The sequence below is a fragment of the Pistacia vera genome, unplaced genomic scaffold (genome assembly GCF_008641045.1).
Source record: "Pistacia vera cultivar Batoury unplaced genomic scaffold, PisVer_v2 Contig347, whole genome shotgun sequence".
Classification (NCBI taxonomy): Eukaryota; Viridiplantae; Streptophyta; class Magnoliopsida; order Sapindales; family Anacardiaceae; genus Pistacia; species Pistacia vera.
In genome coordinates, this window is record NW_022196165.1 from 2,564,232 (window position 1) to 2,708,410 (window position 144,179).

The following is a 144,179-nucleotide window of genomic DNA, read 5'->3' on the forward strand; positions in this document are numbered from 1 at the left end:
TTGTAGTCACCACCAAACTCTTGCTTATAGCCTTTAGCTACTAAGTGTGCCTTGTATTTGTCAACTTTTCCATTTCTCCTTCAACTTTGTCTTGTACACCCACTTGACACCAATTGTTTTGTGTCCTTTTAGAAGATTGGTCAACTCCCTAATGTTGTTCCTTTTGATAGCTACAATTTCATCATCCATCACCTTCTGCCATTTTGATTCTTTGATTGCTGCTTCAAAAGTGGTAGGATCACAATCTACAAATAGAAAAAAAAAATTGAGTAATTGGGTCCTTAGATTGGTCAATTTTGATTACTTCACAATCTGACATCCATGCAGGATGCCTTCTAACATGTTGAGGATGTGAAACATCTACTGTAACAATCTGTTCATCAGGTTTTGTTGCTACTGATTGAGTTTCAGTGGTTGTTGGTATTTGATTTTAAGGAGTGTCAAGTTGTTGCAAAGACTGCTATGTTATTTCTTCATCTGTACCATCAAAAACTACTAGAATTTGTTGTTCAAGGGTGTAGTCCCAAGACCATGTCTTTTCTTCATCAAAAACCACATCACAACTGATGAAAATTTTCTTAGTGATAGGATTAAACAATTTATAAGCTTTTGAATAATCACTAACACCAAGAAAAATGCATTTTTCACCTTTGTTATCTAACTTTCTTCTTGTTTTCATCTGGAATATGTGCACATGATATACACCCAGACACCCGAAAATGATCAACAATTGGTCGACGCCCACTTCATGCTTCTTCAAGGGTTATATTTTGACTAGCTAGTGTAGGGCTTATGTTCAAAATATAAACAATCCAATTAACGGCTTCAACCAAGAAACTTTTGGGAAGACCACTCCTTTGTAATAAGCTTCGCACCATGTTAAGGATTGTGCGATTTTTTCTTTCACACACATCATTTTGTTGAGGTGTATAGGTTGCAGTCAGCTGCCTTTTAATTCCATGCTTGTCACAAAAATCTTCAAATTCTAGTGAGTTGTACTCTCCACCACGATCTGTACGAAATAGTTTAATTTGCATGTTGGCTTCTTTTTCAACTAGTGCTTTAAACCTTTGAAAGTTTGTAAAAGCTTCTGATTTGTCTTACAAAAAATAGATCCAAGTTTTTCGACTAAAATAATCAATAAATTATATAAAATACCATTTACCTCCATTTGACATTGGTTTGATCAGCCCACACAAGTAAGAATGCACCAGTTCCAACGCTTATTTTACCCTCCAAGACTTTCTTTTTGGAAAAACACTTCGATGTTTTTTGCTAACAACACATTCTTTGCAGATTTCTGAGGAAGAGTTGAATTCTGGAAAGCCTTCCACCATAATTTTCTGTTGCAAGGTCTTCGATCCACCAAAACTAAGATGGCCATAGTGAAAGTGCCATAACCATGATGTATTTTTCAATTTTGTAGCAAGACATGAATAGGTGGTATGATGAAGATACAAAGGAAACATCCTATTTTCTGTCATCTTTACTTAAGCAATTAAGCCTGAATTTTCATCTTGAATTTGACAAACTCCATCCTTGACAGAAATCTCATATCCCTTTTCCTAAAGCTAGCCAACACTAAGCAAGTTAGTTTTTAAATCTAGAACAAATAGAACATTGGAGATAGAGTGAGAATTCCCTTTAGTTTGAATTGTAACCCTTTATTTTCCCACAACAGATACTGTAGAGTTATCACCAAACTTTTCAGTATTTTGAAAGGATTCATCCAAATCAGAAAATACTAATTTGTCTCCACACATATGGTTGCTACAGCCGGTATCCAAGTACCATAAATTCTTATGGGTTTCCTCATCTCTGTGACACAACATGAGGAGGGAAATTTCTTTGTTCTTCATTTTTTACAAAGTTAGATTTTTCACAGCAATTTCTATTTAAATTGATTCGGCACTTAAACCGATAATGGCCATACCTATGACAATGATAACATACAACCTTAGACTTGTCTGCTAACTTTGGTTTATGTCCTACAGAATTTTAACCATCACGACCCTTCCAGTTTCCTTGTGAGGCAGCACCTTTATTCTTTCTACTTCTCTAGTGTGCATTCTTGCCTCTTCATTCTCCCTTTTCAAGTGCAAGATATCTTGATTTGTTGTTGCCTGCAATGCTTGTTCTTCTTTGTCTTGCTGGGTTATTTTTGCTCATGCACCAGCAACAAATTTTGTAACTCATCTATTGAAAGAGTATCAATGTCTTTAGACTTTTCAATAAGATAGATCACAAAATTGAACTTTGACGTCATTGATCGAAGGATCTTTTCAACGATAGTGACATCCTCAAGCCTCTCCCCATGAATCTACATCTTGTTTGTAATTGCCATTGTCCTAGAGAAATACTCTGAAACTGAATCTCCAAACTTCATTTGAAGAGCCTCAAACTCTCGACAAAGTGCTTGGACCTACACATGCTTTGCCCTTGCATTGCCTTGATACTTCTTCTTCATGAAGTCCCAAATTTGCTTAGAGGTAGTGTTGGAGTAAGTGCCCTAGAGCCAATCAATTATTGTGGAATTGACTCTTTGTAATGATGTTTATTAATCAATAAAAGGCATTATCTACTATATCATGTAAATCATAGTTGTATATATTGATATATGTCCTTATGATGGTAGAACCGTGACAAGGGTATGCAGTGCTTCAAACCTTGATAGTGAGAACCCTATGAGCACATATGGTGGCCATTCTAGAAATGTCTATAGCCCCAGTATTATTCTGACCAAGGACACAGATGATATGATAAGGTTATCATAATGTTGAACAACCCTACCGAAAGGCAGTGATTGATCTCACTTGTCAAGATTGTTTGCCGACAACCTGGTGCAACACATGGGTGTTTGCTGTAGGGAAGTTCACTAGACTGACCCACTAGAGGATTCCATATAGATGGTAACCCCAATGTCTATGGAACAAATCCTCTAACGAATGGTGGTACATGTGATCCTTAGACTTGAGATCACTAGAGCACCTTATGCACCGATTGGTGTAGTTTGACACTAGCCCAACACAATTCTATTTAAAGCTGTCAATACGGTAGTGATTGGCTGCATCGAGCAGTGTATCAAGACTATGGTGGATCAACAGAGGATTCATCACTCCTAGGTATGAAAGAAGTTATCTCACGGCGCAATTCAGCTAATGACTATGACAATAAATCTGTGATCATAGTGGGATTGAGTTGTTACTCAATCTAATTTATTATTTCGGTCATTGGCCTAGTAACTGAATATAAATATATTGAGGATAACTAAGGTAGACACTATTTATATGCCTTAGTCTTGATGAGATGACAGATGATGAAAGGATTTGATTACACGGTAACCATATCGTTGATAAGTAGCTATTTTGCTGAATCTGAATCTATCAGGTGGCCATGATGCCTTACTAGGGGCTAATCTTGGTGTGTGAGTAGCGAGACGATTGATTGGTGTCAATCGCGATACTACTCACTATTGGTATGATGAGGAGCCTATGGGTCACACACTAAGGAGACAATTTAAGGATGGTTAACTATGAAAGGTATTTTTGTCTTTTGGATGAAAGGGCATGTTGGTAATTTTGTTGTGTAATTAAATTTACTAGAGTTGTTGCCTGTGTCCAATTTTATTGGAATAATTTAGCAAAATTACGAGTTTAATTATTAAAGTTAATATTAATATTTAATTAAATAATTAAATAGGGACCTATGTGCGATTCCACCTAAGTTTGGGTTGTTGCTAAACTTTGGGGTTGGAATTGATATTTGGCTTTTCTATATAAAGAAAAGCAAAATAGGTTTTAGAGAGAATTCATTCATTCACTTTTGCTTCAGCAGTGAGAGTTACAGTTTTTTAGAGAAATATTTTCTCTCTTCATCTCTTTTCACTTTTTATCTTTCCAAACCTTGAAACCTTAAAGCCAAGGATTNATAAATTTGAAAATAATAAAAACCAAGATAAATTGTGTATCTATGCCAAATATGATCTCTCCTAATTAAGTAATATGGATCATGAACTAAGCAGTTATTCGTTATTTCATAACCCATTATTTATTTTCATGATTCAAAAGATTTACAGTAACAAGGACTTGATTTGTTGAACTTACTTTTCTGTGACCATGCATATAGATATTATCTGCATCTATTGAATCAAACTTAGATCAAAATACGTTTTGTCTAAACTACATGCTCAGATCTTTTAGTTTCCCTATTTTACTCTCACACAAACTAACTAGATCTGAAAAAAAAAAAAAAAAAAAAAAACAGAGAAAACAAAAACATCGATTTATGGAAATCAAGAACATTGAAGAGCTTACAGCTTTGAAGGTGTTGCAGAACTCTGAAGATGAACTCAGAACCGATGGGTCAAAGAAAGTAAAAGGTCCTCTGCGCTGTGAACTGAAGAAAAGGAATAGTGTCTGATCTCGTTCTCAATTTAGACCTGGCAAAACGGGCGGGTGGTCTGGTTTCGGGTCGGTTCAAAACGGATACGGGTCATATAGGGTCGTTATATACGGGTCCAAAATCTGAGCTGAAATGACTAATCCGGCAGATCAGCAATGGCAATGGTGATGATTGAAGAGTTCACGTTGAAGACTGGAAGACTGGAAGTTGAAGAATGAAGCGCTGAAGCAGAGTAGAGCAGACTGCAGACCGAAGACTTGAAGACTGAAGAGTGAAGACGCGAGGCTGAATCGCTGAAGCTTAGCTGAAAGCTTAAGGAGATCTGACTTCTGAGATCTCGAATGGAGGACATGAAGAGGAGGACCAGACTGGAGAGTGGAGGAGATCGCGAATGGCAGTAGCAAACCCAGATGAAAGTGAAAAATTAAAGAAGGGGCAAGACGGCTCTGTATCTGTAGCTCAAAAGGAAATTGAAAATGTGTTAAAAAATAAAAATTTTGAGGGTTTGGTTTCAGTTTGACAATTTGACTTTATGTGTGCGCATGTGGTTTTTAATTTTTAATTTTTAATTTTTTTTTAATTTCATGTGTTAAACCGGAAATCTATTAAATACCGGTTGGACCGTCAGTTTGCTACAATGCAACAGTCCAACCGCGGTTTAAAACAGCTTGACAGTAAATCCCAGTTATTTGCTCTCTTCAAACCGGAAATGCAAGCGAGTCCCGATCGGACCGGTTTGACTGCCTGGTCCGGTCCGATCCGGGTTTCAAAACCTTGGTTTAAAGTATCATCGACTATAAAAATTTGACTTTTCAATTCTTTAAATTTGTTAATAAATTTTTGCGTACAAAATAAATTTGTATTTATTTTACGTGCTAGATTTATAACAAAATGAATTTTAGAATTCAAAATAATAATTAGAGTTATTTGAAGAAATGTTTTATATGTATAATCATGTGATTTATGCCTAAATACACTTCATAGTTAAGAAGATTAAAGTTATGCTTGTTGCTTTGCAAATTAGGCTCTGCATATTGTAAACAACAACAAAGAATATATTTACCTGCCCTTCAAGGGAAATCCAGAGAGATTGGACACCTCTTTTAAAGTCTTCACCCACATTTCCACTTTCTCTATCTCAAAACGTTCTTTATGATCGGCAAATGCTTCTTCAAACACTCCTTCTTGATATCTTGGCTCGTATGGCTCCACATCATAGAAAATGGGAAAGACTATTTGTCCCATTGTGTTTTTACATTTCACAATTTTCACAAGTTCATCCAAACATTGGATAGAAGAAGCATAACTTTTAGAGAAAACAACAATTGAAATTCTTGATTCTTCAATTGTTTTGTCTAGTTCCAATGGAATGGGCATTTCTCTTTCAAATTCTTTGTCACCCTTAAAAACTTTAAATCCTTTCCAATCAAAAGGTTTATAAGTTTATTTTTGGGATAATCAATACTATGTTTTGAGAGCCAACAGAGTCGATCTCGCCAAAAACCTGATGACAAAACGAGCAGAAAGCGGCATAGGGCCTATACGCCGTTTTACTCAGTTTTTTCTGCCACCAGTAATGGGTCTCGATTTTGGCTGAATCGAGCACTAGTTTTGGATCTTTTTGTTTTTGGTATAATCAATACTATGTTTATACAGCCAACAGAGTNGGGAGGGTGTGTTTGTTAATTTTTTAAAAAAAATTCAGGGGGCATTTAGTGAAATTAATAACCTTATGGGGTCTAAAAGTAATTAAAAAAATAGGGTAATATTTCTAGAATAGTGTGCCAAACATTATTTGGAGAAAATGATTGGAAATATGGATAAAAATAGGGAGCCAAACGTAGCCAAAGTTATTCCATTCATCGAAAGAATTGCTACCTTTCAAAAAATAAAAATAAAAACAAATAAATGGCAACAAAAATATATATAATATATATACTACATGTGCTTTGCTAATTAACCTCTCTACTCTACATCATCTATACTGTAAACAACAATAACTAAATAAAGTTAATAGTAAACAAGAATTAAGTTATGCTTGTTGCTTTCAAAATTAGCTTCTGCATGTTGTAAACAACAATAAAGAGTATTTATTGCAAGGAATTAAGATTAAAATTTTTTACCTATCCTTCAACTGCCTTCCAAACAGATTGGTGACCTCTATCAAAGCGTTCCGCCATGTTTGGACATTTTCTATATGGTCCGCAAACACTTTTTGATGTTGACCAATAGCTACCTCCAACTTTGTTATTACCAGGGATGGATTCACATCATAGAAAATTGGAATGACTGTTTGTCCCATTGTGTTTTTACATTCCACAATTTTCACAAGTTCATCCAAGCACCAAGGTGAAGAAACATAATTTTTTGAGAAAACAACAATTGAAATTCTTGATTCTTCTATTGCATTAAGAAGTTCACGTGAAATGGGTTTTCCTTTTTCAAGTTCTATGTCGTCTTTAAATACCTTAATTCCCTCTCGAATCAAACCATTATATAGATGATCTGTAAATTTTTTTCGAGTATCTACACCTCTGAAGCTTAGAAAGACATCATATTTCCAACTAGTGGAGGAAGCAGATCCATATGAAGAAACTCTTTGGATTCTCATGGGAGAAATAATTGATTTGAATCAAATAGCTTTGTTTTGGGCAAGTTACGATTGTGTCTATGCAAACAATTTCCTCCTGTGCAAATAACAGAAAGTTAGAAAACAACTAATTTTATTTTGGTCAAATTAAAATTTGATTTTGGTGTTTAATATGCGAAATTAAACTTAATTAACATATTCAATTGGTTGGCAAGAAAAGGAATAAAGCTCTCTTGTTAATCCAAAGATAAATTTAAGCTCAGCTTCACTAAGAATATAAAAGTATGCATGTTTCTGATATGGATATTTAATATCTAAACTCAAGCAAACCAAGCAAAAACATGTTTTCTTCTCATAATCAAAATAAAAACAGCAACAACGTTTAGGATTTTTCAAAAAGAATTGGCAAGATGATTACCAGAAAACGAATAAAGAAAGAATTTAACGATATATTATGCATTCAACAAAAATTTAATAGCTCGACCATGAAACTTGTTATTACTAAAAACATCCTAAAACTGTTGTTGTACAATAAATTAAGCCGGAATCTGTCCTATCTCTCTCAGCCAAATAAGTAATTACACATATTCCAGCTCATTTTGTACCAGTTTTGGGAAGCTGTCTAACCAAGACCATTCTTCATACATATTCACAGATGCAAAATAAAATAATGTCACTGATAATGCAACTTCTCCAACTAGACCAATGGACTTCCCTGTATCCTTTTTTGGTCAATACCTAGAAATTCCTCGACCTCGACTTTTCCTAAGTGTTCACTAAGTTCTAATCTAGAGCCACTTCCAGATCCTACAACCTTGGGAGCTAGAAAATTTGTGGGATGTAATATCACAATTAAGTAAAAGGCTCTAATTCTAAAGGGATTTAAACCCTTTACCTTTTAGTTAAAACCGAAGGCTTTTACCACTAAATCCATCCCTTGGGCATAATAGAGCTTCCTAGTAATAGAATTGTAACATAAATTATAGGATACTAAAAAACATTTTTATCTCAATGTTGAGGGAAACTGATATAATCTCATATACTGACAGAACTCAGATGAAAAAGAGAGATTTGTGGAAAAGATTAAAAAACCCAACTCGATTAACTTAAGAATATCTCCAAATTGACCTGTTGGGGTTGCCTTTATACTCAAAAATACAAGAATTAATTCTCTATCAAAGCAAGAAACAATAATCCAACTAGAAAACTAAACCGAAGCAAAAAACCAACTATTTGTTCCCCTGAGTAAAAAAAAAAAACCCCAAAAAAAGAAAAAGAAAACAATATGCTCTGTATTTAAGAAATCCAAGATGTGCAGAAACTTACAGCAAAGAAATCGGAAGGATAAACTTGAAAGCAATCAGTTCCGGTTCAGAAATTTGTTCAGAGAAAGCAAAGGACTTTTGTGTGTTACAGAGAAAACTCGTTCAAAGAGAGCAAAATTTTCCTCTTCACACGCTATGGAGGAATATTAGGAACCGTCCAGGAACTTTCATGCCAATAATTTTACTACATTTCTACTTTCTCCATCTTTTTGCTTCCTTTTTTATTTTATTATTATTATTTTTATTTTTTTTTAATTTATTTATTTAGGAACCGTCAATTCTTTAAATTTCGTTAATAAATTTTCGCATGCAAAATAAATTTGTATTTATTTTACATGCTAAATTTATAACAAAATGAATTTTAGAATTCAAAATAATAATTAGAGTGTTATTTAAAGAAATATTTTATATGTATAATCATGTGAATATGTTATCAAAATAGTTTTTTGAGTTTTTTTCTTTTCTAAAAAGCTTTTGACTGAAAAAATACTTTCAAATTAATGTATGTGCAACGAAAAATACTTGTATAACCAAAAATATGTAATTTATCATTTCAAAAATTATTTAACAATTCTCACTACTTTTTTAGTAGATTAGGATAAATAAAGTCAAAAGAGAGAAAAACCAATTGGAGAATCATAATATATAGGAACTCTTTTATTGGTTTATTTATTCACAAATTAAAAAACCAAAGAAACAAATTAAAACTTAGTTGATATTTAAGAAAAACAAAATAAATTAAAAGCCGTGAAAATACTTGGATTTAAACTATTTTGATTAAATAAAATAAAGGCATATTAATGTTAAAATATAAGTAGTTCTAGAGTCAGTGAAGGCATCAGCCCTCACTAACCCCTTAGTAGCTCTGTCCTTGATAGTAGACCTCGTTTTTAGTTCCTACCTTTGGTACATAATTCAAATAGTAGTAATTATGATCCGTTTGATTGGTTTTTATTTTCATTTAGAACACACAGAATGAAATCATGCTTTAATTTTTATTTTATTTTTTGGATTTGAGTGTAACATTAAGGTGTTAGATTTTCTATCTAGTTAGTCATGATCTCTCACCTTCCTAATCACAAAATATAAATCTAATATCAGAAAAGGCACCAATGGGCTGTTAGTATAACCTCTCTAGTGATTAATTATACGATTTATATTTAAGAAATATATAGTGACTATTAAATCAGACTGTATATAATGTTGGAGTAATGTTTTGATAAGAAATGTGATTTTATATGGATTACAACCTTAATGACATAATAATTTCTAAGTACAACGATTCTTTATTTTATATTTTTGTTCCAATTTTTAAACTTTAATTCTTACATAAACCCTAAACCTAAATTTTCTAAATCATTAACTTTTTTTTTAATTTCAAATCATTCTTTTTTTTTTATGAAAATATATTATTAATGCTATGGAAAATTAATCACACAACAAGATGAATTTAAATCTGGATTTGAAGAAAAGAAAAAAAAGCTAGCTTTAAATTTGAAATTGGGAAAAAGGAGTACTAAAGAAAAAAAAAAAAAAACTAATTAAGAAATTGTGAAAAAGTGGTGTAAATAGAAACCATGTTTAAGTTTGACATGGGAAAAAGAGGTGTAATAAAAAACCCTAATTAAGTTTAAAATTAGGGGGACAATGGGGTAAATAAAAGCCCTAATTAAACATAATTAAGAAAGACTATTTTTGGTACTAAATAATTTAAATAGATTTAGAAAAAATATATATAACATAGGTGTATTTAACAATAAGGGATAGTGACTGTGGTTAAAAATCACTTTCCTTAAATCTTCACCTTGAATTTTGTGTTTGGGCTTAATGGGAGCCCAATTTGATTATCTTTGCCCAAATCTATTTAGGCCTTGGCCCTTTTCATTTTATCCCGACAATTTCTAATATATCTACTTTTAGATTTATTTATATTCATTTTCATGGTTATAAAAGTAGAAATATAAATACAAAGAAAAATATGTTTAAATAAATCTAGTAAATAAATAAAAATATGGAAAAATATCTTTCAATAAAAAAGATTATAGAGTGAACCTAGACCCGATAACTATTTTTTCTTTAATTACAATTTTATTAATTAAAAAAATTACTAAATAAGACGCAAAAGATGTTTAGTCATTATTTAATTCAATAATATTTATCTTTTTTATATTTTAGTATACGATCATTTATATTTTAAATTTTACAATTGATGTTACTTGAATATATTTTTAATATAAGCTCATGTTTACAATTATAATGTAGTTTTAATTATATCTAAATGTTTCTAAAGGATCATAAAGAAATTAGTAATTATTCTTTTAATTGCACAATGGAGAATATAGCAACTTTGTATTGTAAAATAAAATCAAAGATAGATGAATTCATACAAAATTATTTTCTAAACCTGTAAAAATATTTGAAAAAAAAAAAATTCATTTCATGATTGGCTAAAAATCATGGACGAATAATATGTTCAAATCATGGATTTGAACAGTGTAATATGTGGACACTGGAAATATAAATATAAGGGTTATTTTGGAAATAGGTGGAGCTTATATAGACATTTACACATATTTAAAAAAAATTTATAGGTAAATTTTAATATTGAAATCAAAGCATCTAGAAATTTTGGAACTAACTAGAAATTCAAGTCAAATTTATTTATAAGCAGAAGGGGTGAGCACGGGTAGCGGGTAGAACCGGAACCGGGGGTAAGAACCGGAACCGAAACCTACCCAGAACCTGCACTGTGCAGGTAGGTTCCGGTTCCAATTTTTTGGAACCGCTACTATGCGGTTCCGGTTCTGGTTCTGGTTCTTACCCCCGGAGGAACCGGAACCGGAACCGGAACCTGTAAAAAGGGTACCCTGTTTGGAACCTGTAGGGGGTACCCTGTTTGGAACCTGTTTGGAACTTGTTTTGGAACCTATTTTGGAACCTGTTTGGAACCTGTTTTGGAACCTGTTTTGGAACCTGTTTGAAACCTGTTTTGGAACCTATATTGGAACCTGTTTAGAACCTATTTTGGAACCTGGACTATAATGAAATATTTGTGAAATGTAAATAATGGGGGAGTTTCTATTATTNCTGAAGAACTTACAGCTTTGAACGTGTTACACAATTCTGAAGATGAACTCCGAACCGATCGGTCAAAGAAAGTAAAAGGTTTTCTCTGTTGTGAACTAAAGAAAATGCATAGTAAGAAAATGATGGCAGGTATCTTAAAAGTAAATGCAAAAGTGCTTCCACCATTTATCCACCTGACGAGATCACTGCTACACTAACTTTCATAATCAAATTATTAAATAATTCATAGAATAGATATTATCAAACATCAACCAGATTCCAAATTTAATTAATTAACTCTTGGTGGTGGTGTTGGTGCAATGGGATAGAGAATAGTAGGTGATAATTGAAAGAGATTGTTGTCTATGATAAGGTTGCATGATTATTTCAATACCCCAATCACATTTATCTATTTGTTTTGGAGCATAAAAAAGAAAAATTGATTCCCCAAGGAATCATCCATTCAGAATATGACACATGCCAGGATTAAGAGAACAATTATAACTATAAAGAATCTAACTTGTACCACAATTTATATAAATTAAAAACATGGTTAATATAATATCTAGAAATTATAATACTCTCCAATATTAAGAAAATGACTTTTTTTTTTTTTTTTTTTTTGGTTTTCTGATTTTATATCAATTCTCCAATATTAAGACTGTAAACCTCAAGGACGGCCCATTGTAAAAGGTTGGGGACCGTCCTTAAGGAATAAATTTTTTTGCCTACCAAAAAAGTATATTATTATTGATTCTTATAATTTTCTAATAATCGTATTATAACCAAGTGATAAAAGATCAAAAATATTATAGACAAAGATATATTGAAAGTTTAAGGGAAGAAAATTAATATACATGCACAACTTCTGTTTATATATGGTTCAGACTGGCAATCCATGTGAATGCAATCTAAGACGTACAAAAAATAAAGAAACGAACACATATTTATGAATTCTAAACCGTAGGATTAAGAAGCAACGACTTTGTCTCTGAAAAGAACTTTAAAAAATCCCCGTCCTTTCAGTCTAAAGCAAAATCTGAATTTTGATTTTGCTTTGTAATTTAAACGACGTCACTCAACTTAAGTGGATTAATGGACTAAACAGACTTTGCACTTCTGTTACTTTTGTACGGAAATTCATTTTTGTCAGCCTAACTCTGTTAGTCCTTGTCCGTTAATTGTATTTAACTAACTTTTGAACAGTAACTAAATTCTTCATTTCTTCAAAATGGCCTAATCTTCTGTCTACTTTCTTCAAACAGTTATGAAACAAATAAGTCGCCGGGACCATCAAATGTCACTTTGCTATTTGAGGGGCATTTGCTCATGGGGACAATTTTGAAGTATATATTAAGATTATTTTTACAATACGGTTAAAAGTGATTATATTATGAGCTATGATAGTACCAAACGTACCCTCAAATTGTGTCTAAGTGATAGCTCAATGCTCATAATATAATTTTGGTTAATATGGCTAAATTACATGGTTAGCCCAATACACTTTTAAATGATATTATCTTTACTATTAACTCTTTTTTCTTTTCATTATATATAAAGAATTAAAAACAAAAAGTGTTACAATTAAGGAAGGCTTAACTGCATAAGGGCGAGGATGGAGAGTAAGGTTATGTTTTTAATGGAATTATGTGTGACCTAATACTTATAATTGTTAAGATATGTTCTTTGTTTGTTTTTTAAAATTAATGATATCTAAATAAAAGTTTCCAAATTTAATATCACAAGATATCCTCATATTAATTACATTAATTTTATATTATAATTATTGTTGGTGGTCTATTGTGTTTCGTGCAAAATAATAAATAATAGGAAAATTACATTGAAATGGATTACAAATTAGGAAGGATCCATTATTAGTTTGGGCCTAATTGTGGATCATTGTACCCCTTTTCTTGGACTTCGACTACGCTTTCTGAGTAACAACGAGCCACCCCGCGACCTTCACACAAGAGTTCATTCTAAGAGCGACTTGTTGTAGTCTTGTCATCAATAGAGTTAACCAAAGAAGACTAAATGCGAAGTTTGTAGAGAAAAGATGTTGAAGCCAAACATCCAACTAGTTAGTGAAAGTAGACATGTTTAAGAAAAGATACCAAGAGACTTGTAAATGTAAAAGTATGAAAATATCTCCCAAAAAATGTAAAAAAGACAGCAAAGAAAAACCCCAGCAATTGATTATATCCTAATATTCATGTAGGAGGCGATCTCAACTTGTTTTGGATGATTTGTATGGTATTTCAATTCCAATTCCCTGCCATAGTGTTTAGGAGTGATGAATATGATGTTTGAATAGTTAAATTGATAGAGACATGGAGAGAATGGGCTAGGGTTTTGGTGTTTGGTGTTTTGGAGCAAAAATGTCATAGCTTCTCTTTTGGTGGTGAATGAAAGAATAATTGATTATAAGTTATAATTGATTATTAATTGTTGGTAATAAGTGTAGGTTAATATGGTTATTAATATAAAAATCTTAACTTAGAAAATGGTTGACAGGTCTAGTGCTGGAAAAATTGTCAACTATTTTAAGATTTAATGTTGATATCAAAATGATCATATTTAAACGATCTCTCTCTCTCTCTCTCTCTCTCTCTCTCTCTTTCAATTTGGCCATTGGATTCCAGCACCATTGCCCCATTTCTGGCAACCGATTCCGGCTAATGTTTTGATTAAGATATTTAAAACTTTTTCTAAATGAGTAAATTTTAGACTTTATTTAATATTTTATATAAATTTATATTTATTAAAAATAAGGGTACATTAGGTAATTTAATTAATGTGCTCCTTACAATTTTTCAGTGTTTAGATTTAAATTACAAAATTTTACCTTTTCTATTAAATGATTATATCTCAAAACAAGTAATAATAATAATAATAATAATGAACAAATAATCAAAAGACTTAAAACTATACAAACAACCCCTAAGTTTTAGTGTCCGGGGAATGTGACACTGTTTTTCACAAGCATACCCCGTCATTAAAGCATTAGCCAGACTAACAAGACATATATTGTTGGGTACAATGAAAGTATCACATCAATGTAAAATTGTAAACCAACGAAATTAGAAAAATGTACAATCACAATCTCTTCTCATAAATTTCTTCTCACAACTTTGATGTGGTAACTTATAATTAGTTAGTTTATAATGGATCCCACTTGAGTCTCACATGATAAATTCCTGTTGATCAATTACGAACTATCACATCGGGATTGTGAGAAAAGGTTATGAGTGTAACATTACTCATGAAATTAAGTTATTGATACCTTATTTTTTTTCATTTATCCTAAATGAGTATCAATAATTTTTTTTTTTCTCTTATTCAACCTGACCCAAAAAAAAAAAAAAAAAAATTGAAGATGAAATTATTAAAAAATATGGAACTAAATTTTAGGCTTCATTTGGTTCATTATTTGATAATTTTTAAAATAGTATTTTGAAAAAATTAAATTAAATGATCTTTATGAGAAATATAATTATTAATGTTTTGTAAGATAAATAAAATAGAATAAGATTTTAAAAATATTAAAACAAAGACATTTTTTTGTTTTTAGAATATAACACTAGGATATAGTGTAGATATAATATTGAGCCAAATATAGCCTTGATATGAAGAAAAGCAGAAGACCAAGTCAACAGAAATTAAATTATTAAAAGACATTTGTGAAGCTTCGAAGAAGGCTCCTACTTGAAGGAAAAAACTGAAACACCTTGAATTTTTAGTAAAGATCTATAAACTCTATAAAGTTTCAAAATATGGTAAATAGTACCTGTTTTCATCAATGGTCCGTTAAAATATGTAAGGGCTTTTATGATTAGGCAGAATTCATGAAACTTTCCCTTATGAATTACTGAATTATGCACAAGTTTTGAGTAAAAATAAATATAAAAAAACCCTTATGAACTACTGAATTAAGTTTTGAGTAAAAATAAATATAAAAAAATTTATATGTTTTTAATTAATTTTATAAATACGTAAAATTAAAAAAATATGATTGGAAGAAGCCAGTAAGAGAAAATTAAAATTGATAAAGATTAATAATTTAATATCTGGAATGTCTAATAGTTTGCAAAATTTGTGGGCGTTGAGTTATCATCAAAACCTTAGGGGTTTCCATGTAATTTGTCAGTCCTCTGAAGAGAATTAGTTTGGGCCTGACTATACAAGTTTGATTCACTTCACAGCACAAAAAAAAAATCTCTGCATTCCAAGCAAGACAAGACCTGATATTTTGATTTTGTCTTTTGATTTCATTTTAATCTTAGGCAGAAACGTTCTTTGACCGACTGGATTAAAGCTCATCTGTCGGCGAAAGCTGTAAGTATTCTTGTTTTCCTTGAAATCTATGTTTCTGTTTTCTGATTTCATTTAAGGATCTAGCAAATCAAGTTGTCTTTTTTTTGAGTAAATTAGTGAAACTAATCTTACAACTCAGTAGGATCTTAACATAAATATAGCTCGAATATACTTTGATGCAAGTATAATTTTTACAGATCTACACAAGATCAAAGTTTGATCGTAATCTTGGATGTATTTTTTTCTCTGGAAATTATATTTATTTTTTGTTTTTCCAAATTTTCAGTGTCTTGCATAGAAGGAAACTGGTTACATAGACAGACTTGTAACTTGCCTAAACAAATCTAGTTGATTCAAGTCAATTGACAGTTGTTTCCATCATGAGCATTCAAAGAGTCTCTTCATTTGGATCTTCTACTTCCTCTAGTTGGAAATATGATGTTTTTATAAGCTTCAGAGGTGCCGACACTCGACGGAACTTTACAAGTCATCTTTACACTGCTTTAATTCGAAAAGGAATTAGTGTATTTAAGGATGATAAAGAACTTAAGAAAGGAAAACCCATTCCATCAGAACTCCTGGATGCAATTGAAAAATCAAGAATTTCAATTGTTGTATTTTCAAAAGACTATGCTTCTTCTCCTTGGTGTTTGCGTGAACTTGCTAGAATTGTTCAATGTAAGAATACTTTGGGACAAAAGGTGATTCCAATTTTCTATGGTTTGGTTCCATCCGTGGAAAGGGAACACATGGAAAACTTTGATAAAGCGTTTGTTAAGCATGAAGAAGATTTTAGAGATAATATAGAGGAGGTGGAAACATGGAAGAGGGCTTTAACTGATGTGATCAAACTCCGTGGAGAGGATTCGAATGATAGGTACTTAACCTTTATTTCTTCTTCAGATGACTTTATTCAAGTGTCAGCTAGCTTTATTCTTAGGAAGTATTTAATGTTTGTGTTTCAATTCTAGGAAAATTAATAGATGTGCTTAACTTCGTGAAGATGATGTAAAGAGGAAGTAATTATGGGGTTGAACAATAGAAAGTAATGAATGTTTGAAGGAAGAATAAAGTATTGCTAGGAAGGGTGTGAATCCATGTGAAACCGATTCCTTAATTTTATTGCGTATCATTCATCTTTGTTTCTTAAATAGTTTTTCGAATTGCAAAAAGTACTTAATTAAGATTAATCATTGTTTAATTTTTTGTCACACTACTATTTATTAAGACTCGACTCCTCCAATGTGTAAAATATATATAGTATCAATAATAGTAGATATATTGTTGTTAGGATAAGAATTAGAATATGAAGGAAGAATATATAAGAATAAGAATGTACAATGTGAATCCATATATATAAACCTAATCCCTTGATTTTATTCCTATTGATAAGTAATACAGAACTTTCCTTTAGAAAGATGTAATTAAGGTTTGATGATTTCCTTGATTATATATATAGTGTGTCTAAAGAAGAGAAGCAGCCAGTTGAGTGAGTTAAGAATTGGAGAGGGAAAGGGATAACCAGCCTTTAACCTTTTGGTTAATAAGGAAAGGAAAACTTGGCATATATACGTACTCTCACCAATATTGATATCAACTTATGTAGTTGGAGTTATAAGTGAGTGACATTAAAATAAGATTTTTTATTATTATTATTATTATTTTTTTTTTTTTTTTGTGCGATTGATCTATGGTGGCATGCATCATTTGAAAAATATAATTGATTTATTAGGATGGATGATATGAATATGTAAATGGTGAATATATGTGATATTTTATTATTTAGGACAGCAGCTGAGTTTTATTGTTATTTTGCATATTTCAGAAACGAGTCAGAGTTTATTGAAGCAGTTGTGAAAGAAATGTAAATTAAGTGGGTCGACTTCAACATTCATTAATTTCAAGAAACCACTTGCTGGAGTGAATTCATGTTTAGAGAAACTACAAGTACAAGCAAATACAATCAATGTTAAACGGCGTCAATCCACAATGGCCCCACCTCTGATGTCCCTTTTTTTTTTTTTTCTTTCGATGTTTTAGATTAGCACTTAGTGCCCTTTTTGTCTCTATCGATGCTTTTCCACTGTAATTTGACTTTCAAAACCAAACCACGTGATTGGAATAACATTCTAGCAATTTAATTATAAAGGAGGCAGCTTACGTGGTACCTGATTTTATTTTATAAGCTTGGGGGCCTTGGGTTTTGTAGCAATTGATTTGTAATTATAATATTTCCCAATTATTTAATTTAATTTATTATATCTCTATGTAATCCATTGACAACACTAAAAGAATAATAAAAGGTCCTATTTTATTTTTAATTTCCTAGGTGGATGATGAAGACTTCATACATGAATGAAACTTAAAATAGTAATATTTGTTATTTATGTTTTTCCTTTTTCTCAAAAAATTCCTTTTAATGAAAGAATAATCAACTTGAAATCAAAATTACTTATATTAGAAAAGAATGACAAAAATATACACAACTAATAATTTAAGAAATATTTCTTTACTTTGACATTAACTAAACCGAGAGTAAACACATAATAACACATGCACACCTTATTTAGGCTCTATAAGTTTTATTAAAAATTAAAAATAATATAATAACAAGTCTTATATAAGAAGGAAACCTTGTGTTAGTAGTGTTTTGGATAAAGATAAAATAAAATACAATAATTCGATATTTACAAAGAAATTTTACAAAGATCTCCGTATAAAGTGATGTGTCAAAAAATGAATGGAATAGTGAATTTAATAAGTTAAGACAAATAATATAAATTACAAATAACTTGTATCTAAGTAAAAAATTTGTCTTTTTGTCATATATGCCATCGAACACATTTGCTTTAGGAGTGACAGGTTATTTGATGTCTTCTCTATTGAATTCCTCACCATCAATTCTAATTAGTCTGGAGAGTTAACATGTGATCTTCCTCCAAGGGTTGGCTCAAAGAAGGATCCCATTCAAATCCTAATTCTTCATAGACTCCTAGTCTTACATGAACTAATACTCCTAGTCTTACATGGATTAGTACTACGAGTTTCATGCCTACCCTACTTCGGCTACCATAAGAACTCCAAGTTTCATAACGACTCAAGCCACCTTGGCTCACTATATAAATAGAGGTTTGCCCTTTCAAAATTCATTCAATGACAATCCCTCTTGCTTTCTAGTTCTTGCTCTCTCAAAAACAGTCATCCTTAGACTGTAGAGCTGTGTTCTGATCACTCTATGTTAGTAGTCGTGCCTTAGCTCCACGATCACGGCAAACCCTTTCCCACTAGATGCGACTAGATGAAGCTAGGGACTAAACTGATTGTCTGTTGCATGGGCGTCTACTGTCTCAAGCTGGTCCTCATCTTAAGGAGTGGGATATGGCTCGACAGGTTGAGTGTCGTTGCGTCAGTAGAGTCATTTGGAGCGTCAGTCATCGTACAAGGTATATCTGGATCGGTGGACTTCAACCTCTTCCCATCTGATTTCGACCCATGCTCGATCAAGGACGTCTACCATGGTAGTGCAATTGAACCTGGTAAATTCTTTGTAAAGCTCACCGTTAGGGAGGAGGCCTTTTCTAAAGGCATTAATTGCTGCTTCTTGATTGTAGTATGGGATAGGGATGAGCCATGAGTCGAGTAGCTCACGAGCTACTCAGGCTCGGCTTGCCCCAAGCTCGAGCTCGGCTCGAAATCAGGCGAGTCGAGCTCGAGCTCGAGCAGCTCGTGAACAGTGACGAGCCGAGTTCGAGCCGGGCCGAGCTCGGCTCGTCAGGCTCGCGAGCTTAAATGAGCTTAGGGGGCTATTTGCAAGATTTTAAAAGTTTTTTTATTTTTAAGTTGTTAAAATTGCAAATAGCACCCATATAGATAAAACGCAGAAACAGAAACAGAAGTGCAGATTGCAGAACCCATTTCAATTTTTCAAATTGAAACAAAAACTCATAAAACCCATTTTCATTTTTTCGTTAACCCTAAGTCCTAACTCTCTACTACCATTCGTTGTAAATCAGTCACGCCGCCGTCGTGGACAACTTCGCTGGTGCCGAGTCAGCCTCATCTCCGTTCTCTGCAGAGTGCAGACTAGTGATTTCGTTCTAGCAATCCAGCCTTCCAGGTAAGAAATTTGCTCGTTTGATTCTGACAAAACCCGTCTCCCAAGTCCGCTCATTCTTGGCCGCTATGAAGATAAAGAGAAAGTTATAAACAGGGATGAAACTGAGTTTGTGTATACTGAAATGTTGGATAATCCGAAACATCCATATTTTTATTCCGTTGGGCTCGACGAAATCTCGGTTGGGAAAAAGAATATTCCACCTCCTGGGTTTTTAAAAAGAGTTGACAGGAAGGGAAATGGGGGGATGGTGGTGGATTCAGGGACGACTTTTACTATGTTGCCGAAGAGTCTATATGACTCAGTAGTGGTTGAATTTGATCATCGAGTTGGAGGGAGTCATGAGAGGGCTAGCGGCATCGAGGAAAAGACGGGGTTGAGTCCGTGTTATTACTTGGAGAAGGTGGTGAATGTGCCAATGTTGAAGTTGCATTTTGTGGGTAATGGGTCGAGTGTGGTGCTGCCGAGGAGGAATTATTTTTACGAGTTTTTGGATGTTGGAGATGGGTAAGAGAAGAAGAGGAATGTGGGGTGTTTGATGCTGATGAACGGTGGTGATGAGAAGGAGTTTAGTGGTGGGCTAGGGGCTACTCTAGGGAATTATCAGCAACAGGGGTTTGAAGTGGTTTATGATTTGGAGAAGAGAAAGGTTGGGTTTGCTAGAAGGAAGTGCGCATCTTTGTGGGAAAACTTGTTTCTGAGAAGTCTGATTATGATTTCTGATTGTCCGAACTGAACATGTTCATTTAGTAGTATACATAGAATCGTGTTTCACATGCCTTAATTGTGTCCTTTCCTCTCACCTAAAGAAAAACGGAAATAGGAAATAAGTAGATGAAAAATGTATAGAAGGGTTGCTAATATAGGATTGTTTAAATTATGTTGGCAAAGTTTGGTTTGATTCAGAAATCAGTTTTAATATTCTCAGTGGGTTCTACATGGAAAAGAATTTTGACTGGATGGTCCGATTTCTAATGTATGTGATGCTTTGATCTTCTGTTGCAGGGCTATGTTGATAAGTACGTCAAAATGTGAACATTAGTAAGTGTTATTATCCCTGCCAAGAACTACAGATAATTTGCCAGTTTTTTTGACAATGAACACAGTGGTGCGAGCATGGATGAAATTTTTTTAGTTCATTGATAGAATATTAGATTAAAAATTACAATTGCAGTCTGTCTCGAGCTCGATTTCGAGCTCGATCAGGCCCTACACACTCGCGAGCTCGATTGAGCTCGAGCTCGGTACTGTTCATCACAAGCTAAGCTCGAGTACCGAGATACTCGGCTCGGCTCGGCTCGTATACATCCCTAGTATGGGATGTATACCTTCTCTTGGTTAAAGCGCCTAACGTAGTTTCGGAGTGGCTTCCCTTGATTCTAGTGGATTCCATAGAGGTCACTCGAGAGCTTCTCTAACTTCTTTTTGCCAGTGAACTGCTTAAGGAAGGTCTCCGTGAGCTAGGCAAAGGATGCAATGGAGTTGTTTGAGAGCTTAGTGTACTATTGGAGAGTTGGTCCCATCAAGTTGGACTCGAAGTTCGTACACATGCAAATTTCGTAGAGTTCCCAAGGTATGGCAATAGCAAACATCCTCTGTTTGTAAGAGGCGATGTGGTCGTCTAGGCCTATCGTGCCATCGTAAAGGCTCATATTAGGGAACGAGAATTTCTTTGGCATCTTGATGAGGGCAATTGAGTCGACAAACAGTGAGTTGACATAGCTTTGAGGCAAACTCTTTTTAATCAAGGTCGGAACTCTAGGGATACATATCTTTGCTATATTTTTAGCAAATGGTTGCTCCAAAGGAGTCCTTATGGATGAGAAAAGGCAAGCGCTTTAGTCGCTTGTATCATTGGACCTCTACGATGGCATGACAGACCCAGATGACCGTATCGCCTTGCCTCCTACAAACAGAGGATGTTTACTACTGCCATACCTTGGGAACTTTGCAAAGCTTGCATGTATAAAAACTTCAGGTCCAACTTGATGGGACCAATCCAATAGTATACCGGGCTCCCAAACAACTCCATTGCATCCTTTGGCCAGCTAACGAATACCTTCGTTGAGCAGTTCGCTAGCAGCAAGATGTTAGAGTAGCTCTCGGTACCTCTATGGAATCCACAGTTGTGTTTCATGCATTTCAAACATGGAAATAGTGTGAAAATGATGGATGCAAGGTAGAACACAAACAATTAAATCATTAACATGTTAATGTAAGAAAAGGATAGAAAATTACCTATTCCTTTGCTATTAAATACTTGGATGTGGATTCTTGGAGTCTAGATTCTTCAAAAGAGAATGAAGAAACTCAAAATGAAATCCACCCAAGCCAAAGATGAGAGAGTCGAGCGAGTGAGAGAGAAAGAGAGAGAGTGATTTTGTTTTCAATTGAATGAATATGGTATAACACTTGGTTTATATACTATGGCCACAAAGTGCAATTTTAAATTGTCAAGGGAAGTCCTCAAATAATTTAAAATTAATCTTGGAAAAGAGCATTTTTTCAAGTCCTTTGTTTTATGTTTAATTCATAATTAGCCTAAACATTAAATATTCTAACTCTTTAGAATAAAACCAATGCACTTTTGTTCCTATTATTGTATCCGATTCAATAATAATATTTAATAAATCTATATTATCATTGGTTAGTGCTAGCTATTCATGGATAATCATTTTTCACCAATACATTAATTTGGACGCAACTGTTTACGTCTGAACATCATTAATCCAATTAATGATATGTATTACTCTCTCTCTTTAAGCTTGGTTTTATGTGTGACCATTTTGGATAACTGTGATCTAGTCGTGGACTTAATATCGGATTCTGATATGTTTCGTTATAACTCTTTTTAATCGAAACTTCCATTGATTATGGTAGATGTCTAGCAATATTCCATAACCCCTAAATCACAGTGAAGTATAAACTCCAATGAACTTATTTTGATCATACGTACAATATAGTAAAATTCCTCCGTCATCTAATCCCGATTAAGAATGGTTCATGGTATGTCAAAACCCTTAACGTAATCTTTAATTGAATTGTCAATCGATACAATGGAACTCGTCAACATGAAATGACTTTTCATCTGACATTCATTATACTTTGACCAGAAATTTCTTTTTTCCAATGTTTATTGACATTCGTCTATGAACTCGATATTGGACTATTTCGAGTTAACGGATCCCATTTTGACCACCATTTGTCCTTGCATATGAATAACGTATGACCAAAATGGCTTGTTGCACAAGACATGACTAGTCTCATGCTTATGCACCATTTGAACCATATGCATCCTATGTCGAATCCAACTGTGATATCTCAGGTCTAAAGATCAGTGGTACACTAGTACGATCCTGCGATGTATCATTGATCACATTCTAAATGTCCATGTGATTCATTGTAATTGATCGTATTCGATAAACAATTCACTAACCGGTTATCCATGCAAATGCCCTAGTGACATGACTTATAATTACCCACACTAATACCATTATATGATATTCAATTGAGACATTTAGCATGCCTACTATGCATTGTAACTGCCTAATTGACATTACTTATGCAGGGAATGCTTCGATGATTTGATCTTCTGAAGATCCGCATCATCCGAACATTTCACATGCAATATATAATATAAATGAAGCAGTAAATCAACATGTGAAATAAGAACACTTTCTTTTATCATAATATATTTACAAGATATAATGTCCTAAAACCGACAATACAATTGGTTCGTAGGGCATACACTAACAAAATTCTCACTTGCACTAGAGTTAATCATTGTGGTATCTAATACCCATCTTATTAAGATGATAGTCCAACTGTTTTTGTGTCATCGATTTAATGAGTGGGTCAACTACATTCTTTGTTGAAGGTGTTTTCTATACCAAAATTTCTCCAACTCCAACGAATTCTCTCAAAATGTGATATCTATGCTAAATATGTTTTGACTTCTGGTGTGCCCTTGGCTCTTTTGCCTATGCAATAGCACCAGTATTGTCATAGTACAAGGTTATTGGATAAACAATGTTTGGAACAACACCAAGTTTAGTCATGAAATTGCGCATCTAGACAACTTCCTTAGCTGCTTCTGAAGTGGCAATATATTCCACTTTTATAGTGGGATCGACAGTAGTTGACTGTTTGGAACTCTTCCAATTGACTGCTCCTCTATTGCATGTGAAAATGAACTCGGATATAGACTTTTTATCATCGACATCTAATTAAAAATCAAAATCAGAGTATCCTTCAATTTTCAATGCTGAACCTCTATAACTTATTATTAGATTCGTAGTTCTTCTTAAATACTTAAGGATAGTCTTAATAACTGACCAATGTTTCTCCCCTAGGTCGGATTATATCTACTTGTAACACTTACAGCGTATACTATATCAGGCCTAGTACATAGCATAACATACATGAGATTACCTATAGCTGAAGCATAGGGTATCCCACGCATCTGCTTGCGCTCCTGATCAGTCTTTGAACTTATATCTTTTGAAAGATAAATTCCGTGACTACAAGGCAAAATTCCCTTTTTGGAGTCTTGCATGCTGAACTGTTTCAACATCTTTTCTATGTACGTCCTCTAAGATAAGCCTATTAATCATTTCTTTCTATCTCTATAGATATGAATTCATAGGATATAGGTCGTTTCTCCTAAGTCTTTCATGAAAAAAGTTCTGGATAACCATAACTTAACTTTAGTCATCATCTCAATGTCATTTCCCATCAATAGTATGTCATCTACATACAGTATGAGAAATATGATTACATGATCCTTTGTCAATTTATAAACACAAGGTTTATCCAGATTCTTTATAAAACCAAACGAATTGATTGTTTCATCAAACCAGATGTTCCAGCTTCTTGAAGCTTGTTTTAACTCGTAAATGGATTTATGCAACTTGCACATTTTATTTCTTTCAAAACTGGATACAAAACCTACAGGCTGTTGCATGTAGATATTTTCCTCAATAATTCCATTGAGGAACGTTGCTTTGACATCCGTCTGCCATATCTCATAATCATAGTGTGTAGCTATGGCTAGCATAATTCTAATTGATTTAAGCATAGCGACTAGTGAGAAAGTTTCCTCATAATCCAACCCTTGTTTCCTAGTATAATCTTTCGCAACCAGTTTTGCTTTGTAGGTTTCTACCTTTCCATCTTCATCAATCTTTCTCTTGAAGATCCATTTACATCCAATAGAATCTATTCCTCCTGAAGGATCAACAAGAGTTCATACTTGATTAGCATACATGAATTCTATCTCAGAATTCATAGCTTCTAGCCATTTTCCAAAATCGGTATCTAATATCGCTTCTTCATAGCTTCTAGGATCATCAACTTCTCCAATCATGATAGATTCAAAAATCTCTTCATGAAGTAATCCATATCTTTTCTGAGGTCGAGATATCTCTTGATGATTTGTGAACTGAAACTGTTTCAGGTATTAAGGTTTCTTGATAGGGACCACCTATCTGAGTATTTTTTGTCTGAGGTTCCCTAGACCCTTTTCATAGCACAATTTTTCTTGCTACACCACATCCCTCTAAGGACTCTTTCTCAAGGAAATGTGTATTCCTGCTTATCGAAATTTGTTGATCAGTGTGGAAGTAAAAATAATATCCCAAACTTTGGGATACCCTATAAACCGACCTTTCTCAAATCAAATGTCCAACTTATCTGTATAAATGATAATTAAAATGATGGATGCAAGGTAGAACACAAACAATTAAAACATTAACAAGTTAATGTAAGAAAATGATAGAAAATTACCAACTCCTTTACTATTAAATACTTGGATGTTGATCCTTAGAGTCTAGATTCTGCAAAAGAGAATGAAGAAACTCAAAATGACTCTACCCAAGCCAAAGATGAGAGAGCTGAGAAAGTGAGAAAGAAAGTGAGAAAGTGATTTTGTTTTCAATTGAATAAAAATGGTATAACACTTGGTTTATATACCATGGGCACAAAGCGCAATTTTAAATTGTCTTGGAAACTCCTCAAGTAATTTAAAATTAATCTCGAAAAAGAGCATTTTGTTAAGTCCTTGGTTTTATGGTTAATTCATAATTAACCCAAACATTAAATATTCTAATTCTTTAGAATATAAAACTAATGCATTTTTGTCCTCATTATTAAATCTAATTCAATAATAATATCTAATGCAAATATAAATTTCTATCACATAATTTATTTGAAGCGACACTGTTCAATATGGGTACTGTTTATAAGTTTTGAAACTTGTAGAGTTAGACTGATTTGTCACCTAAACTTGAAGGTGTCACAACTTGTAATAATTTTTCATCATTTCTTATTGACTTCAAAAGTAACTTTTTACAAGCACGAGCCTTCTTCGAAGTTTCACAAATAACTTTTTTAATATATATATATTTTTTTACATAAATTCTGTTGACTTGACTTTAATAATTGTGCTCAATATTTTTCCATCATTTAATCTTTCATTAAATTTATTTCATTTGATTCATTTATTTTTTATCTACTTATCAAATTGAATTGTTTTGATATACTATATCATATTACCGATTATGCTAACAACGGTTATCTATTAGATTAAAAAACATCATTATATTATAATATTTGGGCATATAATATTAAAGGGTGTTTATGTTTTAAACCCCTTAATTTTATTAAGGAATTTATGTTTAGTATGAGAAATAAGATTATGGAATTTCTAAAATCTTCATTATGAATTTCTAAATCTTCATGCCATCTTTATGTGCATGTTTCACTTCTAAATTCAATTCAATTTTAGGTTATATCAATGAAATTAATTCTTTTCACTTAGATTTCGACAAAAAATAAATGATATAAACAAGCTATCTTAGTGTACATGTATCAATGAAATATGCATACATTCGAATTCAAACTCTGATCTTTTATTCAATCTGTGAAATTAAACTTGGAACAATAGATTTTCTATCTTGTTCATCCAAACATCCAAGCTTGGCTTGTCTAAAATAAATATGAGAGAAAATTAACTTTTGAGGGTGAAATAAAACTTTTTATTTATATATTTATAAAATATCGTGAAACATTTTGCGGCTCATTGGATACTAGCTACCAAGTTATTTTTTAAGAACTATTCTACAAAAAGAAAGGAATAAAATGAATTTCCGTTTACATCTCAAACAATGATAATATATTAGTGCTATAAATTAAAAATCAAAATTACAAAAAGAAAAATAATGAAAAATTTTGGTATCCCTACTTTGTGTGAATTGTAGATTATTTTATACATTTAAAATTTTATTTTTTATAAACACAAAAATTGTGACAATTAAAGTTATTTTTTAGTCTAATACTTTAAGAGAAATTACCTTTTCGTTATTTTAATTAATACAATATCTGTTTTCAGTGTTTTTCTTTAATTTAGAATAAGAAAAATATTGGTATAACCTCTCCTCTTGTTGCTGGATGGCCAACATTTTAGGCTTTAGCCATTGGGCTGAGCTATACTCAAGGGTCTTGTTTTCGAGTTACGAGAGAGATAATTACCGAGGTTACCCAAAAAATATTGGTATAGTTCATTGAACTATTTCAAGATTATGTGATGCTAGCTTGTAAAAAAGGAAAAAAAAAATTTGCCTTAATCCATTCACTAATAAATAATAAAACTTTATTATATGTTATGTTTTTGTATTGATTTATATAAATATCAATTAATTTGTAATGTTGACGGCTTTTATTTAAGAGGTAGATAAAAATTAAAAAGTGAGTAAGACTTAAATTTAAGTTTTTAAACTTTCAATTTATCCTTATCTATAATATTTTAATCTTTCTTCACTTAATTATAATACACTATTAGAAAATTATAAGAATCAACAATAATATGAAATATTAGATAATTTTTTTGGTTAGCCAAAGCTATATAATATACCATTATGGGGGCATTTGGTTGGCGGTAATGTCAGATTATTGGAGTAATGTCATCTTATATTATTTGATTACCACGTTTGGTTGTCGAATAATATAAGATTCCGATAATCTTCAAATACCAATAGTAGTTACTATTGATAATATTGGAGGTAATTTGATTATAAACCTCCATTTTTTAGGTATTCTGAGATTATCAGGATTATCTTTTTTGTTACAATTTTATCCCTTATTAATAAAAGTTTTGGACAATAATACCATTACTTTAAAACAAATTTACATCAATATCATATTTTAATTTTACCCATGTTTAATTAAAATTTTGGACAATAATGCCTTTATATTTAAAATAATTTACAGACCACCACCACCACTTCCACCTAGCCACCACCGCCGACATCGGGCCAACCACCACGGACCGCCGTCGAAAAATCGTCGGAGTCCCTAAAAAGAACGAAATTCGGTGGGAGGCTCCGGGAGGCTTCGATATGGCCATTTCCGGCCATATTGATGGCCAAAAACGGCTATATCGGAGCCTCTTGGTCACAGTGAGGTACTCACAGGGACTTTTGGAGACACCCGACGGTGATTTGCAGTGGCGGCAGGAGGTGGGGGTGATTTCATCATAAATTAAAGTTTTATATAAGCAGGGGTGTTTTAGCTAAATCTGAAATATTGGGGGTTAAAAGAATTATTCAAAAATTAATAATAAAAATAATATTATATTAATATTTAAAAGCGAGACAATTTAATAATTTAAATAACATACCCACAAATTTATTCCCCATAACCAAACATATTAATATAACATACCCACCAACTAACCAAACACATTTTCTTAAAGATTTCCAGTAATCTTTCAAGGTAATCTATCTTTCCAGTAATCCAACATTCCCAATAATATAACATTTCTTAACAAAACCCTCCTATGTATAATGTTCCATTAATTTAAAAAAAGAATAAAAAAAAAAATGGCCCCAAAACCATTACAGTAGCCTGCCCTACTCACTATCCTAGTCTGACGTGATGAGATCGTTCAATATAGGGAGAACGACTTACACATACCCAAGGTTTATCGAAACGACAAGTTGGTAACCAAAAAGTTTTAAAACGATAAATAGGTACCTTCCGTCATGTTTTGTTAGTGATTTCTGTTTATTAATAGTGAAAAGACTTAAATACCCTTGAAACTTTATTATTTTAGTTTTTTATAAATTTAAAAATTTCCAAAAGACCCCCTAAGTTTGCTAATTTAACCAAACACCCCCATATATAAAAAGTTTGTTAAATGACAAAAATACCCCCACCACCCGCAGTGCTAAATTTCGGCCACCACCGCCGGAATCTGACCGAAAAATTGCGTTACGAGACAGAACCGTTGGATCTGTATTGTAACGCGTCGCTCTGGCCTTTTTCGGCCAGATCTGTGGCTGATTTGGCTGGAAAAGGCCAGATCTACGGCCAGATCTAGTCGTCGACGCCGTAGATGGAGTTTTGCAGCACGACGGCCAGATCAGCCACGAATCTGACCGAAAAAGGCCAGATCTAGCCGTCGTGCCGCAAAACTCCATCTGCGACGTCGACGGCCAGATCTGGCCTTTTCCGGCCAGATCTGCCACGGATCTGGCTGGAAAAGGCCAGAGCGACACGTTACGACACATATAACGTAATTTTTCGGCCAGATTCTAGCGGTGGTGGCCGGAATCTGGCACTGCGGGTGGTGGGGGTGTTTTTGTCATTTAACAAACTTTTTATATATGGGGGTGTTTGGTTAAATTAGCAAACTTAGGGGGTCTTTTGGAAATTTTTAAATTTATAAAAAACTAAAATAATAAAGTTTCAAGGGTATTTTAGTCTTTTCACTATTAATAAACAGAAATCACTAATAGAACATGACGGAAGGTACCTATTTGTCGTTTCAAAACTTTTTGGATACCAATTTATCGTTTCGATAAACCTTGGGTATGTGTAAGTTGTTCTCCCTATATTGAACGATCTCATCACGTCAGACTAGGATAGTGAGTAGGGCAGGCTACTGTAATGGTTTGGGGGCCATTTTTTTTTTTTTTTTTCTTTTTTTAAATTAATGGAACATTATACATAGGAGGGTTTTTTTAAGAAATGTTATATTATTGGGAATGTTAGATTACTGGAAAGATAGATTACCTTGAAATATTACTGGAAATTTTCAGGAAAATGTGTTTGGTTAGTTGGTGGGTATGTTATATTAATATGTTTGGTTATGGGGAATAAATTTGTGGGTATATTATTTAAATTATTAAATTGTCTCGCTTTTAAATATTAATATAATATTATTATTATTATTAATTTTTGAATAATTCTTTTAACCCACAATATTTCAGATTTAGCTAAAACACCCCTGCTTATATAAAACTTTAATTTATGATGAAATCACCCCCATCTCCTGCCGCCACTGCAAACCACTGCCACTGCAAACCACCGCCGGATGTCTTCGAAAGTCCCTGTGAGTACCTCACTATGACCAAGAGGCTCCGATATAGCCGTTTTTGGCCATCAATATGGCCGGAAACGGCCATATCGAAGCCTCCCGGAGCCTCCCACCGAATTTCGTTCTTTTTAGGGACTTCGACGATTTTTCGACAGCGGTCCGTGGTGGTTGGCCCGCTGTCGGCGGTGGTGGCTAGGTGGAAGTGGTGGTGGTGGTCTGTAAATTATTTTAAATATAAGGGCATTATTGTCCAAAATTTTAATTAAACATGGGTAAAATTGAAATATGATATTACTGTAAATTTGTTTTAAAGTAAGGGTATTATTGTCCAAAACTTTTATTAATAAGGGATAAAATTGTAACAAAAAGGATAATCCTGGTAATCTCAGAATACCTAAAAAATGGAGGTTTATAATCAGATTACCTCCAATATTACCAATAGTAACTACTATTGGTATTTGAAGATTATCGGAATCTTATATTATTTGACAATCAAACGTAGTAATCAAATAATATAAGATGACATTACTCCAATAATCTGACATTACCGCCAACCAAACGCCCCCATAATGGTATATTATATAGCTTTGGCTAACCANAGTTTTTTATAAATTTAAAAATTTCCAAAAGACCCCCTAAGTTTGCTAATTTAACCAAACACCCCCATATATAAAAAGTTTGTTAAATGACAAAAATACCCCCACCACCCGCAGTGCTAAATTTCGGCCACCACCGCCGGAATCTGACCGAAAAATTGCGTTACGAGACAGAACCGTTGGATCTGTATTGTAACGCGTCGCTCTGGCCTTTTTCGGCCAGATCTGTGGCTGATTTGGCTGGAAAAGGCCAGATCTACGGCCAGATCTAGTCGTCGACGCCGTAGATGGAGTTTTGCAGCACGACGGCCAGATCAGCCACGAATCTGACCGAAAAAGGCCAGATCTAGCCGTCGTGCCGCAAAACTCCATCTGCGACGTCGACGGCCAGATCTGGCCTTTTCCGGCCAGATCTGCCACGGATCTGGCTGGAAAAGGCCAGAGCGACACGTTACGACACATATAACGTAATTTTTCGGCCAGATTCTAGCGGTGGTGGCCGGAATCTGGCACTGCGGGTGGTGGGGGTGTTTTTGTCATTTAACAAACTTTTTATATATGGGGGTGTTTGGTTAAATTAGCAAACTTAGGGGGTCTTTTGGAAATTTTTAAATTTATAAAAAACTAAAATAATAAAGTTTCAAGGGTATTTTAGTCTTTTCACTATTAATAAACAGAAATCACTAATAGAACATGACGGAAGGTACCTATTTGTCGTTTCAAAACTTTTTGGATACCAATTTATCGTTTCGATAAACCTTGGGTATGTGTAAGTTGTTCTCCCTATATTGAACGATCTCATCACGTCAGACTAGGATAGTGAGTAGGGCAGGCTACTGTAATGGTTTGGGGGCCATTTTTTTTTTTTTTTTTCTTTTTTTAAATTAATGGAACATTATACATAGGAGGGTTTTTTTAAGAAATGTTATATTATTGGGAATGTTAGATTACTGGAAAGATAGATTACCTTGAAATATTACTGGAAATTTTCAGGAAAATGTGTTTGGTTAGTTGGTGGGTATGTTATATTAATATGTTTGGTTATGGGGAATAAATTTGTGGGTATATTATTTAAATTATTAAATTGTCTCGCTTTTAAATATTAATATAATATTATTATTATTATTAATTTTTGAATAATTCTTTTAACCCACAATATTTCAGATTTAGCTAAAACACCCCTGCTTATATAAAACTTTAATTTATGATGAAATCACCCCCATCTCCTGCCGCCACTGCAAACCACTGCCACTGCAAACCACCGCCGGATGTCTTCGAAAGTCCCTGTGAGTACCTCACTATGACCAAGAGGCTCCGATATAGCCGTTTTTGGCCATCAATATGGCCGGAAACGGCCATATCGAAGCCTCCCGGAGCCTCCCACCGAATTTCGTTCTTTTTAGGGACTTCGACGATTTTTCGACAGCGGTCCGTGGTGGTTGGCCCGCTGTCGGCGGTGGTGGCTAGGTGGAAGTGGTGGTGGTGGTCTGTAAATTATTTTAAATATAAGGGCATTATTGTCCAAAATTTTAATTAAACATGGGTAAAATTGAAATATGATATTACTGTAAATTTGTTTTAAAGTAAGGGTATTATTGTCCAAAACTTTTATTAATAAGGGATAAAATTGTAACAAAAAGGATAATCCTGGTAATCTCAGAATACCTAAAAAATGGAGGTTTATAATCAGATTACCTCCAATATTACCAATAGTAACTACTATTGGTATTTGAAGATTATCGGAATCTTATATTATTTGACAATCAAACGTAGTAATCAAATAATATAAGATGACATTACTCCAATAATCTGACATTACCGCCAACCAAACGCCCCCATAATGGTATATTATATAGCTTTGGCTAACCAAAAAAATTATCTAATATTTCATATTATTGTTGATTCTTATAATTTTCTAATAGTGTATTATAATTAAGTGAAGAAAGATTAAAATATTATAGATAAGGATAAATTGAAAGTTTAAAAACTTAAATTTAAGTCTTACTCACTTTTTAATTTTTATCTACCTCTTATGTGGTATTTTAATAAATAAAAGCCGTCAACATTACAAATTAATTGATATTTATATAAATCAATACAAAAACATAACATATAATAAAGTTTTATTATTTATTAGTGAATGCATTAAGGCAATTTTTTTTTTCTTTTTTTACAAGCTAGCATCACATAATCTTGAAATAGTTCAATGAACTATACCAATATTTTTTGGGTAACCTCGGTAATTATCTCTCTCGTAACTCGAAAACAAGACCCTTGAGTATAGCTCACCTCAATAGCTAAAGCCTAAAATGTTTGCCATCCAGCAACAAGAGGAGAGGTTATACCAATATTTTTCTTATTCTAAATTAAAGAAAAACACTGAAAACATATATTGTATTAATTAAAATAACGAAAACGTAATTTCTTTTAAAGTATTGGACTAAAAAATAAATTTAATTGTCACAATTTTTGTGTTTACAAAGAATAAAGTTTTAAATGTATAAAATAATCTACAATTCACACAAAGTAGGGATACCAAAATATTTTTCATTATTTTTCTTTTTGTAATTTTTCTTTTTAATTTATACTACTAATACATTCTCATTGTTTGAGTTGTACGGAAATTATATTTATTCCTTTCATTTTGTAGAATAGTTTTTAAAAAATAACTTGGTAACTAGTATCCAATGAGCCCGAGAATGTTTCACGATATTTTATTATTTTGCCCCTCAAAAGTTATTTTTCAATTATATTTATTTTAGACAAGCCAAGCGTGGATGTCTGGATAAACACAATAGAAAATCTATTGTTCCAAGTTTAATTATACAGATTGAATAAAAGATCAGAGTTTGAATGTACTTTCGAATGTATGCATATTTCATTGATACATATACATTAAGATAGCTTGTTTATATCATTTTTTCTGTCGAAATCTAACTGAAAAGAATTAATTTCATTGATATAACCTAAAATTGAATTGAATTTATAAGTGAAACATGCACATAAAGATGGCATGAAAATTTAGAAATTCATGATGAAGATTTTAGAAATTCCATGATCTTATTTCTCATATATACGGTAGCTAAAAAACATAAATCCCTTAATAAAATTAAGGGGTTTAAAACATAAACACCCTTTAATATTATATGCCCAAATATTATAATATAATGATGTTTTTTAATCTAATAGATAACCGTTGTTAGCATAATCGGTAATATGATATGGTATATCAAAACAATTCAATTTGATAAGTAGATATAAAATAAATGAATCAAATGAAATAAATTTAATGAAAGATTAAATGATGGAAAAATATTGAGCACAATTATTAAAGTCAAGTCAACAGGATTTATGTAAAAAAAAAAAAATATTAAAAAAATTATTTGTGAAACTTCGAAGAAGGCTCGTGCTTGTAAAAAGTTACTTTTGAAGTCAATAGGAAATGATGAAAAATTATTAAAAGTTGTGACACCTTCAAGTTTAGGTGACAAATCAGTCTAACTCTACAAGTTTCAAAACTTATAAACAGTACCCATATTGAACAGTGTCGCTTCAAATAAATTAAAGGCTAATATGTAATTTATATTTGCTGAATTTAATATTTTAATCTCCATGCATCAATAAATAATTTGTTTCACACATTATGTGATAGAAATTTATATTCTTCAAGTAACCTATATATCAAAGTTAGGATCGTAACTTTGAATCTTAAGTACTGTGAATGTTTATATGTCAACACATTTATTATAGGATAATAGGATAAGTGTGTGAAGAAAATAAAGACTTGAAGGATGAAGAAATGCCGACTCAATTTCTTTAGCAATCTCTTTTATTGATTATAGAAGACATAAATAAATAGACATAAATAGACTTGAACTTTGATATATCTTGGCATTACTGATATTTTTAATATTTAATTATTATATTGTTACTTTAATAAGGGTTCATGGAAAAAACCCGTTTGAAGAATTAATTTATTAAGTACAGGAATTGATTAAAAATATAAAAAAACGCTTTTATTTATTTTAATTAATTTTATAGGTACGTAACTTTTTTAAGAAGTAGGAAATTTGAATTTTTTTTTTTTTATTAGACAAAGACGGTGACAAAAAATTTAGATTAATAAACATTAATATTTGGAGTGTCTCAATAGTTCTGTAGAACTCATGGGCCTTGACGTTAACGCTAAAAGATTAGGGACTTCCATGTAATTTATCATTCCCCCAAAGAGAAACGGTTCTGGACCTGAAACTATGCAAGTTCTTTCAATTCACAGCACAGAAAAAACCTCTGCCTTCCCGATTTCATTTTAGTGGTACTCAGAAGTGTTCGTTGACGGATCGGATTAAAGTTCATCTTTCGGCGAAAACTGTGAGTGTTCTAGGCTTCCTTTAAATCTATGGTTTTTATTTTCTGATTTCATTTTAATTTTAATGATCTGGCAAATCTAGTTGGTTTGTTTTAGAGAAAATCAGTGAAACTAATCATACAACTAACTATAGGATTTTAAAATCAATTTAGCTTAAGATGTTTTCATCCAAGTTTAATTTTACAGATCTGCACAAGATCAGAGTTCGATACTAGATGTATTTTTGTAAAAAATACAAAAAATTCTGGGAATTAAATTTATTCTTTGTTTTTCCAGCTTTTCAGGCTCTTTCATAGAAGGAAATTGGTTGCGCAGACAGCACGTATAACTTGCCTGAATAAAGTTAGTTAACAATTCTTTTTATCATGAGCATCCGAAGAGTCTCATCAAATGGATTCCTTTCTCTCTTTGGTTGGAAACATGAAGTCTTCCTGAGTTTCAGCGGTGAAGATACACGAAAGGGTTTCACAGGTCATCTCTATCGTGCTTTGACTCGAAAAGGAGTTGATGTATTTTGGGATGAAAAACTTGAGAANGGTATTTGCTCCTTTAGGATTATGTTCTTGTTTTTTGGGATCCTCCTGGTGCATGTTATGTTTATCTTCTTGTTTTTTTCTCACCACTTGGGCTGGGATATGGTTGGCAAAGTTTTGAGAGGTTGGCTGTTGTCTTGTAGTGTTCTTGTTTTGCTAGGTTGTTGGTTCTTTTAAAGGATGTGTAAAGGTTGTTGGTTCTTTTATACAATTACCATGATTACCCAAAAGAAAAAAAAATCCAAACCCTAGCATAGAGAAAGCAAGAGAGAAAGCGATGAAAGCTTGGAAGAGAAGATGGAAAGAGAATGGGGGTAAATTGATAATAAAAAATTTGGGTTTATAAATGTTTTAAGTTCGCTGATCTAGCACTGACATTACATCGATCTGACCCACTGATTAGACCAGTTAACTTGGGACCTCGGTCAAGGGTCGGGTTGGGTCTTAAAACATTGTAATGAATATCTTGAAAACTTATTTACGGTGACAGCTAATACCCTAGGTGCAAAACTTTCATCAAATATAATATTGTATCATTTATACCTATATTATGTGATGTACATTGATGGTGTATTATGTCTATATTGATGCACACCACCAACAAATGTTTAATCGTCAAAATCAAAAAACTTTTACAAGCTTAGTCCAACATCTAGGTGACGTTTAACATTTGACTAAGCGTTGGAGTTCCTTGACATTGACGAGAATTTTCAATAGTGTTGACATGCCTTGTGTCACAACCTTATTCCACAACGTCGTGATAAAAACAATAGGCATGGATAGCGTACGAGGTTGAAGGGTTTCGCGAAGCATTCAAGTGGTGTGTGACAACTGAGACATCATGTATGTTTTCTCCTAACATATTGGAAATGCTCATAAGATTCTTTAAAAGGAGCGTGCTCCATGAGAGGGGAGTGCAGGAGTCGATAGGAATTGTTCTTCATAGTTGACAATGAAAAAGCTATTAGGCCATCCCTACACAAATCATTTGGGAGCTAGAGTCACTTCCGTAATGAGTCTATGGCATAACGAAACCAATAAATTGAAGCCGATGAATAGCATAATGTGTAGGCTTAACTTTGCCCAAGGGTGAGTTCAAGGAGCTGCATAAGTCGTTCAACTCTGTTGAAACTCTAGGTCCGTGACAATTTGTATCATAGCAGGAAAGAAGACATTAGCATTGTAGTGTTCTCTTTTAAACGATCTTGCCAAAAAGTTCTCCCTTGTGCTTGCGAGATGCACCTGGGCTGCTAAGACGCAAATTAAGTATTGTGAGGAGTGCAAAGTTGACACGCAAGAGTGCAATAAGTAACATTGAGGGCAAACAACGTGTGAAGTCGAAGAAGCATGTGTGAGACGCATGTTAGGAAGTGCAACATTGGGCATGGACAACAACGCAACATGGAAGTGAAAGCTCTCGTGTGTTGTTGTGGTAGCTTTGAGCGAGTATTCAATTACCATAGGCGGAAGTGTACATCTCCATGATGGCAGAGTTTTGGCTAAAGGTAATTGGCATTCCTTTAGCCACTGGGTTTTGCCACAAGCCGAAAAATGTGATGATTGTGTCTGGCTAGCATTTACAAGAATGATGTGCATGAAGGCTTGCATACAAATGGGTGTGGGAAAATGTCAAGACCTTATTCCGCAACGTCGCGACAAGAGCAACAAGTGTGAAGATCATATGAGGTTGAGGGGTTTTGCTAATCACTCAAGTGGGATGTGATAGTTGAAACGTCAAGTGTTTTTCTTCCAGACACATTGACAATGCATCATAAGACTCTTTAGGAGAGAGGTGCTCGGTAAGGGGGGAGTGCAAAAGCCAATATGACCGTAGGAGTTGTTTTTCATACTCAACGATGAACAATGGACTAGGCCATCCTTGCACAAAATGGTCGAGAGCTGGAGTCACTTCCCTAATAAGTATGGCAGGACGAAACCAATAGACCTCAAGCTAATGAATGTAACATGTAGGCTTAACTCCTCTCAAGGGTAAGTCTTGGGTGCCTCATGACCGTTATGCTGTGTAGAAACTCTAGGCCGTGACACTTGGTTTCTAGTAGTTTTCACTCTCGTTTCTTTATTATTTTTTCTTTCTTACTTAAGACAAATGGAAATAGTTATTGATATGTCTAAATTTCTTAGAACAAAAATAAATTAAATAATTCATGTTTTTTAGTAAATTTTTTTAAATGATATTTTTATAGCATTAATTAGAAATAATTATTTTGTAATGTTAGTTGAATCTTAAAATTTCTATGGTGCATCTTCTTTCATAAATTTCTGGGTCCACCACTAACCAATACACTCACTGCGTCGATGGTGCCCGGATTTCTAGTGGTGTCTTATACTATAAAGCGCCATACATCAAACTTACCTCTATAAAATAATAACTGCAGAGATTATAATGAAACGTACTTTCATAAATATGAACTAAATATCAAATCATCACATCAACAAAACAAAAAAATAAAAAAAAATTAAGTTGATGCAGAAGAAAAAGACATCACAGAATCAAAATCCCACGTATGCTTCTTCGTAAGCTCTTCATTATCTTTTTCTTCTTTTATGCTCTTTACAACGTCAATTCCTTCCTTTATAAGCTTAGGCTTAAAGAATTTTCGGAAGTCTTATAAAATAGTTAAATTTATTGTTAACATTTCTCCACCACAAAGCTTCATGTTGGCTGGACAAATGGCAGGGGCCAAGTATTATCACATCTGAAACTAAGAAACGCTTTTTACTGTATTTGAGAATAGAAAGAAGAAGAAAAATGCGCATAAGAAGAAGAAGATAAAGAAGCCGAGGAGGAAGAAGAAGAAGCCGCAGAATATGAAGAAAAAATACTTCATTTGAGGAGTGAAGAAGTACAACAACAATGAGAAGAATAAGAAGAAGGACCAAAGCAATAGAAAGAAGAATTTCTTCATTTGAGGAATTCAGAGGCCCTTCACTTTCTTCCTCTGTAAGAACCTGAAAAATTGAACATATAATTAACTTCTTGGTGACCATCTAAACATTTTTAATTTTCAGTAAGAATTTACGGTTTAGAATTGGAAAAAAGTGAAAACACTTACAGCTTTGAGGGTGTTGTAGAACTCTGATTTTAAGTGATAATCTATTTCCAATTGAGTGATTGCTTCTTTTTAAGAGCTTTACAAAGAATTCTACAGAGCAAATGGAAGTGAAAATACCAAGAAGCTGGGATAAGTTTCTTGGTGATTATTAATTAGGTTCTTTCTCTCGGTCTGTGAAATGAATTTTTCTTCGCTGCTTTCTTGAAATTTCGGGTTAACTTCCTGCTCATTATTATATATGAAGACTTATTGACAATATTTAATGCAATAAAAAGTTAAATTTTCATTTTTAATGCAATAAAAAGTTAAATTTTCATTTTTTTATTCATATTTTTTAATATTTAAAAATTCTATGGATAATGTCTTTGATAGGAAGAAAGGACTTCTTATTAAATCTTTAAATGGATAGTTTCTTTATCTCCGTCTGTTAATTCCATTTTTCTTAATTTTCTTAGCTATTTCCTTCAACTTTATGAAATTCTATTCTTGGAATTTACCATGAAACTTACAATATGAAATATCCACTTGTTATTGGTTTTCATAATTGTAAGTGAATATTGCATAATTTGGTTTTCAAATTACCAATTTTATGTTCTAAATTTAAAATAGTTCAATATTCTTTTCTGTCAAACATTACCACCGAAAAAAATATAGAAAAAAAAGTACTTTTTATTTTTACTAAAATTCCGAGGTCCTTTGTGCAGCTGAACTTAGTTACAAGTTTATTTGTACGCGTGAAATAAATGTTGAGCTAAGGGAATATTTAAATTGCAAATAATTTACTAAACCTTTTGACAATTACCAAGTTTGAAACAATTGAATCTAAGCTAGGAATAGCTTATTGTTAGAAGATCGTATAACAAAAAACATCGAGATTAACAAGTAAAAATATAAGACACCACACAAAAAGATACGATATTTACTGTGATCGGTACAACCCACATACATCCACGGATGAGACAAAAAATTCACCATAGTAACGTCAACACGACATATAAGAGAACACACACCATAAACCTGGTACCTAATTAACAGAGTGGGGTTGACCTAGTACGTAATCTCGTACATAATTAATATAGTGAAAACAATCCTTGTCAATCTCTAATCTAATACCTAATTAATAATGTTTAATCAACTCTTTGCATCGTATATCTTGTGTAACTCATCACTCTTTCATAATATTGAATTGGTTTCCACGCCTATATTTATAGGTAACATGGTAGATATTCTACTCTTAATAAAAATATTTTTTATTACTAATAGGAGACTCATTTTTCTATTTCTAATAGTTTTCACATACTTATAACAATTTTATTTCTTTTTAAATTAATTTTTCTCAAAAGATATAATTTTATAAGGGAACAATTAGAAAAGTAAGTCACAATATCCTAACACTTATAAATGTGTTATGAATGTCAAATTTGATTAGCAGAAGAGAGTTCTATCACTCAAAAAATATTATATGAAGGATTTGTAAATCCTTATTTCACGTAAACTTCTCATAAGACAGTTGCTAAATCTATAAACTTCCACAGCTTTATCTCAAATTCTCAATTGTCCAGAAGACACTATTACAATTTTTTTGTTTTTAATATGAAAATTAAAATCCAAAAGAGTTATAATACCCTAAGAGTAAAGTATATTCCAATCCAATAAACTACCAGGTAGAGTATTTAGAATAGTATTTTTTTTAAAATTGAGTTGGGTTATTATTATGAAAATATAAATTGAATTTGAAAATGTGTTTGGTAAATTTTTTGAAAACATTTTCTGAAAAAATTAAATTATTTTTTAGTCTTCTACATTGGTAAATTTAGCTAAACACATTTTATAATAAAAGTTTTAAAATTAATAAAAATACCCCCACCCACCCACCCATTAAATATCGATAGCCGGCTACCATCATCAGATGGTGACTGGAAGTCGTCGGAATGGCTCACCACTGGTTGGATCTGGTCGATCGTGCGTCGATCTAGCATCTTCAGCCAGATATATGACCAGATCTAATAATTGACGATGGTCATATCTTAGCTATCGTTGGCAACTAGATGTGGCTAGATATGACTTTCAACGACCATATTTTTTATCGTAGATCTGGTCAAAAAAGGTCAGATCGACCACATCCAACTAGTTGTGTGCCATTTTGACAGATTTATGCTATCTTCAGTGGTGGTGGTCAGCTACTGAGAATATGTAGATGAGTGGGGTGTTTTCATTAATTTATAAACTTTTATTATTGAGGTGTTTAATGAAATTAATAAATCTAAGGGATTAAAAAAATATAAATATTTTATTTATTTAAATTTTAAGAATATTAAAATAAATATGTATTTTGAATAATATTAGATTGGATAATATTTAGAATAATAAAATAAAAAAGACAGCTGTATACATCATTACGATTTACGCGTGCGGATTGCCAAAGTGAAAGTAAAAGTCAAGTCAACAAAAGACGGCTTGCAAGAAGTTCATATTTAGTAAAATTCCTCTAACTCTCACAATTTTAAAAAAATTATAAACAATGCCCCATGGTTTGTCAGTTGTTTTGCAAGTAAATTGCTTTAAGCTAAAATATATAATATTTTTTTATTAAATTCAACATTCAGATTCCACTCACTAACCGTAAATCTTGCTATTGTTGTTGGTCAAGAAAGTGCAAAAAGAACATGGTTTATATTCTTATTTTTCAGTTATTTTATTTTATTTATTATTATTGTAAATCTCATAATGCTTAATCTAATATCTAAATAATAATGTTTAACCAACTCTTTGCATCGTATATCTTATATAGCCCATCACTCTCTTATAACATTGAATTGGTTTTCACATCCATATTTATAGGTAACATAATAGATATTCTATTTTTAATAAAAATATTTTTTTATTACTAATAGGAGACTTGTTTTTCAATTCCTAATAGTTTTCACACCCTTATAACAATTTTATTTCTTTTTAAATTAATTTTTCTAAAAAGATATAATTTTATAAGGAAACAATTAGAAAAGTAAGTCATAATATCCTAACACTTATAAATGTGTTACGAATGTCAAATTTGATTAACATAAGAGAGTTCTATCACTAAAAAAAAAAAAAAAAATTGTACGATTTGTAAATCCTAATTTAACGTAAACTTGTCATAAGAGAGTTGTTAAATCTATTAACTTCTCACAGCTTTATCTCAAATTCTCAATTGTCCAAAAGACACTATTACAAATTTTTTTAATATAAAAATAAAATCCAAAAGAGTTATACCCATAAGGCTAAAATATATTCCAATCCAATCTCTACATTATTACGCGTAAGGAGTGCAAAAGTGAAGTCAACAATAGACAGCTTCCAAGAAGGTTCATATTTAGTAAAATTCCTCTAACTCTCACAATTTAAAAAAAATTATAGACAGTGCCCCATAGTTTTGTCAGTTGTTTTTCAAGTAAATTGCATTAGGCTAAAATATATTTTATTTTCATTAAATTTAATGTTCATATTCCACTCACTAACCATAAATGTTGCTATTGTTGCTCGTCAAGAAGGTGCAAAAGGAATATGGTTTATATTCTTAATTTTTTAGTTTTTTCATTTGATTTATTATTATTGAAAATATCATAATACATATTACACTATTATATTAACTTTAACAAATAAAAATTAAGAAATATACTTTTTTTCTTTCTTGACCTTGAGGTTTACTTTACAAACCATTAGGGTTCTAATGTTTTCTCAAACTTGAGAGCTAGTCCATGACAATTGCCCTCGAAAAATTAATACATTATATGGCTTTTGGATAATTTGATCAAAAATAATTATAAGTTTTCATTTTAATTCAAATATATAGTTGGAAACTTGGATGGAGATTAAAGTTTGGGGTGTTAATGTCAGTTTATAAAAATTTCTGGTATTGACATTATTATTAGAACTTGGGGGTGTTCACAAGAATCACAACAAGCAAACAAGGAAACGTCTTGAGGTCACAACACAGAAAACCTGTCGGCTTTTGCTTTGTTGACTGATCGGTTCAGAGTTCATCTGTCGGATTTCAATCAGTTCATCTTTAATTCTTGGCTGCAACACCTTCAAATCTGTAAGTTGTCGAACATTCTCGTTTCTTTAAATCTATGTTTTTGTTTTCTGGTTTTTCCATTTTAGTTTGAAGAAGCTAATCTTAGATAAATGAACTAATCTTTCAACCACATGGGATCTGAAAATAAATTTATCTTGAATATATGTTGATATAAGTTTAATTTTATAGATCCACACAAGATCAGAGTTTAAGAATACGATTTTTCTTTTCCTGGAAAGTTTCTTTAATAATATGTTCGAGAAATTAGATTTATATTTTGATTTTTCAACTTTTCAGTTTTACTTTTCCAGGCAGGAGGAATTGCAACTTGCCCCAAACATGAGCACTAAAAGAGTCCCTTCATATGGTTCGTCTTCTTCTTCTTCCAGTAGTTGGAAATATGATGTATTTATAAATTTTGAAGGTGAAGGCACTGGCAAGAATTTCACGGATCATTTGTATGTTGCTTTGTATGGAGAAAGATTTAAAGTATATAAAATTGACAAAGAAATTGATAGAGGAACACCCGTTTCACCAGAACTTGTAAGAAAAGCAATTGAAGAGTCAAGAATTTCAATTGTTGTTTTCTCGAAAAGTTATGCTTCTTCTACTCGGTGTTTGGATGAACTTTTGAAGATTAGTGAGTGTAAGAACACAGTGGGACAAATTATCATTCCAATTTTCTATGATGTGGAGCCATCTGTGCCAAGAAAACAAAATGGAGACTTTCGAAAAGCATTTGCTGAACATGAAGAAACTTTGAAAGAGAACATAGAGGAGGTGCAAGTATGGAGGAATACTTTGAAAGAGGTGGCCAATATCTCTGGATTTCCCTTGAAGGATAGGTAAATTTTCTTTATTCTTCTTAAGAATATAGAGAGCTTTATTTCTTCTTGCTGTTTCTTGAATGGAAGTACTTCTTGGAGTTAGGAATCAGTTAGCCAGAATTATGAATATTTTGTTAATTCTTGCAATATTTTCAATGGAAGTAGGTATAGGGTTGTGGATGTGTTGTTGTGATGGGATAGTACATGAATCATATGAAAAAGGGATTTGAGATGGTTAGTTAATTAGTAGTATGAATATGATGATGAGTATGATTATTAATTATGTTTGATGAAGAGTACGTTTGAGATTTGTATTTTGGTTTATAATGTAAAAATTTAATAAATGTTGGTGCAGGTACGAGTCAGAATTGATTGAAGATGTTGTTGAAGAAGTGAGAAGAAAATTAAGTGTTTCAGGTTCAAGATTGATGAATTTGAAGAAAGTAATAGTTGGTGTGAGTTCATGTTTAGAGCAGCTATGGATGCAGGCAGAGATACGAAGGCCAAGGGTTCAATGGAGGCAATCATCAATTGCCCCAACTCTAATCCCCTGTTTTTTTTTGAGCCTTTTATAGAGTTTTGAAAAAATGAAGTCACCGCTTGACAACGACGTGTTGAAATATTTGTGGATATTCCACTGCCACATGCTGAGCTGCGACATTTTGAGTTTCATTGACCAGTGTTTTAGGCTTCTCTCATTGGCTATTATGATGACAGCTTTGTATTTGATTTGGCTTTCTTTTCATTGACTAGTAAGATGCTAGCTTTTATTGTGTAAGAATTTCAATTTGAATTAAAATTTAAATTAGAACCTTCTCATCTCATCTGCCAACTATTAATTATATCTTTACGGTTGCAAATTAACCTACTAACTGTACTCATTTCAAGTTTGAAAATCAGTAAACTTCAACTGAAGACTAATTTTTAGTGAATCAAGAGAAGATTTGTTTTCTATTTTCAGGTTTCATTGATTAATTAGTATAAAAGAGGTGTCATCATAAACATATAAATACTAATATTCTTAAACTACACATAAACTATTATAGTAATGTATATATATATATATTTTAAAACAAAACGAGAGAAAATCAACTCCTTTTTTTGTTTTTTTAAATAGTGTATACAGTACAGGGCCAGCCAAAGTCATTGCATGCCTCAAACTATTACATGTGGAGAAAGAATATATTGTATATAAATTTCCAAAAGCTTTATCTTTGAATGTATAATAAGATTACTGAGCTTTAGAGAATCTAGGAAAGTGAGCGTGCACTAAAACCTGCTCTCTAAATTTAATATTGATCTTCAAGTTACCTATTTATATCTATTATATTTTATATTTTATATCAAATTTACACGTGTAAATTTCAAAAAATATTTACCTATTAAATTTACTATAAAATAGGTATAATTTAATATTTACCTGAGTTTGAGCAACTAACGAGTCGTAAATGCCAATGCATATTAAATTACTAATTTTAATTTTAAAATGACAGTAAATATTTCCTGAAATACGTGTAAATCAAATTTATATTAAATTTGAATTATACCCATTTCGCTGGAAATCAAATTTAATAAATAGGAGTTCATTTCTCCTCTCTCTCTAACTCTCCGGCATCACACACACACCCTCTACTTCGGTCATGTTTAAAATTTGATAGTGAAGTGAAAACTTTTAATATCAGGTAACATTAGAATAATTTTAGCTTTTAAGACTAGAATAATTCTAAAGTTAGTTTGTAACTAATAAAACTTATGTTAAACCAATATAGAAACTGTCTAGAATTATAGATAACAAATACGGACAGAATGAGATACCTATCCAAATACAAACGTATAATGATATTTCCATCAAAGTATAATTTTATAATACTTGTATCTTTTGGGTATTCAACCTTGAATTTTAAGTTATTATGGTTTACCGATTTGTATTTAAAAAATGTTAGGATAATAAACTTCTAACCAATGTTTTAAAACCCAACCCAGGGTGCAACCGGCACGTTTCCGAGTCCCCGATGATATCGGTTTGATCGCTGGTCAAACCAATTGACAAAAATTTTAAAATTCAGCAAATACACCACTAAAAATATACTGTACGCCTATATGTTTGAACTTTATCAAAAAACACACTAAATGCAATCGCACCGGCGACCGAGTTGGCGACGGCAACACCCCAGATGCAAACCAATCATCCCCTGAGCCCATTCACTAAAATCTACCAAGATCTGGCCGAAATAGGTTCGATTTAAGACGATTCACCGACGCTAGCGTGGGCATTCCGGCCAGCTCTCATCCCACGCCAGGCGGCGAAAACACCTCCCATCACCAGGAATCAATCCCCTCTCCTCGCCGACCAAAAACCCAACCTCACCCCACCCCTGCTTAGCCTCTCAATCGCCAGTGAAATCAAGTTGCCTGCGCCAATTTGTCGTTCTTTCCGGTCGATTTACTCACCTAGAAAATCAATGATGTCACCACCATTACATTCACACGGCGCTTTATCTTCAAGCCCTAAGTTCCGCGAGTCAATTGCTGCCAATCATCCACCCAACCTAGGGTTTGGGTGAATAGAAAAGTTATAACCCCAGCCCGTTGAAGCTTCTAGGTCTCCGTTGAACAGGTCTAACCAGCCGAGCCGGGCTGGTATTAAAACAATGGTATAAACCGCCCGTGAAGCTTCGGTCGTTGGTTCAAAACGACCAGGCCGGGTCGGGTTTTAAAACAATGGTTTTTATTGAAACTTCAGTAATTTACAGCCTTCAACAAGTTCAATCTGGAGGGCCAAACTAAGTTTTCAAGGAGGGAAATTTACAGCCTTTAACAAGTTTAGAGAGGGATGAGTCCCTCCAATCTTATACAGATAGGTTACGCGAACTCACAAAGTGGCTCACACTCCTGAAGAGTCCGTTCAGACTCTCCTTATTGCAGGGGTTCGCCCGTAGACTGACTATATGAAAAGAGCTACAGTGAGAGAACGATTTCCCTCATCGTTTTACTACGACCTCCTTGAGAAGTATCTCCGAATAGAAAATTTTAACGACTGCATCAATCGCCACAACCCAGGCCGTCAACCCGGTGTTTCCGGCCGAGGGGAGAACAGTAGAAGGTGCATCGCAGTGGGCTAATGACGATCAGCGAAAAGGGAAGAATAATGATTCGGGCCAAAAGTTACGCCCAGTCTCTTCGTCGCAATCGCGACAAGAAATAGTAACACTTCTTTGAATGCCTCCAGTATCAGAATTCTGGTAAATCAGGGGAGGTCAGCTGCTGGAGAGTCGGAAGCCCATGAAGAATCCCTTTCAGCCAGAACAGCAAAAATATACCGCTATCATCGGACAATAGGCATCACACGATGAGGTCGGCTCTCAAGCAAGCAATTGAAGACCTCATCAACATGGGCACTTCAAGAGTATGTTGACGGTTGACTCCCGTCGAGAAAAGATCAAGAGGAACGGGGAAAGGTGTCGTGGTCGCAAGGCCTCTACTATGTAGGGATCTTTTCAGAGGCGCCCCCTGTGGGGTAACTCTTGAGATTCCTAGGAAAGTGATGCCGGGAAGTCGCCATGACCCCTTGAGTGTAATGAGCATGGCGCCGAACCTGCTAGCTCGCAGGGGAAAGAATTACCTTCTCTGAAAAAGAGCATACGACTACATCACCCCCAAGACGATGCATCATCATCGCGTCTCAAATAGGCCAATGCGAGGTCCACAGAATGCTGGTCGACAATGGAGCGACGTGAAATCCTATTCCAGTTAAGCCTTCAAAAGATGAACTGGACGAGGCAAGACCTAAAGCTCACTCATTCCCCCTCTACGGTTTATACCGAGGATCACCTGATTCCAAGGGAAACGATTTGTCCACAACGTTGGGGAAAACCAATGAAGTGACAAAGGTGACGAGGTCTTGGTGGTAGATTGCCGTCCGCCTTCAACAGCATGCCTGGATACTTCTACTACGAATTTCAGGCTGTCACTTCTATTACCATATGAAATAAGTTCCCCACCCCGTAGGAATCAGGAAGTACAAGGATCCAAAGTGAATCTCCGATACTGCTACATAAAGGCAGTCGATGGCCTGCAAGGGAAAGGGGAAGCTAGTGGCCCCCCTGACACGCCATGACTAACCAAGATCGAGCCATATCTAGACCAACAGGATAAACATGATCCACGTATCCAGAGGTGTCTTCACAGCGGGCCAGTTGAGGACCTGTCTGAGGTATTGGTCGATGAAAGCGAGTCGACCAGAGTATTAAGAATGCGGAGTAATCTCAATTCACACGCATCAAAAAATTGAACGAGCTTCCTTAGAAAAAACATCACTGTTTTTGCATGGACTTACGCCGATATGAATCGAGATCACCGAGCGTATAATGTCAGCTTAAACATTGACAATGCATCAAGCAGTCCGCCAGAAGAGAAGCAATGAACCCTTTTGAACGGTTTATTCAGAGAGGTACTTTACCGCAGTTGGGGTGCCAACCTGCTTTTTAGTAAAGAAACCAACGGAAATGGCAGACCTGCATCGATTTCAACGACCTCAATAAAAACTGATACAAGGATAACTTTTCGCCTGCGAGGATCTACCAGCTCCGTTATGCCACTTGCTGGGTGAGCTTACGAGCTTTATGGATGCCTACTCAGGATTTATTAGATCTCGATATACATCAATGAAAGAGCATACCTCTTCATTACAAATCGGGGACGTATTGTTACAAGGTTATGTCCTTCGGCTTGAAGAACGCTAGGGTAACTACCAGCGGTGGTTAACGTATGTTTCCGAAACAAATCGGCAAAACAATGGAAGTCTATGGTGAGACATGCTAGTTAAGTCGCATGACGCTTTCAGAATCACATAGCCATCTTGCCGAATGTTCGACTGTACTCGAAGGTACAGAATAAACTCAACCCTCTAAGTGCTCATTGGTGGTATCCTCGGAAAGTTCCTGGGGTACATGTTAACCAACAGGGAATCAAACCTAAAAAAGATCCAAGCTCTCTCGATATGAAAAGCCCCTGCCACAAAAAAGAGGTCCAGAACTTGATGGCAGATAGCGGCTCCAGAGTTGCTTCATATTGAGAGTAATAGACGTGCTACACATTTTTATGTGCTTAAGGCCACAGGAATTCGAATGGACTCCAGAGTGCGAACAAGCCTTTCGAGTATACTAGGAACACTTGGAAGACCACCTCTCCGTCATAGCTCTCCTAGGAAATTTTACTTCTGTACCTATCCGTCGTCCCAGCATACGGTTAGCGTTGCCCTCATCCGTAAAGAAGACAGAGTGTTAGTGGCCGTATAATTGATGCAAGCGACCTGTTGGATAGCCGGATACAGTACCCAGAGATGAAACGATTAGCTTATGCGGCTTGATTGCCTTAGAAAGCTCAACGACCTTACTTCCTGACCACACAACCATGTTCTGACCAACCTACCCGCTCAAGAAGTCCTTCAGAAGCCAGAGGCTTTAGGTAAGTTGCTTAAGCGGGCCATGGACTGAGTCAGTTCGACATCTGCATTACAAACTAAAACAACCATTAAAGGGCAGGTTGTTGCCGATTTCATTTCGAAATTCCATACCAATCTGATCGAGGACCCAGAGCAACCAACTGGCAGGTTGTTACAGAAACAACTTAGAAATAAACCTGGAGTCTCTATGTTGATGGTTCTCGAACAGAAAGGATCGGGGCAGGTCTTCTCCCTCCCAATCTCGAAGGGAAGCGCATTCATGGAATCCTTCGGTTGGGTGTTAGGCTACTAACGACAGGCTGAGTAGAAGCGCCTACTATCTGGTCTGGACTAGCAAGGGAAATGGGACCGAGGTGATCAGCATTCACAGCGACTCCCAGTTGGTCGTTATCAGATCTCGAGAGAGTACCAACCAAGGAAGAGAACATGATCAGCTACCTAAGAAAACACAGGCCGCACTCGAGCCTTTCAAGCACTTCACGATCACGCAAATCAGAGATAGTAACCTCTATTGCCGACACCTTGGCAAAGATAGCTCATCGCTACCAACTACAACTAATGATTTGATATTATTATGATGTGAGAAAACATTTAGGCAGCATTCAAACTTGTCATTTGTGTTTTTAGTATTCTCAAATTGGGATGGGATCTGATATCCATTGGACATCTTCATTGGATGAGCACACAGTCTGGATTAACAGCTGAAGTTCCCTTTTTGGGTCACTGCCCAATGTGTTCCATTGTGTTTTGAAATGTGCTTGGTTGACAATTTCATGTGGAGTATGCTGTTTTTTCCAAACCTTGAAGTTGTTGTAGGTTATCTCTCTGTGACAATGGATTAGATGGTATTTGGTTGTCTTTCTTCTCTTTTGGCGATTCCTGGTAGGTGCTGCTGAACTTAATTATTCATCTGGATTCGAATTGAAATCTCTGTGATTCCATTGCCATGTTCTTCTTGATTTGTTGTTTTGTGTTTTGGTAGGTGTGGTGATGGTATGATGATGTGATGGTGAAAATTTTGATACAGTGGTGAAGCTCAATCAACATAGAGACGGATCAAAGAAAAGAAGCACTGCATCAAATGTTTTGTTATTATGTAATTTTGTCATTTGATATGTAATACAACATCATGTTTGGATTGAACTTTAATTGGTTGTTAAATACTTAATTATGTTAGGATTGTGTTGAATTTGAACTTGAATCATGTTGACGTAATTAAAGTTGTTCATTGTCTTATGAAAAAATGATCTAAAAAAAAAATTTTTTTTTTTAAATATGCACGTCATTCTGGTGTGTGATGCCACCGTCCAATCAAGGTCCAACCGGTTGAACGTGACCTCGACCCTCACAAGCGGGTTTGCCCTCCGATCTGGTTTTTAAAACCAAGGTTTCATGATTTTATTTACAAAAAAAAAAAACTGTATTTCGCCCCTCAAAAGTTATTTTTCTCTTCATTTATTTAGACAAGCTAAGCTTGGATGTAGATACACATAGAAAATCTATTGTACAAGTTTTATTTCACAGATTGAAATAATGATCGCGTTTTGAATGTACTTCGCAGTAGCTATTTCATTGCTACATTACATTAAGATAGCTTGTGTATATCTTTTCTTCTGTGGAATCCAGTGAAGAATTACAATTCTGTGTAAAACGCAGAATTGAAAACATTTAGAAGTAGGCAAACATGCCATAAAGTGCCATGAGATTTAGAATCTCATGATGAAGATTTTAAAAAATTCCCATAAGTCTTATTTCTCATATTATGGTACGCTATAAACATAAATCCTTAATAAAATTAAGGGGTTTAAAACATAAAAACCCTTTAATATTATATGCCCAAATATTATAAATATGATGTTTTTAATCTAATAGATACCGTTGTAGCATAATCGGTAATCTGATATAGATATCAAAACAATTCAATTTGATAAGTAGATAAAAATAAATGACTCCTGAAATAATTTACTGAAAGATTAATTATGGAAAAATTGAACACACACTATTAAAGTCCAGTCCACAGCAGATTGTGAAAAAAAAATTAAAAAAGGTATTTGTGACTTCGAGAAGCGTCGTGCTTGTACAAAGTACTTTTGAAGTCGATAATATGACAGAATAAAAAAGAGCGGAATTAACAGGACCACACTTTCAGTTAGGCACATTATGTAATCTACCAGTTTCAAACATATATAAAGGACCACATATGAACAGTGGTCTCTTCAAAACCATTATACACGTACCCATAAATAATATGTAGGTATTGATTAAAAAAAAAAAATAAAAAAAATATGTATATGTTTTAATTAAAATTTTATAAGTATGTAAAATTTTTTAAGGAGTCAGGAATGTTTTTTTTTTATTAGACAAAGACGTGACAAATAATTTAGATTGATAAACCATATATTTGGAGTGTCTCATAGTTCTGTAGAAATCATGGGCCTGACGTATCGCTAAAAGATATGGGAGACTTACATGTAATGTCATTCCCCCAAGAGGAACGGTTTCCTGGATCTGAAACTATGCAAGTTCTTTCAATTCACAGCCCCAGAAAAACCTTCTGCCTTCCCGATTTATTTTAGTGAACTCAGAGAGTTCGTTGAGGATCGGATTAAGATTCATTTCGGCCGAAAATGTAAGTTTTCTCGGCTCCTTAAAATCTATGGTTTTTTTATTTTGATTTCATTTAATTTTAATGATCTGGCAAATTAGTTGGTGTTTGAGAGAAAATCCGTGAAACTAATCCTACAAACTAACTATAGATCTTAAAATCAATTTAGCTTAAGATGTTTTCGTCCAAGTTTAATTTTACAGACTGCACAAGATCAGAGTTCGATACTAGATGTATTTTTGTAAAAAATTAAAAAAATTTCTGGGAATTAAATTTATTCTTTGTTTTTCCAGCTTTTCAGGCTCTGTCATAGAAGGAATGGTGGGCGCAGACAGCATGTAAACCTACCTGAATAAAAGTTAAGTAAAATTGTTTATCATGAGCATCCAACAGTCTCATCAAATGGATTTCTTTCTCGCTTTGGTTGGAAACATGAAGTCTTCTAGTTTCAGAGGTGAAGATACACGAAAGGGTTCACAGGTCATCTCTATCGTGCTTGACTCGAAAAGGAGTAGAGATGTATTTTGGATGAAAACTTGAGGAGAAGGAGAACCCATTCATCGGAACTCCTTGATGCCATCAAAAAATCAAGAATCTCAATTGTCGTTTTGTCAAAAAAATGCTTCGTCTTTGGTGGCTTGGATGAACTGTTAGATCGTTGAATGTAAGAGGGACATTGGGGCAAATGGTATCCGATTTTCTCCGATCTGGACCGTTGTGTGGAGAGAGAGAGAGAGGGGGAAATTTTGGGAAGCACTTAATAAGCAGGAAGAAGCTTTGATAGAGGTCATTAATCTACTGGATGGAATTGAAAATAGGTACGTAACATTTATTTTTATTAGAGATGTATAAAATTGAAAGAATTGAATTCTGAAGGAGGTGAATTGGTTATAGTGCAATAGTAGTTTAGAGAAGGTAGATAATCATGGAAATTGGGAAAAGGATTAGCCTTCAACCCTTGTGGGATTTGAATCAGTTAGCCAGAATTATGAATTTTGTTAATTTTGCAATATTTTCAATGGAAGTAGGTATAGGTGTGGATGTGTTTGTGTGAGGGATGTACATGAATCATATGAAAAGGGATTTGAGATGGTTAGTTAATTAGTAGTATGATATGATGATGAGTATGATTATTAATTATGTTTGAGAAGAGTACGTTTGAGATTTGTATTTTGGTTTATAATGTAAAAATTTAATAAATGTTGGTGCAGGTACGAGTCAGAATTGATTGAAGATGTTGTTGAAGAAGTGAGAAGAAAATTAAGTGTTTCAGGTTCAAGATTGATGAATTTGAAGAAAGTAATAGTTGGTGTGAGTTCATGTTTAGAGCAGCTATGGATGCAGGCAGAGATACGAAGGCCAAGGGTTCAATGGAGGCAATCATCAATTGCCCCAACTCTAATCCCCTGTTTTTTTTTGAGCCTTTTATAGAGTTTTGAAAAAATGAAGTCACCGCTTGACAACGACGTGTTGAAATATTTGTGGATATTCCACTGCCACATGCTGAGCTGCGACATTTTGAGTTTCATTGACCAGTGTTTTAGGCTTCTCTCATTGGCTATTATGATGACAGCTTTGTATTTGATTTGGCTTTCTTTTCATTGACTAGTAAGATGCTAGCTTTTATTGTGTAAGAATTTCAATTTGAATTAAAATTTAAATTAGAACCTTCTCATCTCATCTGCCAACTATTAATTATATCTTTACGGTTGCAAATTAACCTACTAACTGTACTCATTTCAAGTTTGAAAATCAGTAAACTTCAACTGAAGACTAATTTTTAGTGAATCAAGAGAAGATTTGTTTTCTATTTTCAGGTTTCATTGATTAATTAGTATAAAAGAGGTGTCATCATAAACATATAAATACTAATATTCTTAAACTACACATAAACTATTATAGTAATGTATATATATATATATTTTAAAACAAAACGAGAGAAAATCAACTCCTTTTTTTGTTTTTTTAAATAGTGTATACAGTACAGGGCCAGCCAAAGTCATTGCATGCCTCAAACTATTACATGTGGAGAAAGAATATATTGTATATAAATTTCCAAAAGCTTTATCTTTGAATGTATAATAAGATTACTGAGCTTTAGAGAATCTAGGAAAGTGAGCGTGCACTAAAACCTGCTCTCTAAATTTAATATTGATCTTCAAGTTACCTATTTATATCTATTATATTTTATATTTTATATCAAATTTACACGTGTAAATTTCAAAAAATATTTACCTATTAAATTTACTATAAAATAGGTATAATTTAATATTTACCTATTTTGCAAAATACGTGTAAATCCAATTCATATTAAATTTACATTTACATTTTTATTAAATACAGTAAATATTTACCTGCAAAATACGTGTAAATCAAATTTATATTAAATTTGAATTATACCTATTTCGCTGCTAAATCAAATTTAATAAATAGGAGTTCATTTTCTCTCTCTCTCTCTCTCTCTCTCTCTCTCTCTTTTGAAAAAAAATTAATGTAAATTTATTATAGTAAATTCATTAATTTAAGCCTTTTAGTATATTAATTTTAAATGTATTTGACTAATAAATTTATTAAAATATAAATGTATAATATTTAACAAACGGGATGATATTTACCGTCAAAGTATAATATTTCATTTTATAAACTGATATCTTTTGGGTCATTCAACCTTGAATTTTAAGTTATTATAGGTTAACCAGATATGTATTTATTTACTTATTTTTAAATTGTAACTTGTCAAACAATTAAGGGAGGATGTAGGACAAGAAGTCATATTTACATAAGGTGTGAGCTTGGGTAGAATTTTATTTCAAAAAACTAACTCAAGAGAGGATGGAGTCCAACCACATATATCCACCATAATTCACTAAATTGATCATATAAGATAAATACAACTTCTAACAAAATGACCTCAGATAAATTAGCTATAAGTGACTATGTATCTTTTGGTAATGTTTGCGAAACATGGAGAGGAATTGTGATCCAAACGATTTGTGCTAAGCCGTCGCGACATCGACATTTTCCATGGCTGGTGATGTTTGACCAATATGAAACCACAACAAGGAGTTGCTTCAATATATTTGAAAATAAATTGAGGCTTGTGGAGATGCCCATATCTTACGAGAGAATGTTTTATGGGATCTTTTGAAGAATGGTTGATTATGGTGAAACTAAATCCTGACTATCAATGGCAAATCCAAATCTTTTTGATGAATCTATTGTCAAGCGTTGAAATTCTTCTTCCTCATGTTGACAACGATTATCATAAGTTGATGTTTGCAAAAAATCTTGGTGATGAAAACTGTATGTGTTATGCCTAAAAAGTCATGCTTATGTCAACTGATTTAATGTCTTTCTGTACTAGCTGCCAAGTCCATACCGCCTCAAAGATATTCATACCAACTCTATCTCATTTCAAGAGATGAATGGATAAGAGCCTTCCATGTGTCAAGGCAACTTGCAAAACATTCATTACATTGACCTCAAAGGTGTATAAATTGGCACTTCTCTTCCTGAAAAAGGGGGGCTAGGCATATGAGAGCTAAACATAGATTTGAGCTCAATTCTTTTTCTCTATAGACATTGTATTTCTTCAACTTTGTATGTCTTATGGGCAAAATCATAAAAACAGTCAGAGATCAATAAAATAACAGTGGATGTAGGATTTGCTTTAAGCATCCGAACCACTATAAAAACCTCTCTTGTCAGTCTATTATTTATGTTTTCTGCAACATATATAATCTCAGCTCTATATTCAAATCTTATAGATCCATCACGTGTAATTTCTAAGGCTCTCTTAGCATTTTGCACGTGCGAGTCGTTAGCGTCCAAAATCAAGCGTCAACAATTTGGTGGCCCGAGCAGGTCTCAAACCTACGTCAAAGTTCTCAAATCGCGCATTCAAGATCGTTAAGATCACGCGTTCAAATCACCCATATCGCGTGGCCAGATCGCTGATCGCACGCTTGAGTCGTTCTGATCCTTGTCTTCAGATCGCTGATCTTTAGCTTCAAATTGCATGGCCAAATCACTTATAAACTACTGAATTAAATCTAAATGAATGAGACAAAGATGCTTTAAATAAAATTATTGTTTTTATTTATATTTCATTTCAATCTCCTAATTTAAATGAAGTAAAAAAAAAAAGTAATAATAATAAATCCAAATATAAACAAAAACATGGAAAAATCGTAAGTCGTACATTACTTTCTAAGTTATCTCATAGTAATTCTGTGTTAAATTATCTTTATATATTCTGATATGTATGAGCTAAATTAGCCACATCCAGAGGGGCACTTTAAAGTAAAACAAATTAAAAAAAAAAAAATTGCTTGGGAACTTGATAAAGTTGCGTTGCCTTGAAGAAAAATAAAACGCAACGATTGCAAAAACCCCCTAAAAACCCAGTTTGTTTAGATTAGTTCTGACAAGCAGCTTTGTTTTAGTTTCTCTTCAATGGCGGATAAAGCTTCAAGTTTAGATCGAGTCCTTCGCTCCATTGAATGCATGAAAGTTGATGAAGCAAGACAATGCCAATACTAATAGTAGCGACATCAATTTGCAAATCACGTGTTTCTCTGACCTCATCAATGATGTCACTCTCCATTTTCTAGTCTAGGACTGGCATTTGGCCCGCCCCACCCCAACGGAGTGGGGATTCCCTAAAATAGTCGGGGGTTGGTCTCTGGGACAGAGGTGGTCATGACTCGAGGAAAAATGAATTAGATGATTATGTTATTTAAATATCGCTTATCATGTTATTACGAACATAATTCTTGTTATTTGTATAGAATTGAACTTAAATTCATTTGATAAGAGACATAATTGATCATTTATCAAGTAGACATAATTTATCATTCGATAAGAAATGTTATGCCCAAGAACCAGGGTTGGTGTAAGCATGTGTCAGTAAGAACTAATCAGAATTCAGAAATGTTTTTTGCTGCCTGGATGCAGCTATGTCCCACAAGGACAAGAGAGGTAAGGCCATCGTCAGTAAGGCAAGTGAATCCCAGGCCTATGAGTGGCTGGGAATTATCCACCTGCTGAAGTTATGCGCGATTTAAGGATATCTTTCGTACAAGCTACCAATGGAAAGCAGGTTTGAAATCGTATCACACCTACCTGTATGCAGAATCATGATTGTCATCTTGGATCCTCTCACTATAAATAGAGGAGTCTCCTCCATTTACAGGATTGGCTCATTCACCATCTAAACTCTCTNCGAGCTCCTCGTGATCTCAGATGGAGCTCTATGCTCATCTTAGATCGAGCTCGTTATGCTCTCAGATTGAGCTCGTTATGATCTCAGATCAAGCTCTATGCTCATCTCAGACCGAGCTCCTTATGATCTCAGATTGAGCTTTATGCTCATCTCAGATCGAGTTCGTTATGCTCTCTAATCGAGCTCGTTATGCTCCCAGATTGAGCTCGTTATGATCTTAGATTGAGCTTATTATGCTCTTTGATCGAGCTCCTTATGATCTTAGATGGAGCTCTATGCTCATCTTAGATCGAGCTCATTATGCTCTCTGGTTGAGTCGTTAAGCTCTAAGATTGAACTCATTATGCTCTCTGATCGAGCTCTTTATGCTCTCAGGTCGAGCTCGTTATGCACTCAGGTCGAGCTCGTCATGCTCTCAGGTCGAGCTCGTTATGATCTTAGGTCGAGCTCCTATCAAATCGTGATAAACTTCTAGCTCTCAGATCACAATTAGCTCCTAGCTCTCAAATCGCAATCAGCTTTTAGCTCTGACATTGCGAACAGCCTCAGCTTCGGATCTCTTCACGTTCTCAGATCGCCGTCCTAGCTCAGCACTCGATCACGCCAAGAATAGTTCAAGCTCTTCAGTTCGAGACTGCAGCCTATAGTGCAACAGCCATTCAGATCAAAGACCTTAGTTTCTGAAGTGCGATTACGCACTCCAAAAACTAGGGGGCTTCTGTTATGCCTAAAAAGTCATGCTTATGTCAGCTCATTTAATGTCTTTCTGTACTAGCTGCCAAGCCCATGCCGCCTCAAAGATATTCATACCAACCCCATCTCATTTCAAGAGATGAATGGATGAGAGCCTTCCATGTGTCAAGTCAACTTGCAAAACACTCATTACATTGACCTCAAAGGTGTATAAATTGGCACTTCTCTTCCCGAAAAGGGGGGCTGGGCAAATGAGAGCTAAGCATAGATTTGAGCTCAATTCTTTTTCTCTGTAAACACTGTATTTCTTCATCTTTGTATATCTTATGGGCAAAATCATAGAAACAGTCAGAGATCAATAAAATAACAATGGATGTAGGATTTGCTTTAAGCATCCGAACCACTATAAAAACCTCTCTTGTCAGTCTATTATTTATGTTTTCTACAATATATATAATCTCAACTCTATATTCAAATCGCATGGATCCATCACGTGTAATTTCTAATGCTCTCTTAGCATTTTGCATGTGCGAGTCGTTGGCGTCCAAAATCAAGCGTCAACAATATGTATATGTTATTAACTATGTTGTCGACTGAGTTGATATTTTGGACCCCGGGAGCTCAAGATTGGTGTGAATTTGAATTTGAACTAGATAAGTACCTTACTTAAAGCAAACAAGTTCGCTCGCTTAGTAAAATTTAAAATGTTTGTTGTCTTTTACTTAAATGTGTTTTGGGTAAGTGAAGGTAATGCACTTCACAATGTGTATGTGCCCAGACACAGTATTCTCAAATGTAAAATACATGGCTTTTATTGATAACTTCAGCAAATTTACAGCCTTTCACAAGTTCAATCTAGTGCCACACTTAAGTTTTCAAGGAGGGAAATTGTGGACCGAGCTGACTTGTTACAGTGCACCAGAAATTCCGAGGACAGTCACCTCCGATTCCACCAAGCAAACATCTTTCCCTAGATAACCAGTGCTTAGCAGATTTAAGTGAATGACATGAATCTTGGCCAACAATATTCATGCTGTGAAGCACTGAACCAGTATTTAGCACTTTAGCTATAAGAGAATGGGAAATAATGAGCTTATCTAGACATGGTTATAGGATAATGGCTGAAATTAACTTCCCGCCGCTACAGCCTCACTAAGAGAAATATTAGTTGACGCGTATAAGGAACAAGTATATGAATACTTTTACCTTTACCACCTATGTGCTTGGCCTGCACTTGATCCAGGATTCGCAATGTGAATTCTGCGTATATTTTAGAACCAGGGGCAAGAGTTGTTAAATCTGCCAGAGCCAAGTGCAGAGAAAGAAGAGTGCCTGTTCCAAGGCGTCTTCCCTTGGTCTATAGAGCTGTATCTTCTTGCAACACAACCAAGACAAACATATTACTGGAAATCTTCATCTAAAGTCCTTGAAACCCAGAGAGACAGCAATGTGATGAAGATTTACCAAAGCAATTTGTCACACAAGGTGCCGATTAGACATCTTTTTTCCTTTTTTTCATTTTTATGGTTCAGTTTGAAACTTAAAACACTGGTAATTTCTTCTTCTGTATTTATGGATCAATATTAAATAAGCCTTTCCATCATCGTCTAAATGTCACTTCATGGGTAAGAAACATAACACTTTTCAAGGTAAATCCAACAGTCCTATAAAATTTGATACTAATTGTGATCTCCAGCAACGAAAACTTTTGAGTCATAACATTCTTCATTTAACTTCGAAAAACCTTCAAACTTCCAGACATGCTTAAAAGTACTCGCTCACTCACAAAGTAGGTGCATCTTTGATCATTGATAAGCACTCTCCTTCACCTGTGATTGTTTCTTTACAAACAAAGACATCTACTACAAACACACACGAGTCCTCCACAAGGTACCATTAGAAGCATCATTAAATACTGTAAGCGGAATTTATTGATCAAAACCCCTTTCAAGCTTCAATCCATGAAAGCGTCTGTCCCTCCCCAGAGCATCTAGTCAAGAAAATTGACCAAATAATTAGTAAGAGGCACACGATTTGCTTGTGGTACGCTAAATCAAGAAGGCAATAGAAGGAAACATATCTAAAATGCAAGAGAGAGAGGGGGAGAAAAAAGTTCTTTGATGTTCAAGAGCAACTATTTTAGACACCAAAATAACTCAACAGGTAAAAGCTGACAATTTTTCTCACAAATTGTGTCAAACAACATACACAAGTCATCAAGTAAAATTAAGTGGAAAAAGGATGTAAAGTCTATTGGCTTTGTCCCAATTTATAAAATAAACTAACCTTGAACTATCAAGTAGTTGTCCTTATTCTGATCAAGCAAAAACAATCAGACAACTGCATAGACCTCCCAACCACGACAGAGAGAACTTGCATCTGCTATCGCTAAGTACAGAGAAATATGCTCTTTTCCATTCTTGCTTTTATTACGCTTGGGTAGAGAACCAGTTTCCTGCAAGTGTGGGCATAATATATTAATATGTTAATGGGGTTTGAAAATAAGAAGATAATATCAGTAATGCAATGGCTATGTCCCCGCAGAAGATGGTTGTGGACTTACTACTGCAACCAAAATCAATTAATATGTTCATACATAGGGTAAATTTGTTTTCAGGTATGATGTCTGAATATAACTGCATTTAAATCCTTCAGGTGTTTTTAGAGTATTTGATCTACAACTTCATACATATTTATAAAAATGAAAAAGAAACAAAAACCCTAAACTATTGGTTTTTATCTTAATTGAAAAGATCTGAAATATTTGCCTCAAATTAATTCTCAAAAACACCTGTAAAATTATTCTAATTCTTACCTTCATAAAGCCCATTTATATGTTTAAGCAAGAATTTGGACCATATTTTAAATCAATTCTTTCAACCATCTTATTAATTTTCTTATTTCTTAATTATTTTTATTGAATAATCAATTTCATAACTTTTAGTTTAATAAATAAAATGGCTTATTTATTCATTTTTCAAATATCCTGTTTTAATTATTTTTCATAAATTTATGTTAGAACAATGAAATAAAAAAGTATTTACAACATTAAAAAAGATCTTATTAAATTTTGTCAAACTGACGATCTGCTAAGACTTAACGTTTAGACTAGGGGTGAGCGGTTCCGGGTACCCTGCACTTTTCCGAGGAACCGGAACCGGAACTGCACAGTACAGGTTCCCAAAAAAAGGAACCGAAACCGGAACCGCACAGTACAGGTTCTTCAATTCAAGGAACCGGAACCTAAAATGCAGGTTCCGGTTCCTTTCCAGGGTACCCTATAAAAAATCAATTACCCCCCTATTAGTTTAAAAAATAACAAAAACACCTTATAAGTTTACAAATACACCCCTAACAAATTTTCGTTATTCATTCATTTGTGTCCAATGTAACTCATAACCTGTAATCTCGAACAACGCTTGAATTCAATCAATTCATCACAATTCACATAAAATTCGTCAATCAAAACCAAACACAAACAATTATTCATCACATTACATAAATAACTTCACCAAAATCATTTAACAAACCACATTCTTAATACTATTACAACATTGCCATTTGCCGGGGGTTTATTTGATAAGTTAATAATTATAATGTTTTAATTTTATTAATTTATGTTAAATTGGTTTGTGTATTATATATACCAATATAATTTAGTAAATTTAATATTAGAAACAAGTAATGTTATATTAAATAAGTGTATCATACTACAATGTAATTGTAATGTTATATTAATTAAGTGATCATACTCCAATGTAATTGTAATGTTATAATTAATTAAGTATATATTATTTATTTAATTAATTAAATTGTTAATCATTTAATTAGTATTATAATATTTTTTATAATATGTTATAATTAATTAAATAATCATACCATAATTTATAATATAATGTTATAATTATAAATTATATAATTCATTAAATATTGTGAAAATTAGTAAATTACTATGTTTATAATATATGTCATAATCAATTAAGTAATAATTTAATTATTTATGTTATATTAATTATATGACGTACTATAAATAGTATAATGTAATGTTAATATGAATTAAGTAATCATACTACAAATCTATAATTTAATATTATAATTAATTATTTCAAATCATTTAATTAATATACTAATGTTTATAATGGAATGTTATAATTGATTAGTAATTATATTACAAATATAAAAGTAATGTTATAATTAATTAAATTTTTAATCGTTTAATTAAGTAATGTAATAGTATAGTAATTACAATGTCATAATGTAATGTTATAAATTCATAACTAATTAAGTAATTATGCAATCATTTAACTATATAATGCTAAATTAAGTAAGTGATTATAATATAATGTAATTAATATATTATAATTTATTGAGTAATTATTTAACTATAGTAATGCTTAATTATGTTTAAAGGTAATGTTATAATTAATTAAATTTCTTATCATTTAATTAAGTATTGTGCAATGTTTTGTAGTAAATTAGTAATTACTAATGTTTAAAATATAATACATAACTCATACCATTAAGTAATTATTTATTATTTAATTATGTAATGTTAATTATTATATGATCATACTAAACAGTATATGTAATGTTATAATGAATTAAGTAATCATACTACAAATCTATAATTTAATATTATAATTAATTAAATTTCAATCATTATTAATATACTAATGTTTATAGGAATGTTATAATTGATTAAGTATCATATTACAAATATTATATGTTATAATTAATTAAATTTTAATCGTTATTAGTAATTAATAGTATAGTAGATTATTAATGTTTATAATGTAATGTTAAAATAATAACTAATTAAGTAATTATGTAATCATTTAACTATATAATGCTATAATTAAGTAAGTGATCATAATATAATGTAATATTATAATTTAATTGAGTATTATTTAACTATAATGTAATGCTAATTAATGTTTATAATGAATGTTTATAATAAATTTATAATAATTAAATTTCTTACTTCAATTAATTATTGTGCTAATGTTTATATAGAAATTAGTAATTCCTAATGTTTAAAATATAATATCATAACTCATAATTAATTAAATTATGTTAATTATATGTTATATTAATTATATGATCATACTATAATAGTAAATGTAATGCTATAATGAATTAAATAATCATACTATAATCTATAATTTAATATTAATTAATTAAATTTCAAATCATTTGATTAATATACTATGTTTATAAAGAATGTTTAATGATTAAGTAATAATTATAAATGTATAGTATGTTAATTATAATTAAATTTTTATCGTTTAATTAATTAATGTAATAATATTAAATTAGTAAATTACTAATGTTTATAATGTAATGTTATATTCATAACTAATTATGTAATTATATAATCATTTAACTATGTAAGCTATATTAAGTAAGTGTCATAATATATAATGTAATATATAATATATAATTTAATTGAGTAATTATTTACTGTAATGTAATGTTTAATTAATGTTTATAATGAAATGTTTATAAGGTAATGTTATAATTAATTAAATTTCTATCATTTAATTAAGTATTGTGCTAATGTTTATGTAGCAAATTAGTAATTACTAATGTTTAAAACATAATATCATAACTTATAATCAATTAAGTAATTATTTAATTATGTAATATTTAATTAATTATATATCATACTATAATGTAATGTTATAGTGAATTAACTATTAAATAATCATACTATAATATTTTAATGTAATATTATAATTAATTAAATTTTTAATATTTAATTAAGTTTGTACTAATGTTTTAATAAAGCAATTTAGTAGTAATCAATTAATGTAATGCTATAATTAATTATACTATAATCAATTAAGTATGTTATAAATTATAATTAAAAGTAACATTTAACTATAATTTAATGTATAATTGATTAAGTATGAATTTAACTAGTAATTAAATTTATTAATGTTTATCAATTTGTCATATATTAATTATTACTAATTTATTATAGATATACTTAAAACTTGATAATGAAGTAAATAACTAAATAATTATTACTCAATCAAATACTATTTTATTCAAAAATAATTCTTTTAATAACATTAAAATGTAAAACACTTTTAATTGGATCATATTCCAAATTCACTTAATGATCAAAACTTTAATATAATATTATAAATATTAAGCTTTAATATGGTGTAATTTATATGTATAAGTATAATTGTATCGCATATTTATTAATTAGGTTATCTAAAAATTTAACTTTTTTTTATTTAAATTTTTTTATATGTAAATAATGAAACTCCTCCCCATTATTTATATTTCACAATATTCTTATAGTCCACGTTCCAAAATAGGTTCTAAACAGGTTCCAAAACAGGTTCCAAAACAGGTTTCAAATAGGTTCCAAAACGTTCCCAAAATGTTCCAAACGGTTCCAAACAGGTTCCAAACAGGTTCCAAAACAGTTCCAAACAGGTTCCAAACAGTTTCCAAAACAGGGTACCCCTACAGTTTCCAAAAGGTACCCTTTTTACAGGTTCCTTCCGGTTCCGGTTCCTCCAGGGTAACCGAACCGGAACCGCACAGTAGCGGTTCCAAAAATTGGAACCGGAACCTACCCACAGTGCGGTTCTGGGTATGTTCCGGTTCCGGTTCCGGTTCTTACCCCCCAGTTCCGGTTCTACCCGCTACCCGTGCTCACCCCTTAGACATTAAAAAAAATATCTTAAAATTTTTGCATTTAGACTATTCAAATTTCAGTTAAATTCAGATATTTAAACTTCAAACAACATAACAAATGCCACCTCGCAAACATACGCTTTGGTTTATGGGAAAGAAAATATAACATTTGTAGCCTCCGGCCTCAAATTCCCAGATTCATATTTCTCCACTGCATTCTTCATAGTAGTGAAAATAATTGATTTTGACAGTGTAATGAGTTGTGTGCATCTGACGTAGATCTTATGATCCCTGCAATTTTGATGTTGATGAAAATATTCCTAACAAGAAGAACCTGAGGTAAGAGCTGAAATCATTTAATGAATATCATAGCCACTAACTACACAAAACAACACACTCATGTAGGGAGAGAAGAGCATACCATCCTTATCATCAAAGATTCCGTCCATGGCAATTTGTTGAATTGTAGAGATACAGGTTACACCAATCAGCTTCATAGTCTTTTATCAGGAACAGAAGGAAGCTAATATTCCAATCTTAAAATTTTTTTAAAGGTACTTTATCCTTTGCTTAAGAGGATTACTTTTTGAACATTTAATAAGTATCAATTCTATTCTTGGAGGTGTCAACAAAATTACAAATATTAATATTCAGGGAGGATGATGTGTTGGGTTCCAGATGGCTGTACAGATAAAAAGTTGGCATCGTGTGTTGGGTTACTGAAGAATACAGATTCAGACCTGAAATTGAGCCATTATAATCAACTTGTCTCATTGATCCAAAGGGCAGCTTTGCACCATCAGTTCCACAAGATGTGTTAATAAATTACATAAGTAGCAACAGAAATCACATCAGTCATAAACAGGAAAAAGCGGCAAGATCAATGCACACAGAATTCATAGGAACAACTGTTTACAAACCGGATAAGGGAAAATTGAAATGTTCTTCATAACAGTAACCTTTCTTGTGTAACAAGACAGGGCTCCTAATAAGGAAAAAGCTTGAGCTATTCAAGATTCAATTATAACACCTCCAAATCATTGAATATCAACTATTGAGGAAAACAAAACAAATTACTATCAGTGAATCAGTATATGGGCATTGAACCCCTTTAATAATTCCTCTGTTTCAACAGGAACATATATCATAATGGCACTTTCAACCAAACAGAAAGGTGGTCCCTCTTTGCTATGAAGATGTTGGCCTAGAATACCCCAAACTTATCAGCTTCTCAACCAACTTCTTCTCCGCATTTACGTAAAAACTCAATACATATATAGCTACAAGCTCTAAACACACACAACAACAAAAAGAAGTGAATCACACATAACAAGGTCAATAACCAAAACACAAACACATGAGAGGAACCAAACCTCAATCATAGGACTATTCTTGGCTATATTGCAAGCCAAAATCACATTGAGACCAGTCTTTGTCACTGCCACAAACATTTATATCAGCCAACACAAAAACCTCTACAACTATAAAACATGTAATCCAACTCATAAACACAATATATACCCAATCTTTGAGCAATGCCGGATCCAATATTGTCAGAAACCCCTCCAATTATTGAACTAACAATCACTGTATTTTTCTGTGCATCATCATAAAAAATTACAATAAGAAAAATCTCATTTACTTTATCTCTTTCCTTCTAGGTTCATACTACATTACTGGTGTCCTGACCAATGTTCTGAGAACCGGACCGGACCGTCCAGTCAGACTGGTTCGACCGGGAGCCGACGGTATTTCCGGTCCGATATCTCACAAAAACCGTTATTTCCCGTTAAACCGGATTGAACCGCGGTCAGACCACCGAAATACTGCCGAGTCGCGGTCCAATCGCTGCTCAATCTCGTCGGATTCCGGCATCGTTCGACGAATAAAACACCACCATTCGACGTGACGGCATCTCCACGACAAAACCCAACCATTTTCAGTCGCCGTCGTCTAGCCTTCATCGCTCACCGTCCACCTAAAGTTCACGCGACCATCAGGCTTCTTTTGTTGATTCCGGCAAGTTCCGGTGACGACGGAACTCCCTAGCACCACCATAAGATTCGCCGGAACCTATACATCAAAAGCCCCATGATTCCAACTTCGATTGGCCGTCGATCGTCGCTGCCGCCACCACTCACCAGCTTCTTTGCGCGACACAGGTGTTTTAGACAGATTTCAAACCTTAAGGGAATATTATAAGGGTGTTTTTGATGAGTTTCAAACCTCTAGGGACTAAAAATAATTTTACAGAATACGGTCTAACCGACCAATCCAGCCGGTCAAACCGAAAACCGGACCCTTGAACAGGTCATAGTCCATTCCGGTTTTTGGAACATTGGTCCTAACACCAAACAGATATTTTGGTTACACAATGTTTTGGTTTCATTTAACTATATTGCTAGCTGAAAATTCATTTAAAAATTTATAATAAAGATGATTTTCATAATTTCAAATTTACTAATAAACATTGAATTACATAAACTTACAGGCCAACTAGGCGCGGCTGCATATAAGCGGCCAAATTTGGCAGAGTTACAACCAATCCAAGCATATATCTGTTTTGTTCAACAAAAATCGAAGTAAATTATTGCTCTCTATGGTTATGCATATTACAGTTATGTATGTACAAGTAGTAGAACTAGAACCTAGGGACGGGCACGGGCACGGGCACGGGCCAGGCCGAGGCTGGGGATCCCTATCTCCAGGTCCGGGCTGAGGGCCCAAGGGGATTCCCCTAGTCTAGCCCATCCCCGGGACGGGGATGTTGGGGAATCCCTAGGCCCGGCACAGGGGAATGTGGAGACTCCCATCCCCATCCCAGCCCGCCCCAAATTCAGGGGTTTTCCCCACTCATTCCCCGCATACTGCTTCTTGAAATCAGGTATCCATTATATAAATAGCATTTTTTTCAATTATTATCAAAACAAATATTAATAAAATGACCCAGAGACAATTATTTATTACAAATTTAAAAATCAGACTTATTCATATTAATAATGGTATTTGCAGTATCATAAAATTGATTTGAACAAGTTCCACTGCTTTAAATAAAGATGATTCCACAGTATCATATAATTTTATCCTGAGAATATTATATAGTAAATTTCTCAAACCCCAAAACATGTTTATGATTAACGCTGCAAAACAGTGCAGACTGAATTTAACAAAACAAATAACATGAAAATTATATCATTAACCAACAAAAACATCATAACAGTAACACATCTTAAATCCAAATAATAAATCTTCTGTCGTCTGTCTTCTGTCAAGTCACAGCTTTACTCCTATCACAAGACTTGAAAAACCTTCTAAAAGGCGGACAAATTAGAACATATAGTCTAGAGCTCTTAAATGATGGCATTAGCTGCACTCGCAATCACTTTTATCCTAAATAAAGTGGAAAACACAATTTAATTTGACATCCAACAACAAATTGACAAACACAATTTAATTCAACTTGAGGGCACCACAAAGAGTATCAAGTCCAAAACGAAAAGATGCTTAAGCTGCAACAGGATAACTTATGCATGAAACATGCTTGTGGCAACCAATATTTATCAAATCAAATCAAATCAACCACAATTAGCACCATAGCCACCAATATGGCAAAGTTGAGCTTAAATGTAACTTTTTCCTCAAAAAACCATAAGAAACACTAAATTCAATCTGTGTTTTTGGTGCTGATTAAAAAAACTAATTCAAAACCATCCTGATTGAGACCTTGAAAACCCATCCTGCAACATCGCATACTGTAACAAACAACCTGTACACAATTTTCAAGTTATTACATACATAAAGAAAATCAGATTACTTATATAATTGGAAAGAATATAAGATACATGCATAAACCACAAAATTGTTTTCCAAGAGATCCCTTGAAAACCCACCATGCAACATCTCATACTTGAAGATACGTGCATAAAAACATTTTAACACACCAACAGCCAATTTCAGTCCACTTAAAAACCTCAAACAACACTTCAAAAGTTCATCCAACATCATGGAAAACAACAACCATTCAAGCAAGTTTCCCATTTAACCCAAATATCATCAAGAAAGCCACACAATATATTCTGCATTGACCGACTCAAAAGTCCATAAACCAACTAGCTATCTCTTTCTCCAATTTCAAAGACAAACAAACTCAAATTAGAATAAAAGAGGGAAAAAAAGGGAAAATACTTTAAGCCATGCAACAACTAGGGAGAATAAAGGCAATACAAAACAATCCATAAAACAAATAAACGGTGGGAAAAATACTTGAATCGGGAAACGTAGAATCGTGGAGGCGATGACGGTAGCCGATTAGTGTTTGTGGAGGCCAGAATCGGCGAAGAGGCGATGACTAGAGCAGATTACGGTTCATGGAGGCCGGATTCGGAAGAGGCGATGCCGGTAGCAGATTAAGGTTCGTGGAGGCCGGAATCGGCGAAGAGGCGATGAAAGTACCAGACTACGGTTTGTGGAGAAGGAATCGGTGAAGAGGCTATGACGAGGACGGACGACGGCAGTAGACTGGGGATTTAGGGTTGACTAGTTGTTGTGACTTTGTGCAGTGGTGTGGGGCGAAAATTGGGTTGATAAATGAGGGTAATCCGTAATTATAAAACTATAACAAGGGCAAGTAGGTAATACAATGAATCCAGGGATATTTGTAATTATTGAAATACGACGTACGAAAATCTTTATCTTAAAAATGATACTTGTTCTATTCTGACAGATCTTATCCAATTTGTAAGTTTCTTGTGAAATTATCAAATTTTGATCATTCATAAAAAAATAATATTCTTGTTAATTGCTTGATTTGTATCAATGACTCACACGTGTAAATACTAAAGGACTTATAAATCACACATGATACGGAAGTGCAAAATGAGAGATGGAGCGGGCAACACTTTTATAGTGTTGGATGTCCCAAGGCGAATCTTACGTCCACTGTAATTATTAATAGTGGGTACATCAGGTCACATGCTGGACACTGAATTACAATAGAGAAATAAATGGAAAGAGAGGGGAGAGACGAGACAGAGACAGAGAGAGAGAGTTTAGATGGTGAATGAGCCAATCCTGTAATAGAGAGAGCCCTCTTTTATAGTGGGAGGATCAAGATGGCAATCATGATTTGATGCAGAGGTGTGGTACGATTTAACATGCTTTCCATTGGTAGCTTGTACGAAAAGTATCCAATCGCGCATAGCTTCAGCAGGTGGATAATTCCCAATCATAGCCTGACATTCACCTGTCTACGAGATGACCTTACCCTTGTCCTTGTGGGACAAGCTGCATCCAGGCGGCAAAAACATTTAATTTGATTAGTTCTTATGACACTGCTACACCAACCTGGTTGGCATAACATTTTTTATCGAGAATATGTCATTTTTATGTTGTCTCCTCTCTTGTAATTATACCACTGATATTAAAGATCTAATTTACGAGCCGCTATGTCCCAAAACCCTGATTAATGATAACATTTACACACACAATAGTTCGTAATAACATGATAGCGATATTTAAATAACTAATCATCTAATTTTTTTCCTCGAGCCATGACCACCTATGTCCCAAAGACCAACCCCCGACTATTTTAGGGAATCCCCACTCGTTGGGGCGGGCGGGCCAAATGCCAGTCCTAGACTAGAGAATGGAGAGTGACATCATTGATGAGGTCGGAGAAACACGTGATTTGCAAATTGTTGTCGCTACTATTAGTATTGGCATTGTCCTGCTTCATCAACTTTCATGCATTCAATGGAGTGAAGTACTCGATCTAAACCGAAGCATATCCACCATTGAAGAGAAACTAAAGCAAACTGCTTGTCAGAACTAATCTAAACAAACTGGGTTTTTAGGGGTTTTTGCAATCGTTGCGTTTTTTTTCTTCAGGCAACGCAACTTATCAAGTTCCAAGCAATTTTTTTTTTTTTTTTAATTTGTTTTACTTAAAGTGGCCCTCTGGATGTGGCTAATTTAGCTCATACATATCAGAATATATAAAGATAATTTAACACATAATTACTATGAGATAACTTAGAAATAATGTACGATTTTTCCATGTTTTTGTTTATATTTGGATTTATTATTGTTACTTTTTTTACTTCATTTAAATTAGGAGATTGAAATGAAATATAAATCAAAAAATAATTTTATTTAAGCATCTTTGTCTGATTCATTTAGATTTAATTCAGTAGTTTATAAAATGAATATTATACTTTGACGGTAAATATCATCCCGTTTGTTAAATATATACATTTATATTTAATAAATTTTTTAGTCAAGTACATTTAAATAATATACTAAAAGGCTAAAATTAATGAATTTACTATAATAAAATTACATTAATTTTTTTTTTTAAAGAGAGAGAGAGAGGAGAAAATGAACTCCTATTTATTAAATTTGATTTACCAGAGAATAGTTAATTCAGATTTAATATAAATTTGATTTACACGTATTTGCAGGTAAATATTTACTGTATTTAATAAAAATGTAAATGTAAATTAATATGAATGGATTTACACAGTATTTTGCAAAATAGGTAAATATTAAATTATACCTATTTTATAGTAAATTTAATAGGTAAAATTTTTGAAATTTACTCATGTAAATTTGATATAATATAATGATATAAATAGGTAACTTGAAGATCAATATTAAATTTAGAGAGAGGTTTTAGTGCACGCTCACTTTCCTAGATTCTCTAAAGCTCAGTAATCTATTATACATTCAAAGAGCTTTTAGAAATTTATATACAATACAATATATCTTTCTCCACATATAATAGTTTGAGGCATGCAATGACTTTGGCTGGCCCTGTACTGTATACACTATTTAAAAAAACAAAAAAGGAGTTGATTTTCTCTCGTTTTGTTTAATATAATATATATATAACACATTACTATAAAAGTTTATGTTTAGTTTAAGAATATTAGTATTTATATTTTTATGATGACACCTCTTTTATACTAATTAATCAATGAAACCTGAAATAGAAAACAAATCTTCTCTTGATTCAATAAAATTAGTCTTCAGTTGAAGTTTAATCAAGAATGATTTTCAAACTTGAAATGAGTACAGTTAGTAGGTTAATTGTAACGTAAAGATATAATTAATAGTTGGCAATGAGATGAGATTAAATTTTTATTCAAATTGCAATTCTTACACATAAAAGCTAGATCTTACTAGTCAATGAAAAGAAAGCCAAATCAAATACAAAGCTGTTATCATAAAGCCAATGAGAAGAGCTAAAACAGGTGAGTCAAGGAAACTCAAAATGTGGCAGCTCAGCATGTGGCGGTGGAATATCCACAAATATTTTAACACCTTTCACGTCGTTGTCGCCCGACAGAATCTGTCGCCTGACAGAATATTTTGGCATACATTTTTTTCAAAACTCTATAAAAGGCTCAAAAAAAAAAAGGGGGATGAGAGTTGGGGCGATTGATGATTGCCTCCATTGAACCCTTGGCCTTCGAATCTCTGCCTGCATCCATAGCTGCTCTAAACATGAACTCACACCAACTAATACTTTCTTCAAATTCATCAATCTTGAACCCGAAACACTTAATTTTCCTCTCACTTCTTCAACAACATCTTCAATCAATTCTGACTCGTACCTGCACCAACATTTTATTAAATTTTTACATTATAAACCAAAATACAAATCTCAAGCGTACTCTTCATCAAACATAATTAATCATACTAATCATCATATTCATACCACTAATTAACTAACCATCTCAAATCCCTTTTTCATATGATTCATGTACTATCCCATCACAACAACACATCCACTACCCTATACCTACTTCCATTGAAAATATTGCAAGTAATTAAGAAAATATTCATAATTCTGGCTAACTGATTCAACTAACTCAAAGAAGTACTTCCGTTCAAGAAATAGCAAGAAGAAATATTAAGCTCTCTATATTGTTAAGAAGAATAAAGAATAGTTACCTATCCTTCAAGGGAAATCCAGAGAGATTGGCCACCTCTTTCAAAGTATTCCTCCATGCTTCCACCTCCAGTTTGTTCTCTTTAAAAGTTTCTTCATGTTCAGCAAATGCTTCTTGAAAGTCTCCAATTTGATATCTTGGCACAGATGGCTCCACATCATAGAAAATTGGAATAATCATTTGTCCCACCGTTTTCTTACATTCACTAATATTCACAAGTTCATCCAAACAAGGAGTAGAAGAAGCATATCTTTTGGAGAAAACAACAACTGAAATTCTTGATTCTTCAATTGCTTTTCTTACAATTTCTGGTGAAACAGGTGATCCTCTCTCAATTTCTTTGTCACTTTTATATACTTCAAATCCTTCTTGATCCAAAGCAACATACAAATGATCTGTGAAATTCTTGCCAGTGCCTTCACCTTCAAAATTCATAAATACATCATATTTCCAACTACGGGAAGAAGAAGAACCGTATGAAGGGACTCTTTGAGTGCTCATGTTTGGGGCAAGTTACAATTTCTCCTGCCTGAAAAACTGAAAAGTTGAAAAATCAAAATATAAATCTAATTTCTCAAACATAAGAAAAATCGTATTCTTAAACTCTGATCTTGTGTGGATCTATAAAATTAAACTTATATCAACATATATTCAAGATAAATTTATTTTCAGATCCCATGTAGTTGAAAGATTAGTTCATTTATCTAAGATTAGCTTCTTCAAACTAAAATGGAAAAACCAGAAATCAAAAACATAGATTTAATGAAACAAGAATGTTCGACAACTTACAGATTTGAAGGTGTTGCAACCAAGAGTTAAAGATGAACTGATTGAAATCCGACAGATGAACTCTGAACCGATCAGTCAACAAAGCAAAAGCCGAAAGGTTTTCTGCGTTGTGACCTCAAGACGTTTGCTTGTTTGCTTCTTGTGAACACCGCAGAGTTCTAATAATAATTTCAATACCAGAAAGTTTTATGAACTGACATTAACACCCCAAGCTTTAATCTCCATCCAAGTTTCCAACTATATATTTGAATTAAAATGAAAACTTATAATTATTTTTGATCAAATTATCCAAAACCCATATAATTTATTAATTTTTCGAGGGTAATTGTCATGGACTAGCTCTCAAGTTTGAGAGAACATTAGAACCCTAATGGTTTGTAAAGTAAACCTCAAGGTCAAAAAAGAAAAAAAGTACATTTCTTAATTTTTATTTGTTAAAGTTAACAGTGTAACATGTATTATGATATTTTCGATAATAATAAATAAAATGAAAAAACTAAAAAATTAAGAATATAAACCATATTCCTTTTGCACCTTCTTGACGAGCAACAATAGCAAGATTTATAGTTAGTGAGTGGAATATGAATATTAAATTTAATGAAAATAAAATATATTAGGGTTGCCGGATGTTAATTTTTATAGATTAGGCCGTGAGAATTTGACATAAGGCTATGAGAAGTTTATAGATTTAACAACTCTCTTATGACAAGTTTACGTTAAATTAGAATTTACAAATCGTTTATACAATTTTTTTTTAGTGATAGAACTCTCTTATGCTAATCAAATTTGACATTTGTAACACATTTAAAAGTTTTGAGATATTATGACTTGCTTTCCTTATTATTTCCTTATAAAATTGTATCTTTTTAGAAAAGTTAATTAAAAAAGAAATAAAATTGTTATAAGGGTGTGAGAACTATTAGGAATTGAAAAACTGAGTCTCCTATTAATAATAAAAAATATTTTTATTAAGAGTAGAATATTTACTATGTTACTTATAAATATATACGTAAAAGCTAATTCAATGTTATAAGAAAGTGATGGATTACACAAGATATACGGTATAAGGAGTTAATTAAAAATTATTATTTAGGTATTAGATTAGGCATTATAATATTTATGATAATAATAAATAAAATGAAAAAACTGAAAATTAAGAATATAAACCATATTCTTTTTGCATTTTTCTTGACCAACAACAATAGCAAGATTTACTGTTAGTGAGTGGAAATGTGGAATATGAATATTAAATTTAATAAAAAAATATTATATATTTTAGCTTAACGCANATGAAATGGGTTCTCCTTTCTCAAGTTTTTCATCCCAAAATACATCTACTCCTTTTCGAGTCAAAGCACGATAGAGATGACCTGTGAAACCCTTTCGTGTATCTTCACCTCTGAAACTTAGGAACACTTCATGTTTCCAACCAAAGCGAGAAAGGAATCCATTTGATGAGACTGTTGGGATGCTCATGATAAAAACAATTATTAACTAACTTTATTCAGGTAAGTTATACGTGCTGTCTGCGCAACCAATTTCCTTCTATGAAAGAGCCTGAAAAGCTGGAAAAACAAAGAATAAATTTAATTCCCAGAAATTTTTTTATTTTTTACAAAAATACATCTAGTATCGAACTCTGATCTTGTGCAGATCTGTAAAATTAAACTTGGACGAAAACATCTTAAGCTAAATTGATTTTAAGATCCTATAGTTAGTTGTATGATTAGTTTCACTGATTTTCTCTCAAACAAACCAACTAGATTTGCCAGATCATTAAAATTAAAATGAAATCACAAAATAAAAACCATAGATTTTAAGGAAGCCTAGAAAACTTACAGTTTTCGCCGAAAGATGAACTTTAATCCGATCCGTCAACGAACGCGAGTTACACTAAAATGAAATCGGGAAGGCAGAGGTTTTTTCTGTGCTGTGAATTGAAAGAACTTGCATAGTTTCAGATCCAGGAACCGTTCCTCTTTGGGGGAATGACAAATTACATGTAAGTCCCTAATCTTTTAGCGATAACGTCAAGGCCCATGAGTTCTACAGAACTATTGAGACACTCCAAATATTAATGTTTATCAATCTAAATTATTTGTCACCGTCTTTGTCTAATAATAAAAAAAAAACATTCCTACTCCTTAAAAAATTTTACATACTTATAAAATTAATTAAAACATATAAAAATATTTTTTTTATTTTTAATCAATACCTGTACATAATTTATTTATGGGTACTGTTTATAAGTTATTTGAAGAGACACTGTTCAATATGGGTACTGTTTATAAGTTTTGAAACTTGTAGAGTTACATATTATATGGCCTAAACTTGAAGGTGTCCTTTTAATAATTTTTTATCATTTCCTATTGACTTCAAAAGTAACTTTTTACAAGCACGAGCCTTCTTCGAAGTTTCACAAATAACTTTTTTAATATTTTTTTTTTTTTCACATAAATTCTGTTGACTTGACTTTAATAGTTGTGTTCAATATTTTTCCATAATTTAATCTTTCAGTAAATTTATTTCATTTGATTCATTTATTTTTTATCTACTTATCAAATTGAATTGTTTTGATATACTATATCATATTACCGATTATGCTAACAACGGTTATCTATTAGATTAAAAAACATCATTATATTATAATATTTGGGCATATAATATTAAAGGGTGTTTATGTTTTAAACCCCTTAATTTTATTAAGGAATTTATGTTTATTAGCTACCATAAATATGAGAAATAAGATTATGGAATTTTTAAAATCTTCATCATGAATTTCTAAATCTTCATGGCATCTTTATGTGCATGTTTCACTTCTAAATTTTATTCAATTTCAGGTTATATCAATGAAATTAATTCTTTTCACTTGGATTTCCACAGAAGAAAAATGATATAAACAAGCTATCTTAATGTACATGTATCAATGAAATATGCATACATTCGAAGTACATTCAAACTCTGATCATTTATTCAATCTGTGAAATTAAACTTGTAACAATAGATTTTCTATAGTGTTTATCCTAACATCCAAGCTTAGCTTGTCTAAAATAAATATAAGAGAAAAATAACTTTTGAGGGGCGAAATACAGTTTTTTTTTTTTTAAATAAAATATCATGAAACCATTGTTTTAAAAACCAGATCGGAGGGCAAACCGCTTTGATGGTCGAGTCACGGTTCAACCGGTTGGACCGTTGATTGGACCGGTGACATCATCACACATCATAATGACGTTAGCATATTTTAAAAAAAAAAACAATTTTTTTTTTAGATTTCTATTTTTCAATAAGACAATAACAATTTAATTACTGTCCAACATGATTCAAAGTTCAAATTCAACAACAATCCTAACATAATTTAAGTATTTAACAACAATTCAAAGTCCAAATCCAAACATGATGTTGTATTTACATATCAAATGACAAAATACATAATAATTAATAACAAAACATTTGATGCAAGTGCTTTTTCTTTGATCCGTCTCTATGTTGATTGAGCTTCACACACTAGTATCAAAATTTATCACCATCATCATCATCATAACCATCACCACCACCTACGCAAAAATAACAGAAAAAAAAATCAAGAATAGAACATGGCAATGGAATCACAGAGATTTCAATTCAGAATCCAAGATGAATAATTAAAGTTTCAGCAGCACATACAAAGGAAGACTCGCCAAAAGAGAAGAAAGACAAACAAATACCATATAATCCATTGTCACAGAGAGATATACCTACAAGAAGCTTTCAAGGTTTTGGAAAGAACAGCATACTCCACATTAAATTTGTCAACACAAGCACATTTCAAAAACACAATGGAACACATTGGGCAGTGACCACAAAAAAGAGGGACCTTCAGCTGTTTAATCCAGACTGTGTGCTCAATCCAATGAAGATGGTACAATAGATATCAGATCCCAACCAAATTTGAGTAATACTAAAAACAAAAATGACAAGTTTGAATGCTGCCTATAATGTTTCTCACATTCATAATAATAAATCAAATCATTAGTTGTAGTTGGTAGCGATGAGGCTATCTTTGCCAAGGTGTCTGCAATAGAGTTACTATCTCTCGGGATTTGCGTGATCGTGAAGTGCTTGAAAGGCTCGAGTGCGGCCTTTGTTTTCTTTAGGTAGCTGATCATGTTCTCTTCCTTGGTTTGGTACTCTCTCGAGATCTGATTAACGACCAACTGGGAGTCGCTGTGAATGCTGATCACCTCGGATCCCATTTCCCTTGCTAGTCGCAGACCAGATAGTAGCGCTTCATACTCAGCCTTATCGTTAGTAGCCTAGAACCCAAACCGAAGGATTCCATGAATGCGCTTCCCTTCGAGATTGAGGAGGAGAAGACCTGCCCCGATCCTTTTTCTGTTCGAGAAACCATCAACATAGAGACTCCAGGTTGATAGTTTCTAAGTGTTTTCTTAGACAACCTCGCCAGTTGGTTGCTCGGGTCCTCGATCAGATTGGTATGAGAATTTCGAAATGAAATCGGCAACAACCTGCCCTTTAATGGTTGTTTTTAGTTTGTAATGCAGATCGAACTGACTCAGTTCCATTGCCCGCTTAAGCAACTTACCTAAAGCCTCTGGCTTCTGAAGGACTTTCTTGAGCGGGTAGTTGGTCAGAACATGGATTGTGTGGGCATGGAAGTAAGGTCGTAGCTTTCTAGAGGCAATCAGCAGGGCATAAGCTAATCGTTTCATCTCTGGGTACTGTATCTCGGCTTCCAACAGTCGCTTGCTTGCATAATATACTGGCCACTAAACTCTGTCTTCTTTACGGATGAGGGCAACGCTAACCGTATGCTGGGAGACGGATAGGTACAGAAGTAAAATTTCCTTAGGAAGAGGCTTGGACAGGAGAGGTGGTCTTCCAAGGTGTTCCTTTATACTCTGAAAGGCTTGTTCGCACTCTGGAGTCCATTCGAATTCCTGTTGGCCTTAAGCACATTAAAAAATGGTAAGCAACGATCTATTACTCTCAATATGAAGCAACTTGGAGCCGCTATCTTGCCATTCAAGTTCTGGACCTGCTTTTTGTTGGCAGGGCTTTTCATATCGAGGAGAGCTTGGATCTTTTTAGGGTTTTGATTCCCTGTTGGTTAACATGTACCCCAGGAACTTTCCCGAGGATACCCCGAATGAGCACTTGAGAGGGTTGAGTTTCATTCTGTACCTTCGGAGTACATCGAACATTTCGGCAAGATGTGCTATGTGATCTGAAGCGGCATGCGACTTAACTAGCATGTCATCAACATAGACTTCCATTGTTTTGCCGATTTGTTCGGAAAACATACGGTTAACCAACCGCTGGTAAGTTACCCTAGCGTTCTTCAAGCCGAAGGACATAACCTTGTAACAATACAGTCCCCGATTTGTAATGAACGAGGTATGCTCTTCATTTGATGTGTATATCGAGATCTAATTAAATCCTGAGTAGGCATCCATAAAGCTCAGTAGCTCATGCCCAGAAGTGGCATCAACGAGCTGGTAGATCCTCGGCAGGAGAAAGTTATCCTTTGTACAAGTTTTATTGAGGTCGGTGAAATCGATGCAGGTCTGCCATTTTCCGTTGGGTTTCTTTACTAAAAGCAGGTTGGCAACCCAACTCGGGTAAAGTACCTCTCGAATAAACCCGTTCAAAAGGGTTCATTGCTTCTCTTCTGGCGGACTGGCTTGACTGCATTGTCAATGTTTAGAGCATGACATATTACGCTCGGGTTGATCTCGATCATATCGGCGTAAGTCCATGCAAAAACATTGATGTTTTTTCTAAGGAAGCTCGTCAAGTTTTTGATGAGCTGTGAATTGAGATTACTCCCGATTCTTAATACTCTGGTCGACTCGCTTTCATCGACCAATACCTCAGACAGGTCCTCAACTGGCCCGCTGTGAAGACACTCCTGGATACGAGGATCCATGTTATCCTCTGTTGGTCTAGATAGTGGCTCGATCCTATTGATTGTCATGGCGTGTTCAGGGGGGCCCACTAGCTTCCCCTTTCCCTTGCATGCCATCTGGACTGCCTTTATGTAGCAGTCGTGAGATTCACGTTGGGATCCTTGTACTTCCCTGATTCCTATCAGGGTGGGGAACTTTATTTTCATATGGTAGATAGAAGTGACAGCCTTGAAATTCCGTAGTAGAAGTCATCCCAGGATGCTGTTGAAGGCGGACGGACAATCTACCACCAAGACCTCCGTCACCTTTGTCACTTCATTGGTTTCTCCCAACGTGATGGGGAGCAAATCGTTCCCTTGGGAATCAGGTGATCCTCGGTAAAACCGTAGAGGGGGAATGAGGTAGGCTTTAGGTCTGCCTCGTCCAGTTGCATTCTTTTGAAGGCTTACTGGAATAGGATATTCACGGCGCTCCCATTGTCGACCAGCATTCTGTGGACCTCGCATTGGCCTATTTTAGACGCGATGATGAGTGCATCGTCTTGGGGGTGATGTAGTCGTATTGCATCTTTTTCAGAGAAGGTAATTTCTTCTTCCCTGCGGATCTTAGCAGGTTGCGGCGCCATGCTCATTACACTCAAGGGGTCATGGCGAGCTTCCCGGGCATACCTTTCCTAGGAATCTCAAGAGTTCCCCACAAGGTGGGGCCTCTTGAAAATGATCCCTACATAGTAGAGGCCCTTGCGACCACGACACCTCTTCCCCTGTTCCTCTTGATCTTTTTCTCGAACGGGAGTCGGACCGTCAACATACTCTTTGAAGTGCCCATGTTTGATGAGGTCTTCAATTGCTTGCTTGAGAGCCCGACACTCATCAGTGTGATGCCTATTGTCCCGATGATAGCGGTAGTACTTTTTGCTGTTCTTGGCTGAAAGGGGATTCTTCATGGGCTCCGACTCTCCGAGCAGGCTGACCTCCCCTGATTTATCCAGAATTTCTGATACTGAGGCATTCAAAGAAGTGTACTGATTCTTGTCGCGATTGCGACGAAGAACTGGGGCGTAAGACTTTTTGGGCTCGAATCATTATTTCTTCCCTTTTCGCTGATCGTCATTAGCCCAACTGCGATCAGCCCTTCTACTGTTCTCCCCTCGGCCGGAAACACTGGTTGACGGCCTGGGGTTGTGGCGATTGAGAGCAGTCGTAAAATTTTCTATTCGGAGATACTTCTCAAGGAGGTCGTAGAAACGAGTGAGGGAAACATCGTTCTCTAACTGTAGCTCTTTTCATAAGTCAGTCTACGGGCGAACCCCTGCAATAAGGAGAGTCTGAACGGACTCTTCAGGAGTGTGAGCCACTTTGTGGAGTTCGCGGTAAACCTATCTGTATAAGATTGGAGGGACTCATCCCTCTCTTAAACTTGTGAAAGGCTGTAAATTTCCCTCCTTGAAAACTTTAGTGTGGCCCTAGATTGAACTTGTGAAAGGCTGTAAATTTACTGAAGTTATCAATAAAAACCATTGTTTTAAAACCCGACCCGGCCTGGTCGGTTGAACCAAGACCCGAAAGCTTCAACGGGCCGAGTTTATACCATTGTTTTAATACCCAGCCCGGCTCGGCTGGTTGAACCTGTTCAACTGAGACCTAGAAGCTTCAACGGGCTGGGTTTATACTTTTCCTATTCACCCAAAACCCTAGGATTTGGGTGGATGATTGGCGAGCAATTGACCGTCGGAACCTTAGGGCTTTTGAAGATAAAGCGCCGGTGAATGTAATGGTGGTGACATCATTGATTTCTGGTGAGTAAATCGACCGGAAATCGAACAAATCTGGCAGCGGCAACGATGGGATTTCACTGGCGATTGGAGAGGCTAACGGGGGTGGGGTGAGGTGGGTTTTGGTCGGGAGGAGGAGGGGAGTGATTCCTGGGTGATGGGGAGGGTTGTCGCCGCCGGCGTGGATGAGATCTGGCCTGGAATGCCCACGCAGGCGTCGGTGAGATCTGGCTTAAATCGAACCTATTTCGGCCAGATCTTGGGTAGATTTTAGTGGAAATGGGCTCAGGGGATGATTGGGTTGCATCTGGGGTGTTGCCGTCGCCAATCGGTCGCCGGTCGATTTGCATTTAGGGTGTGTTTGATAAAGTTCAAACATATAGGGACTTACATATAATTTTTAGTGGTGTATTTGCTGAATTTTAAAATTTTTTGTCAATTGGTTTGACCAGCGATCAAACCGATCAATCGGGGACTCGGAAACTTTGCCGGGTTGCACCCTGGGTTGGGTTTTAAAACATTGGTTAGAAGTTTATTTATCCTATACATTTTTTAAATACACATCGGGTTAACCTATAATAACTTAAAATTCAAGGTTGAATGACCCAAAAGATATCAGTTTATAAAATGAAATATTATACTTTGATGGTAAATATCATCCCGTTTGTTAAATATTATACATTTATATTTTAATAAATTTATTAGTCAAATACATTTAAAATTATTATACTAAAAGGCTAAAATTAATGAATTTACTATAATAAATTTATATTAAATTTAAAAGAGAGAGAGAGAGAGAGAGAGAGAGAGAGAGAGAGAATGAACTCCTATTTATTAAATTTGATTTACCAGCGAAATTGGTATAATTCAAATTTAATATAAATTTGATTTACACGTATTTTGCAGGTAAATATTTACTGTATTTAATAAAAATGTAAATGTAAATTTAATATGAATTGGATTTACACGTATTTTGCAAAATAGGTAAATATTAAATTATACCTATTTTATACTAAATTTAGTAGGTAAATATTTTTTAAAATTTACACGTGTAAATTTGATATAAAATATAAAATATAATAGATATAAATAGGTAACTTGAAGATCAATATTAAATTTAGAGAATAGGTTTAGTGCACGCTCACTTTCGTAGATTCTCTTAAGCTCAATAATCTTATTATATATTCAAAGATAAAGCTTTTAGAAATTTATATACAATATATTCTTTCTCCGCATATAATGACTTTGGCTGGCCCTGTAGTGTATAGACTATTTAAGAAAATAAAAAATAGGAGTTGATTTTCTCTCTTCAAAAAAAAAAAAAAATATATATATATATATATATATATTATAATAGTTTTTGTTTAGTTTAAGACTTACCTCTTTTATACTAATTAATTAATGACACCTGAAAATAGAAAACAAATATTCTCTTGATTCACTAAAAATTAGTCTTCAGTTGAAATTTAATCAAGAATTGTTTTTCAAACTTGAAATGAGTACAGTTAGTAGGTGAATTTGTAACCGTAAAAATATAATTAATAGTTGGCAGATGAGATGAGATTTAAGTTTTAATTCAAATTGAAATTCTTACACAATAAAAGGTACCATCTTACTAGTCAATGAAAAGAAAGCCAAATCAAATACAAAGCTGTTATCATAATAGCCAATGAGAGAAGCCTAAAACAGTGGTCAATGAAACTCAAAATGTGGCAGCTCAGCATGTGGCGGTGGAACATCCACAAATATTTTAACACCTTTCACGTTGTTGTGGTCCACAGGTATACGAGAAAAGTGCCTCTTAATAGTCGAATAAGATACGATCAAAACTCTATAAAAAGCTCAAAAAAAAAAAAGGGCATTAGAGTTTGGGCAATTATCAATTGCCTCCATTGAACCCTTGGCCTTCGTATCTCTGCCTGCTTCCGTAGCTGCTCTAGACATGAACTCACATCAACTAATACTTTCTTCAAGTTCATCAATCTTGAACCTGAAACACTTAATTTTCTTCTCACTTCGTTAACAACATCTTCTATCAATTCTGACTCGTACCTGCACCAAAATTTATTAAATTCATACATTATAAACCACAATACAAATCTTAAACGTACTCTTCATCAAACATAATTAATAATCATACTCATCATCATATTCATACTACTAATTAACTAACCATCTCAAATCCCTTTTTCATATGATTCATGTACTATCACAACACAACAACACATCCACTACCCTCTACCTACTTCCATTGAAAATATTGCAAGAATTAACAAAATATTCATAATTCTGGCTAACTGATTCAACTAACTCCAAGAAGTACTTCTGTTCAAGAAATACCAAGAAGAAATATTAAGCTCTCTATATTGTTGAGAAGAATAAAGAATATTTACCTATCTTTCAAGGGAAATCCAGAGAGATTGGCCACCTCTTTCAAAGTATTCCTCCATACTTCCACCTCCTGTTTGTTCTCTTTAAAACTTTCTTCATGTTCAGCAAATGCTTCTTGAAATTCTCCATCTTGATGTCTTGGCACATATGGCTCCACATCATAGAAAATTGGAATAATAATTTGTCCTACCTCAAGTTTGATTTTTTGAGATAATTTTTTGAGAAAACCACAATTGAGATTCTTGATTTTTCGATTGCATCAAGGAGTTCCGATGAAATGGGTTCTCCTTTCTCAAGTTTTTCATCCCAAAATACATCAACTCCTTTTCGAGTCAAAGCACGATAGAGATGACCTGTGAAACCCTTTCGTGTATCTTCACCTCTGAAACTCAGAAAGACTTCATGTTTCCAACCCAAGAGAGAAAGGAATCCATTTGATGAGACTCTTGGGATGCTCATGATAAAAACAATTGTTAACTAACTTTATTCAGGCAAGTTATACGTGCTGTCTGCGCAACCAATTTCCTTCTATGAAAGAGCCTGAAAAGCTGGAAAAACAAAGAATAAATTTAATTCCCAGAAATTTTTTTTTCTTTTCTTTTTGGTACAAAAATACATCTAGTATCGAACTCTGATCTTGTGCAGATCTGTAAAATTAAACTTGGATGAAAACATTTTAAGCTAAATTGAATTTAAGATCCTATAGTTAGTTGAATGATTAGTTTCACTGATTTTCTCTCAAACAAACCAACTAGATTTGCCAGATCATTAAAATTAAAATGAAATCACAAAATAAAAACCATAGATTTTAAGGAAGCCTACAGTTTTCGCCGAAAGATGAACTTTAATCCGATCCGTCAACGAACGCTTCTGATTTACACTAAAATGAAATCGGGAAGGCAGAGGTTTTTTCTGTGCTGTGAATTGAAAGAACTTGCAAAGTTTCAGATCCAGAACCGTTTCTCGTTTGGAGGAATGATAAATTAATGGAAGTCCCTAATCTTTTAATGATAACGTCAAGGCCCATGGATTCTACAGAACTATTGAGACACTCCAAATATTGACGTTTATTAATCTAAATTTTTTGTCACCGTCTTTGTCTAATAAAAAAAAATAATAATAATAAAAAAATTCAAATTTCCTACTTCTTAAAAAATTTTACGTACTTATAAAATTAATTAAAACATATAAAATTATTTTTTTTATTTTTAATCAATACCTATACATAATAAATTAATTCGTCAAAAGGGAATTTTCCATAAACTCTTATTAAAGTAAACAATATAATAATTAAATATTAAAAATATTAGTAATGTCAGAATATATCAAAGTTATATCCTAGTTTTAGATCTCAATTAATGTGGTTATTTCTGTGACAATACTTCATTGACAAAAAACAATAACATTTTGAAATGCAAGCCGTTTCTTTTTAAAGAGATTTGCGTCATGACATACTTACTCTTGTCTATTTTATTTAATTGTTTTATTTCCTTGTTAAGAGCCTATGTATCAATTAATGTATCTTGTTATTTTATGAGTTTTTATTTTTTAATTATTCTTTTCTTTTTACAAGAAAATTGAATCCTTAATTATCAAATCATTTTTATTTCTTTTTATTTTTTTTCTTTTAAGAGAATTTTTTTTCAGAACTGTCTTATCATTGTAGCCTATTTATTTTTGTCTTCTAAATTCAATAAAAAAGATTACCGGAGAAATTGAGTCAGTGTTTCTTCATTCTTCAAGTCATTATTTTCTTCACACACTTATCTTATTATCCTATGATAAATGTTGTATTGACATATAAACATTTACAACACTTAAGATTCAAAATTAAGATCCCAACTTTGATATGTAGGTTACTTGAAAAATATACATTTCTATCACATAATGTGTGTAACAAATTATTTATTGATGCATGGGGATTAAAATATTAAATGCAGCAAATATAAATTACATATTAGCCTTTAATTTATTTGAAGAGACACTGTTTAATATGGGTACTGTTTATAAGTTTTGAAACTTGTAGAGTTCGACTGACATATACCTAAACTTAGAAGGTGTCACAAACTTTTAATTATTTTTCATCATTTCCTATTGACTCCAAAAGTAACTTTTTATGAGCAGGAGCCTTCTTCGAAGTTTCACAAATAACTTTTTTAATATTTTTTTTTTTTTTTTTCACATAAATTCTATTGACTTGACTTTAATAATTGTGTTCAATATTTTTCCATCATTTAATCTTTCATTAAATTTATTTCATTTGATTCATTTACTTTTTATCTACTTATCAAATTGAATTGTTTTGATATACTATATCATATTACCGATTATGCTAACAACGGTTATCTATTAGATTAAAAAACATCATTATATTATAATATTTGGGCATATAATATTAAAGGGTGTTTATGTTTTAAACCCCTTAATTTTATTAAGGAATTTATGTTTNAATTGAATTTGAAGCAGGTCCTGGCCGTATGGCCTATTTGATCACAAAGTTGACATTTTGGCTTATATTTCTTGAAGCCCGAATCAGATGGCCCACGCTTGCCACGACCTTGATTGCCACGACCTTGATTTCCATTTGAAGAGTGCTTCTACGAAAAGGACCCAGCATTGCCAGAGAAGCTCCCTTTTCATTGAGTGTAGTTGGCGGTGGCTAGCAGAGTTGCCGATTGGGCTTCCAGTCGACGGATGTAATTTTCATGACCAACCAGCAAGTCATGAATTTCCTCAAATTTCATTGAGGTTTCCCGAGCACGAATGGGTGCTGCAATCTCACGAAACTCGGGTCCAAGGCTGTTTAAAATATATAGTGTTAGATCATCATCCGAAACAGAGTGATCTATGATTGCAAGCTCATCAGCAATTATTTTTACGCCTTGAAGAAATTCTGTGACAGATCTACTGCCACGAGTGCTCAATGTTAAATCTTCCTTGAGTTGCATGGCTCGTGTTCGAGATTTGCCCGCATAAAGCCGAGTAAGAGTTGACCAGGCCTGTTGAGACGTTTTGCAGGATGCAAGAAGTGGAGTGATTGTTGTGGAGGTGGAAGCAAGAATGGCATGGAGAAGGAGTTTATCTTGATGCACCCAGTGGGAGTGTGCGGCTTTAGAGGCAGCAGAGTTGGTTGCATCAATGGATGGGCATTGACGATTTCCGGTGACAAAATCAATGAGGTCGTAACCTATGAGTAGTGCTTCAAATTGAGCTCTCCATTGAGGGAATGTGGCAAGGGTAAGCTTTTCATTAATAGTGGTGGTTGGGTTGATGGTGATGATTTATGATTCGGAAGCAGAGGATTGTGTAGGAGTAGCAGCCATGATCGGAAAAAAAAGAATCTCGTTAGAGGGCTGGCTCTTCTGATACCATATAGAAGAAAACACTGCTCTAAATTTTGATTTTTGAACACATAGAATTGCTAGTAACATTCTGTTTAAATACAAGTTCTGATGAGCTATCTATGGAAAATATGTAACGTAAAGCTATCTATGGAAATATACAGCATAAAGGCATTTACACAGAAAATCAAAAGCTGNTCAATATTTTTCCATCATTTAATCTTTCATTAAATTTATTTCATTTGATTCATTTATTTTTTATCTACTTATCAAATTGAATTGTTTTGATATACTATATCATATTACCGATTATGCTAACAACGGTTATCTATTAGATTAAAAAACATCATCATATTATAATATTTGGGCATATAATATTAAAGGGTGTTTATGTTTTAAACCCCTTAATTTTATTAAGGAATTTATGTTTATTAGCTACCATAAATATGAGAAATAAGATTATGGAATTTTTAAAATCATCATCATAAATTTCTAAGGGTGCATTTGGTTCATTATTTTGGATAGGATTTTGAGAATAATATTAGATAGTTGATTAGAGGAGTATTACGAGATAAAATTTAAAAATTTATTAAAAAGCCCATAGGTTTACTAATCTAATTAAACACCCCAACATATAAAATGACAAAAATACCCCTACCACCTGCAGTGCCAGATTCTGGCCACCACCACCAGAATTTGGCCAAAAAATCACGTTAACGCGTCGTTATAGCTTTTTCCGGCTAGATCTACCACGGATCTGGCCGAAAAAGGCCAGATCTACGACCTGTTATGGCAATCGACGGCCAGAAAATGTCAAAACGACAGCCATCTTTGATCGTTTTTTGTCAACGATGGCCAAGATTTGGAGAATAGGATTGGGAATATGGGTAAGAATAATGAACCAAACACGGCCTAAATCTTCATGCCATCTTTATGTGCATGTTTCACTTATAAATTCAATTCAATTTTAGGTTATATCAATGAAATTAATTCTTTTCACTTAGATTTCCGCAGAAGAAAAATGATATAAATAAGCTATCTTAATGTACATGTATCAATGAAATATGCATACATTCGAAGTACATTCAAACTCTGATCATTTATTCAATCTGTGAAATTAAACTTGTAACAATAGATTTTCTATAGTGTTTATCCAAACATCCAAGCTTAGCTTGTCTAAAATAAATATAAGAGAAAAATAACTTTTGAGGGGCGAAGTATAGCCTTTTTTTTTTCTTTTTTTCTTTTTTAATAAAATATCATGAAACATTCTCGGGCTCATTGGATACTAGTTACCAAGTTATTTTTGAAGAACTATTCTACAAAATGAAAGGAATAAATTGAATTTCTGTAAATCTCAAACAACGAGAATGTATTAGTACTATAAATTAAAAATCAAAATTACAAAAAGAAAAATAATGAAAAAAAATTTGGTATCCCTATTTTGTGTGAATTGTAGATTATTTTATACATTTAAACTTTTATTTTTTCTAAACACAAAAATTGTGGCAATTAAAGTTATTTTTTAGTCTAATACTTTAAAAGAAATTATGTTTTCATTATTTTAATTAATACAATATCTGTTTTCAGTGTTTTTCTTTAATTCAAAATAAGAAAAATATTGGTATAACCTCTTCTCTTTTTGCTGGATGACAAACCCTTTGGGCTTTGGCCAATAGGGTTAGCTACGCTCAAGAGTCTTATTTTCGAGTCGCGAAAGAGATAATTACCGGGGTTACCCAAAAAATATTGGTATAGTTCATTGAACTATTTCAAGATTATGTGATGCTAGCTTGTAAAAAAAAAAAAAAAAAAATCACCTTAATCCTTTCACTAATAAATAATAAAACTATATATTATGTTATGTTTTCGTATTGATTTTTATAAATATCGATTAATTTGTAATGTTGATGGCTTTTATTTATTAAACTACCACATAAGACATAGATAAAAATTAAAAAGTAAGACTTAAATTTAAGTTTTTTAACTTTCAATTTATCCTTATCTATAATACACTATTAGAAAATTATAAGAATCAACAATAATATGAAATATTAGATAAATTTTTTGGTTAGCCAAAGCTATATAATATACCATATGTATAATGTTTCATTAATTTAAAAAAGAATTAAAAAAAAAAAAAGCCCCCAAACCAGTACAGTGGCCTGCCCTACTCACTATCCTAGCCTGACGTGATGAGATCGTTGAATATATTAATAGTATAATTTGAGTATTAATATAACTCTCAAAAAAGCTAACCACCGAGTTTAAAAAAATTATCATTATATTAATAGTATAATACTATAATTTGAATATATTAAAGTCATTTGTTGAATTTCGAAGAAGGCTCTTATTTGTAGGGGAAACCACCGAGTTTCAAAAATTATTATTAGAGCCCAATATTTAAAATAAATTCGAGGGCTAAAATATGCTTATAGTATGTTTATTAAATTTAAAATTTTAACTCCAAGAAACAATAAATCTTTGGTTAAGGGCTAGTTTGAGATTGTTGTAGCTTTAAATTTAATTAGTTTTTGTCCAACTTTAAAAATAATCAACTTTAGAAATAATTTTCAATGTGTTTGGTAAAGCAAATTCTTAAGTTTGTTTTGATTTTTTAAAATCTGTAATGTTATGTTTGGTAAAGTATATTTCAAATTGTGGTGGTATGTATAAAGACCAAAAAGGACTTATTTTTAGCTTTCAATATAATTATTTAAATACATTTTAAAATTATTTATTAAATATTCTAAACAATTATTTTTTTAAATGAATTAATAATATATAAAAATTAAAAATTACAAACTAGATTGTCGGAACAGTGCCTGTATAGAAGAAAACACTGCTCTAAATTTTTATTTTTGAACACATAGTATTGCTAGTAACATTCTGTTTAAATACAAGTTCTGATGAGCTATCTATGGAAAATATGTAACGTAAAGCTATCTATGGAAATATACAGCATAAAGGCATTTACACAGAAAATCAAAAGCTGTCAGCATTTACATTCCTTGATTTATTGCTGCACGGATTTGTTGCTGATTTGTTGCTTCGGTTGAGATTGTGACAGATTTTCAACATCTTCCTTAATAGCCTGCACATCGACGGACCACCATGAGTGATGGTTGCTACTGGCCAGTTATGAACATCTGAAACTATAATTTATACAGTCTGCCGTTAGTTTAGGGCTTTAAAATAGACCTTTGTAATTACAAATTTGCCCATAAATTTATTTTTAATTTGGCTGTTTTAACTCAAAATTTTTTCTAAAAATAAACATTAAGGATCAGTACGAAAAGTAAAAGAAAAGATAAGATAAGAAAAATAGAAAATTAAAAAAAAAATGTTCAGGGGAGTAAACATAATTTTGATACTCGCAGGGGGACTGGAAAATATTAACCCTTTATAAAATTTTGGGCATAAAAATAACTAAAACTTTAGGAGTGTCTATAGATCAAGTCAATTTCTTATTTTTACACTTCTTAACACAGAAAGCCTTTTGCTTCCGTTGACTGATAGGTTAGGGTTCATCTTTCAGAGTTCTGCAGCACCTTCAAAGGTGTAAGTTTTCTAACGTTCTTGGTTACCTTAAATCTATGTTCTTGTTCTTGATTTTCGTTTTTATTTATGTTTTACGAATCTGAAACATTTAGTTTGTATGCGAGTAAAATAGTGAAACTATTCTTACAATAAAATAAGATTTCAAAACAAATTTAGCTAAAATAATTTTGAGAATGTTTCTTAGCACAAAAAGATATATAGATCTAAGTTCAAGTTTACAGATCGATCCACTCACTTCTATAATTTAGCTTAATTTGGATGGTCACCAAAAATTCATTTAAACCTATCAAGTGCTTAAAACTATAAATGTATTTAAGATAAGCAACACGATTTCTAAAACTTTAACAAATATTAAAGACTTTTCTTAATTTCTAACTATAAATTTTCTGTATATTAAGTAAATAAATAAATTAATAGTTAGGAATAACAAAATATTTTTTAGTTCATGATCCATCTTACCCAAGAGATATTATATTTGGCAATATATATAGAATTTATCTTCTTTTTTTTTAAGAAAAAAAATTCAATATTTTGTTTGGTTTTCGAACTTTTCAGGGTCTTGCATAGGAGGAAACTGGTTGCATTGACAGGACTTGTAACTTGCCCAGAAAAAGCTAATTGATTCAAACAAGCTGTTTCAAATGAGTAGCCAAAGAGTTTCTTATGATATATTTCTAAACTTTCAAGGTAAAGACACTGGGAAAAACTTCACAGATCATCTATGTGCTAATTTGGTTCGAAAACGATTTAATGTATTTAAAGGAGAAAAAGAACTTGAGAGAGGAACACCTGTTTCACCGGAAATCACAAAAGGAGCAATTGAAAAGTCAAGAATTTCAATTGTTATTTTCTCAAAAAGCTATGCTTCTTCTACTCGGTGTTTGGAGGAACTTGTTAGAATTGTTGAATGTATGAAAACAAAAGGGCAAGTGGCTATTCCAATTTTCTATGATGTGGAGCCAAGTGTGCCGAGACGTCAAAAAGGAGGTTTTCAAGAAGCATTCACCAAATATGAAGAAATGTTAGAAAAGACAGAGAATGTGCAAATGTGGAGGAATGCTTTAGAAGAGATGGCTAATCTCTCTGGATTTAACTTGCAGGAATATAGGTAAAAATTCTTTATTCTTCTTTGCAATGTAGCGAGCTTAAGAATGAACTATAGTTTATTCATGCTATATCTTGAAAGAACGATAATGGGATGTGTTTTGCTTAACAAGTAAAATGGTGTTTTGGAGGGTATATGTGTAGAAGTTATTACATTTTTAAAAGATTGGGGCTTATTTAAAACAGGGGTCCTCATTGGATAGTTGGATGGATACATTCATGTAGCTAGATAGTTTGATTGAAACAGTGTTAGAAATTCTAGGAAAATTAATAGATGTGCTTAACTTCGTGAAGATGATGTAAAGAGGAAGTAATTATGGGGTTGAACAATAGAAAGTAATGAATGTTTGAAGGGAAAATAAAGTATTGCTAGGAAGGGTGTGAATCCATGTGAAACCGATTCCTTAATTTTATTGCGTATCATTCATCTTTGTTTCTTAAATTTTTTCGAATTGCAAAAAGTACTTAATTAAGATTAATCATTGTTTAATTTTTTGTCACACTACTATTTATTAAGACTCGACTCCTCCAATGTGTAATATAATAGTATCAATAATAGTAGATTATTGTTTTGTAGGATAAGAATTAGAATATGAAGGAAGAATATATAAGAATAGAATGTACAATGTGAATCCATATATTAAACCTAATCCCTTGATTTTATTCCTATTGATAAGTAATACAGAACTTTCCTTTAGAAAGATGTAATTAAGGTTTATGATTTCCTTGATTATATATATATGGTGTGTCTAAGAAAGAGAAGCAGCAGTTGATGAGTTAAGAATTGAATGAGGAAGCGATTAATTGGCGAGGGAAAGGGATAACCAGCCTTTAACCTTTTGGTTTATAAGGGAAGGAAAACTTGGCATATATACATACTCTCACCAATATGATATCAACCTATGAGTTGGAGTTAGAAGTGAGTGACATTAAAATAAGGTTTATTATTATTATTATTATTATTATTATTATTTTTTGTGCGATTGATCTATGGTGGCATGCATCTTTGAAAATATAATTGATTTATTAGGATGGATGATATGAATATGTAAATGGTGAATATATGTGATATTTTATTATTTAGGACAGCACTGAGTTTTATTGTTATTTAACTTATTTTGCATATTTCAGGGACGAGTCAGAGTTAATTAAAGCAGTTGTGGAAGAAATATCATGTGAATTAAGTGGTCAACTGCCATTCATTAATTTCAAGAAATTACTGGCTGGAGTGAATTCATGTTTAGAGAAAGTACAAATACAAGCAAATACAATCAAGGTTCAATGGCGTGAATCCACAATGGCCCCACCTCTGATGTTCCCTTTTTTTTTTTTTGTTCGATGTTTTAGAATAACGCCAAATAAGGGCTCATTGCGTTCCTTACAATCAAGGTTCAATGGCGTGAATCCACAATGGCCCCACCTCTGATGTTCCCTTTTTTTTTTTTTTTTGTTCGATGTTTTAGAATAACGCCAAATAAGTTGCACTGCGTTCCCATCGGTGCTTTTCCACTGTAACTTGACTTTCAAAACCAAACCACGTGATTGTAATAACATTCTACCAATTTAATTATAAAGGAGGCAGCTTACGTGGTACCTGATTTTATTTTATAAGCTTGGGGGCCTTGGGTTTTGTAGCAATTGATTTGTAATTATAATATTTCCCAAATTATTTAAGTTAATTTATTATATCTCTATCTAATCCATTGACAACACTAAAAGAATAATAAAAGGTCCTATTTTATTTTTAATTTCCTAGGTGGATGATGAAGACTTCATACATGAATGAAAATTAAAATAGTAATATTTGTTATTTATGTTTTTCCTTTTTCTCAAAAAATTCCTTTTAATGAAAGAATAATCAACTTGAAATCAAAATTACTTATATTAGAAAAAAAAAAAATGATAAAAATATACATAACTAATAATTTAAGAAATATTTCTCAAATTTGACATTAACTAAACTGAGAGTAAACACATAATAACATATGCACACCTCATTTAGGCTCTATAAGTTTTATTAAAAATATAAAATAACATAATAACAAGTCTTATATAAGAAGGAAACCTTGTGTTAGTAGTGTTTTGGATAAAGATAAAATAAAATAAAATAAAGCAAATAATATAAATTACAAATAACTTGTATCTAAATAAAAATTTTGTCTTTTTGTCAAGGAGTGACAGGTTATTTGATGTCTCCTCTATTGAATTCCTCACCATCCATTCTAATTAGTCCCGAGAGTCAACAAGTGATCTTCCTCCAAGGGTTGGCTCAAAGAAGGGTTGGCCCAACTCTGGTTGACTCCTATTCTAGCCCATCCCTTAGAGAGTCCACTCTACGATCTGGGCTGCCCTGCGAATTGAGCCCATCTATGAGTTGGGCTACTCAATGGATCAAGACAGTCCACACTGTGGCCTATCAACAGAATCAGCATCCACTCTTCAAGACTCCAAGTCTCATGTGGATTCTAATGTCTCAAGGACTCCAAGTCCCATGCAAATCCTAATTCTTCGCAGACTCCTAGTCTTATATGAACTAATACTCCTACTTTTACATGGACTAGTACTACGAGTTTCATGCCTACTATACTTCGACTACCATAAGAACTCCAAGTTTCATAATGACTCAAGCCACCTTGGCTCACTATATAAATAGAGGTATGCCCTTTCAGAATTCATTCAATGACAATCCCTCTTGCTTTCTAGTTCTTGCTCTCTCAAAAACAGTCATTCTAGACCGTAGAGCTGTGTTCTGATCACTCTATGTCAGTAGTCGTGCATTAGCTCCACGATCACGGCAAACCTTTTCCTACTAGATGTGACTACATGAAGCTGGGGACCGAACTGATTGTCTGTCGAGTGGGCATCTGCTGTCTCGGGTTGGTCCTCGTCTTAAAGAGTGGGATATGGCTCGACAGGTTGAGTGTCATTGCGTCAGTCAGGTCGTTTGGAGTGTCGGTCATCGTACAAGGTATATCTGGATCGGTGGACTTCATCCTCTTCCCATCTGATTTTGACCCATGCTCGAGTAAGGACGTCTGCCATGGCGGTGCAATTAAACCTGGTAAATTCTTTGTAAAGCTCACCATCGGGGAGGAGGCCTTTTCTAAAGGTATCAACTACTGCTTCTTTGTTGTAGTATGAGATGTATACCTTCTCTCGATTAAAGCGCCTGACATAGTTTAAGAGTGGCTTCCCTCGGTTCTAGTGGATTCCATAGAGGTCACCCGAGAGCTTCTCTAACTTCTTAGTTCTAGCGAACTGCTCAACGAAGGTGTCCGTGAGCTAGGCGAAGGATGCAATGGAGTTGTTTGGGAGCTTAGTGTACTATTGGAGAGTTGGTCCTATCAAGTTGGACTCGAAGTTCTTACACATGCAAGCTTCGCGGAGTTCCCGAGGTATGGCAGTAGCGAACATCCTCTGCTTATAAGAGGCGATGTGGTCATCTGGGCCTATCGTGCCATCGTAGAGCTTCATGTTGGGGAACGAGAACTTCTTTGGCATCTCGATGAGGGCAATTGAGTTGACAAACAGTGAGTTGGTGTAGCTTTGAGGCAAACTCTTTTTAATCAAGGTTGGTACTCTAGGAATACATTGGATCATCGCTTCCATCTTTTTTTAGCAAATGCTTGCTTTAAAAGAGTCCTTATGGATGAGAATAGGCCAGCGTTGGTAGTCGCTTGTATCATTGGACCTCTACGATGGCATGACAGACCTAAACGACCACATCACCTCTTACAAGCAAAGAATGTTCGCTACTATCATACCTTAACTCTGTGAAGCTTGCACAACTTGATGGGACCAGTTCTCCAATAGTACACCAAGCTCTCAAACAACTCCATTGCATCATTTAGCCAGCTCACGAATACCTTCGTCGAGCAGTTAGCTAGCAGCAAGAAGTTAGAATAGCTCTCAGTGCGTCTATGGAATCCATTGCTGTGGTTCATGCATTTCGAACATGAAAATAGTGTGAAAATGATAATTGAAATGATGGATGCAAGGTAGAACACAAACAATTAAAACATTAACATGTTAATGTAAGAAAATGATAGAAAATTAGCAACTCCTTTACTATTAAATACTTGGATGTTGATTCTTGGAGTCTAGATTCTTCAAAAGAGAATGAAGAAACTCAAAATGACTCCACCCAAGCCAAAGATGAGAGAGCCGAGAGAGTGAGAAAGAAAGTGAGAGAGTGAGAAAGAAAGTGAGAGAGTGATTTTGTTTTCAATTGAATGAAAATAGTATAACACTTGGTTTATATACGATGGGCACAAAGTGCAATTTTAAATTGTCTTGGGAAGTCCTCAAGTAATTTAAAATTAATCTCGAAAAAAAAGCATTTTGTCAAGTCCTTGGTTTTATGGTTAATTCGTAATCAGCCCAAACATTAAGTATTCTAACTCTTTAGAATATAAAACCGATGCACTTTTGTCTCCATTATTGTATCCGATTCAATAATAATATTTAATAAATCTATATTATTTAGTGCTAGCTATCCATGGATATTCATTTTTCACCAATACATTAATTTAGTCACAACCATTTACGTCTGAACATCATTAACCAATTAATGATATATATTACTCTCTCTTTTTGAGCTTGGTTTTATGTGTGACCACTTTGAATGATTGTGTTCTAGTCGTGGACTCAATATCGGATTCTGATATGTTTCATTATAACTCTTTTTAATCAAAACCTCCGCCGATTATGGTAGACGTTTAGCAATATTCCATAATCCTTAAATCACAGTGAAGTATAAACTCCAATGAACCTATTTTGATCGTACTGTGTAGTAAAATCCCTTCGTCATCTAATGCCAATTAAGAATGGTTCATGGTATTTCAAAACCCTTAACATAATCTTTAATTGAATTGTCAATCGATACAATGGAACTCGTCAATCTGAAACGACTTTTCATCTGACATTCATTATACTTTGACCAGAAATTGTCTTTTTTCAATGTTTACTGATATTCGTCTATAAACTCGATATTTGACTATTTCGAGTTAACGGATCCCATCTTGACCACCACTTGTCCTTGCACATGAATAACATATGAACAAACAGCTTGTTACACAAGATATGACTAGTCTCGTGCTTATACACCATTTGAACCATATGCATCCTATGTCGAATCCAACTGTGATGTCTCAGGTCTAAAGATCAGTGGTACACTTGTACAATCCTACGATGTATTATTGATCACATTCTAAACGTCCATGTGATACATCGTAATTGGTCGTATTTGATAAACAATTCACTAACCGGTTATCCATGCAAGTGCCCTAGTGACATGACTTATAATTACCTATACTAATACCATTACATGATATTCAATGGAGATATTTAGCATGCCTACTATGCAATATAACTACCCAATTGACATTACTTGCATAGGGAATGCTTCGATGATTTGATCTTTTGAAGATCCGCATCATCCGGACATTTCACATGCAATATATAATATAAATGAAGCAGTAAATCAACATGTGAAATAAGAACACTTTTTTTTATTCATAATATATTTACAAGATATAATGTCCTAAAACCGACGATACGATTGGTTCATAGGGCATACACTAACAAAATTCCCACTTGCACTAGAGTCAATTGTTGTGGTATCTAATACCCGTCTTATCAAGATGATAGTCCAACTGTTTTTGTGTCATCGATTTAGTGGGTGGGTCAACTACATTCTCTGTTGAAGGTGTTTTCTATACCAAAATTTCTCCAACTCTAACGAAATCTTTCAAAATGCGATATCTGTGCTAAATATGTTTTGACTTTTGGTGTGCCTTTGGCTCCTTTGCCTGTGCAATACACCAGTATTGTCATAGTACAAGGTTATTGGATAAACAATGTTTAGAGCAACACCAAGTCTAGTCATGAACTTGCGCATCTAGATAGCTTCCTTTGCTGCTTCTGAAGTGGCAATATATTTAGCTTCTGTAGTGGAATCAACAGTAGTTGACTGTTTAGAACTCTTCCAACTGATTGCTCCTTTATTGCATGTAAAAATGAACTCGGATGTAGACTTTTTATCATCCATATCTAATTGAAAATCAAAATCAAAGTATCCTTCAATTTTCAATGCTGAACCTCTATAACTTATTATCAGATTCGTAGTTCTTTTTAAGTACTTAAGGATCGTCTTAATAATTGACCAGTGTTTCTCCCCAAGGTCTGATTATATCTACTTGTAACATTGACAATGTATGCTATATCAGGCCTAGTACATAGCATAGCGTACATGAGACTACCTATGGCTGAAGCATAGGTATCCCACGCATTTGCTCATGCTCCTGATCAGTCTTTGGACTTATATCTTTTGAAAGATAAATTCCATGACTACAAGGCAAAATTCCCTTTTTGGAGTCTTGCATGTCGAACTATTTCAACATCTTTTCTATGTACATCCTCTAAGATAAGCCTATTAATCCTTTATTTCTATTCTATAGATATGAATTCATAGGATATAGGTCGTTTCTCCTAAGACTTTCATAGAGAAAGTTTTGGATAACCACAACTTAACTTTAGTCATCATCCCAATGTCATTTCCCATCAATAGTATGTCATCTACATACAGTATGAAAATATGATTGCATGATCTTTTGTCAATTTATAAACACAGGGTTCATCCAAATTCTTTATAAAACCAAATAATTTGATTGTTTCATCAAACTGGGTGTTCCAGCTTCTTGAAGCTCGTTTTAACCCGTAAATGGATTTATGTAACTTGCACACTTTATTTCTTTCAAAACTGAATATAAAACCTACAGGTTGTTGCATGTAGATATTTTTCTCAATAATTCCATTGAGGAACATTGCTTTGACATCCGTCTGCCATATCTCATAATCATAGTGTGCAACTATGGCTAGCATAATTCTAATTGATTTAAGCATAGCGACTAGTGAGAAAGTTTCCTCATAATCCAACCCTTCTTTTCGAGTATAACCTTTCGCAACCAGTCTTGCTTTATAGGTTTCTACCTTTCCATCTTCGTCAATCTTTTTCTTGAAGATCCATTTACATCCAATAAGATATATTCCTCTTGGAGGATCAATGAGATTTCATACTTGATTAGCATACATGAATTCTATCTTAGAATTCATAGCATCTAGCCATTTTCCATAATCGGTATCTAATATCGCTTCTTCATAGCTTCTAGGATCATCGACTTCTCCAATCAGATAGATTCAAAAATCTCTTCATGAAGTAATCCATATCTTCTCGGAGGTTAAGATACTCTTGATGATTTACGAACTGAAACTGTTTCAGGTATTAAGGTTTCTTGATAGGGACCACCCATCTGAGTATTTTTGGTCTAACACTCCCTAGACCTTTTTTAGAGCACAATTTTTCTTCCTGCACCACATTCCTCTAAGAACTCTTTCCCAAGGAAATGTGCATTCCTACTTACCGAAATTTGTTGATAAGTGTGGAACTAAAAATAATATCTCAAACTTTGGGATACCCTATAAACCGACCTTTCTCAAATCAAATGTCCAACTTATCTATCTTGACAATCTTGACATAAGTTGGTCAACTGCAAATTCTCATATATTTGAAACTAGGAGGTTTACCATACCACATCTCGTATGATGTCTTCTTGATAGATTTAGATGGTGCCCTATTCAGAATATGTGCAACAATTTCAAGGATGAATCCCCATAGTGACGTTGGCAAGTCTGTAAGACTTACCATGGACCGTACCATATCCAATAAAGTATGGTTCCTCTTTTCAAACATGTCGTTATGTTACAGTGTATATGGAGGAGTCAACTGAGATATTATACCATTTTCTTTTAGAATATCTTGAAATTATGTACTCAAGTATTCACCACCATGATTTGATTGCAGAGTTTTAATACTCTTTCTGGTATGTTTCTCTACTTCATTCTTAAACTCTTTGAACTTTTCAAAGGATTCAAATTTGTATTTCATTAAATATAAATACCCATACCTAGAATAATCATCAGTAAAGCTAATGAAATATTGAAAACCTCCTCGAGCCATTTCATTAAATAGTCTGCATACATCTGAATGTACAACCTCTAATAATTCTTTGGATCTTTCCCTTTTGCCCTTAAAGGGAAATTTGGTCATTTTTCCTTGAAGACAAGATTCACAGGTTGGATAGGGTTTTGAACCCAATGGGCTTGAAAGTCTATTTGTTTCTAACTTGATTATCCTTTTATCTCCTATATGACCTAGTCGATGATGCCAAAGTAATTTTGGATTAATTTCATTTCGAGATCTCTTATTTGTAATGGTATTAATTATGTCATAATCATTCATTTCTAAAACATACAAACCATTTGTATTAATTGCTTTGCCAACTAATTCATTTCCAAAATAAATTAGACATTCATTTCCACTAAATTGTCTTCTGTAACCAGATTTACATAAAACAGAAACAAAAATGATATTTCTAGTTGCTTTGGCAAAATACAAAGTTCTGCATAAATACAAAATGTGTCCCAATGACAATGTCAAATGGAAAGTCCCTATTGCCTCACCCTCAACTTTTACTCCATTCGCCATCTTCAAAATGACTTAACCTTTCAACAATGCAGAACTATTCTGCAGTGCCTACAATGAAACACAAATGTGAGATGTAGCAACTAAATCTAATATCAAGGAATGATCATTTGAACTAACATTTAAACTCAAATTCTATAACATAAGAATGGAACATACATGTTCGAGCTTTCTTCAAGCTCTCTAGATAAAGAGGACAATTCCTCTTCCAATGTCCGTCTTTCTTGCAGTTGAAGCACTGACCTTTATCATTGACCTTTTCTTTGCCCTTTTCGGTCTTAGGTATATCATTCTTAAAAATCTTTTTTTGTGGTCCAACTTTTGGACCTTTCTTTTGCTTACATTGCTTCTTTTTAATCTTATTAGAAGAAGTTGTAAAAACATCCTCTTGCCCCTTCTCCTTTCTTCCTTGCTTACAGTTAAACCTGGCAAAATGGGTTTAGACCCGCGGGTCGGCCCGTACCCGGGTAAAAAATATAGGGTACGGGTCTAAAATATTAAACCCAATTTTTTGGACCCGTACCCGACCCGGCCCGTACAACTGACGGGTTATACGGGTGAACCCGCGGGTACCCGCGGGCACCCGTTTTTCAAAGGAATCCCTAATTTTACTTTTTATCACGCGCACCTCTCATCTTTCACTCTCAGTCTCAGTTACTCTATCGCGGCCGCATCTCATCTCTCAACTCTCAGCAACTCAAGTATCCTTATCGGCTCATCTCCTCTCTCTGACGCTGGTAAACAATTCGAGTGCTGCAAGGAATTAGCAGAAGAAGTGGGTGAAGAAAAATGTTATTATGGTTCATAACTTTAATTTTGTGTATTGGGTTCTTGAATTGATAAAGCGTATGGCAGTAGAGAACGTGGCTAGGGTTATTCTTGCCAGTTCTTTTTGATTGCTTTGCAGCAGGTGCAGAGAAGATAAGAGAGAGAGTGAAGGAATCGGTTTATCCAATACGTTTTTTTGAAAGCTCTTTAAAACCCCAACTTTGATTTTTCTTTCTATCTATCATCTGATTCTGATCCAATATGTACTTTGGTTTGTCTCTTTCGTGTGTCCACTTACTTTGTTAAATTGATGGGCGAAAAGAAAACACATTGATAGCCTTCAGCCCTTCACCTAACTGTCTATCATCTTCTGCATTTGCATTTGTTTCTATCCATCATTTTGATTCTTGAGCTGATCTTCACTATCATAAAAACCGCTGCTGAGAATGGTTACTGATGTGTGAATTGAAACGCAATACATTTATGAGTATTTGGTTTAGAGTATCATTTCAATTTCTTTTCTTTTATTGATAAATATATAAAAGTTTCAATCTCTGGTATGAAATTTTGATTGAAGTTCGTTCTCTCTCTCTCTCTCTCTCTTTGGGTCCACAATGAGTAATTGATCTGTGCAACTTCTGTAATATCCGTGTCCTAGCAGTAGCTATAGCCCATCAACTTGTTTATCTATTCCCTAGATTTGAATCCTAAGCATGTTTAAACTTCTGTTTTTTATATAATCATATTGAGAATTCTTCAATCAAAAACGGGTACCCGCGGGTTCACCCGTATCCGTATAGGGTAGGGTACGGGTCTAATATTTTGAACCCGTATATCTCGACCCGTATTAGACCCGTACCCGTTTAACCCGTACCTGTTTAGACCCGGCCCACCCGCCCGTTTTGCTAGGTCTACTTACAGCTCGACAAGAGTGTGCTCAATCATATTGAGATTATAATTTGTGATGAAAGGCTTGAAGCTTAGTGGAAGGGATTACGGAATCAAATTCACCTGGAGATTTTGTGACATCACGCAATTGCCCTATAATATTAATCATCTTTATGACACGATTATCTGAGGCAAATCCCTCTCTAAGTCTCATTGCAAATAATGTTGAACACAATTCGTATTCCTTCACCACTGAGTTCTCACCATACAACTCTTATAAATGGAGCATTATCTCATTCGCCCTTTGCTTCTTTTCATGCTCAACTTGGAGCTTGGCATTCGTTGAAGCTAGCATATAGGTTCGACTCGTAAGTCATCCTTTTACCACTTATCGAAAACTTCCTTCTCTTGCGGTGTGGCATCAAGAGGCAAAGAAAGTGGAAGGGGTGCTTCTAAGACATACTCAGCCTTTTCAAAATTGAGAATAATTCTCAAATTCCTTTTGCCAATTATTATAATTGGGTTCGATTAGCTTGTTGTCATCAAGAATCCTTAAAAGGAGGCTATTGCTCATTTTCACTAACTAAATATCACAAAACTACCGAAAGGGATTGCAAGGAAAAAAAAAAGTTTTATTAGTGTCTTGTAAATTTAAACCCTTTAATGCTAATCTTATTAGCTCCTACTATTTTATTCAAATTCCATACTCCCCTAAATGACAATTCAAAATTTTCATTATTTCTAATGGAGAATCGAATTTTTATTAAATTTAATTAAACATCAAATAATAGAAATCTTGGTCAATTAAATTTAATAAGTAAGATACTATTTCATTTTATATCACTATATAAGGTTTGATTCATTCCTTGTCTCCAGTTTTGGATACCTCACATAATAGAAATCTTGGTACCTTAGACTAGTTAAATCCAACCAATTATGCTTTCTTAAACTAAAATTCCCATTATACCCTCACATAATAGAAATATTGGGTACAATAAAAATATATATCCAAGAACTAAGACAATTAATTTTATGTCATAAAATTAGCATCCCTCACATAATAGAAATACCCATGATCATCCCCTAACTAATATTCATCTATCACATAAATAAATATTAATTCAACCAATGGCATATAAATAAAGGACTTAATGTAATAATAAAAATATGTCATGATTGAACAAAGGTCATGCATAATTTCACTACCATTAAAACTTATAATATCATTATATTATCCATCACATGAATATAAAATGAAATTCATAAAGAAATACCTATTATCTTAAGGATTTCATGTAATAAATGCCTAAAATATGTCATGATTAAACTAAGGGTGCATGCATAATTTCATCATCCTAATATTTATAAAATATCTTATATTAACCATCACATTAAGAAACCTCTCACATCACATTTAGTCAAATAAAAAGAACTGAAATTCTATGCATTATGATGCACGATTTCATACTTGAATCATCATCCAAGATGATACATGTGATGGCCAAAGAATTAATTAATCAAGCATATCACCTTAATTCATTCTACCTTCATTTAATCAACATTAACCATCATCAAAACTTTGACACAATTCAAGTTCATCATTATTTACTTGAAAATGATTAACTTGCATTCATAATACAACTTAACTCAAATGCATTTATATATCGTTATTTCACATATGACACCCTTAAACATGTATTCAAAATACATCATGCAATTGAATAAGGTTTGGCCAAAATCATCCCTTTTCAAAATCACCAAATATGCATCAACTATGCACAAATTACACATGCGTGTATCATATGAATGAGATATATTCATGTTTGATCAAAATTGCATTAATATGCTTCAAATCCAACATGCATGTTACATATGACTTTAAACAAGAAATTTTGTATTCTAAATATCAAAATTTCATGCAAGCATGTTAACAGACATGAATGTCACATATCCATCATCATTTGTATTCAAAATACACAACAACTTCAACATGCATCTAAAGCCGAATCATACCTATGTCTAAACCAAGCCATCTTTCACCAAAAATGCTACATGCATGCATGAATTTAAACTTGCTTTGGTACCATTGTTGTGTTTCATGCATTTTGGACATGGAAATTGTGAAAATGATGATTAAAATGATGGATCCAAGCTAGAACACAAAAAATTAAAACATTAACATGTTAATGTAAGAAAATGATAGAAAATTACCAACTCCTTTGTTATTAAATACTTGGATGTAGATTCTTGGAGTCTAGATTCTTCAAAGAGAATGAAGAAACTCAAAATGGAATCCACTCAAGCCAAAGATGAGAGAGCCGAGAGACTGAGAGAGAAAGTGTTAATTGAACGGAAATGGTATAAAACTTGGTCTATGCACCATGGGCACAAAGTGCAATTTTAAATTGTCTTGGGAAGTCCTCAAATAATTCAAAATTAATATTAGAAAAGAGCATTTATGTCAAGTCCTTGGTTTTATGATTCATAATTAGCCCAAACATTAAATATTCTAACTCTTTAGAAAAACCAATGCACTTTTGTCCCCGTTATTGAATCTGATTCAATAATAATAATTAATAAACCAAGGGTAATAAGGATTTATTAAATATTATTATTGAATCAGATTCACTAATAAGGATAAAAGTGCATCGGTTTTATATTCTAAAGAGTTAGAATATTTAATGTTTGGGCTAATTACGAATTAACCATAAAACCAAGGACTTGACAAAATGCTTTTTTTCGAGATTAATTTTAAATTACTTGAGGACTTCCCAAGACAATTTAAAATTGCACTTTGTGCCCATCGTATATAAACCAAGTGTTATACTATTTTCATTCAATTGAAAACAAAATCACTCTCTCACTTTCTTTCTCACTCTCTCGGCTCTCTCATCTTTGGCTTGGGTGGAGTCATTTTGAGTTTCTTCATTCTCTTTTGAAGAATCTAGACTCCAAGAATCAACATCCAAGTATTTAATAGTAAAGGAGTTGCTAATTTTCTATCATTTTCTTACATTAACATGTTAATGTTTTAATTGTTTGTGTTCTACCTTGCATCCATCATTTCAATTATCATTTTCACACTATTTTCATGTTCGAAATGCATGAACCACAGCAATGGATTCCATAGACGCACTGAGAGCTATTCTAACTTCTTGCTGCTAGCTAACTGCTCGACGAAGGTATTCGTGAGCTGGCTAAATGATGCAATGGAGTTGTTTGAGAGCTTGGTGTACTATTGGAGAACTGGTCCCATCAAGTTGTGCAAGCTTCACAGAGTTAAGGTATGATAGTAGCGAACATTCTTTGCTTGTAAGAGGTGATGTGGTCGTTTAGGTCTGTCATGCCATCGTAGAGGTCCAATGATACAAGCGACTACCAACGCTGGCCTATTCTCATCCATAAGGACTCTTTTAAAGCAAGCATTTGCTAAAAATATATTTTTAGCAAAGATGGAAGCGATGATCCAATGTATTCCTAGAGTACCAACCTTGATTAAAAAGAGTTTGCCTCAAAGCTACACCAACTCACTGTTTGTCAACTCAATTGCCCTCATCGAGATGCCAAAGAAGTTCTCGTTCCCCAACATGAAGCTCTACGATGGCACGATAGGCCCAGATGACCACATCGCCTCTTATAAGCAGAGGATGTTCGCTACTGCCATACCTCGGGAACTCCGCGAAGCTTGCATGTGTAAGAACTTCGAGTCCAACTTGATAGGACCAACTCTCCAATAGTACACTAAGCTCCCAAACAACTCCATTGCATCCTTCGCCTAGCTCACGGACACCTTCGTTGAGCAGTTCGCTAGAACTAAGAAGTTAGAGAAGCTCTCGGGTGACCTCTATGGAATCCACTAGAACCGAGGGAAGCCACTCTTAAACTATGTCAGGCGCTTTAATCGAGAGAAGGTATACATCTCATACTACAACAAAGAAGCAGTAGTTGATACCTTTAGAAAAGGCCTCCTCCCCGATGGTGAGCTTTACAAAGAATTTACCAGGTTTAATTGCACCGCCATGGCAGACGTCCTTACTCGAGCATGGGTCAAAATCAGATGGGAAGAGGATGAAGTCCACCGATCCAGATATACCTTGTACGATGACCGACACTCCAAACGACCTGACTGACGCAATGACACTCAACCTGTCGAGCCATATCCCACTCTTTAAGACGAGGACCAACCCGAGACAGCAGATGCCCACTCGACAGACAATCAGTTCGGTCCCCAGCTTCATGTAGTCACATCTAGTAGGAAAAGGTTTGCCGTGATCGTGGAGCTAATGCACGACTACTGACATAGAGTGATCAGAACACAGCTCTACGGTCTAGAATGACTGTTTTTGAGAGAGCAAGAACTAGAAAGCAAGAGGGATTGTCATTGAATGAATTCTGAAAGGGCATACCTCTATTTATATAGTGAGCCAAGGTGGCTTGAGTCATTATGAAACTTGGAGTTCTTATGGTAGTCGAAGTATAGTAGGCATGAAACTCGTAGTACTAGTCCATGTAAAAGTAGGAGTATTAGTTCATATAAGACTAGGAGTCTGCGAAGAATTAGGATTTGCATGGGACTTGGAGTCCTTGAGACATTAGAATCCACATGAGACTTGGAGTCTTGAAGAGTGGATGCTGATTCTGTTGATAGGCCACAGTGTGGACTGTCTTGATCCATTGAGTAGCCCAACTCATAGATGGGCTCAATTCGCAGGGCAGCCCAGATCGTAGAGTGGACTCTCTAAGGGATGGGCTAGAATAGGAGTCAACCAGAGTTGGGCCAACCCTTCTTTGAGCCAACCCTTGGAGGAAGATCACTTGTTGACTCTCGGGACTAATTAGAATGGATGGTGAGGAATTCAATAGAGGAGACATCAAATAACCTGTCACTCCTTGACAAAAAGACAAAATTTTTATTTAGATACAAGTTATTTGTAATTTATATTATTTGCTTTATTTTATTTTATTTTATCTTTATCCAAAACACTACTAACACAAGGTTTCCTTCTTATATAAGACTTGTTATTATGTTATTTTATATTTTTAATAAAACTTATAGAGCCTAAATGAGGTGTGCATATGTTATTATGTGTTTACTCTCAGTTTAGTTAATGTCAAATTTGAGAAATATTTCTTAAATTATTAGTTATGTATATTTTTATCATTTTTTTTTTTTCTAATATAAGTAATTTTGATTTCAAGTTGATTATTCTTTCATTAAAAGGAATTTTTTGAGAAAAAGGAAAAACATAAATAACAAATATTACTATTTTAATTTTCATTCATGTATGAAGTCTTCATCATCCAGCTAGGAAATTAAAAATAAAATAGGACCTTTTATTATTCTTTTAGTGTTGTCAATGGATTAGATAGAGATATAATAAATTAACTTAAATAATTTGGGAAATATTATAATTACAAATCAATTGCTACAAAACCCAAGGCCCCCAAGCTTATAAAATAAAATCAGGTACCACGTAAGCTGCCTCCTTTATAATTAAATTGGTAGAATGTTATTACAATCACGTGGTTTGGTTTTGAAAGTCAAGTTACAGTGGAAAAGCACCGATGGGAACGCAGTGCAACTTATTTGGCGTTATTCTAAAACATCGAACAAAAAAAAAAAAAAAAGGGAACATCAGAGGTGGGGCCATTGTGGATTCACGCCATTGAACCTTGATTGTAAGGAACGCAATGAGCCCTTATTTGGCGTTANTATATTTTGTAAGAAGAGCAAAAATCTTAAGGTGAAGTATTAGGGGTGTTCGGTGTTCCATATCCATTCGTGTGGTGATTTTGATAATAATTTCAATGGTTTGAGAAATATATGTAAGTGAACATGATCAAATCCTTTGTAAATTTGGAAGCATGATCTATTATATATGGATCTAATCCTTGATTCTTATCCCACGTTTAAGAAATCACTTGGAAACCCTCATACATATATAGAAACTAGAACCATATTCTATCTCCTTTTGATCTCCACTATTTATCAATTTTACTTCAAACTAATATAATCCACACCATTATCAAGCATTTGAGAGAAGTGATTGCAGATGGATTTATTTATTTATTTTCTATCGATTAAAAAACACAAACAAAAAACTACAGAAAATATTAGTTTCAAGTGCGAATCTGAATTCCAAACCTAAAGAAGGGATCAAATATGAACAAAAACCGGTTCATATTTTTTAGTTTTAATTAGACATTATTAAGTGAGAATAATTTTTTCAGTTATTGATTCGAAATTTTCTTTTAAGTGCTGTATAAGATCAAATGACACATATTTAATCATGATTCAAAAACGGAAGCGTGAACTGAGAATGCTTAAGCACAATCACATGCATGGAAGTCATTTTTCACAGAGTGGTTAGCAGTGCAATTTCTCAAGTCAAATTTGGTTGGTGGCTACATTTCTCATATTGCTTCTTGCCACCGTTCATTGATGACGGTAATTATGCACTTCAAGTCTTCAATACGACTCTTCTTGTGAGCTTTGTCTTCCTTTTTCACCCTCCGTTAGGTACAATTAACATTTGGATTAAATGGAGATCATTGTCAAGCTGCAGGCATGGAAATTTTCAGCCATTGCATCGTGCACATTTATATTATTCTTCAAAAACATGGCGCCCCTTTTCTTGACCATTTGTTTCAAACGCAGTGTATTAACTTTATGATAGATCATCATAATTCACCAACAACTTTGTCTTTGTCCTTCATTGATTTACCTTAATGATTATGAAAATGCTTCATCCATCTGATCTTTTTCGCCGTTAACAGTTGACTTCTTGTTTTCAGTCTGTCGGCGATTTCTTAATGTCGTGTATGTCCATTGAGCATTTGTAAAAATCCTAGCTAAAAGATCTCTTCAACAAAGTAATGTTCTGACAGCTTATTGGTTACATTAATTAGGACAAAAGAATCCAACCACCCTTCCTTTTTTGACTTGTGTTCCTTACCAAAATTTGTTTCCGCCATACGGTATACTCTTATATAAGCTTCAATTAATTCTGTTTTGTTTTCTTTAATTTTCAGCTTTAAAAAGAGAAAAAAGTTGTATCCTACAAAATGCATGGTTACAAACTGATGATAGAACGAGAAGATTGCCCCGTGTGATCTTTGAAATTGACACCAAATTTCTCAATAGAATCCTTTGTGATCGTGGTGAGCAGACTGTCAATAACTATCATTCATTTACTGTGTTAAAAGTTTCCGGGTGTTTGTTGAAGTTTAGAATAGATGAAAGTGATGAGTGTGAAAGTAAGAAAAAGGTTTATGGGGAGATACTTATGTAATTAAAAGTATGAAGAATTACAGAAAGCGAAGCCAAAATTGTGATAAAGAATCAAAAGTGTTGGGTGTGTAGTTGCTTTCGTCGACATCTAAACATAAGGGATTCTTGCGTGTCCGCCGACTCATCGAAAACCCTTACTAACTTTTTTTATATGCTAATGCTAGTGCTACACCCCTTGTATATAAAATGCCTACACATGCACTTAATGAATCCATTTGAAATCTCGTCTCAATTAGTACTGGATCTATAATTCATGCCTAAAATAGAGTGACTAGGCCTCCAGCTGGTATTTTATTTGTATATTCAGGGGCAGTAGTACAATCTGGAATCTGACTAGTAAGTTGCATTATGGTGGGGCAGCCCCGTTTAGCGTTCTCATGAGAAAGATTCAGTCGTGGAATGAATTTGAAGAACAACAGGACTAGACCAACCAATTAAGCAACTTGAAAGCTGAGGGTCCCATATCATCTCAATTGTCTAGATCAGTTCATTGGAGAAATGGAACAAAATGGTGATGGGATTAAAGTGCATTTGGAAATTAAAGAGTTTTTTGTGGCGGGGGCTTTCTTTCCATGGAGCTGACTTTTGCAGCTGCCGCCATCTCCATATCCACCAGATCATCCACATCATCATTTTATTTCGTTGTTCTTGCACCCGAAACAATTTAACTGTAAGTAGCGCAACATGCTATTAATTCCAGTGCTTGAAGATTCTAGGTCTCCTGCGGCGGCGACCAAGGTTCATAAACCGTAACCATAGTTAATTCGTTACCTCTGTTTTTACTTCTTGTTTCCTTTAAACACAGAACCACCCTGGATTAATATTTCGTGGTCAAACAAGTGAGATACAGGCAGGCAATATTTGTAATTAAGAGTAAACGACTTTTTCCCACCCAACTGATAGCCTAATGGCACTTTCTCATCCAAAAAGTTTCAAAATACAACTTTACTATTCAAACATTATCTTCTGTTAATAATTTTCGTTAGATACAGTAATATTCATTGTGAAGACGAAAATACCCTCACCAAAGATCAACCCCCAATTTCCAGACACCGCAAATCAAAGTTTCACACGCTTCAGCCCAAATTTCGACTGATTTCGGCACCAAAAATAGACCTTGTCACCACCATTCAACTCATCGGCATCCCCCCACCCACAATCACTCCTCAATCGTTGACGCCACTTTAGGGTTTTCGTGCGATCGTCGAGCATTTCCAACCAAATTCCAGTTGATCTAAGCACCAGAAATCACCACTGAAACCACTGTTTGCTTCGCCGACATCCCCCCTTCAAAACTCCCATCATCCCCGATCCCGGTTGCCCACCATTTGCCAATGGTCCTTCCCTTAGGGTTTGTGATTTTTTGGCGAAATCAGAGTTTGTTTGGTATTGTTTTGAAAGGAGATTGTCGATGGAGATGAATTCTGATTGTTTTTTTAAGTGTTTGTGTTGATGTTTTTTTTTTTGGGTTCTTGGTTTGATTCCAACATTGGAGATTGTCCCTAGATTGGGTGGCAATGGGGATTTTGTAGAGGTTGTTGATGGCAAACAAGGAGCAAACTCAATCTCGACTATCAAGACTTTTGAAGAAGGGAGGCCAGTGAGTCTTTTGGTGGTGGCATGTTGAATTTTGGTGGTTGAGATTAGTCGTAATCTGACTTGGGAGGGGCAGATGCACATTCCACAAATCGCTCAATTGCCGACAATTGGCAAGGTTGGGGGGAGCAAGGTTTGATGGGTTTTGGTGAATGATGATCGGGGAAGAAAGTGATAGTGGTGTGACATTGCAACAATACCAGAATCGGCTAGTGAGCGTGAATTGACACAGTCACGTGAATGGTTGTTGGAGCTGTGAAAAACTGACCAAAAACGATTGGTTTGGCAATGCAAGAGTATTATCTTCCCTTACTTATAATAGACTTTTGACCTTCCTACCCTTCTTTACAATGAAATTTACTAACAGAATTGTGCTTTCGATAATAAAATTGTATTTTGAACTTTTTGTATGGAAAAATGTCATTAGACCATTATTTGGGTGGAAAAAAGTCATTTACTCTTGTAATTAAAGATATACTGTAGCAAGCATTTGAAATGGTTGGGTCACCCAGTTCTTCGGTACAGTAAAACCTCTCTATAGTGATACTCTATATAAGAATAAACTCTACATAATCATAAAAAATTAAATTCCCAATTTGGGATAGTTATAAATAAGAATAAAATCTACATTGTAATAAGTTATAATTTTTCTAATTCCCGTCTTAAGAAAAGTTGCCTCTACATAATAATAAGTATTTGTATATTGCAAAAAAATATATATTATGTTACATTAAAGTTTAAGATGAAATAAAATATTTATCTAAAGTTGTTTGAGACAATGATTTATGCTTTAGAGTTATTACTACATCTTTTAACTTGTGGATAGATTACTCGCTAGCATGAACATCTTCTTGTTGAAGCCATATATTTTTAGTTTCTCAAGTATCTTTAGAGCTTCTTGGCACAAACTTTTTGTATTTCCGTACTATCATCCTCATAATTATTTCCTTTATCTTCTTGTCTAATTGTAGTAATGATTTATTCTTTAGTTAAAACATACATGACGTATTGCTCATTTGCATGATTGAGAAAGACATTAATATCCATTTGATTAGTGTAATGAAGTTGACGAATCTGATCATTAAATTCTACAATGACTCCTTGATTCTCCTTATCCACTTCATTTGTAACTTGCAATTCATTGACATCGGGGATCCTAATTTGGTAATGATTAAAACAATTGGCAATAGGATGTGGCTTCACATCAATCTGTAGCATAATTTTGTAATGATTAAAACAATTGGCAATAGTTTGTGGCTTCATATCAATTTGACCATCAATTGCATTTACAATTTCATCAAGGACACTTATCTTTGTTGGTTTCAAAACACGATCTTCTATCAGTTTCAAAAGTAGACAATTAAAACGCTGAATTGAAATCTTAATAGTATTAAAACATCAATTGAAATCCTAATACTGTATTACTAAAATATGAATTATAAAGAAATTTTTGTTATCACACCTCTATTAAGTTATAACCTCCTTATAGTAATAAAATTAATTAATCTTACCATTATGACTATAGAGAGATTTTACTGTATATAATCTAGTTGAGACGATAAATAAACCAATTAAATTCATTGTTATTGTTGATACTTGATTTTGACACCAACGACTCGCACGTGCTAAGTGTTAAGCGGACTTAGAAATTACACGTGATATGGAAATATGCAATGAGAGAATAAATGAGAAGCGGTTTTTAAAGTGGTTTGGATGCTCAAAAGCAAATCCTACGTCTACTATAGTTGTATTAATAGATGGTTATAGGCAGGTTGTGTACAGCGAGCTGAATTACAATCTCGAGAGAATTGAAATGTATACAGAGAGAGATAGTGTGTGTGTGTGTGTGTGTGTGTGTGTGTGTTTTTGAAGACTAAAGATGAGCCAATCGCATAAATGAGAGAGGAGCCCTCTATTTATAGTTAGGGGATTCAAGGTGGTAATCATGATTCTGCAGTCGGGCAGGTGTGACACAATTCCTAACCCGCTTCCCATTGGTTATCTATAAGGGAGACATCCTTAAATCGCGTAGAGCTTGGGCAGGTGGACAATTCCTAGCCACTCACAAGCTTGGCCTTCACCTGCCATACTGACGATAGCCTTACCTCTTCCGTCCTTGTGCAACATGGCCGCATCTAGACGGCACAAAGCCTTCCTGAACTCTAACTGGCCCTTGTTGGCGTGAGTTTACGTCAACCCTGATTTTTTAGGTATAACAGAAGCCCCCCAGTTTTTAAGGTTTAAGGATTGAACCTTGAGAACTTCATGATTATCTTGTGGCTTGACTTATCCCGAGTGACACCTGATCGAGCTGTAAGGAGGTCGCAGCATAGGTCTCTAAGAATAGCACAAGCGACCTGAGGCTGCCTTCTCCCACAGGTTCAGAGACTTGGGTCAGACCCTACTCAGTGCTATACCAACATGCTTTGAATTTCATCTATCACTCGTGACCTGAAAATACTTGGCACATTTTTACCGAAAGCAAGGAATCACATCGTCTTGAAATTGATACACGACGAAGAGTGTTTTACTCGAACGACCTTTTCAGATGTTATCTGTTGTGCTTGACAGCTAGTCTGGTCAATAAAATAATCTTTATTCTGACAGACGTGTCTATTGCTTAATAAGTGCTAGCCATGCGCATTAAACGTTAGTCATGTTGAAACGACATTCCCTTTCAGAGCATTAAATGTGGATGAGGGCACATTTCATATGGAAGAGGTAACGGCGCCGACCCTTGGTTGCTCCAATGGAGGGAAACGTCGATTGGCATCCATGAAGCGTTTACTCTTCTCGTGGATTAACGACACGTGGTCGTAATCAATGGCGAGAAACGTATCCCACCCAAGCGTCGCTTGCTTAAGGAAACCAATCGTCGTCTTTCCCCCTAGAAAACCCCAGGTTCGCCTCAAGTTTTATCACATAACTCACATTTTCAGAGAGAAAAACAAAACTCTTACACTCGCCAAATCAGTCCATTCTTCTTCCAATTGATGCGCACTTTTCATTACAACAAGAAATTCGTTCCCAGCAGTTAAGAGGTAAGGAGAACTTCTCCTTTGTTTTCTTCTATTATTTTTGTTAATAGCTTGACTTTTCGGTAATGGTGGGTGTGAACTGCCTGGTAAACTTATATGGTGCATATTTCTGGACAGTGGTAAGAAGAGAACTTTTTTCTTTGTAAAAAGTGAGAACTTAGGGCACAGATTCTTAGGAATTCATTCCCAAGGGTTTTTAGGGTTTTTCTAGGGGTTAAGGAAGGTAAATTAGGGTTTCATTTGCTCTTCCACGTCATCGTACAGAACACTGTATGGAGATTGAGTTATCTTTGCATGTCGCCCATTTTTTAGACTTTAGAAGCAATGGATACTTCAGCGACCAGAGCAGCCGAGGGGATGAGCTCACAGGTGTCAGACGCCTTAGCAGGTCTCGTGCAAGAGACATTATCAGTGGCCACCTGGGAGGAGATACAAAAATTCGTGGACCCGTTCGCGCTTAGCGTGGATGTCTACAAGCATAGGACGTACACAACTCAGAATCCCCTAGAGAGAATGACCACAATCTCTAAGGCGATCTTTAAGTGTAAGGCATTGATACCTTTTCACCCCTTCATTTGATCGATCCTCGACCACTTTGAGGTCACGCCATTACAATTAACGCCTAATGCGTATATGATAGCGATTGCTATGTATATCATATGTGGCGAAAATGGTCTTGGCGAGCAGATAGCACTGGAGCTCGCATGTGCTTACTATCTGAAGAAGAGTAAAGATAAAGACTCTTTTTACCTCTCGAAGCAATCCACAATCGAGGGAGGAATATTTGGTTACCTCAGTAACGTTGGGGCTTATGAGACCAAATTTTTCTTTTTTGAATATGATGGTGTTTGCCAATTTAGGGAGTCGAGTAGGTTTTCCTTTCCTTCGATTTACGAACTGTCCCTTTTTTCTTCAGCTCTTATATTTAACGATTTTTTGTCTTTTTGCAGATAATAAGATGACCAGATTGACGGCTCTGACAGACTTTAACTGAATTGTGACATTTGGTCATTAACTCGAGCAAAGTCACAATGCAAGACTGCTCGTGACTACTGCCAACTCAAGAAAGTACGGTTTTTTCAATCCGAAAGCCTCTTTGGAACCCTTAGCCCGTAAGTATCTTCACACTTGGAACCTTTTTCTTTTGCTTGAGGTGATCTTTTCACTAACATACTTTCATGGCGTGTAGCAACCATGCCACTTAGGGTTCCAAGGCTGTCAACGAGGGCTTAGGGGTTCATTTTTCCCCGGGTCGACCCGACTAGGGATGAGCCACGAGCCGAGTAGCTCGCGAGCTACTCGGGCTCGGCTCGCCAAGCTCGAGCTCGATTCAAAATCAGGCGAGTCGAGCTCGAGCTCGAGCAGCTCGTGAACAATGACGAGCTGAGTTAGATCCGGGCCGAGCTCGGCTCGTTAGGCTCGCGAGCTTAAACGAGCTTAGGGGGCTATTTGTAAGATTTTAAAAGTTTTTTTATTTTTAAGTTGTTAAAATTGCAAATAGCACCCATATCCATATAGACAAAAACGCAGAAGCAGAAATGCAGATTGCAGAACCCATTTCAATTTTTCAAACTGAAACAAAAACTCTTAAAACCCATTTGCGATTTTTCGTTAACCCTAAGTCCTAACTCTCCACTGCCATTCGTCATAAATCAGTCACTCACGACTCATGAGTCATGCCACCATTGTGGACAACTTCGCCGGTGTCATTCGCTATCACCGAGTCAGCGTCATCTCTGTTCTCTGCAAAGTGCAGACCAGTGACTTCGTTCCAGCAATCCAGCCTTCAGGTAAGAAATTTGCTGAACAAATCAGCCAACTGATTCTCTTGGATTTTGTTGTTTTGTTTGTGTTTATGGTTGAGCTGAACAAATCAGCCAACAGATTCTGATATTGAAGAATTCATTAGAGCATCGAATAATCTTAGTAGTTGCACTAGTTCTGAGGTTTTGGATCCTGATAGATTAACAGTAACAAGTACTGTCATCAAGCCAAGTTGTGATTACTACCTCCCTGATCAGCAGCCGTATCGAAAAAGATTGAAGTGATACCGTTTGAGTGCTTAAATCTCATGAACAAATAATTCCTGGACTTACTATGGTTTTTGTAGGTGCTTTTTCCATATCATTCCTTGTATTCGTTTTTCACAAAATGAATCTAGAAAATTAAAATATTTTTTATGTATAATTCTTAAATTAACTCTAACAACAAGGAATATAAATGTATAATTCTGACACATATGGGGTTCAAATGTAATTTTAAAAGGTCAGATGTGAGGCAATTCAATATATCTATATATTCCTCTTGAAAGTCTTAATTTTAACTAATTGATTAGAACGGGCTCGATAAGGCTCGAGCTCGATTGAAGCGAGCTCGAGCTTGAGTACCTTTACACACTCACGAGCTCGAGCTCGAGCTCCAGTGCTGAAGCTCAATTGAGCTCGAGCTCGAGCTTGGTACTGTTCATCACGAGCCGAGCTCGAGTACTGAGATACTCGGCTCGGCTCGACTCATATACATCCCTAGACCCTACCAAGCTAGCCAAGGTGATTGCCGACGATATCCCCATAGGAAGGATACAGATTGGTGTCGAAAGGCTAACACCTATGGAGCGATGTAGAGAAGCTTCTCAACCCAAGGCTACTCGCGCGCAGAAAACTATAGGCCAGAAAACCAAGAAGAGGAAGCAACTGTTTGCCGAGAAGGAATCGAAGTCCAAGCCAAAGGGCTTTGGGATGCCGCCAGGGGGATCGTAGCCTTACCAAGCTTTTCACTCGGGGGCTTTGATGGTCCCCGAGAGCTCGTGTAGAGGAGACGGAAAGGTTGCGGTTGCCTAAAGGAGAGCGGGCAAACAATGGGTCGACGAGGTGCCAGTTCCTCCGGGGTTAGAAACACCTGTGCTGGATTCTATAGGGCAACTCCCAGAGCACTTGCAGCTGGTGGTGTATACCTTGCTTGAATGCCAACTGGTTATGGCCTTCGAGGAGTTCGTGGCTTCCCGACCTACGGACCTGGTGGCTACTGCGCTTCAATTGCAAAGGCAGGTAAAACAACTCGTCCTTGTTGAGGACTTTCTAATATCAGTTGATTTTCTAACTTTTATGATATTCAGGAAAATGGTGGCTAACTCTTATTTCTTTTCTCATATCGTACCTACTCACCTTGCATATGGCCTAACAGAAGATCGATATGGACTCTGTTGGAGGGTTCCACAAGCTGAGGGAAGAGAATACCAAGCTAAAACAAGACTTCACGGCTCTAGACGCAAAGGCGAAAGCGGTCCACATTTAAGCGAATCAATACTTGGTAGATAGAAATTCTGCCCTTCGCACTGTGGACTTCCAAAAGGCCGAGCTCGAGAAGAGAGGCGAGTGAACAAGGAGCTCCAAAGGACAGTGGCCAAACTTACCAAAGAGTGTGGTGAGAAAGAGAAGAAGCTGAAGGTGAACTCTGAGCATGCCATAAAGGCGGAGGAAGATAGAGCTCGATTGTGGGAAAACTCTGAGAAGTAGAAGAGGGCTGTAGAGGTGGATCTCAAGTTGTTCCAAGGGTGAGTCACTTCATTAACTGAGCAGATAAAGAAACAAAATCTTGAATTTGAGAGGAAAGCCGCTGACTGGGCAATACAGGCCATCTACAACTTGTGACCAAGGAATTCGGAGATGGACCTCTCTGACCTCCTGAATGAATATCAAGACATCCTTGCTTCCATGGCCCAAACTGATGATGTCGAGGAGGAAGTGGGACAAGAGCCTTCTCTGGAGGATGACTAGCTGGAGGCATACGTCCCAGAGGACCAGTAGCTGATTGGATGGTCAGTGACCAACCGACGGATATGGAGGTCACGCTCGCAGAGCCTGGAGGCGGGGACCAGTGATCGCCTCTTCTGTTTTGGCATAACTTTCCTTTTGACTCTTCTTTTTCTTTTTATCTTTCTACTACCCATTGTATTTATCTTGACATATATACAAAGAGTATTTTCGGCCATTTGTGATATCACTTCTATAATTCGAGCACTTCACAAGATTAATATTATACATCTAATGAAGGAACTTGTAAAAATATTGTAACGAACAAGATCATTCAAAAGAACATGACACAAATATTCCTTCAAGATAAAGCAGAATTATCTTATTCATAAAGATTACAAGGAAAAATTTACAAGCAAAAGAAATGAATAAAATTAAGAGCGAGTTTGGAATTACTGGAAATAGGGGCGAAAATGCTCAGCATTCCAAGCTCGCGATACTTTGGAACTGTTAAACCTTTTGAGGTGATACGTTCCAAATCATATTACCTTAGTGATGTAGTATGAACCCTCCTAATTAGGTCCTAATACCCCCGCACTTGGTTCTCTTGTACTGAGGAAGACATCCTTCAGGACCAGGTCACCACCCTGAAAGTCTTTTCTCTTAACCTTAGAATCGAAAAACCTTTTCACACGCTGCTGGTAAGATGCGATCCTTAACCGAGTATTATCGCGATGTTCTTTAACTAGGTCCAGACTTGCACGTAGAAGTGCTTAATTGTCTGTTTCATTAAATAGGCCTCTCTGGAGTGAACTAGTCCCTACTTCCACTGGGATCATAGCCTCACAACCATATACTAGCGAGAAGAGCGTTTCCGAAGTAGAGTTTCTCAGAGTTGTTCTATATGCCCATAGAACTTCTGGGAGGTCAGCGGCCCAATTGCCCTTGGCAACACTAAGCTTGGCCTTCAATGTGTATTTGATGGTCTTGTTGATAGCTTCAACCTGATCATTGGCTTGCGGTCTTGCGACTAAGGCGAACTTTTTATGGATCCCCAGCTCATCGCAAAACTGTTTGAATTCCTCATTGTCGAATTGCTTCCCATTATCAGAGATGAGTGTATGAGGAATTCCGTAGCGACACATTATATTCTTTAAGACGAAGTCTCTAAGCTTCTTGGTAGTGATCGTGGCCAAAGACTCAGCCTCGACTCATTTGGTGAAGTAATCTACCACGACCATAGCATATTTGATGCCCCCCCCCCCCCCTTTTTCCAATTGGTGTGGGCCTAATGAGATCAATTCCCCACATAGAGAATGGCCAAGGGCTAGTCATTGTCGTCGGCTGGTGGAAAGAAGCTCGCGATATGTTCGTGAATTGCTGGTACTTGTCACACTTTTTCACGAAGTTGAAAGTATTTTCCTGAAGTAGAGGCCAATAGTATCATTTGCAGATAATTTTATTGGCGAGGGATCGTGCGGCGGTGTGATTACTACAGATCCCTTCATGTATCTCCTTCATAATGTAGTCTGCTTCTTCGTTGGTTACACATCGGAGGAGAGGGGAGCTAAACCCTCGCTTGTATAACTGATCTCCAATGAGCGTGTAACGAGCAGCTCTGGTGCACAGGATTTTTGTCTCAGTCTTGTCATTAGGCAGAGTCCCATCTCGGAGATACTGAATAATTGGAGTTATCCAGGAGATAGATTCTGTTATAGCTACGGTATGCTCAGGCGAGCTGATACTAGAAATCTCTATGTACCGAACTGGAATATTTTTAGACACATCTGAGTCTAGCAATGAGGCTATTCTTGCCAAGGCGTCCGCGACAGAGTTACTGTCTCTCAGGATTTGCTTGATCGTGAAGCGCTTGAAAGGCTTGAGTGCGGCCTTAGCTTTCTTCAAATAGCTGATGATGTTTTCTTCCTTGGCTTGATATTCTCCCAAGATCTAATTAACAACTAGTTGGGAGTCGTTGTTAATGCTGATAGCTTCTGATCCCATTTTCCTCGCTACTCGTAGACCGACGAGCAGCGCTTCGTATTCGGTCTCATTATTCGTATCTTGGAACTCAAATCAAAAGAATTTCATGAATGCAAATCCCTTTGGGACTGAGGAAGAGAAGACCTACCCGGGTTGTTCTCTTGTTCGAGGAACCATTGACATAGAGGCTCCAAGTCGATAAGTTCTGAACAGTTTCCTGGATGACTTTGGTGGCTGACTACCGGATTCTCGATTTGATTGGTATGAGAATTCCAAAATAAAATCGACAACAGCCTATCCTTTGATGGTTGTCTTCGGTCTGTAATGTAGATCAAACTGACTCAATTCCATTGCCCATTTGAGTAACTTACTCAAAGCTTCTAACTTCTGAAGAACTTGCCTAAGCAGATAGTTGGTCAAAACATGGATTGTGTGGGCATGGAAATAAGGTCGCAGCTTCCTGGAGGCGATCAGTAGCGCATAAGCTAATCACTCCATTTCTGGATGCCGCATCTCGGCATCTAGTAGTTGCTTGCTCGCATAATACATTGGCCACTGAACTCTGTCCTCTTCCTGAATGAGAGTTGCACTGACCGCATATTGAGAGATGGACAGATACAGGAATAGAATTTCATTGGGAAGAGGCTTGGATAGAAGAGGCGGCTTTCAGAGATGTTCTTTTATACTCTAAAAAGCCTACTCGGACTCTGGAATCCATTCGAACTTCTTGTTGGCCCTGAGTATATTAAAAAATGGCAAGCAACGATCTGTTGCCCTTGATATGAAGCGATTGAGAGCTGTTATCCTTCCATTTAGGCTCTGAACCCGTTTTCGGTTGGTCGGGCTTTTCATATCGAGGAGAGCCTGGATCTTCTCGGGGTTGATTTCGATTCCCCTTTGGTTAACCATATACCTCATATACTTTTCTGAGGATACTCTGAATGAGCACTTAAGGGGTTGAGCTTCATTTTGTACTTTCGGAGTACGTCAAACATCTCAACGAGATGCGATGTGATCTAAAGCGACATGCGATTTGACCAACATATCATCAACATAAACTTCCATTGACTTCTCGATCTGCTAAAAAAACATACGATTAACCAATCGCTAGTAGGTTGCCCTAACGTTTTTTAGACCGAAGGGCATAACCTTGTAACAATACAGTCCCTGATCTATAACGAACGAGGTATGCTCTTCATCAGATGCATACATCGGGATCTGATTGTACCTCGAGTAGGAGTCCATAAAGCTCAGTAGCTCGTGCCCGGAGGTGGTATCAATGAGCTGGTCGATCTTTGGCAAGGGAAAACTATCCTTCAGACATACTTTGTTGAGGACGGTAAAGTCGACATAGGTTCGCCACTTACCATTGGGCTTATTTACCAAGACTGGATTGGCAACCCAACTCGGATAAAACGCCTCTTGAATAGACTTGTTTAAAAGGAGCTTATCTACATCAATTTTCAAGGAGCATAGCACTCAGGGTTCATAGCTCTTCTCTTTTGGCGAACAGGCTTGATTGCACTGTCAATGTTGAGTGCATGACATATTACATTCGGGTTGATCCTGATCATATTAGCATGAGTCCATGCAAAAACATCGACATTCTCTCTGAGGAAGCTCGTCAAGCTTTTGGCGAGCTGAGGGTTGAGATTACTCCCGATTCTCAACACTCGGGTTGGCTCATTTTGATCGGCTGATACCTTAGATATGTCTTCAACTGGCCCACTATGAGGGTACTTCTGGATGCAAGGATTCATGTTGTCCTTTATTGGACCGAGTTGTGGCTTGATCTTGCTGATTGTCATAGCCTACTTGGGGATGCCTATTGGCCTTCCTTTTCCCTTGCATGTCATTTGCACTGCTCTTATATAACAGTAGCGAGATTCAAGTTGAGATCCTTTTACTTCCCCAATTCCCATCGAAGTGGGGAACTTTATTTTCAAATGATAGATAGAGGTGACTGCCTTGAAACTTAGTAGTAGAGGTCGTCCCAAAATGCCATTAAAGGTGGATGGATAGTCTATCACAAAAAACTCTATCATTTTGGTCATTTCGTTGGTCTCACCCAACGTGATAGGGAGTGCGATCGTTCCCCTAGGAATCAGATGATCCCTAGTAAAACCATAGAGAGGGATGGAGGCAGACTTCTGCCTCATCCAATTTCATTTTTTCGAAAGCTCGCTGAAACAGGATATTCACAACGCTTTCATTGTTCACCAACATTCTGTGGACTTCGCACCAACCTATTTCAAGCTCACTGACCAGTGTATCCTAATTGGGATGATGCAATCGCACCGCGTCTTTCTCTAAGAAGGTAATCTCCTCTTCCCTGTAAACTTTAGTGGGTCGCGGTGCCATGCTCATCACACTCACAGGGTCATGATGAGCTTCCTGAGCGTACCTTTCCTAGGCATCTCGAGAATTCCCCGCGAGGTGTGCTCCTCCAAAGATGATCCTTACATAATAGAGACCCTTGCGATCACGACGCTTCTTCCCTTGTTCCTCTTGATCCTTTTCCTGAACGGGAGTCGAACTATCAACATACTCCTTAAAGTGTTCTTGCTTGATGAGGTCTTCAATTGCTTGCTTGAGAGCCCGATACTCATTGGTGTGATGCATATTATCCTGATGATAGCGGCAATACTTTTTGTTGTTCCTGGCTGAGAGTAGGGGTGGGATAAAAAATCCGAAAACCGAACCGAACCAGTAACCAAACCGAAACCGAACCAAAAATTAGGTTTTTTTACAAATCGGTTCGATTTTCGGTTAGTGAAATTCAAAAAACCAAAAAACCGGTTCTGTTTTTGGTTTGAAAAAAATTGCAAACCGGTTTTACCCTACATATAAAAGCAAAAAAAAATTTTTTACTCCTCACGTAGTCACGCTACAACAGCACCATCCACATTCTTCTTTCACTCTCTCCGCCTCCAGTCACCAAATCTGAAAATTTCAAGATTCAAATCTCTGCACTTCGTCTTCGTCAATCGTCGTTCGCCATCACCCATCCACACTGTGAGCTATGTTCGTCGTTCGCCAGCACCTAGCACTCCAGCAGAGTCACGCCATTGTCCCACCGTGAACAGAGTCTTCTCTCCAAGCTCCGATCTGCCGAGCTTCACGTTCACAGTCAACAGATCACTCTCCAGTCAAGCCACCGTGAGGTGTGAGCAGACTCCACCATGAGGCTTGAGCAGACCCACCCTGAAGAGACTCCACCGTGAGCACTGAGCCACTGAGCAGACCCACTGTGAGCATACTCTTGAATCTTGATTTGAACAAGTTATTAGTTATATGCCATGCTATTTGAACTGTGGATACTCTTGAATCTTGATTTGAACTGTGTCAAGCGATGGTCCATTTGCAATGGCTAAAGATATCCTTGTACTCTTACATTACATGTTGGCTACGTAACATGCCTTTTGCAAGCATTTACATTACATGTTGGCTACGTAACATGCCTTTTGCAAGCATTTACATTACATGTTGGCTGAAGTTTTTGTTTGTTTTGTTATAACTGGGATTCTGGAGGAATTAATATCAACAGTTTTTTGCTTGGGTGAAGAGAAACTATAGAGACCAAAATTCGAGACAGTTAGAAAATAACCATCTTTAAAATGATTGAACAATGCATAAAGTCATTGCAAGAAGTACTTTAACAAAATTATGATCATGAGCCTGTTTATATGATTCCCAGAGAAAAAAAAGTCAAAATCTTTGTGTAAAGAGGGAACATAAAACAATGGAAGAAATTAAGAACAGAAGTTCAAGAGAGCTCTAGGAGAAGAATTGTGAATATGGTAAGTGAAATCTTAGGAAAACCTGAAGAAAAAGAAAGAGAGAATAAATTTAGAATATTAATTAGTTTGAAGAAATGATCTATAGTTTGTATGAATGCATTTTTGTTTTTAGTTGAATTTCTTAGAATTAGTTATAAGTTAAAAGTTAAATTTTTAGTGTAACAAGTTGTTAAACTAGTCATGTTTTTAGTGTCAAATTTGAAACCAGAAAACAGGAAAGGGATCATGAGAACAATGGAAATTGCCTTTTAAGTATTCATCAAATTAGAGAATTTATTTGTGATTAATGAAACTTATTGATGGACTAGATTTTGAATTGATGTAGTGCAGCAACAGATTTTTGATGTTATGCTGCATAAAGGTAATTGAGATAGAGATATATGCATACACAGTTTTAATTATCGTCAAGTTGTGTAATGTTAAGTGTAGGTACTTATTAATGATGATTGATTTGAATGAAAAGTTGCGTAATCTAAGCAGTCAATTGGAATTCTCTGTTTTTCATATGCTTGTTGTTTTTTGGATGTTGAAAGTTATCCTTGAAAAAGAACTATTTTTTGTTGCTATTTGGATTGTGTATGGTGCATGTTTAGATAATAAAAAAGTGTTTGACTTGATTCAGGTGACATTTTTTGTTAATTTTCAATTATAATTATATATTTTCTTCATTATTATGATTCTACTAACTTGTTTGTCCACTTTGTGCAGAGGTATTCTCTTCGGAGCGGAAAGTAGTATAACCCATCGTGAGTTGAAGGGTATTCCAATTTCCAATATATGAGGTTATTATTATTAAAGTTATCACAGCATATGTTTTGTTTTAAATTTTTGGAGAGTTGCTAACTATAAGCTTATTAATGAGTTTTGACTATTGAGTAATTGAATTATCATTAGTTGCTATTTTTAGTTTTTATCTTTAAATTTTATTTTTTGATGGTGAAATTTGTGTTTCTTTGTTTCTGGTTGCTTTAAGGTAGTTTTGGTTTATTAGAATCAATTGTTGGTGATTTCTTTATTTATTTTGTTTTGTTTGTGGAGTATTGGAGGTTAAGTGTATTTGGATGGAGTGCATAGAAAGCATTGTTTGGTTTTGTTTGTGGAGTATGGAGTGTGGAAGTGCAAATATTGATAATGTGGATAAATGGATGAGTGTAGCCGTAATGTTTGGTGATGGATTGCATATTTTGCGTTTGTTTGGTATCTTAGTAGATATTGAAGTGCAAATGTTGATAATGTGGGATAAATGGATGAGTGTAACCGTAAGGGGCTATGAGTGTTATGATTTTGGACTTTGGTGGAAGCATTTTGATGGTTAATGTTCATATGTTTTATTTATTTTCATTTATACTGTTAATGGCAATGATGATCTTCTTCGTGTGCCATTAACAAATCCGGGGATTGCGGAATCAAGAAACTTCACTAACCCCAACATTGTGGGATGAAGATGATTTATGTTTATTATTTTTTTTACTTTGTATTTTTAGTTACGTATTTGATTTATTAATGAATATGACTATTCAATGATGGTAATTGAATTCTTTATATTTTTATTTCATATCTGGTTCAGTATCTGCAAATAGTAATTAATATGTTAATGTATTTTTCATACAAAGATACAACTAAATACAAAATAAAAGAAAACATAATATGAATTTATATAAAATAATAAAAATTTCAATTTAGGGGCTTGAATAAAACATTGAAGAATTTTATGGATTAAAAGGTAATTGAAAACCGGTTAACCGTAACCGAACCAAAAATTCGGTTCGGTTTATATCGGTTTTTAATCGAATCGGTCCGGTTTTCGGTTTGGATTTTCTCCAAACCGAAAAACCAGTTCGGTTTTCGGTTTGGATAAACCGGTTCGTTTACGGTTTATCCCACCCCTAGCTGAGAGAGGATTCTTCATAGGCTCTGGCTCTCCGCAGAGCTAACCTTCTCTGATTTATCTAGAATAGCCGACACTAAGGTATTCAAGGAGTGTATTGACTTTTGTCTCGATCGCGATAAGGAACTTGGGCATAAGATTTTTTGGGCTCGAATCGCTGCTTTTTTCCTTTCCGTGATCGTCATTAGCCCATCTGCGATCACCCTTCACTGTTCTCCCCCCAGTCAGGAGCACTGGTCGAAGGACCGAGGTCATGTGATTAAGGGAAGCCACATAATTTTTTATTCAGAGATACTTCCAATGAGGTCGTAGAAGCGAGTGAGGGAAACATCGTCCTCATATTACAATTCTTTCCACAGTCGTCTGCGAGCAAACCCCCGCGATAATGAGGTCTGAACAAACTCTTCGGGAGTATGACCAATTTATGGAGTTCCTTGTGGAATATGTCTTGTAAGACTAGGGATTCATTCCTCTCCTGCCGTATGTTGCTTAGATAGCTTAAGGCATCGAGAACTTCTTGTTCGCCTAGAAGTGTCTCAAAATGATGAGCTCATTTTATTGCCAGAGCTATAGATCTCGCAGGAAGTGATCTGAACCAGCGCTTGCATGGGCAATCAAAGTTACTGCTAGCGACATTTGGCCAAGTTGGAGACTTGGTGAGTTCCACGAGTTTGTTAACCGTAGTGATCTACGATCAGAATTCCCATCGAACGCCCGCATATTGGGCATTCTGAATCTCAATGGAAGAGGAGCAATTAACCTGCTGGAGAAAGGGAGACGCCTCAACGACCTTCTCACACTCATGCTGTTGATCTTAAGCTGACCAAAGCTCGTTGTAATTCCTCAATCTGAGGTAGTGGAGCTACCTGAGGATCACTTTCCCAACGTGGGTTTCGACCCTCACGGTTGCGATTGAGGAAAGACTGCAAATCGGACTCAGCGAACCTTGACACATGCTAACTGGTGCCGTGTGAAGGCATTGAATGGCTCGGGGAGTTTTCCCGACCTCTGCGTGGTCAAAACCGACCCGCAGATGACGGGGGTTTCTTGCATGATGACAGTCGAGGTCATCATTCAGCGATATTGGGATCTCCCTACCTTGCACTTTTGTGGGAGCGCCTCGCGACTTTGTTTGGATGACTCATGCTGCAACATGTCCCAAGTCGCAATGCCACGGGTATTCTACCCACTGCGCGACCGTGTTCGCTAGTCCCTTGGAGCCCTTCCATCCACTACTCACCATTTTCTTTCCCTACTTTTATGCACTGCAGTGTGTGTGGTACGGGCTTTCGCCCTTTTCCGCGCTTTCGTGTGACCTGTAGGCGTCTTGGCGATGGCTAAGGCTGCAATGAACCGAATTTTCGCGAATAACTCGTTGTCGTTGATTACTGTTCGATAATGTTTGCGAACATTTGTTCGTGATTCGTTTGATATATGTTCGATCAAGGTCGAACAGGGGTTGTTTGTTCGATATGTTCGCGAACATTATACGTTGACTGATCCATCCGTTCGCGAACAATCATTCGATTGTTCATTCATTTATGTTCGAAAAACATGTTATGCATTGTTATAATTTAATTTTTTTTTCATTTTTATATTATGTTTGATTTAGTTTGGATGAAATTTTTTTAATGGTAATCAATAATAATATTATGATACTTTTGTTTTTCTTATATATAATATGTTTGGATTTTTTTTTTTTTTCCAACTGTCATCAATAATTACATATATAAGTAGTATCATTTTAATTAAAAAGTAATAAATTATTATGATACATAGCATGACAAATTTAATAACATAATAGATTGTATAATCAAGTGATATATAATATAGTAAATCTAATAACATAATAGCTTCATATTTTTCCAAATGTAATCAATAATAAATATTATAAGATAGCATTTCAATTAGGGTTGTGCAAAAAAATCTGATATCCATCCTAATCTGCTCCGCTCCGAAAAATCGGATATCCGAAAATTCGGATCGGAATTAAAAAAATCCAATATTTGGATCGGTACTAGATCGGGATGTTAAAAAATCGAATATCCGTATCCATCGGGATTTTACTAAACACGTCGTTTTGAGTTTAAAATAACCCTAACAGTCTAACCAAATAAAGTCAACTCTCTCACTCTCTGTCTCTCTCGCTCGAACACGCACAGCCTCTCACTCTCTCAGACCATATCTCATCTCACTCTCTCAGTCGTCTCTCTCGCTCAAACACGCATAGCCTCTCACTCTCTTAGACCAGATCTCATCTCGTCTCTCACTCTGTCTCTCCGCTCAACTCTGACTCTCTCGGTCTCTCTCGCTTGAACACGCACAAACACAGACACACCAGTCATTTAGCCACTCGAACTCTCTCAAACTCAGATCTCATTCTCTCTTGCTCAACTCTGTCGGTCTCTCTCGCTCGAACACGCACAGTGGCACAGACACAGACACACATCACTCAAAACTCTCTCAGACTCATATCTCAGTCTCTCTCACCAACTCTCTCGGTCTCTCACTCTCTCTCGCTTAACACTCTCAGATCTCAGTCTCTTGACGATTGAAGCCCCAAATCGATTGTTGTCATAGCCTAGTGCGACTGCCACCACATCGTAATAGTCTGGTGCGATATTGTGGTGCTTATCTTTATTATTGTTGGTGATGGTTTGTTAATGGTACAATTTGATGGGTGTTTTTTTGTGTTGATGTTGATTTAGTTTGATGTTAATGGCACCGTATATATGTGCCTTCTCTCTTTGTCCCATTACAAACCTTATATTGTTCATTAGTATTGATTTGCGTTTCGAACCTATTACAAGGTTGATGGGGTTGGGTTTGATTCAAACTGTGCCGATTGGGTTTGGTTTTATGTGTGTTTCCAAGATTGTTGGTTGCTGGATTTGATTCAATAGTATGAGTTATTCCTTTGCAATTAATTTTGTTGTTTAATCTTAAAAGTTGTTATTGAGGTTATTTGTTTTGTTTTGTTTTGTACAGGAGGATGATGACGAGTAGGAATGCAGTGAAGATAAGCATGTCATTTAGCTGTGACAGTGTTTGGACAACATAGGTTAAATGTTTTGTGCTTCATGTTAATTTTTTTAGATACTTTTATCATGTAAGGGAATTATATTTCAATTTTATTGCTAGAATTATTTGATTTTAATAAGAAATTTTTAAATTCATCAATTTCGGATATCCGATTATCCGATCCAAATAATCGGATATCCGTAAAACCGGATATCCACATAATTCGGATCGGATTCGATCAATATATAGCCTGATCCGAAAATTCAGATCGGATCAGGAAAAGCCCTATTCAGTCAATATTCGGAATTGAACAGCCCTAATTCAATTATAATAATAAATATAGTTGGTAAATTGATAAACATTACATATTGTATAATCAAGTGATGTATAGCATAAAAATTTAATAATTAATGTTTAATTACCTAATTATCACACTTTGTATTGATCATATTACAATAAATCCTTATACCACTATGAATTTATAGGTGTTGATACAAAATATATATGTAGACAGTAATGAAATTATATATATTATATAACAAATTAATCACACATATGTATTGATCATTTATTCAATAGACTTTCATTCCACTACAAATTATGGGTGTTGATACAAATATATATGTAAACATTTAAATATTTATGTATTTGTAATGATATAAATATATGATAACCATAGTTTTAGTAATTTCATAACATATTAAACATATTTAATTTATGATTAATATTTATGATAATAATTTTGTACATACCAATTATCATTATATATTATATATATATATATATATATATAATATATATATATAATATATATATTATATATATATTTTTTTTTTTTTTTTTTTTTGAAAACCCAAAGTCCAAGTCAGAAACCCACATTTTCCAACCCAAATTTTAAAAATCCAAGTCCAAACCCACAATTTGTTTTGAACGATTTATTGTTCTATTTAATTTATTTTGAAGTTTTATTATTTATGATGGTTAGTTATTTTAATTTACTGAGTTTTTATTGATTTATTAAAATATAATATATATAGAGAGTTGGTTTATTTCAATTTGTAATTAAATGTGTATGAATCATAAATTGTTGTATATTTGTTTTTAGAGCATGAATTGAAAATTTAGTGTATATTTTTTATTCGAACATGTATTTACAAGTTATCGAACGAGTTATTCGAACAGTATTTACGAGTTAGTCAAACGAACCCGAACGAACTTTTGTTAATCGAACGAATACGAACACACATCCTGTGTTTTTCGAGTTCGAACACGAACACGAACAATCAAACATGCTTATCGAACGATTTTCGAACGGGCCTGTTCATTCGTGTTCGTTCGATTGCAAGCCTAGAGGGCACGCCTGGTTTGGACTCTGGTGTATGACCTGATCCAAATGATCTAACCTTTGGCTAACCGTTTGAAGAGTATTGTTACCTCTCCAGGTTTCATCACAGTTGGGTTGAGTTGTGAGCTCGAAGGAATTCGCCATGGTAGTCTGTTGGACTAGCGGCACTTCAGGAGAAGTGTCATCCTGTACCTGGGTTTCCTCTTGTCGAGGTTGGTTCGCTCAGTTTTGAAACCATGAGTCCTTTGCTGATGGATAGGACTGATCGTTCAGAGGTTTTTTTATGAAGAGCAGATACTAAATGTGTGCCCTCATTCTAGCGCCAAACTGTTTATGCTTGATTTCAACACCAACGACTCCCACATGCAAGTATTAAGCGGATTTAGAAATTACACTGATATGGAAATATGTATGAGAGAATAAATGAGAAGCGGTTTTTTAAAGTGGTTCGGATGCTCAAAAGCGAATCCACATCCACTATGGTTGTATTAATAGATGGTTACTCAGGTCTTTTACAACGAGCTGAATTACAATCTCAGATAATTGAAATGTATAGAAGAGAGAGAGAGGAGAGTGGGTGGTGTGTGTGGTGTGTGTGTATGCTTTTGAAGAGTAAAGATGAGCAATCTCGTAAATGAAGAGGAGTCTTCTTTATTAATGTTGGGGGATTCAATATAGTATCATGATTGTGCAGTTGAGTAGGTGTGATATAATCCCTAACTCGCTTCCCAGTGGTTGTTTGCACGAGGAATATTCTTAAATCGCGTAAGGCTTGGGTAGGTGGACAATTCCTAGTTACTCACAAGCCTGACATTCACCTGTCATACTGACGATAGTCTTTTCTTCTGTCCTTCCATGATGTGACCGTATCTAGACTATACAAAACTTTCTAAACTCTGATTGACTCTTGTTGGCGTGAGCTTACGTCAACCCTGATTTTTTTAGGTACCAGTTATAAATAATACAATATGTTAGTTTCCTATTAAAGATGCTAAGCTATTGGCTGACACCGCAATGTTAGAAACGGTGGCGATATACATGCGAGGTGGCGTTTGCAAAGATAGGAATGATATAAACGTAACGTGTACGGCATCGATTGTCCAATGGGTTGAAGTGGAGAGGGCTGTCAAATGTCAATTTAGGGGCTCCAGGGAAACTGCAAAGTCAACAACATCTATTTGCAGATTGCAGACCTTAATAAAGGCATGGGGAGCCAACGATATGAGACGGCTGTCGTGTGTCGTTTCAGTTGGTGGTATTGGACCCGTCTTCCATCAATTTCTACGCCTCATAGTCTTTTCTCTTTTCTTTCATAATTTGTTACTAAATTGGCAACTTTATTTAGGAGACAATGGCACTGGGACTATTTCATTAAGTTAGTGAAATACTTGACGAAACAGATATAAAGGGCCATTAATTACTTTTGCATGTCACAGTAGAGGTCAAGGGCCAACATCACCTGCTTTTCAAAACAAACCCAACCTATTTTTAGAGAAAAGCAAATGCGAGTAAATCTAAAATAGTAAAAGTTTTATTCATTCCTTGGTGAAGATAACGAAGAGTTACTAGATTTACACTCCTTTAGGGTCTCCACCATGGGAGCCCCCTTTCCAACTGTACACTCTTTATGTAAACTTTCTATACACATTATTAAAAGGGAAAGACATGGACCAAAATGGTGATAGCTGATTCTTAAACAAAGCCAGCTACAAGATACATTACATACAGCCTCTCCCTGATTCTTATTTACCCCCCCTTTTTAACTCGTTACTTTAAATAAAATGGCTAATCTGTACTTCACTTACTTGTTTTTCTAAAATTTACCCCAGATTTCATCCTTAAAGGGCTAACCATCCTCAGCTCTCTGAGTCAGTCACCTACAACACTACTAGCTAACTTTCTACACTGTTTAGTTCTGTCGTAATGCAAAATCGATATATTTCCCCTACCTTCCAAATCCCCCTGCTTGTTACCCCTACTATGACCAACACCTTCCATGCCAGATCCTGTGTAATCAGCTTGTCTGAGTTGAAAAGGCTGAATGCCTCGTGGCCAAGGGTGAGGAAGAGGACAATGAGGAGGTGTCAGAATCAGAAGAATTCCTCCATGGGCTGTTCAGCCACATCCTGAATCCCCAATATATAATCAAAATGTCATCTGTGCTGGAAGAGTCCCGAGTGCTATCAGTGCTGCAGAACCTTCATCAGAATTGCTGCTAATAAGAGATGAACTGTCACTGGAATCTTCTTCTAAGATCTTTTGCAGTTGGTGGTATCTTGAATAAAAAGATTCAATGCCAGCTGGACCATCAGGAGGAATTGAGCTGGGTTAAAATTGACACACACTAGAGTGTGTGGAAGGGGATTTTAATTCGATGCAGTAGTCTTTCCAGTTACCCAAAGGAATCACTTTATTTTTGGATCATGTGAAATTATTCTGTTCCTTATCAATCTAGGAGCCCTAGGAGAGCACCTGTAGGACAATTGCTCAGTCAGACACACAAAGTTACAGAAATCTTAATCTTCATCTAACAAAACTATTTCTAAGATCACTTCCTTGCATAAAGGAGCTATATGCCCCCTTGCTAGCACCTTTTCGCGTTCCACGGTGTTACCTATCCAATTAAGATCAATAAAAAAGTTAAAATTCGTGAATGGATTGACTCAATGCTTTCATTATTGCACAATGCGTTTTGAAAAACACACACAGATCATAGTCATATATACTTGCTTAAAATTCCTGTACTTCTTTAGTTTTGTAGAGCATCTAATTATTTCATTTCATTCCAGGAAAGGGCAACAAAATCAATAAATAAGTGCATTTTTACAGGTATCATAAATTAGGCCCATTTTTTAATTGTCCATACAGCAAACACTTAAATGAGGAGGGAAGAGGATTGGGAAGAGAAATGTTCTAAAGAAATCAAGAAATTTTTCTTCTCTTTTTATAAGAAATATGAATCATGAATTCAAACATATGGACTCAGCAAAGCCAGGCTTTGCGAAGAAGAAAGCATAAAGTTTGGATCCATGCAAATACAAAAATGATAGCAGAAGGATAAAATGACAAACAACAGTTGAACAACCGTGCTGTCATCAATCTTGAACCACTGTTTGGCTACTTTTTACATAGCACCCATAATGTCCAGAAAACGCAGCATTCATAATATCCAAGTGAACCCCAACTCCATAAAGCCTATATATAGGTGACTTATCACTTGTTCCCACTCATATATGCCAGGTCCAGTATTCTCTGGAACTGAATAGTTTATTGAGCTTGCCATTTACCAGACTGTAAGACGATGCAGGATCAGAAATCAATAAGAATCGGTAAACAGCAAGTAAAGTATCATCGTTGACTAAAAAGATTACCTGAAATCGCTTTAATGCAATTGTAAGAAATTAGGAGCTTCCAGTATTGTCAACTTCTTCTTGGCCTTTTCATAGGATTTGCATCGATCAAAAATGTAGCAAAAGTGAGAAAAATGAAACATTGAAAGCAAACCCACAAAGCTTTTTGGAAAATGTTCCTCAAACTGACGACCATATGCTGAATTTTGTGAAAGAACCACCCATGCAATCCTCTCCTCAAGCACAACAAACAGACGAACGACACACAGAAAGTGGCTTCCCGGAAAAAAGAAAAAAGAAAATCCATTGGCTTATGTCCACTTATAATGATTTAACAGTTAGAACTAAATTTGAAAAAATAAAAATCTCGTCCAAGTTATCAGACAGAGTGAATCCACAGAAAGAGAATCAATTTGCTAAGAACAAGATCTAGAAGAACAATAAGACAGAAGTGAATAAAAAGGATGGTACCGGATAAGAAATGGGAACTCAGGATAAGTGCCCAGCCAATCTTCCCTTGGCAATACTCAAATTTACTGAATCACAGGGCAAAATTTAACTATTATATAATACTCAAAACCCTAAGAGAATAATAAAATCCTAGCCACAGATGAAAGCAATCGCAATGAGACTTGTCGGATATCGAGCCTTTGGTTCCAGAAGATATTGGTTTTCCAATCATCATGATAACAGCTACATCAGATATATAACATTTGGTCCGAGTCCACAATCTGAAAGAATTTTGACAAATCTAGTACTTTGAAAGGCCATGACACAGCAAAACCATTAGTAGGCTTAGCTAAATCATAAACCTTTGCAGAAAATGCACACATCAGGTCCCAATAGTCAAATTAAATCAGCAAGTCAAACCAAATTATTGTGCTAGTTGATTATGACTACAAGTGACAGAAGTTCCAACAAACCCAATTTTCTTGCAAGTTCATACAAAAAAAAGTAAAGCTGACGAACCTTCCACATTGGTACTTATTTCCCCATCCAGAATCTCTGTACCGGAAAATCGTTTGAAGAGCCTCTCTAGCGTCTTATATCCCCTTCTATCCAACGTAAGAGCCCATCTTTCCTGTCGTTCCGACTTGCCTTGGCATTTCATGCATTTTATCTGCAGACAAGAATAATACGGAACATGCATCATTTACAGTCCAATATGGAATTTACCTTGCATAAGTCCAGCTAGAGGCAACACAGACATTACAACTCAGAATAGAGACAAGGAAGGAGAACTGCTCGGTCTCTCAACTTTTACACCAAATTGTCTTAAAAAGTATACCTTCCTCGAAGGTAGCCTCCAATGTAAGGCTAGAGAGTTGTTCCTCTTCCAAGGGCCGGAAGCATTCACCCTAGCTTCCTTAAGCAAACGATGCTTGTATCAATAGCATCCTGTCAAACATATCCAAAATCATTCTTCAGCTGGAGATAAATTACAGAACATGGAAAAGACCTAAATTCCAACAATTGGGTTTTCACAAATAAAGCCCATCTTACCTTAGAACTTCATGAGCATCTCCTCTCTCCATTACCAGTTGCTTCCAAATACTTGAAGTTGTGATAATATCCCAATGGGAACAAAGGGATTTTCCTTCTTTTGCTTTCAATATTAGATTTTCAAACTCACAGGTGAAACAACCATTCTTTCTTCGCACCTGGTATAGATAATAATTAGGTAGTGAAGAGTTACACACTGTACAAACGCTGCAAAATATACTATTAGAACAAGTTAAAACAATGATAAAAGTCCTGAGCTTAACGTACATTCTTTGGAAGGGTCCCTGAAGAAAGTAAGCAGTCAGAGGGAGTAATGTCAAGCCTGAGCACAGCATTGGCGTAACGCTGCAGAATTATATTGCATTTAACAAAAGCCAGAGAATCTCGTCAACTTACGTCCAAAGATGTACTACATAATTGGACATGGTTTTGTCAGTCAATTGACTAAAAAATAAAATGCAAGACAAAACACCATGTAACTACTCAAATAATCACCACAGTAACCCCACACACAACATCCACATTGCTTAATATAAATAGAATTTGCATTTTCCATTTCCATAAAAAAGACGAATAGAACCACCAAAATATACAACTACTATAGACCATGCTCAGCCATCTTTAATTATCCATGGGAAAAACCGATTAGCCTTACGTATTTCCCGAATTTAATGAGGCACATGGCGTAGTTCTACCTTGTTCAATTATATAGTTTGACAAATAATTCATATGAAATAGCCCCTGTAGACATAACAAAAACGACAAAAAATCAATATGCATGTCATTGCAAGTGCAATCTTAAAGGCACAAAAATACACACAAGATTCATCAAACCTTGTCACTGTATCTTTCCCAGCCAGTCCTCACTTCCACCCCCGTATGGATATGCTTCAAAGATTAGGTCCTCTCAACTGATCCAGCTTTCCATAGAGATGTTTTTATTCCTTCTTATCCATTGAAGAGCAGCCTCTCAACCGAGAGAACAACGGAGAGCTGCCTTAACATCGTTGATTCTAACCGATCCTCACACTTGGAACTGAATGCACTTCAACACGATTGAAGTACCACCCTTGTCATTAATCACAGTATTTGACTTTTCAGAGCTAGAGATTGCAAATTACTGATATTTGAACATCCACACTTGTGTGAATCTTTCTAACACTAGATGAGGAGGAACATGAAAGACTAAGATACTGATCGTTTACTTCCGCGGACTTTTGTGTATGTGAGCACCGTTCAGTGGCCATTTACTGTGAGACTACGATGATTGCAGTTCAAGGATGGAGCTGCCTGACCCTCTAGAAAACTCCATTACTAGTTTTAGTCTATCCATCTTTGGGCCTGTCCCGAAGCTGCTAGAAAGCATCATCTGATGACAATCCCTTTCACCTCAAGCCCCTGGCCACAATAAGGAGGCAGGGACAAATTCGAGGGGGGGGGCAGACACGTGGGATTTGGACCTAGAAATCAGCGCAACATCCCTTGGGACTCTAGATTCTAACCCCAAACCAGAAACAACTGTGCAACTTTCACATTTGAACCTCATGCATGGCACACTTTTGACACCTGAAGAACTAAGTTGATAGTGCACTGACCCCTCTCTACTACACACCCCCGGTTTAATCTGACTTATTTATTAAATTAGGTATTATCGACAGATCGACCAACGACTAGCAAATTCGTAGGATCATGGCTTGGTCTGATCCAGTTGTGACACTGGAACCATCTCAAGCATACACAGAGATACCGCAGATAGAGGTCCATCCAATTTCTCAGACTCATTTGAACTAAATGCCTCACAACAGAAACATCACAATGATTCACACTGGTATGGAAGCAGAGACCTCCAGAGAATCAAGAATCATATATGTCTCACTATATGAACTTGCTCCTTCCCCATCTGCATGAAGCTCGTTTTCTTCATCATTCTTCCCATGTGGAACTTCCATAGTGGTTACTGGGTAAAGACTGCAGACTCTTCCAGATATACCAAGTGTGTTGGAGATGTCTGGCTTCAAACTTAATCTATCATCATTGCGTTCAACATCCTCCTGTGCCAGCCCACTTCTGATCAGTAGAATTGGCCCCTTCCATCATTATTGTCCCTGAGTGCATGCTGGAGATGCGCACTCTCCTTATGGCCTTGTCGCCAGTGATAATTTTGGCACTTTACCATGACTAAAACATTTCAATTCTGAGTAATATCATTAAAAACAATACTATAGAATTCCACGAGCAAATAAAAAGAATGAGGAGACTAGACAGTCGACTGGCACCAAAAATCTTGGTTTTAATTTTCAATTTAGTGTGCTGTACAAATAGCGCGCAGGCAAACTATATTATATCAGCTTTGTTGCTTCAACAAACGAGGAATCAGCATATATACTGATAATACGACTCCCCCAAACATCAAACTCTCTAGCAAAATTACATCAAGCGAAACTCATGAGTCTCCAAGAACTAACTTCCTCCATTAAATCACCAAACAAATAATCACCGAGTGGACCACCTTCTACCCATTTGAGGCACAAAGAACTAGACATGTAGTATTGCTATCCAATAAAACACATCCAGAACTAACAGCTATTCTTCATAACAAACTAGACCCTTATATTGAACAATGGAACCTTTAATTTACTCATATCTCTATCATATAGATGAAAGGTACTAATGGTAAATATATCACTTATCCTATACAGTAGGATAAACATGTTACAGTTTTGTGTAGGAAGATTATTACCTAGTCTACCTCGTGTTTTTTAGAATAGACTATCATAAACTGAGTACCTGGAAGCCTTCTGTATCATTTTAATAAATCTTTTTCCTACTATTTCGTATCTCTAGCACAAGACATGACTCATATGAGTAAAAAGCCCGACGTAAAGAATCAGATTCATCACAAACTCTGTTCAAACCATTTCGCCTATTTTTATTTTTAATTGAATTAAATTTTAATTCATAATAATTCATCAAAATCCCCAAAAATAATTATTATACAAGCTATAAGCAACCTTTAGAGAAAAGAAGCCTCAAGGATCCCTCATATACATATAGCATCTTAAATTTAAACGATACGCCAACACAGAATTAATTTTAAAAATTAATTAACACAACACTAAAACAGGATAATCAGTTTCTAAACTGTAATTAACATACCAGTAACGAACCGCTTTGCACTGGGCGCAGCGCGTGGTGGTTGGAGAGAAACAAACAGCGCATTGAGGATACTGCGGAACTGAAACGGCGCCGTATCCGAGGGTCGCCTCTAGCTCGGCTCTAGCGGCCTCCTCGGAGGCCAAAATCACCAGCCTCTTGATCTCCTCCCTTCTGGCAATAGAAAGCCGCCATTTGCGGCGGAAAATAAGGCCGATCACCGGAAAAAGCAAACTAACAACAATGACCAGGCTAGAAAACCCAAGATCCCCGCTCACATGCATTTATCCTGTACCTAATACCACGCATCCAGAGAAACAATCAAGCCTAATCTCATCACTAAACATAGATTGACTTATAGTTGTTGCTACCGGTTGGGCATGCAGCGATTGGTGTGGATAATCAGAGCCGTTGGTGGTCAAATCGACGGTAATGATTTCGTAATAAAAAATGTCGATATTTTTTGTGGAGTCAAAAAAACTAAGTGAGGTTCTGAGTAAATGAATGTGAGTGAAGTCGATGATTTTTCAACGAAGGAAAATTTGTTTACAGATCAAGATTTTAGGGCTTGTGTTTTTCAGAGAAATAGAGAGAGAAAGTAGAGCGGAAAAACAATAGAAATTGAGGAGTTTCTGATTTCAGATTTTAATTATATAATTTGATACGGAAAACTTTTATTTTCTGTACGTTAAAAAAGAAATGTTAAATAAAGAAATTCATGTTAGGGAGAAAGGAATTTTGTTTTCGAGAAGCGTGAATTCTTTGCTCATCAAATATTCGGGCCCTCGGGTCCCACCGGTCCGGACTAAAAAAATTCCGGTTCAGTTTCCTTAATTTAATTATTGACTAAATATAGTTACAGTTCTATTATTATTTTATTGGTGGTCGTTTCTGTGAAAGAGACTGGATTGGAGGGTTGCATGATGGTAGCATGCGATGGGGCGGAGGATGGAATTTGACGGTGGAAATGTGTTTGTGATTAGTGATTACTTGATTTGGTGGAGAGCAGGATATTGACGATGATGCCTCACTCACCATTTTCTGTGTATATGATCTATATTGTAGTGTTGGGTTAAAAGGTAGAAGAATTAAACCATTCCATAAGTAATTGGCTGCCTCCAATGTTTTGATTGGTAGAGAAGGCCAGAAGCTATGACATTTTTATGTTTTTGATAACGACATGCCGTGAGATTTTAGTTTGACAAGATAATCATATTAAGAAAAATAGGATTAGTATATACGGGTCGGTGAGTCAATGGGTCATAGTCCAATTTCACGATTTTTCTAAAATCACCATCAACTCTGCATATTTTCTTTTGCGGATTTATGTGATACGGCAAATAAAGCAATAACGTGGATGACTAATGTTGACTATATAAATCTTAAGTTCGACGGGACCAAACAATTTCTAAAAATTTTCCAATTACTTGTTTTACATTTCATTTTATAAGTTGGAAGTTGGAACAACCACATCACGCCTATTTTGATGCCATTTTCAGCGCACGATGTGTTGCATTGAAATTTTAGGTCTACTAGTAACAGTTTAACAAGGCTCGTGTTTAATCGCTGAATTAGTACGTTTGGTACCTGAATGGGCTAATTCTCTACTGTATTGACATGTGATTTTGTACCAAAAGTGAGGCGACCGCATTATAAATTTATAATCTCAACATGTTGTCACATGCTCGTCTTATGCATCGTCGTGTATTTGGCCCACACCTACAAGTAATTTGCCACCAAACATTTCCTAAATTATTTTTTTGGAAGCTTCGAGAAGTATAATGGAACATTTACTGTGTGAGGTTTCTGAATAGATATATTGTTTCAAGTAAAAGCAAGCTTAATGGTGAATGAAGACAACAGTTATTGGTGTACGTAGGAAGAATTGGTTACGGCCAAACATTTTTGTCCCTAACTTTTTTGTATCTCACGCTTGAAATGAAATCTTCATCGTTAATTTAACTTGATTGTTGATTTCATAGTTGACTGCTTTTACACCAAGTTGTATTATGAAATAAGTCTTATTATTCTTAGTCCCAACTAAACCATTCATACAAACACTACCATTTCATTATTCTTTTAGCTTTGTTGAGTTTTGTTGTATCTCACCGTTCAATTTTTTGGCCAGCTGTGGGAGTTAACTTTGTTAAGTTTAATTATCATTGGGTGACTTGGTAGTAAAAAAGCAAAAAAAAAGTTTTATGAGCTCTTGAGTTTGAGTTTTTTCAAGTATTAATAGAGATAGTCATTAAAACTCTTACTCGGTTGACAATTTCAGGACTTGAGAGGTTAGTTGAGGTATATACAAACTGGCCCAGACACCTCGGTGATCTAATAAAAAAACAAATTTTTGTTGAGTTTTGTTAAATCTCACTGTTCAATTTTTTGGCCAATGAATTAATTTTACCATTACTAGATGATCTGATGGTAAATGAGTAAAAAGAATTATGAGTTTGAGTCCCTTTTAGCATTAATAGGGATAATCATTATGACCCTTATCTGGTTGATAATTTTACGATCTCGGGAAATTTTACAATCATAGATATCTGAGTTTCTTCCGACCTCAACTAATCATTTGTATGCTAAAGTTGACAGCACCCTTTTAGCAACCCAAAAATTGTTTAGTTTTGTTAAATCTCACTGTTCAATTTTGTGGCCGTGTGAGTTAATTTGATGATTTATTAACGGTGGGCCTGTATGTCCCCACTATCTCACTAATTATGTTTTCACTTTTCAGTGAAAATGAAACCAGCTAGAACCCTAGAACTCTGCACTTTAATTTTCACTTGACTTTCCTCAATTAGGGTTGTGCAAAAAAATCTGATATCCGACCTAATCTGCTCCGCTCCGAAAAAATCGGATATCCGAAATTCGGATCGGAATTTAAAAAAATCCAAAATTTGGATCGGATACTAGATCGGGATGGTTAAAAAATCGAATATCGTATCCGATCTGGATTTTACTAAACTACGTCGTTTTGAGTTTTAAAAAACCCTAACAGTCTAACACAATAAAGTCAACTCTCTCACTCCTGTTCTCTCCGCTCGAACACGCACAGCCTCTCACTCTCTCAGACCATATCTCATCTCACTCTCTCAGCAGTCCTCTCGCTCAAACACGCATAGCCTCTCACTCTCTTAGACCAGATCTCATCTCAGTCTCTCACTCGCTCTCTCGCTCAACTCTCTGACTCCCGGTCCTCTCGCTTGAACACGCACAAACACAGACACACAGTCATTTAGCCACTCGAACTCTCTCAAACTCAGATTCATTCTTCCTGCTCAACTCTGTCGGTCTCTTCGCTCGAACACGCACAGTGGCACAGACACAGACACAGTCACTCAAACTCTCTCAGACTCATATCTCAGTCTCTCTCTCCAACTCTCTCGGTCTCTCACTCTCTCTCGCTTGAACACTCTCAGATCTCAGTCTCTTTGACGATTGAAGCCCAAATCGATTGTTGTCATGAGCTAGTGCGACTGCCACACATCGTAATAGTCTGGTGCGATATTGTGGTGTTATTTCTTTATTATTGTTGGTGATGGTTTGTTAATGGTACAATTTGATGGGTGTTTTGTTTTGATGTTGATTTGGTTTGATGTTAATGGCACCGTAATATGGTGCCTTCTCTCTTGTCCCAGTTACAAACCTTATATTCATTAGTATTGATTTGCGGTCGAACCATTACAAGGTTGATGGAGGTTGGGTTTGATTCAAACTGTGCGATTGGGTTTGGTTTATGTGTGTTTCCAAAGATTGTTGGTTGCTGGATTTGATTCAATAGGTATGAGTTATTCCTTTGCAATTAATTTTGTTGTTTATCTTAAAAGTTGTTTATTGAAATGGTTTATTGTTTTGTTTGTTTTGTACAGGAGGTGATGACGAGTAGGAATTGGCATGAAGATAAGCATAGTCATTTAGGCTGTGACAGTGTTTGGACAACATAGGTTAATGTTTGTGCTTCATGTTAATTTTTTTAGATACTTTTATCATGTAAGGGAATTATAATTTCATTTTATTGCTAGAATTATTTGATTTTAATAAGAAATTTTAAAATTGGATCAATTCGGATATCCGATTATCGTACCATAATCGGATATCCGTAAAACCGGATATCCACATAATTCGGATGGATCGGATCAATATATAGCCTGATCCGAAAATTCAGATCGGATCAGGAAAAGCCCTATTCAGATCAGATATTCGGAATGAACAGCCCAATCAATTAATAAATATAAATATAGTATGGTAAATTGATAAACATTACATATTGTATAATCAAGTGATGTAAGCATAACAAATTTAATATATAATAGTTTAATAAACCTAAATTAATCACAAATTGTATTGATCTATATACAATAAATCCTTATAACATATGATTTATGGTGTTGATACAAAATATATATGTAGACAGTAATGATATATATATATATATATAACAAATTAATCACACAATGTATTGATCATTTATTACAATAGACTTCATTCCACTACAAATTTATGGGTGTTGATACAAAATATATATGTAAACATTTAAATATTATGATAATTTATGTATGATATAAATATAGATAACCTATAGTTTTAGTAATTTCATAACATATTAAACATATTTAATATGATTAATATATGTATGATAATAATTTTGTACATACACAATAACATTATATATATATATAATATATATATATATATATATAAATATATATATATATATATATATATATATTTTTTTTTTTTTTTTTTTTTTTTGAAAACCAAAGTCCAAAGTCAGAAACCCACATTTTCCCAACCCAAATTTTAAAAATCCAAAGTCCAAACCACAATTTGTTTTGAACGATTTATTGTTCTATTTAATTTATTTTGAAGTTTTATTATTTATGATGGTTAGTTATTTTAATACTGAGTTTTTATTGATTTATAAAATAAAATATATATAGAGAGTTGGTTTATTTTCAAATGTTGAATTAAATGGGTATGAATCATAAATGTTGTATATTTGTTTTTAAGCATGAATTGAAAAGTTAGTGTATATTTTTTATTCGAACAGTATTTACAAGTATCGAACGAGTTATTCGAACAGGTATTCGAGTTAGTCGAACGAACACGAAGAACTTTTTGTTAATCGACGAATACGAACACACATCCTGTGTTAGTTCGAGTTCGAACACGAACACGAACAATAAACATGCTTATCGAACGATTTTCGAACGGGCCTGTTCATTCGTGTTCGGTTCGATTGCAAGCCTAGATGGCACGCCTGGTTGGAACTGGTGGTATGACTGACCAAATGATCTAACCTTTGGCTAACCGTTGAAGAGTATTGTGAACTCTCCAGGTAATTCATCACAGTTGGGTTGAGTTGTGAGCTGAAGGAATATTCATGGTAGTCTGTTGGACTAGCGGCACTTCAGGAGAAGTGTCATCTGTACCTGGGGGATTCTCATTGTCGAGTGGTTGCGTTCGTTCAGTTTGAAACCATGAGTCATTTGTGATGGATAGATACGATCGTCGAGGTTTTTTTTAGAAGAGCAGATACTAAATTAGTGCCCTATTCTAGCGCCAAACTGTTGATGCTTGATTTCAACACCAACGACTCCCACATGCAAAGTATTAAGCGGATTTAGAAATTACACATGATATGGAAATAGTTAATGAGAGAATAAATGAGAAGCGGTTTTTAAAGTGGTTCGGATGCTCAAGCGAATCCTACATCCACTATGGTTGTATTAATAGAGGTACAATCAGGTCATTTACAACGAGCTGAATTACAATCTCAAGATAATTGAAATGTATAGAGAGAGAGAGAGAGAGAGAGATGGTGTGTGTGTGTGTGTGTGTGTATGCTTTTGAAGAGTAAAGATGAGCCAATCTCGTAAATGAGAGAGGAGTCTTCTATTTATAGTTGGGGGATTCAATATAGTAATCATGATTGTGCAGTTGAGTAGGTGTGATATATTCAACTCGCTTCCCAGTGGTTGTTTGCACGAGAGATATTCTTAAATCGCGTAAGGCGTTGGGTAGGTGGACAATTCCTAGTTACTCACAAGCCTGACATTCACCTGTATACTGACGATAGTCTTTTCTCTTCTGTCCTTCCATGATGACCGTATCTGACTATACAAAACTTTTCTAAACTCTGATTGACTCTTGTTGGCGTGAGCTTACGTCAACCCTGATTTTTTAGGTACCAGTAAAAAATATATACAATATGTTAGTTTCCATAAAGATGCTAAGCGAGTGGCGACACGGCAATGTTGAAACGGTGGCGATATACATGCGAGGTGGCGTTTGTCAAAGATAGGATGATATAACGTAAACGTGTACGGCATCGATTGTCCAGGGTGAAGTGGAGAGGGCTGCAAATGTCAATTTAAGGGGCTCCAGGGAAACTGCAAAGTCAAACAACATCTATGTATGCAGATTGCAGACCTTAATAAAGGCATATGGGGAGCCAAACGATATGAGACGGCTGTCGGGGTGTCGTTTCAGTTGGGTGGTATTTGGACCGTCTTCCATCAATTTCTACCCTCATAGTCTTTTCTCTTTTCTTTCATAATTTTGTTACTATAATTGGCAACTTTATTTAGGAGACGAGATGGCACTGGGCTATTTCATTAGAGTTAGTGAAATCTTGACGAAACAGATATAAAGGCCATTAATTAAACTTTTGCATGTCACAGTAGAGGTCAGGGCCAACATCACCTGCTTATTCAAAAACAAACCCAACCTATTTTTAGAGAAAAAGCAAAGCGAGTAAATCTAAAATAGTAAAAGTTTTTATCATTCTTGGTGAAGATAACGAAGAGTTACTAGATTTACACTCCTTTAGGGTCTCCACCATGGGAGCCCCCTTTCCAACTGTACACTCTTTATGTAAAGCTTTCTATCACATTATTAAAAGGGAAAGACATGGACAAAATGGTGTAGCTGATTCTTTAAACAAAGCCAGCTACAAGAGTACATTACATACAGCCTCTCCCGATTCTTATTTACCCCCCTTTTAACTCGTACTTTAAATAAATGGCTTAATCTGTACTTCACTTTTGTTTTTCTAAATTTACCCCAGATTTACATCCTTTAAAGGGCTAACCCATCCTCAGCTCTCTGAGTCAGTCACCTACAACTACTACTAGCTAACTTTCTACATGTTTAGTTC

The 144,179-nt window shown here is 34.8% G+C and overlaps 4 protein-coding genes and 2 long non-coding RNA genes across 11 annotated transcripts; 2 read left to right on the forward strand and 4 right to left on the reverse strand.

The window, feature by feature from the left end:
* Positions 1 to 4,318: 4,318 nt before the first annotated feature.
* LOC116139060 (disease resistance protein RML1B-like) lies at positions 4,319 to 5,819 on the reverse strand. Its single transcript, XM_031424734.1, has 2 exons — positions 5,465 to 5,819; positions 4,319 to 4,853 (listed from the first exon to the last, which is right to left on the reverse strand). Exons 1-2 carry the CDS (start codon positions 5,776 to 5,778, stop codon positions 4,826 to 4,828), a joined length of 342 nt encoding a protein of 113 aa, XP_031280594.1. The 5' UTR covers positions 5,779 to 5,819; the 3' UTR covers positions 4,319 to 4,825.
* Positions 5,820 to 15,576: 9,757 nt separating this feature from the next.
* On the forward strand, positions 15,577 to 92,695 carry LOC116139162 (toll/interleukin-1 receptor-like protein). 3 transcript variants are annotated; one of them, XM_031424831.1, is made up of 4 exons: positions 15,577 to 15,717; positions 15,983 to 16,573; positions 92,234 to 92,378; positions 92,492 to 92,695. In XM_031424831.1, the coding sequence occupies exons 2-4, from the start codon at positions 16,077 to 16,079 to the stop codon at positions 92,615 to 92,617; spliced, it is 768 nt and encodes a 255-aa protein (XP_031280691.1). In that variant the 5' UTR covers positions 15,577 to 15,717; positions 15,983 to 16,076; the 3' UTR covers positions 92,618 to 92,695. The 3 variants fall into 3 exon arrangements, with proteins under 3 accessions (XP_031280691.1, XP_031280690.1, XP_031280692.1); XM_031424830.1 differs by having other exon boundaries at positions 92,234 to 92,564; XM_031424832.1 differs by lacking the exons at positions 15,577 to 15,717; positions 15,983 to 16,573 and adding exons at positions 89,895 to 89,998; positions 90,554 to 91,106 and having other exon boundaries at positions 92,234 to 92,564.
* Positions 42,683 to 44,447, forward strand: LOC116139164 (TMV resistance protein N-like). 2 transcript variants are annotated; one of them, XM_031424835.1, is made up of 3 exons: positions 42,683 to 42,835; positions 43,112 to 43,659; positions 43,997 to 44,447. In XM_031424835.1, exons 2-3 carry the CDS (start codon positions 43,154 to 43,156, stop codon positions 44,214 to 44,216), a joined length of 726 nt encoding a protein of 241 aa, XP_031280695.1. In that variant the 5' UTR covers positions 42,683 to 42,835; positions 43,112 to 43,153; the 3' UTR covers positions 44,217 to 44,447. The 2 variants fall into 2 exon arrangements, with proteins under 2 accessions (XP_031280695.1, XP_031280696.1); XM_031424836.1 differs by having other exon boundaries at positions 42,684 to 42,835; positions 43,126 to 43,659.
* On the reverse strand, positions 64,375 to 68,813 carry LOC116139165. 2 transcript variants are annotated; one of them, XR_004129405.1, is made up of 4 exons: positions 68,545 to 68,813; positions 66,771 to 68,047; positions 64,703 to 65,878; positions 64,375 to 64,572 (listed from the first exon to the last, which is right to left on the reverse strand). It is a non-coding gene; the product is annotated as an uncharacterized LOC116139165 (long non-coding RNA). The 2 variants fall into 2 exon arrangements; XR_004129404.1 differs by having other exon boundaries at positions 64,703 to 68,047.
* Positions 71,666 to 73,171, reverse strand: LOC116139163 (toll/interleukin-1 receptor-like protein). 2 transcript variants are annotated; one of them, XM_031424833.1, is made up of 3 exons: positions 73,023 to 73,171; positions 72,235 to 72,770; positions 71,666 to 71,894 (listed from the first exon to the last, which is right to left on the reverse strand). In XM_031424833.1, the coding sequence occupies exons 2-3, from the start codon at positions 72,732 to 72,734 to the stop codon at positions 71,666 to 71,668; spliced, it is 729 nt and encodes a 242-aa protein (XP_031280693.1). In that variant the 5' UTR covers positions 72,735 to 72,770; positions 73,023 to 73,171. The 2 variants fall into 2 exon arrangements, with proteins under 2 accessions (XP_031280693.1, XP_031280694.1); XM_031424834.1 differs by having other exon boundaries at positions 72,235 to 72,762; positions 73,023 to 73,168.
* Positions 82,293 to 84,055, reverse strand: LOC116139167. The gene is made up of 3 exons (XR_004129406.1): positions 83,919 to 84,055; positions 83,099 to 83,644; positions 82,293 to 82,757 (listed from the first exon to the last, which is right to left on the reverse strand). It is a non-coding gene; the product is annotated as an uncharacterized LOC116139167 (long non-coding RNA).
* Positions 92,696 to 144,179: the final 51,484 nt, after the last annotated feature.

Bases quoted from the DNA above. Each gene is read 5' to 3' on its own strand.
- LOC116139060 (XM_031424734.1), bottom strand. From the start codon at position 5,778: ATGCCCATTCCATTGGAACTAGACAAAACAATTGAAGAATCAAGAATT. The intron at 4,854-5,464 runs GTAAATATATTC...TTTGAGCTACAG, and splicing joins GGATTTCCCTTGAAGGGCAG to ATACAGAGCCGTCTTGCCCC.
- LOC116139162 (XM_031424830.1), top strand. From the start codon at position 16,077: ATGAGCATTCAAAGAGTCTCTTCATTTGGATCTTCTACTTCCTCTAGT. The intron at 16,574-92,233 runs GTACTTAACCTT...TGCATATTTCAG, and splicing joins GGAGAGGATTCGAATGATAG to GGACGAGTCAGAGTTAATTA.
- LOC116139164 (XM_031424835.1), top strand. From the start codon at position 43,154: ATGAGCACTAAAAGAGTCCCTTCATATGGTTCGTCTTCTTCTTCTTCC. The intron at 43,660-43,996 runs GTAAATTTTCTT...ATGTTGGTGCAG, and splicing joins GGATTTCCCTTGAAGGATAG to GTACGAGTCAGAATTGATTG.
- LOC116139163 (XM_031424833.1), bottom strand. From the start codon at position 72,734: ATGAGCACTCAAAGAGTCCCTTCATACGGTTCTTCTTCTTCCCGTAGT. The intron at 71,895-72,234 runs GTAACTATTCTT...ATGTTGGTGCAG, and splicing joins GGATTTCCCTTGAAGGATAG to GTACGAGTCAGAATTGATTG.